This window comes from Oncorhynchus keta, unplaced genomic scaffold, assembly GCF_023373465.1.
Source record: "Oncorhynchus keta strain PuntledgeMale-10-30-2019 unplaced genomic scaffold, Oket_V2 Un_contig_436_pilon_pilon, whole genome shotgun sequence".
NCBI classification, from domain to species: domain Eukaryota; kingdom Metazoa; phylum Chordata; class Actinopteri; order Salmoniformes; family Salmonidae; genus Oncorhynchus; species Oncorhynchus keta.
This window is the reverse complement of record NW_026287736.1, coordinates 10,477-154,655: the sequence shown is the minus strand read 5'-3', so window position 1 is coordinate 154,655 and position 144,179 is coordinate 10,477. Positions and strand designations below refer to the sequence as shown.

The 144,179-nt window shown below is 43.1% G+C and overlaps 3 protein-coding genes, 5 long non-coding RNA genes and 1 other non-coding gene across 73 annotated transcripts; 3 read left to right on the top strand and 6 right to left on the bottom strand.

The window, feature by feature from the left end:
* Positions 1-16,464: 16,464 nt before the first annotated feature.
* LOC127924629 (uncharacterized) lies at positions 16,465-19,251 on the bottom strand. 50 transcript variants are annotated; one of them, XR_008118492.1, is made up of 7 exons: positions 18,849-19,251; positions 18,159-18,191; positions 17,681-17,746; positions 17,501-17,557; positions 17,287-17,320; positions 16,751-16,858; positions 16,465-16,700 (listed from the first exon to the last, which is right to left on the bottom strand). It is a non-coding gene; the product is annotated as an uncharacterized LOC127924629 (transcript). The 50 variants fall into 50 exon arrangements; XR_008118484.1 differs by lacking the exons at positions 17,287-17,320; positions 17,501-17,557; positions 17,681-17,746 and adding exons at positions 17,945-18,010; positions 18,306-18,371 and having other exon boundaries at positions 16,751-17,286; positions 18,159-18,215; positions 18,939-19,251; XR_008118460.1 differs by adding an exon at positions 18,306-18,371 and having other exon boundaries at positions 16,751-17,320; positions 17,501-17,812; positions 18,159-18,215; positions 18,939-19,251.
* Positions 19,252-38,490: 19,239 nt separating this feature from the next.
* On the top strand, positions 38,491-49,672 carry LOC127924633 (uncharacterized). The gene is made up of 4 exons (XR_008118499.1): positions 38,491-38,510; positions 39,034-39,083; positions 39,201-39,235; positions 49,063-49,672. It is a non-coding gene; the product is annotated as an uncharacterized LOC127924633 (long non-coding RNA).
* Positions 46,627-48,306, bottom strand: LOC127924632 (uncharacterized). Its single transcript, XR_008118498.1, has 3 exons — positions 48,078-48,306; positions 47,578-47,677; positions 46,627-46,818 (listed from the first exon to the last, which is right to left on the bottom strand). It is a non-coding gene; the product is annotated as an uncharacterized LOC127924632 (long non-coding RNA).
* Positions 49,673-54,528: 4,856 nt separating the features above from the next.
* On the bottom strand, positions 54,529-85,439 carry LOC127924637 (histone H3.v1-like). Its single transcript, XM_052509354.1, has 4 exons — positions 83,803-85,439; positions 82,594-82,667; positions 57,058-57,121; positions 54,529-54,536 (listed from the first exon to the last, which is right to left on the bottom strand). The coding sequence occupies exons 1-4, from the start codon at positions 85,091-85,093 to the stop codon at positions 54,529-54,531; spliced, it is 1,437 nt and encodes a 478-aa protein (XP_052365314.1). The 5' UTR covers positions 85,094-85,439.
* Positions 78,716-82,586, top strand: LOC127924624 (uncharacterized). 5 transcript variants are annotated; one of them, XR_008118433.1, is made up of 8 exons: positions 78,716-78,838; positions 78,999-79,058; positions 79,119-79,238; positions 79,582-79,671; positions 80,555-80,614; positions 80,872-80,985; positions 81,714-81,780; positions 81,904-82,586. It is a non-coding gene; the product is annotated as an uncharacterized LOC127924624 (long non-coding RNA). The 5 variants fall into 5 exon arrangements; XR_008118434.1 differs by lacking the exon at positions 81,714-81,780 and adding an exon at positions 80,731-80,790 and having other exon boundaries at positions 78,727-78,868; positions 79,029-79,238; positions 80,902-80,961; positions 82,024-82,586; XR_008118435.1 differs by lacking the exon at positions 81,714-81,780 and adding an exon at positions 80,665-80,694 and having other exon boundaries at positions 78,727-78,868; positions 79,029-79,238; positions 80,902-80,961; positions 82,024-82,586.
* Positions 85,440-85,816: 377 nt separating the features above from the next.
* On the bottom strand, positions 85,817-87,277 carry LOC127924630 (neurofilament medium polypeptide-like). The gene is made up of 2 exons (XM_052509352.1): positions 86,982-87,277; positions 85,817-86,774 (listed from the first exon to the last, which is right to left on the bottom strand). Exon 2 carries the CDS (start codon positions 86,675-86,677, stop codon positions 85,817-85,819), a length of 861 nt encoding a protein of 286 aa, XP_052365312.1. The 5' UTR covers positions 86,678-86,774; positions 86,982-87,277.
* Positions 87,278-98,662: 11,385 nt separating this feature from the next.
* On the bottom strand, positions 98,663-139,170 carry LOC127924616 (paralemmin-3-like). Of its 2 annotated transcripts, XM_052509336.1 has the most exons (8): positions 138,730-139,170; positions 117,596-117,647; positions 116,388-116,468; positions 110,851-110,964; positions 105,347-105,419; positions 102,421-102,454; positions 102,068-102,124; positions 100,608-101,304 (listed from the first exon to the last, which is right to left on the bottom strand). In XM_052509336.1, coding segments are annotated over exons 2-6 (315 nt in total). In that variant the 5' UTR covers positions 117,641-117,647; positions 138,730-139,170; the 3' UTR covers positions 100,608-101,304; positions 102,068-102,124; positions 102,421-102,452. The 2 variants fall into 2 exon arrangements, with proteins under 2 accessions (XP_052365295.1, XP_052365296.1); XM_052509335.1 differs by lacking the exons at positions 116,388-116,468; positions 117,596-117,647; positions 138,730-139,170 and having other exon boundaries at positions 98,663-101,304; positions 110,851-110,919.
* On the top strand, positions 111,229-112,827 carry LOC127924618 (uncharacterized). 2 transcript variants are annotated; one of them, XR_008118405.1, is made up of 4 exons: positions 111,229-111,468; positions 111,549-111,628; positions 111,709-111,826; positions 111,946-112,827. It is a non-coding gene; the product is annotated as an uncharacterized LOC127924618 (long non-coding RNA). The 2 variants fall into 2 exon arrangements; XR_008118406.1 differs by having other exon boundaries at positions 111,589-111,826.
* LOC127924617 (uncharacterized) lies at positions 113,103-115,474 on the bottom strand. Of its 10 annotated transcripts, XR_008118395.1 has the most exons (6): positions 113,761-115,474; positions 113,659-113,707; positions 113,513-113,561; positions 113,318-113,366; positions 113,225-113,273; positions 113,123-113,180 (listed from the first exon to the last, which is right to left on the bottom strand). It is a non-coding gene; the product is annotated as an uncharacterized LOC127924617 (long non-coding RNA). The 10 variants fall into 10 exon arrangements; XR_008118400.1 differs by lacking the exon at positions 113,318-113,366; XR_008118397.1 differs by lacking the exon at positions 113,513-113,561.
* Positions 139,171-144,179: the final 5,009 nt, after the last annotated feature.

Here is a 144,179-nt window from a genome sequence, read left to right as displayed (position 1 = left end):
CATAATCTTTTAAAAAATGACCGAATCCAAGTCCATGGCTATTTTAGCATTGCCAAGGAAACCATCCATGCTATACAGATCTGCTATCTTAGTTTGACCAGTTTCTTACAGCAGGAAAATGCACTGAGTCAAACTCATTCCACGGAGGGCTGGGTGTCTGCAGGTTTTCGCTCCTCCCTTATACTTAATTGATCACTTAAGGTCACTGGTTAGCAAGGAACTCCCCTCACCTGGTTGTCTAGGTCTTAATTGAAAGGAAAAACCAAAAACCAGAGGACACTAGGCCCTCCATGGAATGAGTTGGACACCCCTGCACTGAGCATACAAAACATTAGGAACACCTTCCTAATATTGAATTACACCCCCTTTTGCCCTCACAACAGCCTCAATTCATCAGGGCATGGACTCTACAAGGTGATGAAAGCGTTCCACAGGGATGCTGGCCCATGTTGGCTCCAATGCTTCCCACAGTTGTGTCAAGTTGGCTGGATGTCCTTTGGGTGGGTGGACCATTCTTGATACACGGGAAACTGTTGAGTATTAAAAAAACAGCAGCGTTGCAGTTCTTGACACAAACCAGTGAACCTGACACCTACTACCAAACCCCGTTCAAAGGCACTTCAATCTTTTGTTTCTCCCATTCACCATCTGAATGGCACCAATCCATGTCTTATTAAAATGTCTCATGGCTTAAACATCCTTCTTTAACTTGTCTCCTCCCCTTCATCTACACTGACTGAAGGGGATTTAACAAGGGACATCAATAAGGGATCATAGCTTTCACCTGGTCAGTCTGTGTCATGGAAAGAGAAGGTGTCCCTAATGTTTTGTACACTCAGTGTAGTCATGCTCAACAGGAAATGTGAATTATTGGTTGATACATTTTTTGTTCGGGCAAATCTAGTTTGAAATGTTAAAGTGGGGTTTCAAACTTTATAAGCCTTTTTAAAACTTGAATACACGACATGTTTGCATTTCTGAATTGGCTCCATTTAATAATGCAGTGTACACATCTTTTTATAGATGTTCAGTGACGAAGGGTTGTTGAAATATTAAGGAGGGTTTGTGTATATATGTGCAAGGATGACATGTGTCTGTGTGTGAGGAAGGGGTAGAAGGACTAATAACATCTCCTAATATGGTGGGGGGTATATGTTGCGTAATCCACCGTGTCTGAGTACTTATGTAAGCGTGTACGTCTGTGAAGAGAGAAGTCAACGGTCCAATGGATATAGATGGCCTACTTTTAGGAGGGACGGGAGAGCGGCAAAACAGAGAGTGAATGCAGGGTACTATGCATACTTATGGCATTGTCAGAAGTCTAGAACATTCCTCTGGATGGAGAGTGTGTGTGTGTGTGTGTGTGTGTGTGTGTGTGTGTGTGTGTGTGTGTGTGTGTGTGTGTGTGTGTGTGTGTGTGTGTGTGTGTGTGTGTGTGTGTGTGTGTGTGTGTGTGGTACTATTGTCACCCATGCGTGCGTGCGTGCGTGCGTGCGTGCGTGCGTGCGTGCGTGTGCGTGCGTGCATAACTCAGCACATTCTCAGGAGTCCATAGAACCTTCCTCGGGCTGTGCTGCTGGTTCTGTAGTGTCTGTGACGTCATCATAACATGACATCAGAGGCTTGTTGTCTTCATAACATGACATCAGAGGTCTGTTGTCTTCATAACATGACATCAGAGGTCTGTTGTCTTCATAACATGACATCAGAGGTCTGTTGTCTTCATAACATGACCATGATGTGACATAACATATGGAGGGGTAACATAACATGGTAACTTTGCATTGCTACAGTAGACTGACTGGTGCAGTGACAGGAACTACTAGTATTGAAAGAGTGATATTTCACAAAACAAAATATGATTTGATGCACACACAACATCTCCTAATATGTATATCTCTATTTGATGATAGGATCTAGTGTAAAAATGTTTTACCCAAAAATCTATTTTCCTTTCAGTCAATCAATTAAATGTATTTTGTAAAGCCCTTTTATGTATATGTGACCAATCAGCAGTTTTATACGTCAGCAGTATACAGATACTCAGCCTAAAACCCCAAAATAACATCACCTAATATGTAGAAAGCTATGCCTGTCCCTTATCCTGCATTCAAACAGTTGTTGTTATTGTTTCTAAGCTCTGCCATACCCGAATATGTATATGTGAGCAACTCTCCAATGATCTGGGTCAGGTCACACTAATATGTATACAACTAGTAAACAACTTCCATCTCCTAATATGTATATCACTTCCCTAATATGTAGTAACATCTCCTAATATGATATGTACTGATCCATCTCTTACAGACTGGGGTTGCCTGGCAACTAGCCTCTGTAGGGCAGGACAGTGGAACACTCTAATATGCGAGAAAGTAGTACCATAGATGCTCTTATAATGCCCCTTGATACTTACAGGCTATGGAAGTACTTAGAACCCAGAGTAAAAATATATAAAGGATACATATTTGATAAGTGAGCTTTTAGTCAACTCAGTCTCCCATTGTTGGTGCTGTTTGGATGCAATTACAGGGCCAGTTCAGTGAAAATGTTGATTTGCCTGTGTTTTATAAATATTTCCCCACTATGAGGTTGGTATAATACTGTGAAATTGTGAAATGAATGATATTGCCCATTTAGCTGTTTGAAAAGTCAGCTTGTTTTGCCTGGTATATGTGGGGTTTTGGTTCTCCTACATCACCAGGCGGTGTAAGTTAAAATAACATCTCCTAATATGAAAGTTTGCCCTCCTCTCTGCCAATAACAGCTGGTGTCAGGTTGCATATCCTCTACCACCAGGCTCCTCCAATATAGGCCCCTCACTAACAGACCACATCTCAGACAGTATGTAAATTCTTGCTCTCCTAATATGTATTTGCTAAGAAGCTATTTTTGTTTCTTTTTGATGTTTTATTAAAAACATTCACAGTAAGGTACTTCATTGTCACCCATGTGAAATGATTTGATATGTATATGTTAAAAAAGAAATTTTAGTGTGTCTCTAATAACGTGCTCAGCGAGGAAGTGACCAATAGAGTTATATGTGACCAATAACATCTCCTAATATGGAATGTGACCAATAACATCTCAATATGTATATGGGACCAATAACATCTCTTATGTATGTGGCAATAACATGTGACAATAACATCTCCTAATATGTATATGTGACCAATAACATCTCCTAATATGTATATGTGACCAATAACATCTCCTAATATGTATATGTGACCAATAACATCTCCTAATATGTATGTGACCAATAACATCTCCTAATATGTATATGTGACCAAGCATCTCCTAATATGTATATGTGACCAATAACATCTCTAATATGTGTATGTGACCAATAACATCTCCTAATATGTATATGTGACCAATAACATCTCACTTCTCCTAATAACATCTCCTAATATGTATATGTGACCAATAACATCTCCTAATATGTATATGTGACCAATAACATCTCCTAATATGTATATGTGACCAATAACATCTCCTAATATGTATATGTGACCAATAACATCTCCTAATATGTATATGTAACATCTCAATATGTATATGTGACCAATAACATCTCCTAATATGTATATGTGACCAATAACATCTCCTAATATGTATATGTGACCAATAACATCTCCTAATATGTATATGTGACAATAACATCTCCCAATAACATCTCCTAATATGTATATGTGACCAATAACATCTCCTAATATGTATATGTGACCAATAACATCTCCTAATATGTATATGTGACCAATAACATCTCCTAATATGTATATGTGACCAATAACATCTCCTAATATGTACCATAACATCTCCTAATATGTATATATGTGACCAATAACATCTCCTAATATGTATATGTGACCAATAACATCTCCTAATATGTATATGTGACCAATAACATCTCTAATATGTATATGTGAATATGTATATGTGACCAATAACATCTCCTAATATGTATATGTGACCAATAACATCTCCTAATATGTATATGTGACCAATAACATCTCCTAATATGTATATGTGACCAATAACATCTCCTAATATGTATATGTGACCAATAACATCTCCTAATATGTATATGTGACCAATAACATCTCCTAATATGTATATGTGACCAATAACATCTCCTAATATGTATATGTGACCAATAACATCTAACATCTAATATGTATATGTGACCAATAACATCTCTAATATGTATATGTGACCAATAACATCTCCTAATATGTATATGTGACCAATAACATCTCCCAATAATCTCCTAATATGTATATGTGACCAATAACATCTCCTAATATGTATATGTGACCAATAACATCTCCTAATATGTATATGTGACCAATAACATCTCTAATATGTATATGTGACCAATAACATCTCTAATATGTATATGTGACCAATAACATCTCCTAATATGTATATGTGACTAACATCTCCTAATATGTATATGTGACCAATAACATCTCCTAATATGTATATGTGACTAACATCTCCTAATATGTATATGTGACCAATAACATCTCCTAATATGTATATGTGACCAATAATAATGTATATGTGACCAATAATATGTTACATCATCTCTAATATGTATATGTGACCAATAACATCTCCTAATATGTATACCAATAACATCTCCTAATATGTATATGTGACCAATAACATCTCCTAATATGTATATGTGACCAATAACATCTCCTAATATGTATATGTGACCAATAACATCTCCTAATATGTATATGTGACCAATAACATCTCCTAATATGTATATGTGACCAATAACATCTCCTAATATGTATATGTGACCAATAACATCTCCTAATATGTATATGTGACCAATAACATCTCCTAATATGTATATGTGACTCCTAATATGTATATGTGACCAATAACATCTCCTAATATGTATATGTGACCAATAACATCTCCTAATATGTATATGTGACCAATAACATCTCCTAATATGTATATGTGACCAATAACATCTCCTAATATGTATATGTGACCAATAACATCTCCTAATATGTATATGTGACCAATAACATCTCCTAATATGTATATGTGACCAATAACATCTCCTAATATGTATATGTGACCAATAACATCTCCTAATATGTATATGTGACCAATAACATCTCCTAATATGTATATGTGACCAATAACATCTCCTAATATGTATATGTGACCAATAACATCTCCTAATATGTATATGTGACTAATAACATCTCCTAATATGTATATGTGACCAATAACATCTCCTAATATGTATATGTGACATCTCCTAATATGTATATGTGACAATAACATCTCTAATATGTATATGTGACCAATAACATCTCCTAATATGTATATGTGACCAATAACATCTCCTAATATGTATATGTGACCAATAACATCTCCTAATATGTATATGTGACCAATAACATCTCCTAATATGTATATGTGACCATCTCCTAATATGTATATGTGACCAATCATCTCTAATATGTATATGTGACCAATAACATCTCCTAATATGTATATGTGAATAACCTCCTAATAACCAATAACATCTCTAATATGTATATGTGACCAATAACATCTCCTAATAACCAATCATCTCTAATATGTATATGTGACCAATAACATCTCCTAATATGTATATGTGACCAATAACATCTCCTAATATGTATATGTGACCAATAACATCTCCTAATATGTATATGTGACCAATAACATCTCCTAATATGTATATGTGACCAATAACATCTCCTAATATGTGACCATAACATCTCCTAATATGTGTGACCAATAACATCTCCTAATATGTGTATGTGACAATCATCTCTAATATGTATATGTGACCAATAACATCTCCTAATATGTATATGTGACCAACATCTCCTAATATGTATATGTGACTCCTAATATGTATATGTGACCAATAACATCTCCTAATATGTATATGTGACCAATAACATCTCTAATATGTATATGTGACCAATAACATCTCCTAATATGTATATGTGACCAATAACATCTCCTAATATGTATATGTGACCAATAACATCTCCTAATATGTATATGTGACCAATAACATCTCCTAATATGTATATGTGACCAATAACATCTCCTAATATGTATATGTGACCAATAACATCTCTAATATGTATATGTGACCAATAACATCTCCTAATTGTATATGTGAAAACATCTTTAATATGTGTATGTGACCTAACTCGTGTTAATGTACTCTCCAATATGTATATGTGACCAATAACTGTTTGAGGAAGGAAAAACATCTCCTAATATGTATATGTGACCAATAACATCTCCTAATATGTATATGTGACCAATAACATCTTTGACAGGAAGGGTATATGTGACCAATAACATCTCCTAATATGTATATGAGGAAATAACATCTCCTAATATGTTATGTGACCAATAACATCTCCTAATATGTATATGTGACCAATAACATCTCCTAATATGGTTAGTATATGTGCTGAGGTATATGTGACCAATAACATCTCGGTTTCTATATTTAGTTACCAATAACTCGGGTTAGGGAAATGGCTGGGAAGTTAGGGTTAGGGTTAATATGTTAGGCGACCAATAACATCTCCTAATATGCTGAGACTAGGGTTAGGGTTAGCGCTGAGGCTTGAGGTTAGCGCTGAGGCTAGGGTTAGGGTTAGGGAAATGGCTGGGGTTAGGGGTAGGATGATTCTCCAAGAACACCAGGGAGAATTGTCACTTGTTTTCCCCTTTCTGCAGATTCTTTGTGCAGAGTGAGAGAGAAAGACAGCGAAAGAGAGTTGAATACATGTATTCATTCATTTGAGGGCAGTATGCATAGAGTCTGTTGGGACACTGAGTTCCAAGTCTTCCCTTACATCACCCCTCGTGGCACGTGTTGGTTTGTGTGTGTGTGTGTGTGTGTGTGCACGTGTGTGTGTGTGCATTTGTGATTTTCTTCTCTTTTTTCGGTTAATTTTTCTGTTTGTTTAAGAGATAACGAGAGAAAAAGAGAGAAGGGAGGGTGTAGGGAAAAGGTGGCATTATGGGCCATGACACAGTCTCTGTTCTCAAACTACCTCCTATATCCCTCTCTGCCTCCCTCCATTCCTCCTCTCTCCTTCCATCCCTCCTTCCCTCGGTTTTATCCTCAAAGAGTCTTACACTACATGACTATCAATGACAGGGCCGTAACATGAGATAATACGATGATGAATTATTTATTCTCTGCCCAGCTCAACACATCTGTAGTGGGTTGGGTTCCAACAGATCCCTCAGAACATTTGGAAGGTTTGGGTTCCAACAGAACACTTGGAACTCTTTCATCAGCTCTCATGCCAGGGTGTCTGTGTCTGTGTCTGTGCCTCACCCTAACTCAACTCTTATCTTGCCTCACCCCTGGCCCAGCTTCACTCTCTTTAGGTTAGCATCGGCCCTACCAGGATTGAGCACATTCAGGAAGTAAACTGAAATTCAAATTCAATAATGGAAAAAGTACATTTATTTTGAATGATTTGTCAAACAACTGAAAAGGATAAGCTATTTATTTAAAAAATGGTTTAATTTATGAAGTTTAAATTCAAACAATTTCCTGAATTAAATGACTTCAATTTGAATTGTCTCCAACCCTGGCTCTTACAGTAACCAACAGTAACCAACAGGTACACATACTGAGGTCAGCCTTCTCATCCCTGGGTGCTATGTCAACATTGCACCATTTGGCAAATACCAATAGTTTATGTCTTTGAGACAGTGCGTCCAGTGTAATCATTGATCATGAGTGGGGGACTTTTTTGAGTGGGCAAATGTTTGTATTAGGCCTACTGTATGTAGGCCTACTGCCTACTGTATGTGTGCTTTTCCAATGTAGCACAAGAGTAGATATCTGGCTTTGACATTAGTCCACTTAGGCCTACCTATAAATCTATGGAAATAGATAACCTGACCCTGCATCAACTTTGACCCTGCTTCACCCCTGACCCCGCTTCTAACTAAGGCCTACATGCTCCGGTCCGCATCTCTCCTACAGTAACAAACAGGTACAAATACAGACATCGGACTTCTTATCCCTTGATGTTCTGTCAATATCACACTGACCCATTATGAGCAGTAATCATCAATATGATGAAGCTTAGATGTCAGTTCACTGACCCTTTTAAATAAATAAAAACACTATTTATAAAAAAAAATATGTGTTCAAAAGTTTGTGTTCAAACTGTGATCCGAATATGATGAGATGTGAACAAACAGACCGATGTGAGTTTTAGATCACATTATCATGTGGATTTGGAATCCAATGTGGTCTGTTATGATGGTGAGAGACAACACAGTCTGTACGAATGAGAGTGGGCGTGTGAGAGAAAGAAAGATGGACGGAGGGAAAGAGAGAAAAAGAGATTGAGTGTGAGAGAGAGATAAACAAACATAGAGATGAGCTCCATCTGACATAATGTGGGTGAATCACCACAGTGCGGCTGGGTTATGTAAAGAGATCCCCCCTCTCTCTCTCTCTCTCTCTCTCTCTCTCTCTCTCTCTCTCTCTCTCTCTCTCTCTCTCTCTCTCTCTCTCTCTCATCCCTCCTGCCTGCCTGCCTGCCAGTAGAACAGAACACAACCGCTCTGTGAATAACACCATCTGACCAACAGCAAACACAGTCAAGTCCATGGGCACCATCACATTCAGCAGATGCCCAGATGTGGACCACAGCAATGCAATGCAGCCATCTCCCCATTCTCTTGTTGGTGCTAGTTCTGCCCATCAGCAAGGGAGATTATGTTAGGGCTGTGGTCAATGCCACCGTACTTGACTCCAAAGGCAATCTAACTCAAACTGTAACCAAGGACAATGGCTTGTATGGCTACAATTCACCACAATTGGAGCGGAAAGGAATCGCGATGGCACCTGCACCGAATCATGGAGTGGTGGAACGCCAGGGCTGTGACCCCTACACACACTTACTGGTTCCCCCCGGACAGGACACTGGGTGGCCCTGCTGCAGCGTGGCAACTGCACCTTCAAGAACAAGATATTCAATGCCCCCATTGTGCTTGTCCACAACAACAGCTCCCAGGAGGCCACCGTCCTAATGGCCCATGAAGGTACGGCTGATACGGTGGCTGTGATGACCACCCGTATACGGCAAGGAGATGGTGGGCCGGCTAGAGAGGAACCTGGCAGTGCTGGTGACCGTCGTGGTGGGCTGGCGCGGCTCGGCCAAGAACATCAACTTCTCCACTAGAGGAAGTGGAGGCTACACCACGTTCGTTACTGCCATATCTTTGTGCCTCATACCATTACACCTCTGGTTTACCACTTAGATACTTGAACTACAACCAATCGAACCAACTAAGAAGTGATGTACTTGATATGCAGTGGTGGAACTAGAGTTTGGGTGGCAAGTGGGTTGCCAAGGCTACGTCAGGGGTCCATAGACCATGACAGAAAATGAGTGTGTAACCCTAACCTGGCATCTAAGGAGCATGAATGAATCCTATGATTGCTGATTAGAGGTAGAAGTGATAATTGACTTAACCTGGAGTTCTTCAATGTGACAGATAGTGGTCCTAAAGGGTTACTTCACTAGAATTCTTTAACATGAATAGTCAGTGCCTCTACCTTGGAACTGCAGCTCAATTTCTTTTTTTCTTTCTTACTTTCTTTCTTTCTTTCTTTCTTTTTCTCTCTCTCTCCCTCTCTCTCTCTCTCTCGCTCTCTCTCTCTATCTCTCTCCTCTCGCTCTCGCTCTCTCTCTCTCTCTCTCTCTCTCTCTCTCTCTCTCTCTCTCTCTCTCTCTCTCTCTCTCTCTCTCTCTCTCTCTCTCTCTCTCTCTCTCTCTCTCTCTCTCACTCACACACACACACTCTCACACACACACACACACACACACACGCACACACGCACACACGCACACAGTATTCATATTTTGGAGAGACTTAAGGTCACTCTGTTGTCATTAATATATAATCTGAGTCTATAATAGTTGAACATCCAAAATGGTTTCAGAAAACAAAGCTCAAGCACCAAGGAGATAAGATGCATTTGTGTGTTACATAAATTACATAGTTTATTTATTTAAAATAGTACATTTACAAAAAAACACACTGCAATTTGGCATACCAGGTATCAAGCAGAAACGAGTTGAAAAATAAAAATAATTTTGGTGTCCATCAATATTACAAACGTACAGTATCATATTTATGCTCATATATATTATGTTAACTAATATCAAAGACAATTAAGCCTAATCAAGACCAAATGAAATCTGTGTGACATGATACCCTTTGGATGGATCATTTTATAATGTCAGTGTACTAGCTAGTACACAGTGCAGGTTTAATCATGACCAGAGGGTCCACCTATGTGCCAAATTATCCTAGGTAGATTTAAAACAGCATAATTCTGCGGTTCTGTGAGACCTGGCAAAATGTTTCACAAACTCATCCATGTTGAGGAACGTGTCTCCTTGACTCAACACTGAGAATTCTGAGGTGACTTAGCCTATAGAACTGAAAAAGTGTGTGTGAGCAAGGAGGCCTACAAACCTGACTCAGTTACACTAGTTCTGTCAGGGGGAATGGGCCAAAATTCCTCCCAACTTATTGTGGGAAGCTTGTGGAAGGCTACCCAAAATGTTTGACCCAAGTTAAACAATTAAAAGGCAATGCTACCAAATACAAATTGAGTGTCTGACCCACTGGGAATGTGATGAAAGAAATAAAAGCAAATAAATCATTCTCTATACTATTATTCTGACATTTCACATTCTTAAAATATAGTGGTGATCCTAACTGACCAAGACAGGGAATTTTTACTAGGATTAAATGTCAGGAATTGTGAAACTGAATTTAAATGTATTTGGCTAAGGTGTATGTAAACTTCTGACTTCAACTGTATTTGAGAATGCTGTTCATTGACTACAGCTCAGTGTTCAACACCATAGTGCCCACAAAGCTCATCACTAAGCTAAGGACCCTGGGACTAAACACCTCCCTCTGCAACTGGATCCTGTCCTTCCTGACGGGCCGCCCCCAGGTGGTAAGGGTAGGGAACAGCATATCTTCCGCGCTGATCCTCAACGCGGGGGGGCCTCAGGGGTGTGTGCTTAGTTCCCTCCTGTACTCCCAGTTCACTCACGACTGACAAGCACGATTCCAACACCATCATTACGTTTGCTGACCACACAACAGTGGTAGGCCTGATCACCCACAACGATGAGACAGCCTATAGGGAGGAGGTCAGAGACCTGTAGTGTGGTGCCAGGACAACAACCTCTCCCTCAATGTGAGAAAGACAAAGGAGCTGATCGTGGACTACAAGAAAAGGAGGGCCGAACACGCCCCCATTCACATCGATGGGGCTGTAGTGGAGCGAGTCTGGAGTTTCACGTTCCTTGGTGTCCACATCACCAACAAACTATCATGGTCCTGTTGGGTTCTGAGAATATGAAATATACTTATTCATGTCACTGAGGGAGAGAGGGGTAATGTACCCTGTTAAAGCGTTTACATTATGTCAGGATATGTTAGTGTTAGCCGTCAGGGCACCTATGGGAGGAAAAGAGACACAGTCTGGTATGAGTCAATATGACAGCTGTGAGTTGGGGAGGAGTGAGCACTTTGGGGCAGAGGTCAGGTCAGATGAAGTGAGGAAGAACAGATATCACTAAGGTTTTGACTAGCAACAGAGATGCACTGGCTGTTCAGATGTGTAGGAGGAGACTCAGCAGAGGAGAAAGGGTTAAATATCAGAGCTTGTGTGAATATGTCTTCTGTCTGTCCAGCTGTTTGATCCTCTGGGAATAAACCTGGTTTTTAAGCTTTCATAGTGTCCGTCGAGTTCTTACTCTGATATTTAGAAACCAACAGTCCAAACACACCAAGACAGTCGTGGAAGAGGCACAACAACACCTTTTCCCCGCAGGAGACTGAAAAGATTTGGCATGGTCCCCAGATCCTCAAAAAGTTCTACAGCTGCAACATCGAGAGCATCTTGACCGGTTTCATCACCGCCTGGTATGGCAACTGCTCGGCATCTGACCGTAAGGCGCTACAGAGGGTAGTGCGTACGGCCCAGTACATCACCGGGGCCAAGCTTTCTGCCATCCAGGACCTCTATACCAGGCGGTGTCAGGGGAAGGTCCATAAAATTGTCAAAGACTCCAGTCACTAAAGTCATGAACTGTTCTCTCTGCTACCCCACGGCAAGCGGTACCGGAGAGCCAAGTCTAGGTCCAAAAGGCTCCTCAACATCCTTTACCCCCAAGTCATAAGACTTGCTGAACATTTGATCAAATGGCCACCTGACTATTTACATTACCCCCCCACCCCCCTTTTGTTTTTACACTGATGCTACTGGCTGTTTATTATCTGGGACCGAGAGACTGAAAAACAGCTTCTATCTCAAGGCCATCAGACTGTTAAACAGCCACCACTAACATTGAGTGGCTGCTGCCAACACACTGTCATTGACACTGACCCAACTCCAGCCACTTTAATAATGGGAATTGATGGGAAATGATGTAAATATATCACTAGCCACTTTAAACAATGCTACCTTATATAATGTTACTTATCCTACATTATTCATCTCATATGCATACGTATATACTGTACTCTACATCATCGACTGCATCCTTATGTAATACATGTATCACTAGCCACTTTAACTATGCCACTTTGTTTACTTTGTCTACATACTCATCTCATATGTATATACTGTACTCGATACCATCTATTGTATGCTGCTCTGTACCATCACTCATTCATATATCCTTATGTACATATTCTTTATCCCCTTACAGTGTGTATAAGACAGTAGTTTTGGAATTGTTAGTTAGATTACTTGTTGGTTATCACTGCATTGTCGGAACTAGAAGCACAAGCATTTCGCTACACTCGCATTAACATCTGCTAACCATGTGTATGTGAATTTGATTTGATTTGATCTATGCATACTCACTTACCTCACATACTCACTTACCCCTACCTACATGTACAAATTACCATGACTAACCTGTTATTTTATTGTGTTACTTTTATCACATTTTTTACTTTAGTTAATTTAGTAAATATTTTCTTAACTCTATTTCGTTAAAAAAAATACAAAATAATAAAACATTTAAAAAATGATTTGATGTGTGTTTGTTAAGAATGGTCCAACACACAAAGGACATCCAGCCAACTGGACACAACTGTGGGAAGCATCGGAGTCAACTTGGGCCAGCGTCACTATGAAACGTTTTCAACACCTTGTAGAGTTCATGCCCCGACGAATTGAGGCTGTTCTGAGGGCAAACGCGGGTGCAACTCAACGTTAGGTAGGTGTTCCTAATGTTTTGTCCACTCGGTGTATACGTTCTTGCGCTTACACTTGCATTTATCTTTTGTTACTATCACTGACTTTGTTGATATTGTGGAACAGTTTGACTTACTATGACTGTGATATGTGGTTGGCTTACCTACCTTAAGATGAACGCATGAACTAAGTTGCTCTGGATAAGTGTCTGTTAAATGACTAAAAAGCCAAAAATGTATCACTTCATAATATCCCTATAGAACAGAGACATCTAGTGGTTAAATTATACATTGGCGCTTCAGTCGTAAGTGTACACATTTATTGAATTAACTTACATTTTACTTAGAAATTAGAAACAATTCAATCATCCAGTGAGATTAAAATAAGCAAATGATACAAATAAAACTTCTGAGAAAAGTTTAAAGCACTCAATGACCAAAGTGATATAAAAAGTATGAAGTTATGAATTATATTAATATGAAAAGCCTTGCAAATAAATACATTTATTCAATTGGAAATTATACAAAATTGATCTGCTTGGTGTATTTTCAATGTGGTTCAGTTGACGTGATCTGTCTCCATGAAATTAAGAAACTAGTAACTTTTACCACATGAAAAGTTGATATCTTAACCAAATCTTAACCTTAATTCAAGAAACATCTTAGCCTTAATAAAAAAAAAATAATCTTTAGATAATTTACAGGAAATATTAAGATCCATAAATATAGTGTTGATTTTGCAAACAACCCATATTTGTATGAAGTTCCTTATACAATGTTTCAGCCAGAATGACAGTCCCCTGTGACACAGCCTGTATTGACCTTTGAACTTTGTGTACATTTTGGATGCTAATGTTCTAACCTAGTTTTCAGACTGCATTCCACTGGATGTCTCCACTACAAGACCAGCAAGAGGAACTGCCCCTCCCTACCTTCAGGCTATGCTCAAACCCTACACCCCAACCTGAGTACTCTGTTCTGCCACCTCTGGTCTCTTGGCCCTCCCACCCCTACAGGAGGGCAGCTCCTTCTCAGCCCAGTCAAAGCTCTTCTCTGTCCTAACACCCCAATGGTGGAACCATCTTCAGAAAACATCTGAAACCCTACCTCTTCAAACTTCAAAGACTATTTTAAATAATCCCCCTCCTCACCTCGAGTCCCCCCTCAAAGAAACATTAAAGAAATCCCAAAATCCTGAACCAACACTTGCTCTTGACTCCACCCCCGCCTTTCTATCTCTGACATTGCTGATAACTACTTTATTGAGAAAAAGAGAACTTACTATGACTGTGATATGTGATTGTCCCACCTAACTCTTATTGTAAGTTGCTCTGGATAAGAACGTCTCCTAAATGACTGAAATGTAAATGTTTATTTTTAGTGTTAAGTCAGTCTGTAACTGTAAGACTCTTCGTTACTTTAGCTGTTTATAGTGTGTGGACAACGTGTGTGTGTCCACTGTATATCTTTGAGTAGTGACGCCTCCTCTTCATCCATGATAACCCTACTCTACCTAGTAGTTGCGTGTGCACCGCGTGTGTTTGATTAGATTAGTGTGAGTGAGAGAAAGAGAGATGGAGATAGGAGACGAGAGAGAGAGAGAGAGAGAGAGAGAGAGAGAGAGAGAGAGAGAGAGAGAGAGAGAGAGAGAGAGAGAGAGAGAGAGAGAGAGAGAGAGAAGAGAGAGAGAAAATGAGAACCAGAATGAGAGTGTGTGTAGACAGGTACACACATATTAGTGTGTATGATCTCACACGGCCCCAGTCATACCCATCCTCCACTCCTCTCATCATGTGTGTCTCTTCATGTGCAGGGCCAGGTGGTCTGAGCGGGAGAAGGCTCTCTGACACTGCAGACACACGTAGGGCTTCTGACCCGTGTGTTTACGGTAGTGACGGGTCAACTCGTCCGAACGGGCAAACTTCCACCCACAGCCCTCCCACGTACAGTGGTATGGTTTCTCCCCTATGGAATCAATAGCACACAAAAGCACATTGTTGATCCAATGTGTTGATCATTCATAGTGTAAATTGTATTCTGTTCAATAGGGTTAATGCAATCAAAGATCCTTGGGACGTCCATACCCTAACCCCTATCCTTAACCTAACCCTAACCCAACCTTAACCCTTACCTAACCATTACCTAACCCTAACCCAACCTTAACCCTTACCTAACCATTACCTAACCCTAACCCAACCTTAACCCTTACCTAACCATTACCTAACCCTAACCTAACCTTAACCCTTACCTAACCATTACCTAACCCTAACCCAACCTTAACCCTTACCTAACCATTACCTAACCATTACCTAACCCAACCTTAACCCTACCTAACCATTACCTAACCCTAACCCAACCTTAACCCTTACCTAACCATTACCTAACCATTACCTAACCCAACCTTAACCCTTACCTAACCCTAACCCAACTTTAACCCTTACCTAACCCTAACCCAACCTTAACCCTTACCTAACCCTTACCTAACCCTAACCCAACCTTAACCCTAACCCAACCTTAACCATTACCTAACCCTAACCCAACCTTAACCCTTACCTAACCCTAACCCAACCTTAACCCTTACCTAACCCTAACCCAACCTTAACCCTTACCTAACCCTAACTCAACCTTAACCCTTACCTAACCATTACCTAACCCTAACCCAACCTTAACCCTTCCCTAACCATTACCTAACCCTAACCCAACCTTAACCCTTACCTAACCATTACCTAACCCTAACCCAACCTTAACCCTTACCTAACCCTAACCCAACCTTAACCCTTACCTAACCCTAACCCAACCTTAACCCTTACCTAACCCTAACCCAACCTTAACCCTTAACCCTTACCTAACCCTAACCCAACCTTAACCCTTACTTAACCCTAACCCAACCTTAACCCTTACCTAACCCTAACCCAACCTTAACCCTTACCTAACCCTAACCCTAACCCAACCTTAACCATTACCTAACCCTAACCCAACCTTAACCCAACCTTAACCCAACCTTAACCCTTACCTAAACCCTTTCCTTAACTGTTTTACATTTCAACTTCAATGGGTTGACATCAGAGTTGGGACTTCCCAAGGATCGTTTAAACTTTTCTATTCAATAGCCATTACTACTGAAAACCATGAATCATTATTCATCCATATGAAATTGTCCATCATGCAGTTCTGCCTATTATCCATAATGTATTCTAATCCCTAGAATATGCATTAATGCCTCAATATCTGAGTAATGTATTCTTATATCTGTATTCTTACCTGTGTAATGTGTTCTAATCTCTGTATTCTTACCTGTGTAATGTAATCTCTTTATTATTACCTGTGTAATATATTCTAATCTCACCTGTGTAATGTAATCTCTTTATTATTACCTGTGTAATATATTCTAATCTCACCTGTGTAATGTAATCTCTTTATTATTACCTGTGTAATATATTCTAATTACCTGTGTAATGTAATCTCTTTATTCTTATCTGTGTAATGTAATCTCTTTATTATTACCTGTGTAATGTAATCTCTTTATTATTACCTGTGTAATATATTCTAATCTCACCTGTGTAATGTAATCTCTTTATTATTACCTGTGTAATATATTCTAATCTCACCTGTGTAATGTAATCTCTTTATTCTTATCTGTGTAATGTAATCTCTTTATTATTACCTGTGTAATGTAATCTCTTTATTATTACCTGTGTAATATATTCTAATCTCACCTGTGTAATGTAATCTCTTTATTCTTATCTGTGTAATGTAATCTCTTTATTATTACCTGTGTAATGTAATCTCTTTATTATTACCTGTGTAATATATTCTAATCTCACCTGTGTAATGTAATCTCTTTATTATTACCTGTGTAATATATTCTAATCTCACCTGTGTAATGTAATCTCTTTATTCTTATCTGTGTAATGTAATCTCTTTATTATTACCTGTGTAATGTAATCTCTTTATTCTTTTCTGTGTAATGTGTTCTAATCTCACCTGTGTAATGTATTCTAATCTCTTTATTTTTTACCTGTGTAATGTATTCTAATCTCACCTGTGTAATGTATTCTAATCTCTTTATTTTTACCTGTGTAATGTATTCTAATCTCACCTGTGTAATGTATTCTAATCTCTGTATTCTTACCTGTGTAATGTATTCTAATCTCTGTATTCTTATCTGCGTAATGTATTCTAATCTCTTTATTCTTACCTGTGTAATATATTCTAATCTCACCTGTGTAATGTATTCTAATCTCTGTATTCTTATCTGTGTAATGTATTCTAATCTCTGTATTCTTACCTGTGTAATGTATTCTAATCTCTGTATTCTTACCTGTGTAATGTATTCTAATCTCTGTATTCTTATCTGTGCAATGTGTTCTAATCTCACCTGTGTAATGTATTCTAATCTCTGTATTCTTATCTGTGTAATGTATTCTAATCTCTGTATTCTTATCTGTGTAATGTATTCTAATCTCTGTATTCTTATCTGTGTAATGTATTCTAATCTCTGTATTCTTATCTGTGTAATGTATTCTAATCTCTGTATTCTTATCTGTGTAATGTATTCTAATCTCTGTATTCTTATCTGTGTAATGTATTCTAATCTCTGTATTCTTATCTGTGTAATGTATTCTAATCTCTGTATTCTTACCTGTGTAATGTATTCTAATCTCTTTATTCTTACCTGTGTAATGTATTCTAATCTCTGTATTCTTACCTGTGTAATGTATTCTAATCTCTTTATTCTTACCTGTGTAATGTATTCTAATCTCTTTATTCTTACCTGTGTAATGTATTCTAATCTCACCTGTGTAATGTATTCTAATCTCACCTGTGTAATGTATTCTAATCTCTTTATTTTTTACCTGTGTAATGTATTCTAATTTCTGTATTCTTACCTGTGTAATGTATTCTAATCTCACCTGTGTAATGTATTCTAATCTCTGTATTCTTACCTGTGTAATGTATTCTAATCTCTGTATTCTTATCTGTGCAATGTATTCTAATCTCACCTGTGTAATGTATTCTAATCTCTGTATTCTTATCTGTGTAATGTATTCTAATCTCTGTATTCTTATCTGTGTAATGTATTCTAATCTCTGTATTTTTATCTGTGTAATGTATTCTAATCTCTGTATTCTTATCTGTGTAATGTATTCTAATCTCTGTATTCTTATCTGTGTAATGTATTCTAATCTCTGTATTTTTATCTGTGTAATGTATTCTAATCTCTGTATTTTTATCTGTGTAATGTATTCTAATCTCTGTATTCTTATCTGTGTAATGTATTCTAATCTCTGTATTCTTATCTGTGTAATGTATTCTAATCTCTGTATTCTTACCTGTGTAATGTATTCTAATCTCACCTGTGTAATGTATTCTAATCTCTGTATTCTTATCTGTGTAATGTATTCTAATCTCACCTGTGTAATGTATTCTAATCTCTGTATTTTTATCTGTGTAATGTATTCTAATCTCTGTATTCTTATCTGCGTAATGTATTCTAATCTCTGTATTCTTATCTGTGTAATGTATTCTAATCTCTGTATTCTTACCTGTGTAATGTATTCTAATCTCTGTATTCTTACCTGTGTAATGTATTCTAATCTCTGTATTCTTATCTGTGCAATGTGTTCTAATCTCACCTGTGTAATGTATTCTAATCTCTGTATTCTTATCTGTGTAATGTATTCTAATCTCTGTATTCTTATCTGTGTAATGTATTCTAATCTCTGTATTCTTATCTGTGTAATGTATTCTAATCTCTGTATTCTTATCTGTGTAATGTATTCTAATCTCTGTATTCTTATCTGTGTAATGTATTCTAATCTCTGTATTCTTATCTGTGTAATGTATTCTAATCTCTGTATTCTTATCTGTGTAATGTATTCTAATCTCTGTATTCTTATCTGTGTAATGTATTCTAATCTCTGTATTCTTACCTGTGTAATGTATTCTAATCTCACCTGTGTAATGTATTCTAATCTCTGTATTCTTACCTGTGTAATGTATTATAATTGATGCATTCTTACCCATGTAATGTATTTTAATTGATGTTTTCTTACCTGTGTGTGTGCGGAGGTGAGCCTTGAGGTGGGAGCTCTTGGTATAGGTCTTACTACAACCTGAGTATTCACAGCTGTGTAGAGCAGCTCTCTTCTTCGCCACAGTCCTGCATGGCCGTTCTTCCTCCAAGCCACCAGGGGGAACCCCTGAGGAGGTGATAGCTAGGTGGGGCTGCTGGTGCTGGGAGTAGGGGAAGTGGTTGGAGGAGGCTTGTTGGTGGTGGTGGCCATGGAGGTTGTAGTCCCTCTGGCTGCGGTATAGACCCAGGTGGTGGGGGTAGTTTTGGAGGAAGCTGTAGTGGTGGGTTCGAAATTCAGAGGTCATAGAGGTTGTCATGGAGACAGGGGCTTGGAGGAATCTGCCATCTTGAAACGTCACCATGGAAGTGTGTTGTTGGGGGTAGTAGTGTCCCATTCCAAAGTCCCATGATTTGGACTTAGTGAGGACAGCAGTGGCTCTATCTCTGCCATGTCCCTCCTGGTTGCTTCCGGGGGTTGAAACCATACTGGTCCACGTTTGGTTGAATGGGAATGATGATAATGATGATGATGACCGAACCTGTTGGTTGTAAAGTTCTGGTATGCCTGAACCAATGGTCTCTAAGGGGTGAGCAGCTCAACCATCAGGCTACTGCTGCCTGTATGAAGCCTGTCTGGACTTATTTGGTCCGTCAACACCCCTCCTCCATCATGGTCGAGTCCAGTTTGGTCCGGTTGAAGAAGATGCTGAGTGTTGTAGTCCAGAGAGGGGTTCAGGTCAGGTGACGGGCTGCTCCAGTCAGACAACAAGAACTCCATGTCCATGAGGTTTCACTTTCATCGTCCAGGTGAGGAAGAACTGGCTGCTGGTCACTGGTGTTGCCAGGTGACGTCCTCTTGGTTTGAGAGTCCAGACTGAGAGCGCCATCCTCAAATTTCCACTCCTTGTGCGACAGTACAAAAACATCAGTTCATATCGAGCCTCACTTACTAACTTCACATAAATATGGAGATAACGCAACAACACCCACTAACAAATTAAAATAACTATTTTATAATTAAATCCTAGTTTTGTAATACCTTTCCAAATAAAATACATTTGATATTTGGACAGATCTTAAATCAAAATACACATATTGTATTAAATGTGTTGGGGATATGAGGCTGTGCTCAAAGGGCCTCTTCATTGCGAGTCAAAACATTTTGTTCAAAGAAATGTTGGTGGCGTTTAGACACTCTGCTGTTAGCCCCAAGACTCACCCTCTTAAAACAAAGATATACAAGTGACAACACTTTTAATTGTTTCAGCAAAATGTAGAAACCAAATAAAAGTAACAAGTGGAATACGTACCTTCATATTGTCCTCAGAGTGAACAAAGTTTGAGAAGGAGCTGAAGGATGGAAGCACAGCAGCTTGTGTCCCAGCCATCTGACCAGTTCGAGTTAAACTTCACACAGGTTACAGTGGTGACAGTAATGTGAGGTTTGTCTTTTCTTTTACATGACCATCTCACAATGGTTAGACTCTTGCAAACTGTAAGTAACCAGTCATCCTGAAAACAGTTACACCTGTCTGTTGTCCAGTTTGATCTGCCAAGTAGCCTACTTTCTTTTACAGTTGTCGTCTCTCCATTCTACCCGTCTACCGTATCCCCCCTTTTCTCTCTCGGTTGTGAACGTGACTTCAAATCTTCTCCGTTCATGTATCTTCCGATGACCGTTGGGGGTGGGACATAAGTGTGTGTGTGTGTGTGTGTGTGTGTGTGTGTGTGTGTGTGTGTGTGTGTGTGTGTGTGTGTGTGTGTGTGTGTGTGTGTGTGTGTGTGTGTGTGTGTGTGTGTGTGTGTGTGTGTGTGTGTGTGTGTGTGTGTGTGTGTGTGTGCGTGCGTTCGTGTGTTCGTGTGCGCGAGTGTGTGTGTGTTCTATGCCAACTCCATTTCCTACTCCAGTCCTCTCTTCTTAATCAGGAGAAAGAGTGAATGAACAGTTGTATCTCCCCCCTCGCTACCCCTCCCTAAATTTTTTATCCTGAGCAGAAATCTATGGCCAGCAAAACAACTCCAAAGAGAAAGAGAATTGAAAAAGAACAACAAACAGATGTAATTCTAGCTAATGAATGTTATGGACTTCGTTTTGCACAAAACCACTGAAAATGTCATTTCAAGTGTATTGGAGTTGTTGTTTCTCTGACATGTTATGGCGTACAGTGCAAGCAGAATATCATACTGACATGTTATGGCGTACAGTGCAAGCAGAATATCATACTGACATGTTATGGCGTACAGTGCAAGCAGAATATCATACTGACATGTTATGGCGTACAGTGCAAGCAGAATATCATACTGACATGTTATGGCGTACAGTGCAGGCAGAATATCATACTGACATGTTATGGCGTACAGTGCAAGCAGAATATCATACTGACATGTTATGGCGTACAGTGCAAGCAGAATATCATACTGACATGTTATGGCGTACAGTGCAAGCAGAATATCATACTGACATGTTATGGCGTACAGTGCAAGCAGAATATCATACTGACATGTTATGGCGTACAGTGCAAGCAGAATATCATACTGACATGTTATGGCGTACAGTGCAAGCAGAATATCATACTGACATGTTATGGCGTACAGTGCAAGCAGAATATCATACTGACATGTTATGGCGTACAGTGCAAGCAGAATATCATACTGACATGTTATGGCGTACAGTGCAAGCAGAATATCATACTGACATGTTATGGCGTATCAGTGCAAGCAGAATATCATACTGACATGTTATGGCGTACAGTGCAAGCAGAATATCATACTGACATTGGCCTCTTCATTCAGCTTCATGAAACAACTCAAACTCCCCTCCCCACTACTAAAACTGCTACACACACATTGAGCAGCACACACACACCTCTGGGACATGTGGTTCTGAGAAGACCTGTGTGTCTAGTAGGTGATTATGTGCTAGGCTGTGTTTATCAGTGTGCATGGGGGCCCAGAGAGGCCCCTGTTTGACAACAGATAATGGTGCTGCTGACTACTGCCTGGCCCTGCTGACTGCTCCATAACACAGATAAAGACTCTCTCACTCTTTTTTGAACAATCTTTCACTTTCTGTCTACAGAGGAGTATTACTTGGGAAACACCTTGTGTTAGAAAGGACCTATGTAAGCTTGTTATGAATGCCCTATAGACACTTTTTACAAATACTGTTTATATTATGGCACCGTCATTATAATGAATTCATTGGTGCAATAAAGTTCAATGTACTGTATTGGTACACATGAATTGTAATAATAGTCAGATTATATTCATGTAAAAAAGCTCAAGGACACAATGTTCATATTTTCCAAGCAATTCAATTTTTTTTCATTGCAAGTATTGCTTCATGCAAATATATCTAATGTTTTGCTCTGTGTGTGTGAGAGATGCAGGCAGCTCAGGTGGGGCTCTGTCATCCTTGGGGAGGTTGGAAGAGCTGGTCCTGGACCTGAAAAACCTGATGCACTTTGTTTTCTTTTTGTCTTCGGGTGGACAGACAGACAGACAGAAAGAAAAGTTCTGTGTTAAAAATAACTAAACAACACACATCTATCATGAACACACCAGACATCCATAGTAAATGATGATAATGATACTTTTGGATTGAATATTTTAAGAATTGTAGCTCGGTGGTTCTTATTTCTTCACCACCTGCTTCTCAACCTCCACGTCCTTCTCCACCTGCTTCCCAACCTCCTCCACATCCTTCTCCACCTACTTCCCAACCTCCTCCACATCCTTCTCTACCTGCTTCTCCACCTCTATCTCTTTCTCAACCTCCACCTCCTTCTCCACCTGCTTCTCAACCTCCACGTCCTTCTCCACCTACTTCCCAACCTCCACATCCTTCTCTACCTGCTTCTCCACCTCTATCTCTTTCTCAACCTCCACCTCCCTTCTCCACCTGCTTCTCAACCTCCTCCACATCCTTCTCCACCTACTTCCCAACCTCCTCCACATCCTTCTCTACCTGCTTCTCCACCTCTCTCTTTCTCAATCTCCATCTCTTTCTCCACCTGCTTCTCAACCTCTGCGTCCTTCTCCACCTACTTCCCAACCTCCTCCACATCCTTCTCTACCTGCTTCTCCACCTCTATCTCTTTCTCAGTCTCCACCTCCTTCTCCACCTGCTTCTCAACCTCCTCCACATCCTTCTCCAGCTGCTTCTCAACCTCCACATCCTTCTCCACCTGCTTCTCAACCTCCCCACATCCTTCTCCACCTGCTTCTCCACCTCTATCTCTTTCTCAACCTCCACCTCCTTCTCCACCTGCTTCTCAACCTCCTCCACATCCTTCTCCACCTGCTTCTCAACCTCCTCCATCCTTCTCCACGTGCTTTTCCCCTCCACCTCTTTCTCAACCTCTTTCTCAACCTCCACCTACTTCTCCACCTACTTCTCAACCTCCTCCACATCCTTTTCCATCTCCACCTCCTTCTCCACCTACTTCTCAAACTCCTGCACATCCTTCTCCACCTTCACCTACTTCTCAACCTCCTTCACATCCTTCTTCACCTCCTTCTCCACCTCCATGTCCTTATCCACTACCTTCTCCACCACCTCCTTCTCCAACTCCAGAGCCTTCACCTACAGAGACTCCTTCCCCAGAGGCTCCACCTCTTGAAGATCTTCCTCCTCCCAAGGCTTCACCTCCGGGTAGAGGTTCAAATATACCTCCATGTAGCTGTTGAGGGCATTCATGTTTTTTCAATGTTATAGGTGGCATCAAAGTCCACAAGAGCTTTGTTGACCTCCAATGGAGCTTGTGCTTGGCCACTGGGTGGTCTTGGCCAAACGCCCTCTTGTAGATCCTCATGAATTTTACACTGGGGCCGAACTGCAGACAATAGGCTGTGGTCAATGACTCTGGCAGGGGCTCAGAGAACAGCTCTTTGTCTGGGTTCTGATCAGGTTTTACGGGTTAGAAAATAAAACATCTACAGTACACGTAAAAGTTTGGACAAACCTACAGTACACATTCAAAAGTTATTCTTTATTTTTACTATTTTCTACATTGTAGAATAGTAGTGAAGACATCAAAACTATGAAATAACACGTAGGGAATCATGTAGTAACCAAAGAAGTGTTAAACAAATCATAATACCATTATTATTTTATATATTTATATAGGCCAGGTCATCTGATGCAGCACTTCATCGCTCCTCCTTCTTGGTCAAATAGCCCTTACACAGCCTGTGAGGTGTGTGTTGGGTCATTGTCCTGTTGAAAAACAAATGATAGTCTCACTAAGCGTAAACCCAATGGGATGGCGTATTGCTGCAGAATGCTGTGGTATCCATGCTGGTTGTGTGCCTTGAATTCTAAATAAATCACTGACAGTGTCAACAGCAAAGCACCATCACACCACCTTCTCCATGCTTCACGGTGGGAACCACAGATGTGTAGATCATCCATTCACCTACTCAGCATCTCACGAATACATGGCGGTTTTCTACCAAAAATCTCAAATTTGAACTCATCAGACCAAAGGACAGATTTCCACCGGTCTAATGTCCATTGCTCGTATTTCTTGGCCCAAGCAAGTCTCTTCTAATTATGGGTGTCCTCTAGTAGTGGTTTCTTTGCAGCAAATCGACCATGAAGGCCTGATTCACGCAGTCTCCTATGAACAGTTGATGTTGAGATGTGTATGTTACTGGAACTCAGTGAAGCATTTATTTGGGCTACAATCAGAGGTGCAGTTAACTCTAATGAATTTATCCTTTGCAGCAGAGGTAACTCTGGGTCTTCCTTTGCTGTGGTGGTCCTCATGAGAGCCAGTTTCAGCATTCCAGGTGACTACCTCATGAAGCTGGTTGAGAGAATGCCAAGAGTGTGCAAAGCTGTCATCAAGGCAGCTGGCTACTTTGAAGAATCACTTTTTTGGTTACTACATGATTCCATATGTGTTATTTCATAGTTTTGATGTCTTCACTCAAATTCTACAATGTAGAAAATAGTAAAAGTAAAGAAAAACCCTTGAATGAGTAGGTGTGTCCAAACCTTTGATTGGTACTGTATGTATATTTATATACATTCGGGTCTCAACTTACTGTTGAGAGTTAGAATAATAGGTGCATAAGGTGCAATTTAGAAAATTTGGTTGTGCATCAGCAGTGTCGTGTTGTTGACTATCATTAAATGTGAAGACTATATAATATCAAATCAATTCTCTATGTGTAATTTAATTACGATTTAACTAATCATGTATCTTTAATTAACTAGGAAGTCGGGCACTACGGGAACATGTTGTTTATAGAGTTTCAATTTCCTGAATATAACTCTTCCGATATTTTCATATCTTATCAAAACAGTCGCTTATTAATGAATATTACCTCATCAGTCTCATTACTGAACGTCGCAAACCCTTGGATATCTGCACGAACCATAGCATAGAATCACGAATCGACGACATACAAATTGGCTTAATTATTTATTTACTAACTAACTTAAAATAAATCACAGAATTACATAAACACACACACATTGGTTACAACATGATACAAAGAAAAAGTCCCTAGCTGAGGAAACCGATATGACAGCTTGGTAGACAAAGGAAAGGGGTGGGGACCGCTCAAGAGCGGGAAACTTATGGAGGATTACTACACTCATAGAAATTGCTAATACTATAAACATGAATTTATTCAAAAATAAATTGCAATTTACATATTTACAAGTGTCTGCCTTTGTTGTCCCTCTCTGCGGTTGCCGGTCCGTCTGCTGGATAGTCATGGAGATCAAAGACGTATGTTGTTAGAATGGATAATTCAGACTACCATTCGGAAATGTTCTTAGATCAGATGCGTTTACCAGACTGAAGTGTTAAAACAGCGGTTGTCTGAATAATTGTTCTTTCGTTTGTATATTTCTTCACCATTTCAACGTGGGAATGATCTCCACGTTCTCTGGTCTTGTCCTTTGGCACAGTTGCCAACCATTTCAACATGTAGCCACCGCTTCATGTTTACTGATCTAATGTAACTTTTTTCGGAGGTGGGTTTTATACTCTGTGGAAGAAGGGGCAGTTCCAGGATGCCTAATGTGATGTCTGGTCACGTGGGAGTGGCCACTGACTTGGTTAAAACCTTTATATGAAGAACAATTTTCTCATTTAGAAGGCTAACTGTCACGAATCCCGCCGAAGATGGTGCCTCTTCCTGTTCGGGCGGCGCTCGGTGGTCGTGCGTCGCCCTCCTACTAGCTGCCACTGATCCCCTTTTCTGTTTCATTTAGTTTTGTCTGATTAGTTGCACCTGTTTCTTGTTTAGGTTTTGGTTTTTAAACCCAGTAGGCCCGCCGGCTTTTGTGCGGGCTTGTTTTCTGTTTTTTGATGTGTGTGATTTCTGTGGAAGTATTTTTGTTCTTGAACCTTATTGCGCCTGTGTGTGTGGCGTTGACCGACACTGTGGTTTTGGGAATAAACATTCCACATATCAACTACCCTGCTCTCTGCGCCTGACCCCTCCACCCACTACTTCTAGAAGTACATGACACTAGCATCACATTACATCTTTTCACAAATAGTTTCATATTTACTCATTCATTTTATACAACATTCAGATAGAAAACGAATAACTGAGAAATGTACACTTCCAGAGATACTGTTATCTTGTCCTACTGCTTTCTGATGTCACAAAATAAAACAACTTCGACATGATTGTTCTTTAATTACCCACGGACCATTCCCACATTCTCAAAATACAAATATTGTTTAATTATTCAAACTTTTGATGTCCAGTGTCTCTCTGTGTTCCATAGTTTACATTCCAAACTCGAACATTACAGAGCATAGAGGCAGCGTATTTGAACCGCCATAAAACAGCCGACTTCCCCGCTCTCCCCTCGACGAGACAGAGCTCACTGTAGAGCGGACATATGAGATAAGTAATGCTATGTAAACATTTTTGATGACACGCAGGCCTGACCTAGACATCTTGCAAATTGCTACGCTAAATGCTATTACTTTAAAACTCAAACCATTAAAATTGCGCCTGTTGAATTAAAGTGGCTAGTTGAATCCAGGCAACGAGTCAGGATTTTTAAAAAAGCTTTTGGCGAAAGCATGAAAGCTATTATCATAGCATGTAACACCCCAAAAGACCTGCAGGGGAGTCTGTAGGTACCAAACCGCACAAATAAAATATAAAGCATTCATTACCTTTGACCATCTACTTCTAGTTGGCAGTACATGACACTAGCATCACATTACATCTTTTCATTAAATCGTCCAGCCTGATACTCATTATGAAGACTGTTGATAAACAAAAATAGCAGATAACGTAAACGAAAACTGACAAAACACTTCCAGAATACCGTTATTTGTGCTACTTTAGATGTCACAAAATAAAACAATTTGATCACGATCTTTAATTATAATGTCCGGGACCATCTCCACATTCTCAAGACTTGATACAAATGGCCTTTAATTATTCCAAGAAACAAAGCCTAGGCAAAATGAAAAGACTGTTGACATGTATGGAAGCTGTAGGTGTTTGCCACCTAGCCCCATTTATTGTGGTTCCAAATGGGTTGAACACTACATATTTCCATTTTCAGTGATCAGCGTTTTTCTGTGCTCTAAAGTCACAGCCGTGACTTAACCAGTTTTATAAATGTCTGAGTGATCAGAGCTCACTGTCATATGCGGATACTATATGTGATAAGGGCGCTGAATGCGAGATATTAACAGAATGTTTAAAGTAGGGGGTAGGAAAGTAATAGTGTTCCATTTATTAAAATGGCCAATGATTTCAAGTCTGTAGGTAGGCAGCCGCCTCTCTGTGCTAGTGATGGCTGTTTAACAATACGATGTCCTTGAGATGGAAGCTGTTTTTCAATCTCTCTGACCCAGCTTTGATGCACCTATACTGACCTCACCTTCTGGATGGAAGCGGGGTGAACAGGCAGTGGCTCAGGTGGTTATTGTCCTTGATGATCTTTTTTGCCTTCCTGTGACATCGAGGTTGTAGGTGTCCTGGAAGGCAGGTAGTTTAGCCCCTTGATGTGTTGTGCAGACCGCACCACCCTCTGGAGAGCCCTGTGGTTGTGGGTGGTGCAGTTACAGTTGGCGGTGATACAGCCCAACAGGATGCTCTCGATTGTGCACCTGTAAAAGTTAGTAAGGGTTTTCGGTGACAAGCAAAAAAGTTCCAGCCTCCTGAGGTTGAAGAGATGCTGTTGCACCTTCTTCATCACATCATTTCAGTTTGTCGGTAATATGTACACCGAGGAACTTAAAACTTTCCACCTTCTCCATTGCTGTCCTGTCGATGTGGATGGGGGCGGGTTCTCCCTCTGCTGCTTCCTGAAGTCCACGATCATCTCTTTTGTTTTGCTGACATTGAGTGAGAGGTTATTTTCCTGACACCACACTCCAAGGGCCCTCAACTCCTCCCTGTAGGCTGTCTCGTCGATGTTGTTAATCAAGCCTACCACTGTTGTGTAATCTGAAAACTTGATGATTGAGTTGAAGGTGTGCATGGCCACGCAGTCATGAGTGAACAGGGAGTACAGGAGGGGTTGAGAACGCACCCTTGTGGGGCCCAAATGTTGAGGATCAGTGGAGTGGAGATGTTGTTTCCTACCTTCACCACCTGGGGGCGGCCCGTCAGGAAGTCAGGACCCAGTTGCACAGGGCGGGGTCAAGACCCAGGGACTAAAGCTTAATGATGAGTTTGGAGGGTACTATGGTGTTGAGTGATGAGCTGTAGTCAATGAACAGCATTCTTACATAGTCATTCCTCTTGTCCAGATGGGATAGGGCAGTGTGCAGTGTGATGGCGATTGCATCGTCTGTGGACCTATTGAGGCTGTAAGCAAATTGAAGTGGGTCTAGGGTGACATGTAGGGCGGAGGTGATATGATCCTTGACTAGTCTCTCAAAGCACTTCATGACGACAGAAGTGAGTGCTACGGGGCGATAGTCATTTAGTTCAGTTACCTTGGTTTTCTTGGGAACAGGAACTACGGTGGCCATCTTGAAGCATGTGGGGACAGCAGACTGGGATAGGGATTGATTGAATATGTCCGTAAACACACCAGCCAGCTGGTCTGCGCATGCTCTGCGGTTAGGGATGCCGTCTGGTCCGGCAGCCTTGCGAGTGTTAACATGTTTAAATGGTTTACTCATGTCGGCCATGGAGAAGGAAAGGCCACAGTCTTTGGTAGCGGGCCGCGTCAGTGGCACTGTATTGTCCTCAAAGCGTGCAAAGAAATGGTTTCATTTGTCTGGAAGCAAGACGTCAATGTCCGCGACGGGGCTGTTTTTGTAATCCGTAAATGTCAGTAGACCCCGCTACATACGTCTCGTGTCTGAGACGTTGAATTGCAACTCACTTTGTCTCTGTACAGACGTTTTGCCTGATTGACTTATGGAGGGAATATACAACCATATTCCCAGCCACCTTGCTATGGTTAAATGTGGTGGTACATGCTTTCAGTTTTGCTTGAATGCTGCCATCAATCCACAGTTTCTGGTTAGGGAAGGTTTTAATAGTCCCAGTGGGTACAACATCTCCTATACAGTTCCTTATAAACTCGCTCACCGAGTCAGCGTATACGTCAATGTTGTTCTCTGGGCTACCCAGAACATGTCCCAGTCCACGTGATCGAAGTAATCTTGAAGCTTGGAATCCGATTGGTCAGACCAGCATTGGATAGACCTACGCACGACGCTTCCTGTTTTAGTTTCTGCCTATAGGAGGGGAGCAACAACATGGAGTCATGGTCAGATTTACCAAAAGGAGGGCGGTGGAGGGCCTTGTATGCATCGCAGAAGTTAGAGTAGCAATAGTCGAGCATGTTCCTCGCTCGTGTACTGCAATCGATATGCTGATATAGGTAGCCTTGTTCTCAAATCAGCTTTGTTAAAATCCCCAGCTACAATACATGCAGCCTCAGGATATATGGTTTCCAGTTTGCATAAAGTCCATGAAGTTCCTTAATGGCCGTCTTGGTATCTGATTGCGATGGGATATACACGGCTGTGACTATAACCGAGGGGAGTTCTCTTGGAAGATAATACGGTCTGCATTTGATTGTGGGGAATTCTAGGTCAGGTGAACAAAAGGACTTGAGTTCCTGTATGTTGTTACAATTACACCATGAGTTGTTATGAAACTTGCACCCATCCCTTCTTCTTACCATAGAGATGTTTATTCCTGTCGCCGCGATGCTGAAAATCCCGTTGGCTGTACTGACTCCGACAGCATGTCCCCAGCTGGCCATGTTTCCGTGAAACAGAGTATGTTACAATCCCGGGTATGTCTTTGGAAAGCAACTCTTGCCCTGATTTCGTCGACTTTGTGAACGTGGGACTGGACATTAGTGAGCAGTGCATCAATACGTGTTCATCATATTTGGAGTCCTCAATTTTTTCTGCATATTTTACGTTCTCCACTTATTTGAAGTGTTTCTAAAATCCCCTATCGAGATAAATGAAGGGTGGAAAAATGATTGGAATCATTCCCCTGTTTGACCGCTAGGTTGTATGGACACCTCTATTATTGTGCGTGTTTATGCAGCAAATGCACTATCACCACTTTGAAGTCAATATCTAGCTCTGGTCCAGGGCGCAGTCCTTCACTAGTAGAGGTTAGTAGAGGAACCCACACTCTTGCCATGGACCAGAGCTAATAGATATATCCCTTTGTTTAATAAATGTCAAAGCAATACATTAAATATGACTAAATAAATGAATTCCATTGAAATATGATGTTAAAAGCACAATTGATTTGACTTTAAATAGCGTTCAAGTTTGGTTTTATTATGCTTCAGAACTGTCCCAGTTCTTGTCTATAAAAGTTCCATATGATCTATGGCAGGACGGCAGTGCAGCTTCCCATCCACTAGGTGTCAGTGTTGTACTGCAAGGCGTCTCCAGATGCATTACACTACTGCATTGTGTCTGCTCTGTGCATGTTGCCTACTTACCCATATGATTAATGAACTTGTGACGACTACATAAAGAGCATGGGCATGGACTCCACAAGGTGTTGAAAGCGTTCCAAAGGGATGCTGGCCCATGTTGACTCCAATGCTTCCCACAGTTTTGTCAAGTTGGCTGGATGTCCTTTGGGTGGTGGACCATTCTTGATACACACACAAAACTATTGAGTGTGAAAAACCCAGCAGCGTTTCAGTTCTTGACACAAACTGGTGCACCTGGCATTTACTACCATACACTGTTCAAAGGCGCAGAAATCTTTTGTCTTGTCCATTCACAATCTGAATGACACACATACATAATCAAAGTCTCAATTGTCTCAAGGCTTAAAAATCCTCCTTTAACCTGTCTCCTCCCCTTTATCTACACTGATTGAAGTGTATTTAACAAGTGACATCAATAAGGGATCATAGCTTTCACCTTGATTCACCTGGTCAGTTTATGTCATGGAAAGAGCAAGTGTTCTTAATGTTTTGTACACTCAGTGTATGTCTCAGGCTCTGTGTACAATATGCATGGATCCACACCAGGGACATTCTGTGGTCTTGGTTTATTATTATATGATCTCACATCCCACTAACAAACCCCTTAAAAGGAAGTGTGCCTGTATGTTGTACTTCCCCTCAGTCCTATTTTAAGACATTGTCATACTTTTCACACACACACACGCACTCACACGCACGCACGCACGCACGCACGCACACGCGCATGCACGCACGCACGCACGCACACACACACACACGCACGCACACACACACACACACACACACACACACACACACACACACACACACACACACACACACACACACACACACACACACACACACAAAGCAGATCCTGTTTGCCTCCACCTAGAGCAGATGCTTCCACATCCACACAGAAGAGAGACTGCTTGCTCCTTCAAAGATGCTTGTCTGTCGATACCATCTCTCACTTTGGACATTTCTTCTGCTCATCTGTTATCTACAACTTTGGGGTAAGTACTTTGAATAAGAATCAACTGACACTTATGTTGTAGATGTCAGGGTAAAGAAGTTAAGCCATTTCAGTTACAGAGATATTTCACTGATGTTTGGCATCAGTTCTGTCATCTTTATTTCCTGACCATTTAAGTAGTCTATTTAAATGGGGTAATGTGATCCTAGATCACAGGAGGTTGGTGGCACCTTAATTGGGGAGGACGGGCTCGTGGTAGTGACCGCAGAGGAATTAGTCGAATGGTATCAAATACATGGTTTCCAGGTGTTTGGTTCCATTCCATTTCCTCCGTTCTGGACATTATTATGATCCGTTCTCCCCTCAGCAGCCTCCTGTGTCCTCTATCTGTTGAGTGGAATGCAGTGTTTACTATTACTGGGCCTCACACTTGACTGCTCCTCCCCAGTTACAGTATCCTCAGACCTCCTCCCAGTCTCCCCCCCAACACCCTCCCTCACCCAGGCCTCCTCTGTAGAAAACACCAGCCTGGGGGCTGTGGTCCTGGTCTGTCGGGCCCCTGAGGGCCCTGGAGGGACCCTGTTCAGACTCCACCGGGTTAAAAAGCTGGTGGACACCATGACTTTCCCCAGTGAGAGACAGGAGGCCCAGTTCACAGTGAGAGTGAGGGAGGATTCAGCCCGGAGGTTCTATACTGCTGCCTGTATCAGAACAGCCAGGGGATGTACAGCCCATACAGCCACTATCTGACTCTGAAACAACAAGGTGAGATTTAGAGTTTTATACTGAGTTTTATATTCATGATTGATGATTTTGGATCAGGCAGTTGAGAAAGTTGGACCTGTGGATCTGGGACAGAAACTACTGCAAGTGCCACGATCACTACAAATAATGATGAAAATCAAAGTCACAGAAATCTTTTTCTGCAATTTATTGTAACGGTACATGGAAATGCTATTTCAAAGTGAGAAATGGTTCTGAGGTTTATGCTAGGTTTAAAGCCACTGGTGATGGAAGTCAATAAACACTCCCATCCGCTTCTCCACCACCACCACTGGCAAAACTGCCATAGGTGTTCTCAATGGTTACGTGTGTGTGTGCATGAATGTGTGTATCGTACTGTTACACCCTGTAGGTTATATGGAAACCACAAACATCAAGCCTGACAGTTAAGGCAGGAAGTGTGAATGACAACAGAGGGTAAACTTAAATGGCAGTTCTCACATTACCTCAGAGACCGGATATACAATTTCTGCTAAATATCCAATGTCTAAATGTATAGTTTCAGTACATAGTGCCTATAGACAACTGTGCATTTGGCTTGATAAAGTTTATTACGAAAGTAACAAGCTCCTGAATTCATCTCCTTGGAGTTGAAAGAAAGCTCCCTTCTTTACAACCCCTTTATATCAAATCAAATCAAATGTATTTATAAAGCCCTTCCTGCATCCATGGATGTCACAAAGTACTGTACATAAACCCAGCCTAAAACCCAAACAGCAAGCAATGCAGATGTAGAAGCACGGTGGCTAGGAAAAACTCCCCAGAAAGGTCGGAATCTAGGAAGAAACCTAGAGAGGAACCAGGCTATGAGGGGTGGCCAGTCCTCTTCTGGCTGTGCCGGGTGGAGAATTTAACAGAACATGGCCAAGATGTTCAAATGATCATAGATGACCAGAAGTGTCAAATAATAATAATCACAGTGTGTGAGAGGGTGCAACAGGTCAACAGAGAGAGGGGAGAGGAGAGAGAGAGAGAGAGAGAGAGAGAGAGAGAGAGAGAGAGAGAGAGAGAGAGAGAGAGAGAGAGAGAGAGATGGAGAGGGTGAGAGAGAGAGAGAGAGAGAGGGAGAGAGAGAGAGAGAGAGAGAGAGAGAGAGAGAGAGAGAGAGAGAGGGGAGAGAGAGAGAGAGAGAGGAGAGGGTGAGAGGGTGAGAGGGAGAGAGAGAGAGAGAGAGAGAGAGAGAGAGAGAGGAGAGAGGAGAGAGAGAGAGAGAGAGGGAGAGAGAGAGAGAGAGAGAGAGATGAGAGAGAGGAGAGAGAGAGAGAGAGAGAGAGAGAGAGAGAGAGGGTGAGAGAGAGAGAGAGAGGAGGAGAGAGAGAGAGAGAGAGAGAGAGGAGAGGGGTGAGAGAGAGAGAGAGAGAGAGAGAGAGAGAGAGAGAGAGAGAGAGAGAGAGAGAGAGAGAGAGAGAGGGTGAAGAGAGAGAGAGAGAGAGAGAGAGAGATGGAGAGGGTGAGAGAGAGAGAGAGAGAGAGAGAGAGAGAGAGAGAGAGAGAGAGAGAGAGAGAGAGAGAGAGAGAGAGAGAGAGAGGAGAGAGAGAGAGGGTGAGAGAGGAGAGAGGAGGGGTGAGAGAGAGAGAGAGGAGAGAGAGAGAGAGAGAGAGGTGAGAGAGGTGAGAGAGAGAGAGAGAGAGTGAGAGAGGAGAGAGAGAGAGAGGGTGAGAGAGAGAGAGAGAGAGAGAGAGAGAGAGAGAGAGAGAGAGAGAGAGAGAGAGAGAGAGAGAGAGAGGGAGAAAAGAGAGAGAGAAAACTTAAATTCACACAGGACGCCGGATAAGAGGGGAAATACTCCAGATAAAACAGACTGACCCTAGCCCCCAACACATAAACTACTGCAGCATTACATCTCTCTCTCTCCCTCTCCCTCTCTCTGTCTAGGTGTAGCTTCTCCTAGAGCTCCTCCTCCTCCTCCCCCCTCTCCTCCCACCCATCCTCTCAGTTGATCCCCCAGGTGGTCAGGTGAAGCACGGCCAGACATTATCCTTCCACTGCTCCCCCCCCCTCCTCCTCACTCCCAGCAGAGCCCGAAACCAGAAGCCTTCCTACTGCTGAGGACAGCTAAAGTGACTGGGCACTCCATGGGGAGCTCCATGGTCCACCCCCAGGCCTCCCTGGTGTCCCACTCCACAGCCCAGACCGGGCCTTCCACCTGGGGCCTGTGAGGGGAGGCGAGGGGGGGTCCTACACCTGCCTCTACCAGGTTACAGTGCCTCGTCAGGGACCGGCTAATTCAACCGCCAGTCATCCAGTTCTTGTCACGGTCACAGGTGAGAGATCTGGTTGAGAGGTGAAATTGCAGTTAGACACTGATCTAATGTCAGTTATGTATTTTATTCCCAATGGTTAAGGTTAGGATTGTGTGTGAGAAAAATCTGATACCCTTAATCTCTCTCCATCTTTTCTCTGGTGGGCCTGCCATCCCAGAGCTGTTGCCGGTGCCCTCTCTCTCTCTCCAGAGCCAGGCTGGGGAGTGGGCCTTGGTGTGTACTGGCTCACCTGCCTTCCCTGGTGCCCGCTTCTCTCTATACCACCTGGGAAGTACCTTCCCTGATGCCACCCGTAGTGCCCCCGCTACCCGACATCGTGCCCTTTTTGCTCTCTCATCCCTGCCTGCCCAGGACGGCCCGTTGTCGGACCAGTACCAGTGCCAATACAGTTCCCTGCTGGGAACAGAGTGGAGCCACTCAGAGAGAAGTGCACTGCTGGATGTGCCTAGAGTCATAGGTCTGCATCTCTCTGATGTCTGTGTCTGTCTGAGCTTGTGTGCGTCAACTCACACCACTCAAGAGGCAGCCTTGAATTATTTTTCACCTATAATATTGTCTGTCATTGTCTTCCAGAAAAGACCACCATCTCCCCTTCCTCCTCACCAGGTAACTCACGGAACCACTACAATCAACAAATCATTAGACATATTAGACACAGTGTGGGCCTGATGATCTGGTATTGATATTAGACACAGTGTGGGCCTGATGTTTGGTATTGATATTAGACACAGTGTGGGCCTGATGTTTGGTATTGATGTCAGACACAGTGTGGGCCTGATGTTTGGTATTGATATTAGACACAGTGTGGGCCTGATGTTTGGTATTGATGTTAGACACAGTGTGGGCTTGATGTTTGGTATTGATGTTAGACACAGTGTGGGCCTGATGTTTGGTATTGATATTAGACACAGTGTGGGCCTGATGTTTGGTATTGATGTTAGACACAGTGTGGGCCTGATGTTTGGTATTGATGTTAGACACAGTGTGGGCCTGATGTTTGGTATTGATATTAGACACAGTGTGGGCCTGATGTTTGGTATTGATGTTAGACACAGTGTGGGCATGATGTTTGATTGATATTAGACACAGTGTGGGCCTGATGTTTAGACACAGTATTGATGTTAGACACAGTGTGTGGGTTTGGTATTGATATTAGACACAGTGTGGGCTGATGTTTGGTATTGATATTAGACACAGTGTGGGCCTGATGTTTGGTATTGATGTTAGACACAGTGTGGGCCTGATGTTTGGTATTGATATTAGTTTGGTACACAGTGTGGGCCTGATGTTTGGTATTGATGTTAGACACAGTGTGGGCCTGATGTTTGGTATTGATGTTTAGACACAGTGTGGGCCTGATGTTTGGTATTGATATTAGACACAGTGTGGGCCTGATGTTTGGTATTGATATTAGACACAGTGTGGGCCTGATGTTTGGTATTGATATTAGACACAGTGTGGGCCTGATGTTTGGTATTGATATTAGACACAGTGTGGGCCTGATGTTTGGTATTGATATTAGACACAGTGTGGGCCTGATGTTTGGTATTGATATTAGACTGATGTTTGGTATTGATATTAGACACAGTGTGGGCCTGATGTTTGGTATTGATATTAGACACAGTGTGGGCCTGATGTTTGGTATTGATATTAGACACAGTGTGGGCCTGATGTTTGGTATTGATGTTAGACACAGTGTGGGCCTGATGTTTGGTATTGATATTAGACACAGTGTGGGCCTGATGTTTGGTATTGATATTAGACACAGTGTGGGCCTGATGTTTGGTATTGATATTAGACACAGTGTGGGCCTGATGTTTGGTATTGATGTTAGACACAGTGTGGGCCTGATGTTTGGTATTGATATTAGACACAGTGTGGGCCTGATGTTTGGTATTGATATTAGACACAGTGTGGGCCTGATGTTTGGTATTGATGTTAGACACAGTGTGGGCCTGATGTTTGGTATTGATATTAGACACAGTGTGGGCCTGATGTTTGGTATTGATGTTAGACACAGTGTGGGCCTGATGTTTGGTATTGATGTGGGCCTGATGTTTGGTATTGATATTAGACACAGTGTGGGCCTGATGTTTGGTATTGATGTTAGACACAGTGTGGGCCTGATGTTTGGTATTGATGTTAGACACAGTGTGGGCCTGATGTTTGGTATTGATGTTAGACACAGTGTGGGCCTGATGTTTGGTATTGATGTTAGACACAGTGTGGGCCTGATGTTTGGTATTGATGTTAGACACAGTGTGGGCCTGATGTTTGGTATTGATATTAGACACAGTGTGGGCCTGATGTTTGGTATTGATTTCCACAGATTTTTATTGATTACGAAATGTTTTTCAACTTCTCCAAAAAATGTCCAATAATTGATAACCTGGAAATTACAACGACATTTCCTGTTGCTGTGGGCCTGATGTTTGGCAGGATTAGATGTAGTTTGGTCCTGCTGTGGCAAACTGTGCTCAAACTAAGATAATACGTATGTATAAGGAGGCTGATGTTTGATTGATATTAGACAGGTGATATTGTTTTCTGGTAGGGCTGACTGGTATTGATGGACACAGTGTGGGCCTGATGTTTGGATATCTTTCTGTTGTGGTTCTGTTCTTCATTGTACTGGTGGGCGATGTTTGGTATGGCGGTGCAGAGGAAAGGTAATGTTACACCTGTTAACCTGATGTTTGGTACTCTGTTCCCAGAACAGTTTGTGCTCTCTTGTCAACCAGGAGCGGTTTACCTTAATAGGAGTTTGCAGGACAGTTTGACACAAACTGATCTAGGACCAGGCTAGTAAACCTTTAAAGAAATGTATTTACCATTCAAATATGACATCACTGACTCTGTTCATTACACCTTTTTTCAGTTTGTAATTCTCTTCTCTCGTTTCTCTTCTCATTGTCCTGTTAAGGTAATGGGGAAGAAAATATTGTCTTTCGTAAAAGGTGGGTGTTGGATCCTCTATGAGTCTCTAACTTTCAGAAAGTACAGTAATATCATACACCATGAGATTTTTACCTAATAGTTTTCCCACAGTAATATTTTCTAATAGGAGTTTGCAGGACAGCACAAACTGAGATGTTTCTCCTTTAGAATAGTTTTCTAATAGTATTTCTCCCTTTTCAGTTTGTAATTTTTCTCTCGTTTCTCTTCTCATTGTCCAGTTATAATGGGGAAGAAAAGCGTAAAAGGTATGTTCTCCTTTATAGTCTTCTAATAGTATTTCTCCCTTTAGTATAATTTTTCTAATAGTATTTCTCCCTTTAGAATAGTTTTCTAATAGTATTTCTCCTTTAGTATAATTTTTCAAATAGTTTTTCTCCCTTTAGAATAGTTTTCTAATAGTATTTCTCCTTTAGTATAATTTTCAAATAGTTTCTCCCTTTAGAATAGTTTTCTAATAGTATTTCTTCCTTTAGTATCATTTTTCAAATAGTTTTTCGCCCTTTAGAATCATTTTTCTAATAGTTTTTCTCCCTTTAGAATCATTTTCTTAAAGTATTTCTCCCTTTAGAATCATTTTCTTAAAGTATTTCTCCCTTTAGAATCATTTTCTTAAAGTATTTCTCCCTTTAGAATCATTTTTCTAATAGTTTTTCTCCCTTTAGAATAGTTTTCTAATCGTATCATTTTTCTAATAGAAAACTATTCTAAAGGGAGAAAAACTATCCATTTAAAATAGTATTTATAGTAATATTTCTCTCTTGTGTCTAGGGAGGGGGCTCTTCTATGGGCCAGGCTTCATTCCGGGGACCATGTTCTTGGTGAGTGTTTGTAAGTGAATAGAGTGATTCAATGATTTTAAGTCTCATAATGCCTTCATATAGTCATCATCACTGACATCCTTCTTTACATGATTCTATTTGTTTGCGTGTTTCCAGACCTGACCCTCAAACGTGTCAGCATTACCTCTCAGGTAAGGTCTCTCTCTCTCAATTCAACTCAATATACTTTGTTATTTAAAATCTAAATCTAAAGGTCAACCTAGTCATTGACTTCCTCCACCTTTTGGACACCTAAGCAACAACCACATGTGTCTAATCATACATCACAACTCTCTCTCTCTCTCTCTCTCTCTCTCTCTCTCTCTCTCTCTGTCTCTCTCTCTCTCTCTCTCTCTCTCTCTCTCTCTCTCTCTCTCTCTCTCTCTCTCTCTCTCTCTCTCTCTCTCTCTCTCTCTCTCTCTCTCTCTCTCTCTCAGCAATAACAATAGTAGTAGAGGAAATGGGATTACCATGAACAGCAACTACAACAACAATATCAATGAGAATAATAATACATTAAAGCAATGTTAGTAGACCAGTCTCAACCTGACTGAGAAGCCACATGGCATGAAAAGCAAAACAAGATGGGAAATATTATTGACATTACATTGCACTTTTCACTGGCTGACCCTCAGGTTGTGTGCTCCTGAGTCTGTACCTAGTCAGTGTTTCCCTCAGTTGTTTTATCAGTCACAGTGGTCAGATAGTCTGACACCATGTACTGTCCGTTTAGAGCCAAATAGCATTGATGTTTACTTTGATTTTCTTGTGGTGTCTTTCCAATAGGTGATGTATTCTTATCTTTGCTTTGTGCTGTCCTGAGGCTCTATGGGGTTGGTTTGGGTTAGTGAACTGAGCCCCAGAACCAGCTGGCTGAGGGGACTCTTCCATTGTTTCATCTCTTGACATTGTAGAGCTGTGTGATGGAATGTTTTGGGGTCACTTGTTTTTAGATGGTTGTCAAATTTGATGGCTCTTTTTTGAATTTGAATAAGGAGGGGTATTGGCCCAATTCTGAGTTTTTCTTTGCACTTGCAATACAGTCTTGCAAAACACTGCATGCAGTATTTCAATGGGATGTTTGTCCCATTTAGTAAATTCATTATTAGAGAGCAGATCCCATACTTCACTGCCATATAGAGCAATTGGTTCTATAACTGATTGGAACATTTTGAGCCAGATTCCAATTGAAATTTCGATTTTAATGTTCCTTTTAATGGCATAGAATGCTCTTCTTGCTTTGTCTCAGCTCGTTTACAGCCATGTGAAAGCTACCTGTGTTGTTGATATTTAGTCCTAAAAACGTGTCGTTTTTGGTGTGTTGTAATAGAACTGTGTCCAAATAGAATCATTATATTCAGGTCTGATAGAACCTGTGCAGATGATCTAGGTGCTGCTGTAACCCCTCCTTAGTGGGAGACAGCAACACCAGGTCATCTGTCTACAGCAGTGGGAGACAGCAACTCATCTGTCTACAGCAGACCCTCCTTAGTGGGAGACAGCAACACCAGGTCATTTGCGTACAGCAGACACTTGATTTCGGTGTTGTGTACGGTGAAACCAGTTGCTGCAGATTCGTCTAATGTTTTTGCCAATTCATTAATGTAGATGTTAAATAGTGTTGGACTTATTGGGCAGCCCTGTTTCACTCCATGTCCCTGAGAGAAGAAGTCTGTTTGCTTGTTGCAAAACACATATTTGTTTTTAGTGTACATTGATTTAATATCATCATTATGTTTTCCTCCAATACCAGTTTCTATTAGTTCATTTAAAAAAAATAGTTGTGTGTCAAATTGAATCAAATGCTTTATTGAAGTCGACAAAACACGAGTACTTGTGCTTTTGTTTTGGTTTACTTGCTGGTCAATTAGAGTGTGGATGGTAAATGTGGTCTGTTGTACAATCTCTTTTTTTATTCTGGCTTCTGCTCAGGACGTTGTGTTCATCAAGGAAATGACGTAGTCTACTATTTATGATACTGCAGAGAATTTTCCCCAAGTTGCTGTTCCTCTGTCATTATTTGGGTCAAATTTGTCTCCATTTTTATAGATTGGTCTGATCAATCCTTGGTTCCAGAAATAGGGGGAAATGTCTTCAGTGAGGATAATGTTGAAGAGTTTGAGTATAGCCAATTTGAATTTGTGATCTGTAAATTATATAATTTCATTTAAAATACCATCAGCACCACAGGCCTTTTTTGGGTTGGAGAGTAAATTGTTTTTCCAATCATTCTTCTTCTGTAGTTGGGGTATCCACAGGATTCTCATAGTCTTTGAATGCTGAATCAAGGATTTTATATTTTTCTTGTATATCTTTTTGTTCTGGGCTCTTTGTTATATTGCTGTAGAGGTTTGCAAAGGTGATTTCTCCACATATCCCCATTTTGGATAGCCAATTCCTCATGGTGAGGTTTGTTTAATTTATTCAAATTCTCCCGGAAGTGGTTTGATTCTATGGATTCCACAATTCCATCCAGCTGATTCCTAATGTGCTGTTCCTTTGTTCTCAGGGTGTGTTTGTATTGCTTCAGTGTTTCCCCATATTGAAGGTGTGTATTGTTGTTGTCTGATTCTGTGTTTTGCATTAGATATATTTCTCAATGACTTTCTTTGATTCGCCTGGGTGGGTTTGAAGCTGGCCTGAGCTGCACTGGCTGTGGTGGGCGTTGAGGTTGGTGGTGCTGTGGCCGGGGCTGGGGGAGCCTGGGTGCTGGTCCGGGGTGTTGCCTTAGTGATCTCGGGGGTGGAGATTGCTTCGCTGTTTCTGGGTGGAGAGGTTGGGTTTAAAGTCATTGCGAGTCTTGACAAGGATGGTGACTGTCTCCCTGTACAGGTGAACATGGTCCTAGAGACAGTCCAGATCGAGGGTGGGATGGTGGGGACTGTCTCCTGTACAGGTGAACATGGTCCTAGAGACAGTCCAGATCGAGGGTGGGATAGTGGGGACTGTCTCCTGTACAGGTGAACATGGTCCTAGAGACAGTCCAGATCGAGGGTGGGATGGTGGGGACTGTCTCCCTGTACAGGTGAACATGGTCCTAGAGACAGTCCAGATCGAGGGTGGGATAGTGGGGACTGTCTCCCTGTACAGGTGAACATGGTCCTAGAGACAGTCCAGATCGAGGGTGGGATGGTGGGGACTGTCTCCCTGTACAGGTGAACATGGTCCTAGAGACAGTCCAGATCGAGGGTGGGGTGGGGGGACTGTCTCCCTGTACAGGTGAACATGGTCCTAGAGACAGTCCAGATCGAGGGTGGGGTGGTGGTGACTGTCTCCCTGTACAGGGGAACATGGTCCTAGAGACAGTCCAGATCGAGGGTGGGATAGTGGGGACTGTCTCCCTGTACAGGTGAACATGGTCCTAGAGACAGTCCAGATCGAGGGTGGGGTGGTGGTGACTGTCTCCCTGTACAGGTGAACATGGTCCTAGAGACAGTCCAGATCGAGGGTGGGGTGGGGGACTGTCTCCCTGTACAGGTGAACATGGTCCTAGAGACAGTCCAGATCGAGGGTGGGATAGTGGGGACTGTCTCCCTGTACAGGTGAACATGGTCCTAGAGACAGTCCAGATCGAGGGTGGGATGGTGGTGACTGTCTCCTGTACAGGTGAACATGGTCCTAGAGACAGTCCAGATCGAGGGTGGGATAGTGGTGACTGTCTCCCTGTACAGGTGAACATGGTCCTAGAGACAGTCCAGATCGAGGGTGGGATGGTGGTGACTGTCTCCTGTACAGGTGAACATGGTCCTAGAGACAGTCCAGATCGAGGGTGGGGTGGGGACTGTCTCCCTGTACAGGTGAACATGGTCCTAGAGACAGTCCAGATCGAGGGTGGGATGGTGGGGACTGTCTCCCTGTACAGGTGAACATGGTCCTAGAGACAGTCCAGATCGAGGGTGGGGTGGGGGCCTGTCTCCCTGTACAGGTGAACATGGTCCTAGAGACAGGGTGGAAGTCCAGATCTGTAGAAGGTGGGGTGGGGGACTGTCTCCCTGTACAGGTGAACATGGTCCTAGAGACAGTCCAGATCGAGGGTATGGGATATTGGGGACTGTCTCCCTGTACAGGTGAACATGGTACAGTAGAGACAGTAAACAGATCGAGGGTGGGATAGTGGGGACTGTCTCCCTGTACATGAACATGGTCCTAGAGACAGTCCAGATCGAGGTGGGATATACTGTCTCCCTGTACAGGTGAACATGGTCCTAGAGACAGTTTTCCAGATCGGGGTGGGGTGGTGGTGACTGTCTCCCTGTACAGCAGTGAGCATGGTCTTCTCCTAGAGACAGTCCAGATCGAGGTCTGTGGGGTGGGGGACTGTCTCCCTGTACAGGTGAACATGGTCCTAGAGACAGTCCAGATCGAGGGTGGGATAGTGGGGACTGTCTCCCTGTACAGGTGAACATGGTCCTAGAGACAGTCCAGATCGAGGGTGGGATGGTGGTGACTGTCTCCCTGTCAGGTAAACATGGTCCTAGAGACAGTCCAGATCGAGGGTGGGGTGGGGGTCTGTCTCCCTGTAACAGGTGAACATGGTCAACTCCCAGACAGTCCAGATCGACCTGGGATAGTGGGGACTGTTCCTGTACAGGTGAACATGGTCCTAGAGATTAGTCTTGATCGAGGTGGGATGGTGGGGACTGTCTCCCTGACAGGTGAACATGGTCCTAGAGACAGTCAGACGAGGGTGGGGTGGGGGGACTGTCTCCCTGTACAGGTGAACATGGTCCTAGAGACAGTCCAGATCGAGGGTGGGATGGTGGGGACTGTCTCCTGTACAGGTGAACATGGTCCTAGAGACAGTCCAGATCGAGGGTGGGATGGTGGTGACTGTCTCCCTGTACAGAGTGAACATGGTCCTAGAGACAGTCCAGATCGAGGGTGGGGTGGGGGACTGTCTCCTGTACCAGGTGAACATGGTCCTAGAGACAGCCAGATCGAGGCTGGGATGGTGGGGACTGTCTCCTGTACAGGTGAAATGGCCTAGAAGACAGTCCAGATCGAGGGAAGCTGGGATGGTGGTGACTGTCTCCCTGTACAGAGTGAACATGGTCCTAGAGACAGTCCAGATCGAGGGTGGGATGGTGGTGACTGTAATCCCTGTACAGGTGAACATGGTCCTAGAGACAGTCCAGATCGAGGGTATAATGGTGGGGACTGTCTCCCTGTACAGGTGAACATGGTCCATCAGAGACAGTCCAGATCGAGGGTGGGATGGTGGTGACTGTCTCCCTGTACAGGTGAACATGGTCCTAGAGACAGTCCAGAAGAGCCTGGGATAATCCACCAGGACTGTCTCCCTGTACAGGTGAACATGGTCCATCAGAGACAGGTCAGACGGTCTTTGGAGAGCCAGATCGAGGGTGGGATGGTGGTGACTGTCTCCATGTACAGGGAACATGGTCTTAGAGACAGTCCAGATCGAGCCTGGGATGGTGGTGACTGTCTCCCTGTACCTAAACATGGTCCTAGAGACAGTCCAGATCGAGGGTGGGATGGTGGGGACTGTCTCCCTGTACAGGTGAACATGGTCCTAGAGACAGTCCAGATCCTTGAGGCTATAATGGTGGTGACTGTCTCCCTGTACTAAAGGTGAACATGGTCCATCAGGGACAGTCTTTGGATCGAGGGTGGGATGGTGGTGACTGTAATCCTGTACAGGGGAACATGGTCTTTGATCCAGTAAAGAGCCTTGAGGCTGGGATGGTGGGGACTGTCTCCTGTACAGGTGAAATGGTCCTAGAGACAATCCAGATCGAGGGTGGGATGGTGGGGACTGTCTCCTGTACAGGTGAACATGGTCCATCAGAGACAGTCCAGATCCTAGGAGTGGGATAGTGGGGACTGTCTCCCTGTACAGGTGAACATGGTCCACCAGAGACAGTCTTTGATCGAAAAGGGGTGGTGGTGACTGTCTCCCTGTACAGGTGAACATGGTCTTTGGACAGTCCAGATCGAAGCTATAATGGTGGGGACTGTCTCCTGTACCTGAACATGGTCCTTGAAGCTATAGTCCAGATCGAAACGGGTCTTTGGATGGTGGGGACTGTCTCCCTGTACAGGGAAACATGGTCCTAGAGAGCCTTGGTCCAGAATCCAGGGTGGGATGGTGGGGACTGTCTCCCTGTATAATCCAGGGAACATGGTCCTTGAGACAGTCCAGAGCCTTGAGGCTATAATGGTGGGGACTGTCTCCCTGTACAGAGTGAACATGGTCCTAGAGACAGGTCTTGATCCTAAAAGGTGGGATGGTGGTGACTGTCTCCTGTACAGGTGTCATGGTCATAGAGAGCGGTCCAGAATCGAGGGTGGGATGGTGGGGACTGTCTCCTGAAAGAGCCTTGAACTATGGTCCATCAGAGACAGTCCAGATCGAGGGTGGGATGGTGGGGACTGTCTCCCTGTACAGAGCCTGAACATGGTCATAGAGAAACGGTCCAGATCGAGGGAGCCTTGGTGGTGACTGTCTCCCTGTAAAGGTGTCATGGTCCTAGAGACATAATCCAGATCGAGGGGGGATGGTTGGCCAAAAGAGCCTTGAAGTTTATTCTTTGGATTGTGGCAGGGTGGAAGTCCTTCCTCTGTAGAAGGGTTGACACCAAAAGATCCTTGAAGTTAATCCATTGCGGAGACTCTTTCACCCTTTAAGAGCCTTATATTGGCAAGGGAAACATATGTTAACATTTCCAAAGCAAGTGGAGTAGATCATTTACCTAAAATGAACAGTAAACATTACACTCACAGAAGTTCCAAAAGAATAAAGACATTTCCAATGTCATATTATGTCTATATACAGTGCTGTAACAATGTGCAAATAGTTCAAGTACAAAAGGGAAAATAATGAAACATCAATATGTTTGTTTTCACAACGGTGTTTGTTCTTCACTGGTTGCCCTTTTCTTGTCACTAACAGCAGTTGAGCTCTTCTCCAGAGAGCCATGTCTGCCTAAAAGAGCCTTTCTCAATAGCAGGCTACGCTCACTGAGTCTGTACAAGAGCCAAAGCTTTCCTTAAGTCTGGGTCTGCCAAAGTGGTCAGCTATTCTGCCACTGTGTTCTCTTTGTCTAGGGCCAAATAGCATTCTCAGTTTGCTCTGTTTTTGTTTTGATTCTTTCCAATTTGTCAAGTAATGAACTCATGTTTTGGTTGGGTCTAAATGTGTTGCTGTCCTGGGGCTCTGTGGTCTCTGTCTGCCTCCCTACTGAACACAAACACACTTTGAAACTATAATCCATCATGACTGGTCCTCTGTGACCTGGGCCAGCCTGCATGGGCCCTCCTCCTCCTGAGCTGTAATCATCTCATTAATTAGCTTGAAAGGTGGATTATTAAAGTCTTGAACCCTCTCCCCAGACAAGGTGCTCCTAAAAGAGGAAGCTTACCGTGGACAGAGTCACCACAATGCTGTCTCACGACTTCATGTGAAGGTATATTCCATATAATCCATCAGGGGAAACGGACAGTCTTTGGATCCTAAAAGAGCCTTGAAGCTATAATCCATCAGGGGAAACGGACGGTCTTTGGATCCTAAAAGAGCCTTGAAGCTATAATCCATCAGGGGAAACGGTCTTTGGATCCTAAAAGAGCCTTGAAGCTATAATCCATCAGGGGAAACGGTCTTTGGATCCTAAAAGAGCCTTGAAGCTATAATCCATCAGGGGAAACGGACGGTCTTTGGATCCTAAAAGAGCCTTGAAGCTATAATCCATCAGGGGAAACGGACGGTCTTTGGATCCTAAAAGAGCCTTGAAGCTATAATCCATCAGGGGAAACGGTCTTTGGAACCTAAAAGAGCCTTGAAGCTATAATCCATCAGGGAAACGGACGGTCTTTGGATCCTAAAAGAGCCTTGAAGCTATAATCCATCAGGGGAACGGACGGTCTTTGGATCCTAAAAGAGCCTTGAAGCTATAATCCATCAGGGGAAAGGGTCTTTGGATCCTAAAAGAGCCTTGAAGCTATAATCCATCAGGGGAAACGGACGGTCTTTGGATCCTAAAAGAGCCTTGAAGCTATAATCCATCAGGGGAAACGGTCTTTGGATCCTAAAAGAGCCTTGAAGCTATAATCCACCAGGGGAAACAGTCTTTGGATCCTAAAAGAGCCTTGAAGCTATAATCCACCAGGGAAACGGTCTTTGGACCCTAAAAGAGCCTTGAAGCTATAATCCATCAGGGAAAGGGTCATTGGATCCTAAAAGAGCCTTGAAGCTATAATCCACCAGGGAAACAGTCTTTGGATCCTAAAAGAGCCTTGAAGCTATAATCCACCAGGGGAAACGGACGGTCTTTGGAACCTAAAAGAGCCTTGAAGCTATAATCCATCAGGCGAAATGGTCATTGGATCCTAAAAGAGCCTTGAAGCTATAATCCATCAGGGGAAACGGTCTTTGGACCCTAAAAGAGCCTTGAAGCTACAATCCATCAGGGGAAACGGTCTTTGGACCTAAAAGAGCCTTGAAGCTATAATCCATCAGGGGAAACGGTCTTTGGACCTAAAAGAGCCTTGAAGCTATAATCCACCAGGGGAAACGGTCTTTGGACCCTAAAAGAGCCTTGAAGCTATAATCCATCAGGGGAAACGGTCTTTGGATCCTAAAAGAGCCTTGAAGCTATAATCCATCAGGGAAGCGGTCTTTGGATCCTAAAAGAGCCTTGAAGCTATAATCCATCAGGGAAACGGTCTTTGGACCCTAAAATGAGCCTTGAAGCTATAATCCATCAGGGGAAAGGGTCTTTGGACCCTAAAAGAGCCTTGAAGCTATAATCCATCAGGGGAAACGGTCTTTGGACCCTAAAAGAGCCTTGAAGCTATAATCCACCAGGGAAACGGTCTTTGGACCCTAAAAGAGCCTTGAAGCTATAATCCATCAGGGGAAACGGTCTTTGGATCCTAAAAGAGCCTTGAAGCTATAATCCATCAGGGGAAACGGACGGTCTTTGGATCCTAAAAGAGCCTTGAAGCTATAATCCATCAGGGAAACGGTCTTTGGACCTAAAAGAGCCTTGAAGCTATAATCCATCAGGGGAAACGGTCTTTGGACCCTAAAAGAGCCTTGAAGCTATAATCCATCAGGGGAAACGGTCTTTGGACCCTAAAAGAGCCTTGAAGCTATAATCCACCAGGGGAAACGGTCTTTGGATCCTAAAAGAGTCTTGAAGCTATAATCCATCAGGGGAAACGGACAGTCTTTGGATCCTAAAAGAGCCTTGAAGCTATAATCCATCAGGGGAAACGGACAGTCTTTGGATCCTAGAAGAGCCTTGAAGCTATAATCCATCAGGGGAAACGGACAGTCTTTGGATCCTAAAAGAGCCTTGAAGCTATAATCCATCAGGGAAACGGTCTTTGGATCCTAAAAGAGCCTTGAAGCTATAATCCATCAGGGAAACGGTCATTGGATCCTAAAAGAGCCTTGAAGCTATAATCCACCAGGGGAAACGGTCTTTGGATCCTAAAAGAGCCTTGAAGTTATAATCCATCAGGGGAAACGGACGGTCTTTGGATCCTAAAGAGCCTTGAAGCTATAATCCATCAGGGGAAACGGTCTTTGGACCCTAAAAGAGCCTTGAAGCTATAATCCATCAGGGGAAACGGTCATTGGATCCTAAAAGAGCCTTGAAGCTATAATCCACCAGGGGAAACGGTCATTGGATCCTAAAAGAGCCTTGAAGCTATAATCCACCAGGAGAAACGGTCTTTGGACCCTAAAAGAGCCTCTTCTAAAGGAAGTGTTTAGATTTTACGTAATGAAACCGCATGTGTTGCTTCAAAAGAAAAAGGAAGTTTTCAAGTTGGACTTAAATGTGCTGTAATAATGAAACCGCGTGTGTGTGTGTGTGTGTGTGTGTGTGTGTGTGTGTGTGTGTGTGTGTGTGTGTGTGTGTGTGTGTGTGTGTGTGTGTGTGTGTGTGTGTGTGTGTGTGTGTGTGTGTGTGTGTGTGTGTGTGTGTGTGTGTGTGTGTGTGTGTGTGCGCAGGAATGGGGTAACGACGACAGAGCAGCAGAGACAGTCTACAGCAGGTCCCCTCCATGGAGAACTCTCTCTACATTTGGCAACACACCATCCTCCTGACCTCTTTCACCTCTCTCTCGTTCCCTCTATTCTCACTCGCTCGCTCTCTCTCTATTCCTTTTTCTGTCTATCTTCTTAAGTCTCTCTCCCTGACCCTTCTCATCTCTATACAGTACTTCTCTTCATGCTCCCTGTCCTTCTTTCTGATCTCTTGTTCTCTCTGTCACCTTTCTTTTCCCTCTCCATCCTTCTTCTCTCTCTTTCCCTCTCCATCCTTCTTTTCTCTCTCCATAAACCCTTTCCCTCTCTATCCCTCTCTTCTCTCTCCCTGAACCCTTTCCCTCTCTTCTCTCTCCCTGAACCCTTTCCCTCTCTTCTCTCTCCCTGAACCCTTTCCCTCTCTATCTCTCTCTTCTCTCTCCCTGAACCCGTTTCTTTTCTATCCCTCTCTTCTCTCTCCCTGAACCCTTTCCCTCTCTATCCCTCTCTATCCCTCTCTTCTCTCTCCCTGAACCCTTTCCCTCTCTATCCCTCTCTTCTCTCTCCCTGAACCCTTTCCCTCTCTATCCCTCTCTTCTCTCTCCCTGAACCCTTTCCCTCTATATCCCTCTCTCCTCTCTCCCTGAACCCTTTCCCTCTCTATCCCTCTCTATCCCTCTCTTTTCTCTCCCTGAACCCATTTCTTTTCTATCTATCTATATTAATTGATCTAAAGGTCAACCTAGTCTCTTTGACTTCCTCCACCTTTTGGACATCTAAGCAACAACCACATGTCTAATCATACATCACAACTCTCTCTATCTATGGGAAACATGTTCTCTCTGTTTACATTTCTGGCTGAAAAAATAGCCGTGATTACAGGAACAGAGGAGTCCACATTTCCTCTAACGTGTTTAGTTTCACAAGTTTGCATTAGGTCACTTTCACTGAATCTTATTGAATTTCATCAGTTGTTTCATGTACATAAAATGTATTTTATAATAAAAGCTGTAATTTAATTATAGCGGCTTCATGTGTTTGAGTGTGATGCACGTAGACTTAAGGCCACCTGTAAAAATATGTGAAATGTCCCTTTAATCAATATTATTATTATTAGTATTCATTTGCCCAACAATTTTTTTTTACATTGAAGTTCCATGAAAGAGACACTAGAGGGCAGTCTCCGTGAAGAGTTCGTACAGCGATAGCTTCTCTTTTACAATTTGTCAGCTGGAAATAATTGAACGTGCATCAGTTCAGCTCCACCTCGCCAGTTTAATGTCTCACCCACAGTCATTGTCAGTGGAAAAACGTAAGAGAGGGCCAGGTTACAGCAAACCCCTAGACCTCTGGAAAAATGTGTTCACAATACATACAGGACAGGAAACCACATATTGTCATGCATTATAATCAGATGTGTGGTTGTTGCTTAGATGTCCAAAAGGTGGAGGAAGCCAATGAGACACACTGCTAGACCGATACTGAGCGACGGCACAACGCATTACTAAAGGTAGAGCGAGGAGAGAAGTATTGTGGTGATACATCACTGATAATAATGTTTATGAGTTTCTATTACAGACTATAAATCACACTAGTAATAGTAGCATCATTGTACCAGTGGCAATTGGTCAGAAAGGCCACTCTGTATGACTCCTGGTTGTATAAGTCAGACAGGGTTGACATGGGATCGCTGCTAGCCGGACCTGTGAGTTTACAGGTGGCCGTCAGATAAGACTTCAGGAGATAAGAGCTGCTGACGATTACCTGTGTCCCAAATGGTACCCTATTCTTGATGTAGTGCACTACTTCTGACCAGGGCCCATAGGGCTTTGGGCAAAAGTAGTGCCCTGCATAGGGAATAGGGTACCCACTAATCCAGTGCCACTGTTCAAGCCAAAGGCTGTTCTCTATTCAAAACACTCCACATGAATATGAGTTAATGGATGACCTGGGCACCCTACTTCTTTACTGTAGTACTTCTCTGTAAGTATATTGCCTGCTATATGGGGACACACGTCACCCTATGGGGCCTAGTGCACTACATATAGGGAATAGGGTATCATTTTGGATACATCCCATGGATTTCTGTTGTATGAATATGTAACGGCCCATGATGGATTGAATGAGTGATGTGATTGTTGAGCACAAATCTACAATCCCTCAGGTCAGGAAGAAGGATGTTGTTTCTGCAATAACCATTGGCTTATTGCCTGGAAGGAAGCAGAAATATCATTGTTTTAAAGGTGCCTGGAAATAGAGACTGTACAGTAGGACCACGACACCCTTGCTGAGCATCGATCGTCACGTTCCCGAAGGATACATGTCCTTTGTTTAGGGTCAACACCGATGCTTTTTTCACATGTCTTGCTAACCCTGTCAATACCGTGATTATCACATGGTCCTTTATAGCACAGTTCCAGACACTATGGAGGATGAATTACCAGGCCCACTCAACCCTCAACAATCCCACTTCAACCATAAGATATTCAGTAGCTCTAAGAGGACGAACCTCCCTATTCAACCATAAGATATTCAGTAGCTCTAAGAGGACGACCCTCCCTCTTCAACCATAAGATATTCAGTAGCTCCAAGATAAGATATTCAGACCCTCCCTCTTCAACCATAAGATATTCAGTAGCTCTAAGAGGACGACCCTCCCTCTTCAACCATAAGATATTCAGTAGCTCCAAGAGGACGACCCTCCCTCTTCAACCATAAGATATTCAGTAGCTCTAAGAGACGACCCTCCCTCTTCAACCATAAGATATTCAGTAGCTCTAAGAGGACGACCCTCCCTCTTCAACCATAAGATATTCAGTAGCTCTAAGAGGACGACCCTCCCTCTTCAACCATAAGATATTCAGTAGCTCTAAGAGGACGATTCAGTAGCTCTAAGAGGACCCCTCCCTCTTCAACCATAAGATATTCAGTAGCTCTAAGAGGACGACCCTCCCTCTTCAACCATAAGATATTCAGTAGCTCTAAGAGGACGACCCTCCCTCTTCAACCATAAGATATTCAGTAGCTCTAAGAGGACGACCCTCCCTCTTCAACCATAAGATATTCAGTACGACCCTCCCTCTTCAACCATAAGATATTCAGTAGCTCTAAGAGGACGACCCTCCCTCTTCAACCATAAGATATTAAGTAGCTCCAGCCCTCCCTCTTCAACCATAAGATATTCAGTAGCTCTAAGAGGATGACCCTCCCTTCAACTTCAACCCTAAGATATTCAGTAGCTCTAAGAGGACGACCCTCCCTCTTCAACCATAAGATATTCAGTAGCTCCCTCTTCAAGAGATATTCAGTAGCTCTAAGACCCTCCCTCTTCAACCATAAGATATTCAGTAGCTCTAAGAGGACGACCCTCCCTCTTCAACCATAAGATATTCAGTAGCTCCAAGATATTCTCCCTCTTCAACCATAAGATATTTAGCGACCCTCCCTCTTCAACCATAAGATATTCAGTACGACCCTCCCTCTTCAACCATAAGATATTCAGTACGACCCTCCCTCTTCAACCATAAGATATTCAGTAGCTCTAAGAGGACGACCCTCCCTCTTCAACCATAAGATATTCAGCTCTAAGAGGACGACCCTCCCTCTTCAACCATAAGATATTAAGTAGCTCCCTAAGATAAGATACAACCCTCCCTCTTCAACCATAAGATATTCAGTAGCTCTAAGAGGACGACCCTCCCTCTTCAACCATAAGATATTCAGTACGACCCTCCCTCTTCAACCATAAGATATTCAGTACGACCCTCCCTCTTCAACCATAAGATATTCAGTAGCTCTAAGAGGACGACCCTCCCTCTTCAACCATAAGATATTCAGTAGCTCTAAGAGGACGACCCTCCCTCTTCAACCATAAGATATTCAGTAGCTCTAAGAGGACGACCCTCCCTCTTCAACCATAAGATATTCAGTAGCTCTTCAAGATAAGATATTCAGTAGCTCTAAGAGACCCTCCCTCTTCAACCATAAGATATTCAGTAGCTCTAAGAGGACGACCCTCCTCCAACCATAAGATTTCAAGCATAAGATATTCAGTACGACCCTCCCTCTTCAACCATAAGATATTCAGCAGCTCTGTGTGTTTTACTAACTGAAGTATTTCATTCATTTCGCTGTTCTGCCAGGTATCAAAGAACAGAGTACACACCCACACAGGGCATGCATCACTTCCATTCATCTAGAACACACACACTTGTCTGTGAGTAGGGACTATTACTGGCGTCGTACACCTGGTATCTGTATGGTGTTTGTCAGCATACCTGACTATTGTAGGCTACTGTATGCTGACAATGCCCCACCCAGTCCCAGGAGGCCATGCATCAATAGGGAAATAAGGTTTTACATGGCTCCTTTAAATGAATGGGAGATGAAAACGGAACTATTGCCTACCGATCCCATCACAGTGAAGAAGGCACATGGTGTTTACTGGCATGTTGGGTTCCAAAACGCACAAACGCATATTCATAACTCTCTGATTATTCTGTCCTTGCCTTCAAAGACCCATTACAACAGACCTACTAATCCACCCAACACCTTCACACCACAACGCTACAGTCGCATTCAGGCTGTTGGATGAATGTTTTGTCAAGGTAACATTCAGGTCAAATTCAGGCTTGTATAAAGCTGCTTTGGTTGGAGATTTGTGTTTACAGAATTGGTTATTAAAGGCATAGTGCAGATAGATGTTGTAGTATTTTGCTCATCGGTCCATTCATTGGGCCCCGATCATGTGCATGTCATTGTCAGCAGTCAAGTTTTTAAGATAGAGACCTTATAGTACAGACTCCGAGAAATGTTCAATTCTATACTTGATCCCTTCATGTGGTGGTATCCACACTGTCATTGTCCAGGTGTTATTAAAGTATGTGATGAGGTGTGTTTGATTTATTCTTGATATTGAAATTCTGTCAGGTGAAATATCATTTTGATGTTCTATATCAACTGTTAGGTTGACTTTCCATGTAACTTGGTATCATACAATATTACTCAGATAAAATGTGTGTATTATGAATGAGTTGTTCATACAGACGATGATGCTGGATAATCGTGACGTGTCACATCATTAATTTTGCGCACCGCTAGCGTTGCTATGGCAGCACCAGTGATAGACAGCCCATAGTGTTTGCCAGCACCAATGGGCTGCGTCCAGTCAGACTGGAACTGTTTAATTATTCAAAGGAGAGATTGGGGAGGTCACTAAAAGTGTGATATTCAGATCTTATGATCTCACCCCCTTCAGTGTATGGTTCAGTGTATGGTTCAGTGTATGGTTCATTGTAGGGTTCAGTGTATGGTTCATTGTATGGTTCAGTGAGCGTGTGATTTTATTTATTTCATTTAACCATGCTAGTCTTAAGAACCCATTCTTCTTTATAATAATGGCCTGGGAGGAGGAAAGGCCTCCTGTGGGGACGGGGGATAAACATCCTCTTGTTAAAGAACTGTAAGACAAAACAGACAGAAGACACTGTCAACAGCACAACTAGAACAGCAAATAAACAGTGGATGGGTGTGTGTGTGTGAAGTGAAACAACATTCTTCCTTAAGGAAACACAAACTAGTGACAGCTAGAAACAGCTGCATGTCTCAACAACCTGTTCATCTATTTGTCCTTTGAACTCCTCCAGGGACACCAGGTCCTGTCGTTTTAGGTTGGCCTGGATTGCAACACCAGAGGGAACCACCCTTTTTCCATGCTCGGTTCTAATTCGGTACTGTTAGCATAACACAAGATTGAGATCTGAGTTGTATGTGTTTCTCATTTCGAGCTGGAAGAGAGGATATATAAAACATCAGTTCTCCTAACATGGTCTTCAGAATAAGAATGTGCCAGTGTTTTGTTTGTGTCCACAACACTAGAGATCACAATGGTGAGTTGGACGTCTCTGATTGGTGACAAAAGGAAGGGCTGCATGACACAGAGTCAAGAGCCTTCAGTGTGGAGCGTGAAGCTTGCTCATAAATAGTATCACCATTGTCCAACACAGAGAGAAAAGTACAACGAATCAACTCCTTTCTGGCAGCAAAGGAAAAACAAGCTTTGTGTCGGTAGTAAAACCCAAAACGAGCTTGAGTTTCCTGACAAGCTCTACATGAGTGGTAACCATAAGAGATCACATTCTCATCCACACAAACTCCCAGATATTTGTATGTTTCCAATGTATTAATTACATGGTTTTCAGTGTTTATTATTGGAAAATACCGTACATGTTTTAGAGGAATTCAGAACAAGCTTCAAATCGAACAGATTCTGTTGAATGATGTTAAAACAGGTTTGAGCGTTTTTCAAAGCCAAAGTCAAACTGCTGCCACTTGACTAAGGAACAGTGTCATCTGCATAAAAACATACATCAGCTGCCTCAATATTTCTCCCAATTTAGTTGAACTACAGGCAAACAACAGGGGACCTAAAACGCATCCTTGAGGCACAACTCTACGGCACAGAGCACAGAAGAAGTACAGTGCATTCGGGAAGTATTCAGACCCCTTCTCTTTTTCCACATCTTGTTACATTACAGCCTTGTTCTAAAGTGGATTATTAAAAAACAAAATCCTCATCAATCTACACACAATACCCCATACAATACCCCATACAATACCCCATACAATACCCCATACAATACCCCATACTTGGCCACTGTTAAAACTGTAACGTATAGCGGGTACAGCCTCAGTGTTCCCACTAAAGGCTCGCTGGAAGTTGCACAGAATTTTCCTTCAAAGTTTGCCAGTCGCAACTTCCAGCGAGCGTTTAGCTCAATCATTGTTCGACACATCCACCCAAAAAGGGCAAGGTACATGTTAGGCGTTTTAACTTGAAACAGAACTCTACTAAGTCACACCATTGATGTCATTGTCACTATGCTGTCATTCATTGATTGAGTGTATGACATTTGGACGCCGTAGGATATTCAGCCCAGCCCAAAGGCAGTAAAAACTGGGCACGGCTGGCGAGTTATCCTGTGACAGTGGGTGATCCACCCTGCTGATACAACAGCTCCTCACATCACCACTACTGTGTGTGTATCTAATCCTTCTCCCTTGAAGGTGTGTTTCAGTAGCATTCAGACACAAACATGGACGCTTCAAAGACATTGGGTTTTTACATGTATGTATTTGTTCATCCTGACTACTTTATGGAAATCAGAGACATACTGTTCGTGCCCCTTCATCTTGCATAAAAACACCATCTCTGATGAATGATTATACTACAATGGTATCATACATTAGATTTAGCAGTATTTACTATGTTGACTGACTTGGTTTGTGGTAGCTGACTGAATGTAGGTTACATTTGTTAATCACTTATTATATACACATAATTATATCATAATGCCAACTTACATTCTGTAGAAACGGCTTCTCTATAGTAAATAGAAACTACGGGAAGGAAATATTCTCCCAAAATTGATTTGTCACAAAATGTGAATTATATACATATGCATATAAATCCATGCTGAGACATGTGCTTTCAAAACAATACAACGCAACCCATTTCAACATCCTTCAACCCTCACAAAAACCGTACTGTAGAGACTCGGCCAGTCTCTTCTGGTAAAAACATCTTCCAATGACCATCCATTGGTTCCAATCCCCCCCCTCTTCATTCCAAAGCTCCAATTTACAGTTCAGTTCCAAAGTTCTGATATGACATTAAAATGGTTCCAACAGTCCAGAGATCCAACTCCCAAACCTCTGTTTCTCCAGTGCATTTTCAGATATTCTACTTCCCTGGTTGTCTGTTTCCAGATTCTTCATTCCAATGATCTGGTTTCTTCCCTCCTTCCCCTGAGCTTTCAGCAGAGATCCGGGCCTGTATTCATAGACCGTCTCATAATAGGAGTACTGATCTAGGGTCACGTCCCCCATTGTCTATGTAATCTTGTTCATAATGCTCTAAAAGGACAAACTGACACGAGGCCTGTCTTAGTCCTCCTCCTCCCCTCCATGGCCGTTCATGACCTGGCCGGCTCCCAGCGCTGCAGGAGAGGAGTCTTCTGTCTGGGGTCCGTGGGCTCTGGAGGCCCTGGAAAAAAGAGAAGGTGAAAAAGAGAGTGAGTAGAAAGAGAGAGAGAGACCCAGACAAGTGTGTGTGTGTGAGAGAGAGACCCTCCCCTTCAGAAAGAGATAAGAGAGAAATATGAGAGAAGCAGAAAGAGAGTATTCAGTGAAAAGAGAAAAAGAGAAGGACACTAAGAGAGTAGAGAGATTTATAATAGAGTAGAAGATTTATAATGACGGGGAATAGAAGTGTTTTATAATATGTAGAGGAGATTTATAATGACGGGAATAGAGGGTAGAGCTCTATAGAGTTATAATAGAGAGTAGAGGAGATTTACAATGAACAGAATAGAGGGTAGAGGGAGTTATAATAGAGATAGAGTCGTGCATTCAATAGGGAGTTTATAATAGAGAGTAGAGGAGATTTATAATGACGGGAATGAGGGTAGAGGAGATTTATAATAGAGATTTAGAGGAGATTTATAATGACGGGAATAGATAGTAGAGGGAGTTATAATATTTTAGAGGGATTTATAATACAGATATTAGTATGTCATTGTAGAGGGAGTTATAACCATAGAGAGTAGAGACCTTTTAAATACAGATATTCAGAGGGTAGAGGGAGTTCTTCAATAGAGAGTAGAGGAGATTTATAAATGACGGAATTCCAGAGGCAGAGGAGTCCCTCATAACCATAGAGAGTATCCTAGGGAGACCCTCATTAACCATAAGATAGGGAATAGAGGTGAGTTTGATTTATAATAACCATATTAGAGATTTATGTCAGGGGAAAGATATTTTGAGTTCTAATAGAGATATTCAGGAGATTTATAATGAACCGGAATCATAGAGGGAGTTACTAATAAAAGTAGAGGGAGTTTATAATGAGTTGTTATAGAGGTACGAGATGCATAATGATCAGGGCATGCATCAGATCATTAATAAACACCGTCTGTGAGGCTAGAGGGAGTCGTATATCTGTATAGTGATAGACAGCCCATTGTAGGCTTGCCAGCAATAGAGGGTGAGGCCAGTCATACAATAGGGAAATAAGGAGATTTATAAATGAGGGAGATTGGGGAGTTATAATAAGAGTAGATATTTATATCTGACAGGGAATAGAGAGTAGAGGGAGTTATAATGTATTTATAAATGACCTGCTAAGGGCAGAGTTCATAACAGAGAGAGAGGGAGTCATTGTTTTGTAACAGAGGTCAGAGGGAGTTATAATAGAGAGTAGAGGATTTATAATAGAGAGTAGAGGGAGTTAAAATAGAGAGCTAGGAGTATTTATAATAGAGATTCAGAGGGAGCTATAATAATGGCATGAGGAGGGTAGAAGGAGCTATAACAGAGAGTAGAGGAGATTTATAATGATCCTTCATGTTAATAGAACTGTAGAGGGTCACATAATAGAGAGACAGAGTGTTTGATTTATAATGATTTTGAATAGAGGTGTAGAGGGATGTTATAATAAGAGTAGAGGGATTTTAATGAAGGAATACAAAGACTAGTTATAATAGAGAGTAGAGGAGAGTTAACAACGGATGCTGTTCATCTAGAGGGTAGAGGGAGTTATAATAGAGAGTAGAGGAGACCAGTGATAGACAGGGAATAGAGTTTGCCAGAGGAGTTGCAACACCAGAGGGAGAGGAGTTTTAATAGAGAGTAGAGGGAGTTACTAATAGAGAGATTGAGATTTATAATCTCCCAGAGAGTGTATGGTTCAGTTATAATGTATGGAGCTGGGTTAGAGAGAGGGAGTTATAATTAGAGAGTCAGGGATTTATAATAACCATGAGGGAGTTAAATAGAGAACCCAGAGTTTTATAATGGCCTGGGGGAATAAGGCCTAGAGGGAGTTATAATAGACACTAGAGATTTATAATGACAAAATAGACGGACAGGGAGTTATAATGACAAAGGAAGGGCTGCATGACACAGAGGATAGAGAGTTATCATAGAGAGTAGAGGAGATTTATAATGAAACAAAAGAGGGCTAGAGGAGTTGTCTCAACAAGAGTAGAGTTTTAATGAATCAACTCCTTAGAGGCAGTTATAATAGAGAGCAGAGGAACCACCCTTTATAAACGGTTCTAACGGTAGAGGGAGTTTCACAAGAGAGATAGAGGAGATTTATAATGAGTGGGAAGAGGGTAGAGGAGTTCTCATCCAGAATAAACTCCCAGTGTTTTGTTTGTTTCACAATAGAGGCTAGAAGTTATAACAGAGTTTTCAGTGTTTATTATAGAGAATAGAGGGAGTTATAATAGAGGAATTCAGAGGGCTTCATAATGGCGAAAGAGGGTAGAATGATGTTAAACAGAGAAAAGTAGAGGGAGTTTCAAAGAAAGTAAACTGCTGCCATAGTAAAATAGAGGTTTCCTGAACAGTTCTCTACATAAAATTTATATACAATCAGAGGGTCAGATATTTGTATGTTTCCAAGTTTATTAGAGACTACAGGGAAACAATAGACAGTAGAGGAGTTCTAATAACGCATCCTGAGGCACATTTATGTTGAATGAGCAAGAAGGTACAGTGCAGTTTTCAAAGAGAGTCAGACTGCCCTTATTTTCGACAGTGTCATTGAGGAGATGTATAATGAACTACAGGAATAGAGGGGAGTCCTAGCAGAGGAGTTATAATAGAGACAGAAGATTTCATAATCTACACACAATAGAGGGTACAATACCCCATACAATACCCCATACAGTAGAGGAGTTCTACCCCATACAATACCCCATAGGGCCACTTTAAAACTGTAGACGGAGATATAATGACAGCCTCAGGGTTCCAGTTATAATGGAAGTTGCACAGAATTTTAATTCAAGTTTGCCAGTTATAATAGAGAGCGAGCGTTTATCAATCATTGTAGACACATCCACCCAAAAAGGGCAAGGTACATGTTAGAGGGAGTTTAACTTGAAACAGAACTCTATAATCACACCATTGATGTCATTGTCACTATGCTGTCATTCATTGATTGAGTAGAGGAGATTTGGATAGAGGCCTGTGAGTTATAGAGGGAGTTTGGGCACGAGGGTGAGGGAGTTATCCTGTGAGTGTCAACCCAGCCCAAAGTAAAAACTGACGGCTGGCAGATTTATAATGACGGGTGATAGAGGGTAGAGCTCCTACATCACCACTAGAGGAGATGTATCTAATGACTTCTCCCTTGAGGGTGAGTTTCAATAGAGAGTAGAGGAGAAACATGGACGCAGAAAGACATTAGAGGGAGTTTACATGTATGTATTTGTTCATCCTGACTAGTTTAATAGAAAGTCAGAGAGATTTATAATAGAGAGAAAATCAGTCTTGCATAAAAACAGATTCTGATGAGAGTGAGGGAGTTATACTACAAATAGAGTATCATAATTAGATTTAGCAGATTTATATGTTGACGGGGAACAGAGTTTGTGGTAGCTGACTGAATGTAGGTTAGATTTATAATGACTTAATAGAGGGTACAGGGAATTATAATAGAGAGTAGAGGAATTTATAATGACTGGGAATAGAAGAGGGAGTCAGAAACAATACAACGCAACCCATACATAGAGGGAGATTAAATGACGGGGAATAGAGGGTAGAGGGAGTCTCTAATAAAAGTGAGGGAGATTTATAATGACGGGGAAAGAGGGTAGAGGGAGTTATATACATATAGAATGGATATTTATAATGACGGGAATAGAGCTTCAGAGGAGTTCTAATAGAGAGCAGAGGAGATTTATAATGACGGGGAATAGAGGGTAGAGGAGTTCTAATAGAGAGTAGAGGAGATTTATAATGACAGGTAATAGAGGGTAGAGGGAGTTCTAATAGAGAGAGAGAGATTTATAATGACGGGGAACAGAGGGTTCAGAGGGGTTCCAATAGAGAGTTCCAGAGGAGATTTATAATGACGGGGAATAGAGGGTAGAGGGAGTTCTAATAGAGAGTAGAGGAGATTTATAACCTCTGTTTCTCCAGAGAGGGTAGAGGGAGTTCTAAGAGCAGAGTAGAGGAGATTTATAATGACTTCAATAGAGGGTAGAGGGAGTTTCTTCCCGAGTCCCCTGAGCTATAATAGAGAGTAGATCCGGGAGCCTTATAATCAGAGTAGACCGTCTCATAGAGGGTAGAGGGAGTTATATAGAGGTAGAGGAGTTCTAATTGAGGTAGAGAAATCTTATAATGCAATAAGGAGAGGGAGTTATAACACGAGGCCTAGAGGAGTCCTCTAATAGATCCATGGCCGATTTATAATGAGAGAATAGAGGGTAGAGGAGTTATAATGAGGAGAGGAGTTATAATAGAGAGTAGAGTGGGCTCTGGAGGTAGAGGAGTTATAATAGAGAGAAGGAGATAAAGAGAGTAGAGGGAGTTATAATAGAGAGCAGAGGGAGTTATAATAGAGTGTAGAGGGAGTGAGAGAGAGAGTTATAATAGAGATAAGAGAGTTATAATATGAGAGAGAGGGAGATAATAGAGAGTATAAGATTTATAAGACGGGGAATAGAGGGTAGAGGGAGTTCGAATAGAGAGTAGAGGAGATTTATAATGACGGGGAATAGAGGGTAGAGGGAGTTATAATAGAGAGTAGAGGAGATTTATAATGACGGGGAATAGAGGGTAGAGGGAGTTCTAATAGAGAGTAGAGGGATAATAGTTTATAATAGAGAGTAGAGGGAGTTATAATAGAGAGTAGAGGGAGTTATAATAGAGAGTAGAGAGATGTTATAATGACGGGAACAGAGGGTAGAGGAGTTATAATAGAGAGTAGAGGAGATTTATAATGACGGGAATAGAGGGTAGAGGAGTTATAATAGAGAGTAGAGGAGATTTATAATGACAGGGAATAGAGGGTAGAGGGAGTTATAATAGAGAGTAGAGGAGATTTATAATGACAGGGAATAGAGGGTAGAGGGAGTTATAATAGAGAGTAGAGGAGATTTATAATGACGGGGAATAGAGGGTAGAGGGAGTTATAATAGAGAGTAGAGGAGATTTATAATGACAGGGAACAGAGGGTAGAGGAGTTATAATAGAGATAGAGGGATTTATAATGACGGGAATAGAGGGTAGAGGGAGTTATAATAGAGAGTAGAGGAGATTTATAATGAGAATAGTAGAGGGAGTTCTAATAGAGAGTAGAGGAGTTTATAATGACGGGGAATAGAGGGTAGAGGGAGTTATAATAGAGAGTAGAGGAGATTTATAATGACAGGGAATAGAGGGTAGAGGGAGTTCTAATAGAGAGTAGAGGAGTTTATAATGACGGGAATAAGAAGTAGAGGGAGTTATAATAGAGGGTAGAGGGAGTTATAATAGAGGGTAGAGGGAGCTATAATAGAGAGCAGAGGAGTTATAATGACAGGGAATAGAGGGTAGAGGGAGTTATAATAGAGAGTAGAGGAGTTCTAATAGAGGGGAATAGAGGGCAGAGGAGTTATAATAGAGAGTAGAGGAGTTCTAATAATGATAGAGAGTAGAGGGAGTTATAATAGAGAGTAGAGGAGTTTATATAGAGAGTAGAGGGAGTTATAATAGAGAGTAGAGGAGATTTATAATAGAGAGTAGAGGGAGTTATAATAGAGGGTAGAGGAGTTATAATAGAGAGTAGAGGGATTTATAATGAGGGAGTTATAGAGGGTAGAGGAGTTATAATAGAGAGTAGAGGAGATTTATAATGACGGGGAATAGAGGGTAGAGGGAGTTATAATAGAGAGTAGAGGAGATTTATAATGAATAGAGGGTAGAGGGAGTTATAATAGAGAGTAGAGGAGTAATGATAATAGAGGGTAGAGGGAGTTATAATAGAGAGTAGAGGGAGTTATAATGAGGAGATTTATAGACAGGGTAGAGGAGTTCTAATAGAGAGTAGAGGAGATTTATAATGACGGGGAATAGAGGGTAGAGGGAGTTATAATAGAGAGCAGAGGGATTTATAATAGAATAGAGTAGAGGGAGTTATAATAGAGAGTAGAGGAGTTATAATAGAGAGTAGAGGGAGTTATAATAGAGAGTAGAGGAGATTCTATAATAGGGGAGTAGAGGGAGTTATAATAGAGAGCAGAGGAGTTATAATAGAGAGTAGAGGGAGTTATAAAGAGAGTAGAGGGAGTTATAATAGAGAGTAGAGGAGATTTATAATAGAGAGTAGAGGGAGTTATAATAGAGAGTAGAGGGAGTTATAATAGAGAGTAGAGGGAGTTATAATAGAGAGTAGAGGGAGTTATAATAGAGATAGAGGAGAGTTATAATAGAGAGGTTATAATAGAGCAGAGGAGTTATAATAGAGAGTAGAGGGAGTTATAATAGAGATAGAGGGAGTTATAATAGAGAGTAGAGGGAGTTATAATAGAGAGTAGAGGGAGTTATAATGATCTTAGGGATTTATAACAGGTAGAGGGAGTTATAATAGAGAGTAGAGGAGTTTTATAATAGAAAGTAGAGGGAGTTCTAATAGAGAGTAGAGGAGATTTATAACAGAGTAGGGAGTTCTAATAGAGGGTAGAGGAGTTATAATAGAGAGTAGAGGAGTTATAATAGAGGGTAGAGGGAGTTATAATAGAGAGTAGAGGGAGTTATAATAGAGATAGAGGGAGTTATAATAGAGAGGAGTTATAGGGAGTTATAATAGAGAGTAGAGGAGATTTATAATAGAATAAAGTAGAGGGAGTTATAATAGAGAGAGTAGAGGAGAGTTATAATAGAGGTAGGGAGTTATAATGAGTAGAGGGAGTTATAATAGAGAGTAGAGGGAGTTATAATAGAGAGGGTAGAGGGAGTTATAATAGAGAGTAGAGGGAGTTATAATAGATAATAGAGTAGAGGGAGTTATAATAGAGAGTAGAGGGAGTTTTAATAGAGAGAGTAGAGGGAGTTATAATAGAGAGTAGAGGGATTAATAATGTAGGGGAGTTATAATGAGTAGAGGGAGTTATAATAGAGAGTAGAGGGAGTTATAAAGGGGAGAGGGTAGAGGAGTATAATAGAGAGTAGAGGAGTTTAGAGGAGTTATAATAGAGAGTAGAGGGATTTATAATAGAGAGTAGAGGGAGTTATAATGAGAGAGTAGAGGGAGTTATAATAGAGAGTAGAGGAGATTTATAATAGAGGAGTTATAATATAGAGGGCAGAGGGAGTTATAGTAGAGAGTAGAGGAGATTTATAATAGAATAGAGGGTAGAGGGAGTTATAATAGAGAGTAGAGGAGATTATAATAGGGAGAATAGAGTAGAGGGAGTTCTAATAGAGAGTAGAGGGAGTTATAAATAGAGAGTAGAGGGAGTTATAATAGAGAGTAGAGGGAGTTTATAATAGATAATAGAGGGTAGAGGGAGTTATAATAGAGAGTAGAGGAGATTATACAATAGAGGGTAGAGGGAGTTATAATAGAGAGTAGAGGAGTTTATAATAGACGGGATATAGAGGGTAGAGAGTTATAATAGAGAGTAGAGGGAGTTTATAATGACGGGAATAGAGGGTAGAGGAGTTCTAATAGAGAGTAGAGAGATTTATAATAAGTAGAGAGGGTAGAGGGAGTTATAATAGAGAGTAGAGGGATTTATAATAAGAGAATAGAGGGTAGAGGGAGTTATAATAGAGAGTAGAGGGAGTTATAATAGAGAAATAGAGGGTAGAGGGAGTTATAATAGAGAGTAGAGGGATTTATAATAGAGAGTAGAGGGAGTTATAATAGAGAGTAGAGGGAGTTATAATAGAGAGTAGAGGGAGTTATAATAGAGAGTAGAGGGAGTTATAATAGAGAGTAGAGGGAGTTATAATAGAGAGTAGAGGGAGTTATAATAGAGAGTAGAGGGAGTTATAATAGAGAGTAGAGGGAGTTATAATAGAGAGTAGAGGGAGTTATAATAGAGAGTAGAGGGAGTTATAATAGAGAGTAGAGGGAGTTATAATAGAGAGTAGAGGGAGTTCTAATAGAGAGTAGAGGGAGTTATAATAGGGGGAGTTATAATAGAGAGTAGAGGGAGTTATAATAGAGAGTAGAGGAGATTTATAATGACGGGGAAATAGAGGGTAGAGGGAGTTATAATAGAGAGTAGAGGAGTTATAATAGAGAGTAGAGGAGAGTTATAATAGAGAGTAGAGGAGATTTATAATAGAGAGTAGAGGAGATTTATAATAGAGAGTAGAGGAGATTTATAATAGAGAGTAGAGGAGATTTATAATAGAGAGTAGAGGAGATTTATAATAGAGAGTAGAGGAGATTTATAATAGAGAGTAGAGGAGATTTATAATAGAGAGTAGAGGAGATTTATAATGACGGGGAATAGAGGGTAGAGGGAGTTATAATAGAGAGTAGAGGAGATTTATAATAACGGGGAATAGAGGGTAGAGGGAGTTATAATAGAGAGTAGAGGAGATGTATAATGACGGGGAATAGAGGGTAGAGGGAGTTCTAATAGAGAGTAGAGGAGATGTATAATGACGGGGAATAGAGGGTAGAGGGAGTTCTAATAGAGAGTAGAGGAGATTTATAATGACGGGGAATAGAGGGTAGAGGGAGTTCTAATAGAGAGTAGAGGAGATTTATAATGACGGGGAATAGAGGGTAGAGGGAGTTCTAATAGAGAGTAGAGGAGATGTATAATGACGGGGAATAGAGGGTAGAGGGAGTTCTAATAGAGAGTAGAGGAGATTTATAATGACGGGGAATAGAGGGTAGAGGGAGTTATAATAGAGAGTAGAGGGATTTATAATGACGGGAATAGAGGGTAGAGGGAGTTCTAATAGAGAGTAGAGGAGATTTATAATGACGGGGAATAGAGGGTAGAGGGAGTTCTAATAGAGAGTAGAGGGAGTTATAATAGAGAGTAGAGGGAGTTATAATAGAGAGTAGAGGGAGTTATAATAGAGAGTAGAGGGAGTTATAATAGAGAGTAGAGGGAGTTATAATAGAGAGTAGAGGGAGTTATAATAGAGGGTAGAGGGAGTTATAATAGAGAGTAGAGGGAGTTATAATAGAGAGTAGAGGGAGTTATAATAGAGAGTAGAGGGAGTTATAATAGAGAGTAGAGGGAGTTATAATAGAGAGTAGAGGGAGTTATAATAGAGAGTAGAGGGAGTTATAATAGAGAGTAGAGGGAGTTATAATAGAGAGTAGAGGGAGTTATAATAGAGAGTAGAGGGAGTTATAATAGAGAGTAGAGGGAGTTATAATAGAGATAGAGGGAGTTATAATAGAGAGTAGAGGGAGTTATAATAGAGAGTAGAGGGAGTTATAATAGAGAGTAGAGGGAGTTATAATGAGGGAATAGAGGGTAGAGGGAGTTATAATAGAGAGTAGAGGAGATTTATAATGACGGGGAATAGATAATAGAGGGAGTTATAATAGAGAGTAGAGGAGTTATAATAGAGAGTAGAGGGAGTTATAATAGAGAGTAGAGGAGTTATAATAGAGAGTAGAGGGAGTTATAATAGAGAGTAGAGGGAGTTATAATAGAGAGTAGAGGAGTTTATAATAGAGGGTTATAATAGAGGGTAGAGGGAGTTATAATAGAGAGTAGAGGAGTTATAATAGAGAGTAGAGGGAGTTATAATAGAGAGTAGAGGGAGTTATAATAGAGAGTAGAGGGAGTTATAATAGAGAGTAGAGGGAGTTATAATAGAGAGTAGAGGAGTTATAATAGAGAGTAGAGGGAGTTATAATAGAGAGTTAGAGGGAGTTATAATAGAGAGTAGAGGGAGTTATAATAGAGAGTAGAGGGAGTTATAATAGAGAGTAGAGGGAGTTATAATAGAGAGTAGAGGGAGTTATAATAGAGAGTAGAGGGAGTTATAATAGAGAGTAGAGGAGTTATAATAGAGAGTAGAGGGAGTTATAATAGAGAGTAGAGGGAGTTATAATAGAGAGTAGAGGAGTTATAATAGAGAATAGAGGAGTTATAATAGAGAGTAGAGGGAGTTATAATAGAGTAGGGTTATAATAGAGGGTAGAGGAGTTATAATAGAGAGTAGAGGGAGTTATAATAGAGAGTAGAGGAGTTATAATAGAGAGTAGAGGAGTTATAATAGAGAGTAGAGGGAGTTATAATAGAGAGTAGAGGAGTTATAATAGATGAAATAGAGGGTAGAGGGAGTTATAATAGAGAGTAGAGGGAGTTATAATAGAGAGTAGAGGGAGTTATAATAGAGAGTAGAGGAGATTTATAATAGGGGAGAGCAGAGGGAGTTATAATAGAGAGTAGAGGGAGTTATAATAGAGAGTAGAGGGAGTTATAATAGAGAGTTATAATAGAGGGAGTTATAATAGAGAGTAGAGGGAGTTATAATAGAGAGTAGAGGGAGTTATAATAGAGAGTAGAGGGAGTTATAATAGAGAGTAGAGGGAGTTATAATAGAGAGTAGAGGAGATTTATAATAGAGAGTAGAGGGAGTTATAATAGAGAGTAGAGGGAGTTATAATAGAGAGTAGAGGAGTTATAATAGAGAGTAGAGGGAGTTATAATAGAGAGTAGAGGGAGTTATAATAGAGAGTAGAGGAGATTTATAATGACGGGGAATAGAGGGTAGAGGGAGTTATAATAGAGAGTAGAGGAGATTTATAATGACGGGGAATAGAGGGTAGAGGGAGTTATAATAGAGAGTAGAGGGAGTTATAATAGAGAGTAGAGGGAGTTATAATAGAGAGTAGAGGGAGTTATAATAGAGAGTAGAGGGAGTTATAATAGAGAGTAGAGGGAGTTATAATAGAGAGTAGAGGAGATTTATAATGATGTGAACAGAGTAGAGGGAGTTTTAATAGAGAGTAGAGGGAGTTATAATAGAGAGTAGAGGGAGTTATAATAGAGAGTAGAGGGAGTTATAATAGAGAGTAGAGGGAGTTATAATAGAGAGGACAGGGAGTTATAATAGAGAGTAGAGGGAGTTATAATAGAGAGTAGAGGGAGTTATAAGAGAGTAGAGGGAGTTATAATAGAGAGTAGAGGGAGTTATAATAGAGAGAACAGAGGGATTTATAATAGAGAGTAGAGGGAGTTATAATAGAGAGTAGAGGGAGTTATAATAGAGAGTAGAGGGAGTTATAATAGAGAGTAGAGGGAGTTATAATAGAGAGTAGAGGAGTTATAATAGAGAGTAGAGGGAGTTATAACAGAGAGTAGAGGGAGTTATAATAGAGAGTAGAGGGAGTTATAATAGAGAGTAGAGGGAGTTATAATACATGGGAATAGAGGGTAGAGGAGTTATAATAGAGAGTAGAGGAGTTATAATAGAGAGTAGAGGAGTTATAATAGAGGGTAGAGGGAGTTATAATAGAGAGTAGAGGGAGTTATAATAGAGAGTAGAGGAGATTTATAATGAGGGGAATAGAGTAGAGGGAGTTATAATAGAGAGTAGAGGGAGTTATAATAGAGAGTAGAGGGAGTTATAATAGAGAGTAGAGGAGATTTATAAGAGAATAGAGGGTAGAGGGAGTTATAATAGAGAGTAGAGGAGTTATAATAGAGAGTAGAGGGAGTTATAATAGAGAGTAGAGGGAGTTATAATAGAGAGTAGAGGAGTTATAATAGAGAGTAGAGGGAGTTATAATAGAGAGTAGAGGGAGTTATAATAGAGAGTAGAGGAGTTATAATAGAGAGTAGAGGAGATTTATAATGAGAAATAGAGTAGAGGAGTTATAATAGAGAGTAGAGGGAGTTATAATAGAGAGTAGAGGGAGTTATAATAGAGAGTAGAGGGAGTTATAATAGAGAGTAGAGGGAGTTATAATAGAGAGTAGAGGGAGTTATAATAGAGAGTAGAGGAGAGTTATAATGACGTAGGGTTAATAGAGTAGAGAGAGTTATAATAGAGAGTAGAGGAGATTTATAATGACGGGGAATAGAGGGTAGAGGGAGTTATAATAGAGAGTAGAGGGAGTTATAATAGAGAGTAGAGGGAGTTATAATAGAGAGTAGAGGGAGTTATAATAGAGAGTAGAGGGAGTTATAATAGAGAGTAGAGGGAGTTATAATAGAGAGTAGAGGAGATTTATAATGACGGGGAATAGAGGGTAGAGGGAGTTATAATAGAGAGTAGAGGGAGTTATAATAGAGAGTAGAGGGAGTTATAATAGAGAGTAGAGGGAGTTATAATAGAGAGTAGAGGAGTTCTATAATAGAGAGTAGAGGGAGTTATAATAGAGAGTAGAGGGAGTTATAATAGAGAGTAGAGGGAGTTATAATAGAGAGTAGAGGGAGTTCTAATAGAGGTAGAGGGAGTTATAATAGAGAGTAGAGGAGTTATAATAGAGAGTAGAGGGAGTTATAATAGAGTTATAATAGAGGGAGTTATAATAGAGAGTAGAGGGAGTTATAATAGAGAGTAGAGGAGTTATAATAGAGAGGAGGGATTTATAATGACGGGGAATAGAGGGTAGAGGGAGTTATAATAGAGAGTAGAGGAGTTATAATAGAGAGTAGAGGGAGTTATAATAGAGAGTAGAGGGAGTTATAATAGAGAGTAGAGGGAGTTATAATAGAGAGTAGAGGGAGTTATAATAGAGGGTAGAGGGAGTTATAATAGAGAGTAGAGGGAGTTATAATAGAGAGTAGAGGGAGTTATAATAGAGAGTAGAGGAGATTTATAATGACGGGGAATAGAGGGTAGAGGGAGTTATAATAGAGAGTAGAGGGAGTTATAATAGAGAGTAGAGGGAGTTATAATAGAGAGTAGAGGGAGTTATAATAGAGAGTAGAGGGAGTTATAATAGAGAGTAGAGGGAGTTATAATAGAGAGTAGAGGGAGTTATAATAGAGAGTAGAGGAGATTTATAATGACGGGGAATAGAGGGTAGAGGGAGTTATAATAGAGAGTAGAGAGAGTTATAATAGAGAGTAGAGGGAGTTATAATGACGGGGAATAGAGAGTAGAGGGAGTTATAATAGAGAGTAGAGGGAGTTATAATAGAGAGTAGAGGAGTTATAATGAGAAGTAGGAATAGAGTAGAGGGAGTTATAATAGAGAGTAGAGGGAGTTATAATAGAGAGTAGAGGGAGTTATAATAGAGAGTAGAGGAGTTATAATAGAGAGTAGAGGGAGTTATAATAGAGAGTAGAGGAGTTTATAATACGGGGAATAGAGGGTAGAGGGAGTTATAATAGAGAGTAGAGGGAGTTATAATAGAGAGTAGAGGGAGTTATAATAGATAAGTAGAGGGAGTTATAATAGAGAGTAGAGGGAGTTATAATAGAGAGTAGAGGATTTATAATGTTATAATAGAGGGTAGAGGGAGTTATAATAGAGAGTAGAGGAGATTTATAATGACGGGGAATAGAGGGTAGAGGGAGTTATAATAGAGAGTAGAGGGAGTTATAATAGAGAGTAGAGGAGATTTATAATGACGGGGAATAGAGAGTAGAGGGAGTTATAATAGAGAGTAGAGGAGATTTATAATGACGGGGAATAGAGGGTAGAGGGAGTTATAATAGAGAGTAGAGGGAGTTATAATAGAGAGTAGAGGAGATTTATAATGACGGGGAATAGAGGGTAGAGGGAGTTATAATAGAGAGTAGAGGGATTTATAATAGAGAGTAGAGGGAGTTATAATAGAGAGTAGAGGGAGTTCTAATAGAGAGTAGAGGAGTTATAATAGAGAGTAGAGGAGTTATAATAGAGAGTAGAGGAGATTATAATGACAGGGAATAGAGGGTAGAGGAGTTATAATAGAGTAGAGGGATTTATAACAGAGAGTAGAGGGAGTTATAATAGAGAGTAGAGGGAGTTATAATAGAGAGTAGAGGAGTTATAATAGAGAGTAGAGGGATTTATAATAGAGAGTAGAGGAGTTCTAATAGAGAGTAGAGGGAGTTATAATAGAGAGTAGAGGAGTTATAATAGAGAGTAGAGGGATTTATAACAGAGAGTAGAGGGAGTTCTAATAGAGAGTAGAGGGAGTTATAATAGAGAGTAGAGGGAGTTATAATAGAGAGTAGAGGGATTTATAATAGAGAGTAGAGGAGTTATAATAGAGAGTAGAGGGAGTTATAATAGAGAGTAGAGGGAGTTATAATAGAGAGTAGAGGGATTTATAATAGAGAGTAGAGGGAGTTATAATAGAGAGTAGAGGGAGTTATAATAGAGAGTAGAGGGAGTTATAATAGAGAGTAGAGGGAGTTATAATAGAGAGTAGAGGGAGTTATAATAGAGAGTAGAGGGAGTTATAATAGAGAGTAGAGGGAGTTATAATAGAGAGTAGAGGGATTTATAATAGAGAGTAGAGGGAGTTCTAATAGAGGGTAGAGGGAGTTATAATAGAGAGTAGAGGGAGTTATAATAGAGAGTAGAGGGAGTTCTAATAGAGGGTAGAGGGAGTTATAATAGAGAGTAGAGGGATTTATAATAGAGAGTAGAGGGAGTTCTAATAGAGAGTAGAGGGAGTTATAATAGAGAGTAGAGGGAGTTATAATAGAGAGTAGAGGGAGTTCTAATAGAGGGTAGAGGGAGTTATAATAGAGAGTAGAGGGATTTATAATAGAGAGTAGAGGGAGTTCTAATAGAGGGTAGAGGGAGTTATAATAGAGAGTAGAGGGAGTTATAATAGAGAGTAGAGGGAGTTCTAATAGAGAGTAGAGGGAGTTATAATAGAGAGTAGAGGGATTTATAATAGAGAGTAGAGGGAGTTCTAATAGAGAGTAGAGGGAGTTATAATAGAGAGTAGAGGGAGTTATAATAGAGAGTAGAGGAGTTATAATAGAGAGTAGAGGAGTTATAATAGAGAGTAGAGGGAGTTATAATAGAGAGTAGAGGGAGTTATAATAGAGAGTAGAGGGAGTTATAATAGAGAGTAGAGGAGTTTATAATAGAGAGTAGAGGGAGTTATAATAGAGAGTAGAGGGAGTTATAAAGGAGAGTAGAGGGAGTTATAATAGAGAGTAGAGGAGTTATAATAGAGAGTAGAGGGAGTTATAATAGAGAGTAGAGGAGTTATAATAGAGAGTAGAGGGAGTTATAATAGAGAGTAGAGGAGTTATAATAGAGAGTAGAGTTATAATAGAGAGTAGAGAGTTATAATAGAGAGAGGGAGTTATAATAGAGAGTAGAGGGAGTTATAATAGAGAGTAGAGGGAGTTATAATAGAGAGTAGAGGAGTTATAATAGAGAGTAGAGGAGTTATAATAGAGAGTAGAGGAGTTATAATAGAGAGTAGAGGGAGTTATAATAGAGAGTAGAGGGAGTTATAATAGAGAGTAGAGGAGTTATAATAGAGAGAGAGGGAGTTATAATAGAGAGTAGAGGGAGTTATAATAGAGAGTAGAGGGGAGTTATAATAGAGAGTAGAGGGGAGTTATAATAGAGAGTAGAGGGAGTTATAATAGAGAGTAGAGGGAGTTATAATAGAGAGTAGAGGGAGTTATAATAGAGAGTAGAGGGGAGTTATAATAGAGAGTAGAGGGAGTTATAATAGAGAGTAGAGAGAGTTATAATAGAGAGTAGAGGGAGTTATAATAGAGTAGAGGAGTTATAATAGAGAGTAGAGGAGTTATAATAGAGAGTAGAGGGAGTTATAATAGAGTAGAGGGAGTTATAATAGAGAGTAGAGGAGTTTTAATAGAGAGTAGAGGAGTTATAATAGAGAGAGGAGTTATAATAGAGTAGAGAGAGTTATAATAGAGAGTAGAGGGAGTTATAATAGAGAGTAGAGGGAGTTATAATAGAGATAGAGGAGTTATAATAGAGTAGAGGAGTTATAATAGAGAGTAGAGGGAGTTATAATAGAGAGTAGAGGGAGTTATAATAGAAGTAGAGAGTTATAATAAGAGGGAGTTATAATAGAGAGTAGAGGAGTTATAATAGAGAGTAGAGGGAGTTATAATAGAGAGTAGAGAGAGTTATAATAGAGAGTAGAGGGAGTTATAATAGAGAGTAGAGGGAGTTTTAATAGAGAGTAGAGGGAGTTATAATAGAGAGTAGAGAGGAGTTATAATAGAGAGTAGAGGGAGTTATAATAGAGAGTAGAGGGAGTTATAATAGAGAGTAGAGGGAGTTATAATAGAGAGTAGAGGGAGTTATAATAGAGAGTAGAGGGAGTTATAATAGAGAGTAGAGGGAGTTATAATAGAGAGTAGAGGGAGTTATAATAGAGAGTAGAGGGAGTTATAATAGAGAGTAGAGGGAGTTATAATAGAGTGTAGAGGGAGTTATAATAGAGAGTAGAGGGAGTTATAATAGAGAGTAGAGGGAGTTATAATAGAGAGTAGAGGAGTTATAATAGAGAGAGGGAGTTATAATAGAGAGTAGAGGGAGTTATAGTATAGTATAGGGAGTTATAATAGAGTGTAGAGGAGTTATAATAGAGATAATAGAGGGGAGTTATAATAGAGAGTAGAGGGGAGTTATAATAGAGAGTAGAGGGAGTTATAATAGAGAGTAGAGGAGTTATAGTAGAGAGTAGAGGGAGTTATAATAGAGAGTAGAGGGAGTTATAATAGAGAGTAGAGGGAGTTATAATAGAGAGTAGAGGGAGTTATAATAGAGAGAGAGGGAGTTATAATAGAGAGTAGAGGAGTTAGTAGAGGGAGTTTAATAGAGAGTAGAGGGAGTTATAATAGAGAGTAGAGGGAGTTATAATAGAGAGTAGAGGGAGTTTTAATAGAGAGTAGAGGGAGTTATAATAGAGAGTAGAGGGAGTTATAATAGAGAGTAGAGGGAGTTATAATAGAGAGTAGAGGGAGTTTTAATAGAGAGTAGAGGGAGTTATAATAGAGAATAGAGGGAGTTATAATAGAGGGTAGAGAAGTTAGAAAAGAGGGGATGATGAAAAAGGATGATTTGAGGTCATCTCATGGATCAACATCGTTGCTTTGTAAACAACAGGTGTAGACGAACAGTGAAATTCTTACTTATGGGTCCTTTTCCAACAATGCAGTTAAAGATAAAGCTAAAAAAGAAACATCTAATTAAAATGTGAATCTATTAGACCGTAATCCATAACCATGTCATGCTATTTTCAGGGCTCTGCTCTAAGTTGACAAGCATCACCATCTTTCTCCCTCCATCCGTTATTATTGAATCTTTCTTATCAGTAGTCTGTGTAGATAAACACTGTAGATAATGTAGCAGGCAGAATGACTGTAGCCTGGTCCCAGATCCCTTTGTGCTTTCTTGCCAATTGAACCCCTTTGATCATTGTCAGCACAAACTGATCTGGGACCAGGCTAAAGGGACTGCATGGGGCTCAGTCTAGGGAACAGTGCTTCTAGCTGTCAGACTGGTTTACAATTATGTCAGATTTATAAAGTTGCAGTCAGCCGATGCTAATCTTGTAGTCACTTCAGCTTCAGAGAGATGTGTAACCCAAGAGAGCAACCGTGGAGAAACTCAGGAGGGACTCTCTCTTTCTCTCCACTTTCATTCTCTTTCTTTTGCTCTTTCTCTATCTCTCTCGCGCTCTTTCCGTACCCAAACTCTATTCACATTTCTAATCCACTGCACTCTCTCTCTCTCCTTCCCTCTCTCCCTTCTCTCTTATCTCAGTTGATTAAGGAAGCTCCATACGATCAGATGTGGTGTTATTAGCTCTGAGGGCTGAATTCACTGAGAAAATGCCACCAATGGAAAATGTACACGTGATCTGGTCCTACAGTATATATGGAACCAGCCTGGGTTAAATGTGGAGTCTAATGTAGAGATAGTGTCCTGGTGTTTATGTATGAAGTATGAAGAGGACATGGTTGTTATGTATGAAGTATAGAAGTAGGACATGGTTGTTTATGTATGAAGTAGAGAGAGGACATGGTTGTTATGTATGAAGTAGAGAGAGGACATGGTTGTTATGTATGAAGTAGAGAGAGGACATGGTTGTTATGTATGAAGTAGAGAGAGGACATGGTTGTTATGTATGGAGAGGACATGGTTGTTTATGTATGAAGTATAGAGAGGACATGGTTGTTTATGTATGAAGTATAGAGAGGACATGGTTGTTTATGTATGAAGTAGAGAGAGGACATGGTTGTTATGTATGGAGAGGACATGGTTGTTTATGTATGAAGTATAGAGAGGACATGGTTGTTTATGTATGAATTATAGAGAGGACATGGTTGTTTATGTATGAAGTAGAGAGAGGACATGGTTGTTTATGTATGAAGTATAGAGAGGACATGGTTGTTTATGTATGAAGTATAGAGAGGACATGGTTGTTATGTATGAAGTATAGAGAGGACATGGTTGTTATGTATGAAGTATAGAGAGGACATGGTTGTTATGTATGAAGTATAGAGAGGACATGGTTGTTTATGTATGAAGTATAGAGAGGACATGGTTGTTTATGTATGAAGTATAGAGAGGACATGGTTGTTTATGTATGAAGTATAGAGAGGACATGGTTGTTTATGTATGAAGTAGAGAGAGGACATGGTTGTTTATGTATGAAGTATAGAGAGGACATGGTTGTTTATGTATGAAGTATAGAGAGGACATGGTTGTTTATGTATGAAGTATAGAGAGGACATGGTTGTTTATGTATGAAGTATAGAGAGGACATGGTTATGGTTGTTTGTTTATGAAGTATAGAGAGGACATGGTTGTTTGTGTATGAAGTAGAGAGAGGACATGGTTGTTATGTATGAAGTATAGAGAGGACATGGTTGTTTGTGTATGAAGTATAGAGAGGACATGGTTGTTTATGTATGAAGTATAGAGAGGACATGGTTGTTTGTGTATGAAGTATAGAGAGGACATGGTTGTTTATGTATGAAGTATTGGTTGTTTATGTATGAAGTATAGAGAGGACATGGTTGTTTGTGTATGAAGTATAGAGGACATGGTTGTTTGTGTATGGTTGTTATGTATGAAGTATAGAGAGGACATGGTTGTTTGTGTATGAAGTATAGAAGTATGAGGACATGGTTGTTATGTATGAAGTATAGAGGACATGGTTGTTATGTATGAAGTATGAGAGGACATGGTTGTTTGTGTATGAAGTATAGAGAGGACATGGTTGTTATGTATGAAGTATAGAGAGGACATGGTTGTTTGTGTATGAAGTATAGAGAGGACATGGTTGTTTGTGTATGAAGTATAGAGAGGACATGGTTGTTTATGTATGAAGTATAGAGAGGACATGGTTGTTTGTGTATGAAGTATAGAGAGGACATGGTTGTTATGTATGAAGTATAGAGAGGACATGGTTGTTTGTGTATGAAGTATAGAGAGGACATGGTTGTTATGTATGAAGTATAGAGAGGACATGGTTGTTTGTGTATGAAGGACATATAGAGGGACATGGTTGTTTATGTATGAAGTATAGAGAGGACATGGTTGTTTGAAGTATGAGAGGACATGGTTGTTATGTATGAAGTATGGACATGGTTGTTATGTATGAAGTATAGAGAGGACATGGTTGTTTATGTATGAAGTATAGAGAGACATGGTTGTTTATGTATGAAGTATGGAGAGGACATGGTTGTTTGTGTATGAAGTAGAGAGGACATGGTTGTTTATGTATGAAGTATGGACATGGTTGTTATTTATGTATGAAGTATGAGAGTACATGGTTGTTATGTATGGACATGGTTGTTTATTATGTATGAAGGACATGGTTGTTTATGTATGAGAGGACATGGTTGTTTGTGTATGAAGTATAGAGAGGACATGGTTGTTATGTATGGAAGGACATGGTTGTTATGTATGAAGTATGGAGAGGACATGGTTGTTATGTATGAAGTATGGAGAGGACATGGTTGTTATGTATGAAGTATGAGAGGACATGGTTGTTATGTATGAAGTATGGAGAGGACATGGTTGTTAGTGTATGAAGTATAGAGAGGACATGGTTGTTATGTATGAAGTATGGAGAGGACATGGTTGTTATGTATGAAGTATGGAGAGGACATGGTTGTTTGTGTATGAAGTATAGAGAGGACATGGTTGTTTGTGTATTAAGTATGGAGAGGACATGGTTGTTATGTATGGAGAGGACATGGTTGTTATGTATGAAGTATAGAGAGGACATGGTTGTTTTGTATGAAGTATAGAGAGGACATGGTTGTTTGTGTATTAAGTATGGAGAGGACATGGTTGTTATGTATGAAGTATGGAGAGGACATGGTTGTTTGTGTATGAAGTATAGAGAGGACATGGTTGTTATGTATGAAGTATGGAGAGGACATGGTTGTTATGTATGAAGTATGGAGAGGACATGGTTGTTAGTGTATGAAGTATAGAGAGGACATGGTTGTTATGTATGAAGTATAGAGAGGACATAAGGTTAGCAGTGTTGTTATGTATGGAGAGGACATGGTTGTTATGTATGAAGTATGGAGAGGACATGGTTGTTATGTATGAAGTATAGAGAGGACATGGTTGTTATGTATGAAGTATGGAGAGGACATGGTTGTTATGTATGAAGTATGGAGAGGACATGGTTGTTATGTATGAAGTATGGAGAGGACATGGTTGTTATGTATGAAGTATGGAGAGGACATGGTTGTTATGTATGAAGTATAGAGAGGACATGGTTGTTATGTATGAAGTATGGAGAGGACATGGTTGTTATGTATGAAGTATGGAGAGGACATGGTTGTTATGTATGAAGTAGAGAGAAGACATGGTTGTTTATGTATGGAGAGGACATGGTTGTTATGTATGAAGTATAGAGAGGACATGGTTGTTATGTATGGAGAGGACATGGTTGTTATGTATGAAGTATGGAGAGGACATGGTTGTTATGTATGAAGTATGGAGAGGACATGGTTGTTTATGTATGAAGTATAGAGAAGACATGGTTGTTTGTGTATGAAGTATAGAGAGGACATGGTTGTTATGTATGAAGTATAGAGAAGACATGGTTGTTATGTATGAAGTATAGAGAGGACATGGTTGTTATGTATGAAGTATGGAGAGGACATGGTTGTTTGTGTATGAAGTAGAGAGAGGACATGGTTGTTATGTATGAAGTATAGAGAGGACATGGTTGTTTATGTATGAAGTATAGAGAGGACATGGTTGTTATGTATGAAGTATAGAGAGGACATGGTTGTTTATGTATGAAGTGGTTGTTATGGGAGAGGACATGGTTGTTATGTATGAAGTATGGAGAGGTTGTTATGGTTGTTTGTGTTATGTTATAAGGTTGCAGTATGGAGAGGACATGGTTGTTATGTATGAAGGTTAGCAGTGAGGACATGGTTGTTTATGTATGGTTAAGTATGGAGAGGACATGGTTGTTATGTATGAAGTATAAGAGGACATGGTTGTTATGTATGAAGTATAGAGAGTGGATACATGGTTGTTATGGATAAAGTATAGAGTAGGAGAGGACATGGTTGTTTGTGTATGAAGTATAGAGAGGACATGGTTGTTTGTATGAAGTATGGTTAACATTAGGGATAAGGTTACATGGTTGTTATTATGGAAAGTATGGAGAGTTACATGGTTGTTTATGATGAAGGTTAGAGAGTGGTTGTTAGGATAAGGTTACATGGTTGTTATGGGATAAGAAGTAGTGTGGTTAACATTAGGGATATGGTTAGTTATGTTAAAGTTAGGGATAAGGTTGTATGTAGTGAAGGGTTAACATTAGGATAAGGTTAGCAGTGTGGTTAACATTAGGGATAAGGTTAGCAGTTAAGTTAAATTAGGGATAAGGTTAAGTGTTAACATTAGGATAAGTTAGCAGTGGGTTAACATTAGGGATAAGGTTAGCAGTGTGGTTAACATTAGGGATAAGGTTAGCAGTGTGGTTAAAGTTAGGGATAAGGTTAGCAGTGTGGTTAACATTAGGGATAAGGTTAGCAGTGTGGTTAACATTAGGGATAAGGTTAGCAGTGTGGTTAAAGTTAGGGATAAGGTTAGCAGTGTGGTTAAGTTAGGGATAAGGTTAGCAGTGTGGTTAACATTAGGGATAAGGTTAGCAGTGTGGTTAAAGTTAGGGGTAAGTTCAGGATAAGGTTAGCAGTGTGGTTAAAGTTAGGGATAAGGTTAGCAGTGTGGTTAACATTAGGGATAAGGTTAGCAGTGTGGTTAAAGTTAGGGATAAGGTTAGCAGTGTGGTTAACGTTAGGGATAAGGTTAGCAGTGTGGTTAAAGTTAGGGATAAGGTTAGCAGTGTGGTTAAAGTTAGGGATAAGGTTAGCAGTGTGGTTATAGTTAGGGATAAGGTTAGCAGTGTGGTTAAAGTTAGGGATAAGGTTAGCAGTGTGGTTAAAGTTAGGGATAAGGTTAGCAGTGTGGTTAACAGTTAGGGATAAGGTTAGCAGTGTGGTTAAAGTTAGGGATAAGGTTAGCAGTGTGGTTATAGTTAGGGGTAATGTTAGGATAATGTTAGTGGTTATAGTTAGGGGTAAGGTTAGCAGTGTGGTTATAGTTAGGGATAAGGTTAGCAGTGTGGTTATAGTTAGGGATAAGGTTAGCAGTGTGGTTATAGGATAAGGTTAGCAGTGTGGTTATAGTTAGGGATAAGGTTAGCAGTGTGGTTATAGTTAGGGATAAGGTTAGCAGTGTGGTTATAGTTAGGGATAAGGTAGTTAGGGTTAAAGCAGTGTGGTTATAGTTAGGGATAAGGTTAGCAGTGTGGTTATAGTTAGGGATAAGGTTAGCAGTGTGGTTAAAGTTAGGGATAAGGTTAGCAGTGTGGTTAAAGTTAGGGATAAGGTTAGCAGTGTGGTTATAGTTAGGGATAAGGTTAGCAGTGTGGTTATAGTTAGGGATAAGGTTAGCAGTGTGGTTAAAGTTAGGGATAAGGTTAGCAGTGTGGTTATAGTTAGGGATAAGGTTAGCAGTGTGGTTATAGTTAGGGATAAGGCAGTTAGTTAGGGATAAGGTTAGCAGTGTGGTTATAGTTAGGGATAAGGTTAGCAGTGTGGTTATAGTTAGGGGTAAGGTTAGCAGTGTGGTTATAGTTAGGGATAAGGTTAGCAGTGTGGTTATAGTTAGGGATAAGGTTAGCAGTGTGGTTATAGTTAGGGGTAAGGTTAGCAGTGTGGTTATAGTTAGGGATAAGGTTAGCAGTGTGGTTATAGTTAGGGATAAGGTTAGCAGTGTGGTTATAGTTAGGGATAAGGTTAGCAGTGTGGTTATAGTTAGGGATAAGGTTAGCAGTGTGGTTATAGTTAGGGATAAGGTTAGCAGTGTGGTTATAGTTAGGGATAAGTTAGCAGTGTGGTTAAGTTAGGGAGGATAAGGTTAGCAGTGTGGTTATAGTTAGGGATAAGGTTAGCAGTGTGGTTATAGTTAGGGATAAGGTTAGCAGTGTGGTTATAGTTAGGGGTAAGGTTAGCAGTGTGGTTATAGTTAGGGATAAGGATAGCAGTGTGGTTATAGTTAGGGTAAGGTTAGTGGTTATAGTTAGGGGTAAGGTTAGCAGTGTGGTTATAGTTAGGGATAAGGTTAGCAGTGTGGTTATAGTTAGGGGTAAGGTTAGCAGTGTGGTTATAGTTAGGGTAAGGTTAGCAGTGTGGTTATAGTTAGGGATAAGGTTAGCAGTGTGGTTATAGTTAGGGATAAGGTTAGCAGTGTGGTTATAGTTAGGGATAAGGTTAGCAGTGTGGTTATAGTTAGGGGTAAGGTTAGCAGTGTGGTTATAGTTAGGGGTAAGGTTAGCAGTGTTATAGTTAGGGATAAGTTTAGGTTATAGTTAGGGGTAAGGTTAGCAGTGTGGTTATAGTTAGGGGTAAGGTTAGCAGTGTGGTTATAGTTGTGGTTAGGGGTAAGGTTAGCAGTGTGGTTATAGTTAGGGGTAAGGTTAGCAGTGTGGTTATAGTTAGGGGTAAGGTTAGCAGTGTGGTTATAGTTAGGGAAGGTTAGCAGTGTGGTTATAGTTAGTTTAGCAGTGTGGTTATAGTTAGGGATAAGGTTAGCAGTGTGGTTATAGTTAGGGGTAAGGTTAGCAGTGTGGTTATAGTTAGGGATAAGGTTAGCAGTGTGGTTATAGTTAGGGGTAAGGTTAGCAGTGTGGTTATAGTTAGGGTGGTTATAGTTAGGTTAGCAGTGTGGTTATAGTTAGGGATAAGGTTAGCAGTGTGGTTATAGTTAGGGTAAGGTTAGCAGTGTGGTTATAGTTAGGGATAAGGTTAGCAGTGTGGTTATAGTTAGGGATAAGGTTAGCAGTGTGGTTATAGTTAGGGATAAGGTTAGCAGTGTGGTTATAGTTAGGGATAAGGTTAGCAGTGTGGTTATAGTTAGGGATAAGGTTAGCAGTGTGGTTATAGTTAGGGTAAGGTTAGCAGTGTTTAGGGGTAAGGTTAGCAGTGTGGTTAGTTAGGGATAAGGTTAGCAGTGTGGTTATAGTTAGGGGTAAGGTTAGCAGTGTGGTTATAGTTAGGGTAAAGGTTAGCAGTGTGGTTATAGTTAGGGATAAGGTTAGCAGTGTGGTTATAGTTAGGGATAAGGTTATATAGTTAGTTTAGCAGTGTGGTTATAGTTAGGGATAAGGTTAGCAGTGTGGTTATAGTTAGGGGTAAGGTTAGCAGTGTGGTTAGTTAGGTGTGGTTATAGTTAGGGATAAGGTTAGCAGTGTGGTTATAGTTAGGATAAGGTTAGCAGTGTGGTTATAGTTAGGGGGTAAGGTTAGCAGTGTGGTTATAGTTAGGGATAAGGTTAGCAGTGTGGTTATAGTTAGGGATAAGGTTAGTGTGGTTATAGTTAGGGAGTGTGGTTATAGTTAGGGATAAGGTTAGCAGTGTGGTTATAGTTAGGGTAAGGTTAGCAGTGTGGTTATAGTTAGGGGTAAGGTTAGCAGTGTGGTTATAGTTAGGGAGTAAGGTTAGCAGTGTGGTTATAGTTAGGGGTAAGGTTAGCAGTGTGGTTATAGTTAGGGAGTAAGGTTAGCAGTGTGGTTATAGTTAGGGAGTAAGGTTAGCAGTGTGGTTATAGTTAGGGAGTAAGGTTAGCAGTGTGGTTATAGTTAGGGATAAGGTTAGCAGTGTGGTTATAGTTAGGGATAAGGTTAGCAGTGTGGTTATAGTTAGGGATAAGGTTAGCAGTGTGGTTATAGTTAGGGATAAGGTTAGCAGTGTGGTTATAGTTAGGGATAAGGTTAGCAGTGTGGTTATAGTTAGGGGTAAGGTTAGCAGTGTGGTTATAGTTAGGGATAAGGTTAGCAGTGTGGTTATAGTTAGGGATAAGGTTAGCAGTGTGGTTATAGTTAGGGATAAGGTTAGCAGTGTGGTTATAGTTAGGGATAAGGTTAGCAGTGTGGTTATAGTTAGGGGTAAGGTTAGCAGTGTGGTTATAGTTAGGGGTAAGGTTAGCAGTGTGGTTATAGTTAGGGATAAGGTTAGCAGTGTGGTTATAGTTAGGGATAAGGTTGGGGTTAGGTTTAAAATAGAATTTGAAGAAGAAATAGGCAGTGTTTACGACTTTGTGGCTGTGATAACTAGTGGCGACAGTATGTTAAGACAAGGTGGTTTTACTGACCTTGTGACTTAACCAGGAAATAAACTTTGAGCCCCCAGTGTTTCGTCCGGCGCTAAGAGCGCTCGTCAAAACGTATGATTAAGCCCCGACCTTTTACCTACTCAGGAAAACTCCTGGGCCTATATAGATTACGTTTGGTGAGGGAAGGATATAACATACCTCTGATTGGCTATCCGGATACTCATCTGTCTGTGGTGGAGGCCACATGCCCAGCTTCCCAAGAGACTGTCGTGCTGGAGAGAGTGGGAGGAGGAGAGGAAACTATGGTTACATCATGATCTATAATTGACAATAAAACTATAATTGCTCAGACACGGAGTCACAGAGGACTCTTGTTGTATTAGCACACCCTAACCCTGGCGTTCCTCTATTCAGTACTGTACCCAGATAAGCCTGTCCCTGTCTGTCTGGCAACTACTGTGGGCCTACCGCTGACAACATACACAATACGCCCAGCTTGCCTTGGCACAGCACATCGTAATAATACTGGCACTAATTATTACTGTGATAACAGCTTCATTTGAAAAGCATTTTTCATACTGGTCACATCACTAAGCACTTTGAATGATTTCAAGGGCGATTTACACCCTGAAATGTATAACCATTAGATTGTATTAGCTCATTACATATTCAGTCATGTTAAACATTCCCTTAGTGTCTACTAACTCCCAGAATCTAAAGTTGCCTCACAAGCATATATTCTAGGCTGGGTTCTACAATTCATCTTGGAAAAGATTTTCTACACTTTGTGCACTTTGTGTTTTGCTGACACAATGAAGGGTCAAGACATGAGTCAGTGATTTTCACTTTCATATATTTTCACTCACTTTTGATCTGACAGTTAATTGTACAGACGATCCCAACTTTAGTTTAATCAGTTACCCAGTAGTGTATCATTCAGCCTGTTGGCAAAGGTTGCTTACCAAACAGCACCCACCCTATTCCGTGCACTACTTTGGCACCCTATTCCCTATTTAGTGCACTACTTTTGACCAGAGCCCTGGTCAACAGTAGTGCGCTATTTAGGGAATAGGGTACCATTTGGGATACACACAAAGACTGTGATCTCTGGAGCAGAACTATTGACGACAGTGAGAATGTTGTATTAGATGTTTGATGATGTAGCACTACCTGACCCAATGGGAGATGAAATAATATCCTCACTGAACTATTACATTGTCTTTTCATCATCTCTCCTGACACAGAAGCACACACACACACACACACACACACACACACACACACACACACACACACACACACACACACACACACACACACACACACACACACACACACACACACACACACACACACACACACACACACACACACGGAAACAATTGAACACACACACTATACACTTACCTGTTGGTGTTGCAGAGGCTGTCCGCGATGAGGGGGTAACAGATAGTTCAGGGGTCACCAGTCCGTTCTGTAGTAGTAGAGGTGGAGGAGGAGAAGTGGGACTCTGTACCTCCCTACTGGCTGGCCTCCCCCCTCCTCCTCCTCCTTCCCTGTACAGACTGCTCCTCTGCCTCCGCAGCTCCTTCTCTCTCTCCCTGGCTTCCCGGATATCCTGCTCCACCTTGTCCTGAGACACCGATGAGGAGCGCAGCTTGAAGAAGGGGTTCTCCTTTGGAACCTCCTCTTCCTCCTCCTCCTCCTCCTCCTGATCCATCCTCCCTCCATCCTCATCCCTCCAAAACCCCCTTCTCTCTTCTCCGCTGAATGCACTGGTTGAGGAGTATATAGAAGCGGAGTCGACCACGGTGAGGCCCTGTGTCTCGGTGAGCGTGCCCGTACTGTGGGAGTGCCTGAGGGGCTTGGAGACGTGGTGGACGTGGGCCGGAGTGGGGAGAACCAGGTGGTGGTGGTTATCCAGGATGATTATCTGGCCCCCGGCGCTCTCGGAGAGAGTGGGGCCCCGGGGGACAGGGGCCCCATGAGGGGTGTAGGTGATGCCTTTAGGTGTTCCGGAGGGGCTCTGGTTCTGGGTCTGGGACATCAGCTCCAGGCTACTACGTCTTCTCTCCCCGAACGAGCCTCCGACAAAGGACACGGATGATGCGTCGTTCCCCTGGATCTCCAGGGTGGAGAGGTCACTCGCCGAAGCCCAGGAGGGTGCCTTGCTCTGGGACAGTATCATCGAGGATGTCTCCTTGGGCTCCTGGAAAGCTTCGAATAACTTCTTCCTTTCCTTGAGCTGGCGTACTGTCCCCTTGTCATAGGAACCTCTAACTTTCCCTAGTCGAACCAGGACCTGTTCCCTCTGGGTCTCTACACTGATCTCCTTCTGCATCTTCTTCCCCGCAAACAGACGGTCCTTCCCCCCCTGGCTCTTGTCCGACTTGGAAGGCAGGGTCTCAGTCAAGACTGACTTCCTTAGGGGGATGTCCACATATTCCTGGGTGGGAGGATTGTTGTGGAGGCCCCTGGATCTCCTGAGGGACTGCTCACGTTGCACTGCCCGACGGATCTCCCTCTCGATGGGGGTCTCGTCGGCCGGAGGCGAGGTGAGGGTGGGGGTGGTGGTTTGGAGCTCCACAGTACTACCAGGGGAGAAGTCGGCAGATACGCCACTGTCACTCTGGCTGTCATCGAACAAGTCCCCTCCCAACTTCATCTTGGAAGCTTTGCTGTGACTGTCTCTCGACATCAACAACCCAGAGTTTGTCCTCTTTTCTTCGCTCCGTTTCTCTTTTTTCTTCCTGTCTGCCTCACCCGCTGTGCCAAGTCCACTCGCTCTCTGCCCTCTCTCTCCACCTGTTTGCCTGTTGTCTCCCTCCCTCTTTCCCACCTTTCTCTCTCCACCCGCCTGCTCTTTCACTACAACACAGCCAGAGCCAAGGAGATCTGCCTTGACCTGATTAGCTGGCTCCTTGGCGACTGTCGCCAGGGGCGGAGCCAGAGTTGCTCCCTTGAACACCTGTTGTGCTGCCACTTCCTGGTTACTATGATGCGTCAGAGCAGCAGTGACATTTCGTAACAACTGCTCCCCTGCTGTTTGTCTGGTGTAACTACACCCGGGGCTGAGCCAGGTCTACTAGTTGGCTGCAAGAGGAGGATCTAGAGGAGGTGGATTGCTCAGGCTGAGGGAGTTTGCTTCTGGTACTGTCCAGCCTAACCCATTGCCTCCGGGCTGAGCTGATGTCTAAAGGCTTGGAGTCTACACTCTGGTTCTCCTCTCCATCACCGGCAAGAGCTGATTCAGGATTTTCCGGGGACTCAGAGAATATGTCATCGGAACTCTCTCTTTTTAGTGTGGAGTGGGTGGTAGTGCTAGTTTCAGCAGCCTTCATAGTATCATGGTTGTTATTGTCTGACATTGTCTTCTCTCTGTCACTACTGATTGGGCACTCACTAACCTCTTGCTTGTCAGCTACCTGCACTGATGGGGGCTACTGCTAGTTTCAACAGGACCCCCTTCTACAGAAGCCTTCTCAGTAGCACACACCGTCTCTGACAGCCCCTGCTCAAATTCACTCCTATCTGGACGCTCTGCATTCAACTGCAACCGTACAGCGCCATTTTCCATCATCTCAACAGACTGAAACTCCTCTACTTTGTCTTCCTTGGCACCATCTTCTTCTTCTTTGTCTTCCTCCACAACGTCATCAAGGTGAGATCTCGAAGGCCACTCCTGGCTACCCTGGCTGTCAGATGACGACATTTCCTCCTCTACAGAGTTAGAGATCACCTCCACCTTACCATCGCTGATACAGTCAATGGTCTCCTCTTCTTCTTCTTCCTCCTCAAATGGATATGGCTGGGTCTCTGGAGCGCCCTCTGCAGGTGAGGCTTGGCCAGTGCAGGCAAGAGGCGACCGAAAAGCAGCGGCATCTTCCTCCTTCTCACAGTGATTGTCATCTATCATTTTAAGGTCTCGTTCCAATTCACTATCAACCACCTGGATTCTACTAGTAGGCACCTGATTTACCCCAGAAAGTGCCTCCTGCTCCATTTTAGGAACCACTTCTGCCATTTTGTTTGTTGAGTCTGTAAGGTTCTCACTTGAGGGAGACACTTGGGGTCTAGGCTTTGGAGTATCTGGAGATTCTGACCCCAGATCTTCTGACTTTGCTCTGGGTGCCTGTTTGACCAACGGGTGAGGAGGAGGGGTAGTGTCCTGGGCCAGAGTGGGGTCCATTTCGCCCTCCTCCATCCCCCAAACCTCGCTGGCCCACTCGACCAATGAGTCGGCTGAGCTCTGTCGGTTGGCCACCGGCTCCATTGTTGCCATGATGAGACGGGTAGACTGCCAATTGGCTGGCTCTGTTGACTTGAAACAACAGTCTGGACTAGAACAGTTTATAACAGTCAGTCTTCAGCAGGTCGGTCTGGGAGAAAGAGGACAGAGAGGAAATGGAACGATTAGCGGAGCTGAACAAAAAACAAACCTGGCGTGAAAACCCATTTCACCAATTTTCAGATCCATTTTCTGTCCTCAAATAGTGTTGTATTATGTCATTCATACTGTATTCCCATACTCCTTACTGTTTGACACACCATTCACTCTGTGTTGTAAAGCTAAATGGTTTATACACCTGTTATAATGCCAACCAGTTGTTGTTGTTAATGCATTGCAGAATGGTTATGGTATTGTATTGCATTGTGTTAGTCTTTGGCAATGAGGTAAAAAATGACTAATACACACGATTCTCCTCCTCTGCAGTAGCCTGACGACTCCAACTGAATTCTTCCTCTGTTCTGTAGTTCGCTACGTACTTCAGTGAAGAGAAGAAACGCTCATGGGCGTGGCGCTCGGTTGGAGCAATATGGTTGGGTAGCCAGGCAACCTCTGCAGTGCAACTTGGAAAGTTTTCTGCTGAGTGGGTCAATCTTTAATGTGCTTAACCACCTCAGAGCCAGAGGCTCAGCAATGCTCCCTCTCACACACATGCATGCGAGTGTTGTACACCAGCTGAGTGAGCAGAACAATGGGTCTGTACTTTGTCCTCATTATTGCCATGGCACCCATGGCACCTCTCTCTCTCTCCCCTTTCAAACAACTTGAATAGGTTCATTTACACTCCAAAACAGTCTCACCTTCTAATTTATCACTTAAGCCCCAAAACATTATAGTATATTTTTCTCCCCATCCTTACTTTAATCAACACTTTCTCTCTAGCATCTCATTTATCCCCCTTCTCTCTCCCACAGTCACACTTTCTCTCTAGCATCTCATTTATGCCCCTTCTCTCTCCCACAGTCACACTTTCTCTCTAGCATCTCATTTATGCCCCTTCTCTCTCCCACAGTCACACTTTCTCTCTAGCATCTCATTTATGCCCCTTCTCTCTCCCACAGTCACACTTTCTCTCTAGCATCTCATTTATCCCCTTCTCTCTCCCCACAGTCACACTTTCTCTCTAGCATCTCATTTATCCCCCTTCTCTCTCCCACAGTCACACTTTCTCTCATCTCATTTATCCCCCTTCTCTCTCACAGCATCTCATTTTTATCCCCCTTCTCTCAGTCTTTCTCTCTAGCATCTCATTTATCCCCTTCTCTCTCACAGTCACACTTTCTCTCTAGCATCTCATCTCATTTATCCCCCTTCTCTCTCACAGTCACACTTTCTCTCTAGCATCTCATTTATCCCCCTTCTCTCTCACAGTCACACTTTCTCTCTAGCATCTCATTTATTTATCCCCCTTCTCTCTCCAGTCACACTTTCTCTCTAGCATCTCATTTATCCCCCTTCTCTCTCCAACAGTCACACTTTCTCTCTAGCATCTCATTTATCCCCCTTCTCTCTCCACAGTCACACTTTCTCTCTAGCATCTCATTTATCCCCCCTCTTCTCTCTCCCACAGTCACACTTTCTCTCTAGCATCTCATTTATCCCCCTTCTCTCCCACAGTCACACTTTCTCTCTAGCATCTCATTTATCCCCTCCTTCTCTCTCATCTCACAGTCACACTTTCTCTCTAGCTGTCTCATTTATCCCCCTTCTCACACTCTCTCACACTTTCTCTCTAGCATCTCATTTATCCCCTCCCCAGTCACACTTTCTCTCTACAGTCACAAAAAGATCTCACACTTTCTCTCTAGCATCTCATTTATCCCCCTTCTCTCTCCCACAGTCACACTTTCTCTCTAGCTATCTCATTTATCCCCTTCTCTCTCCACAGTCACACTTTCTCTCTAGCATCTCATTTATCCCCTCTTCACACACTCTCCATCTCATTTATCACAGTCACACTTTCTCTCTAGCATCTCATTTATCTCCCTTCTCCCACAGCACACTCTCATTTCATTTATCCCCCTTCTCCACACAGTCACACTTTCTCTCTAGCATCTCATTTATCCCCCTTCTCTCTCCCCACACACTTCTCTCAGCATCTCTTTTTATCCCCCCTTCTCTCACACACACAGGTCACAGTTTCTATCACACTCACCACACACACTTTCTCTCTAAATCTCATTTATCACATCCATCCCCCTGGGTTCCCCTCCCAGTCACACTTTCTCTCTAGCATCTCATTTATCCCCCTTCACAGTCACACTTTCTTCCAGCAGTAATTCCTGGTTACATGTGGGAACACCAGACAGAAAAAAGATTCCGATCCATCCCCCTGCAAACCATTCAGGACACAGTACTGTGGGTTTTAACACACACACACACACACACACACACACACAGTACACACACACACACACACACACACACACACACACACACACACACACACACACACACAAAACACACACACACAACACACTCACAGTGCCCTGGGTTTTGGCACGCGCTGTAAGGAATCATTAGCAGAGGCATGTGGGACAGAACAGACGGGACTGGGGGTGAACCAATGGGATGAACAGTAGATCTGGGACAGTATGACAGTGTGCAGCGGTCCTGGCCTGGCATACTGCAGGTTACATTCAGAAAACAATGCCATGTCCTGGACGTGATTACATTCACATAACAATGCCCTGTTAGAGCGGACAAGCCTGGACACCTTCACTATGAATGGAGGAACATGGGATAGGACATGGGGTGATGGGTTTATAACTGGCCATAGGGGCCTGGACTGCAGGCTATTCATTGGTTCACCTCCTGCCCTGCAGGTTATTCATTGGTGGGAAAATGTTGTGGATAGAGCTAGAATATCAAGATTGGACATGCACCTTTTTACAGATAAATGATATTGTGACAGACAAGGCTGTCCCCTCTAACCATTACATTTCTATCTTCAAAGTAGATCATACTTTTTACAACATAAGAATATTGGAAACGTGCAAGTCAACCACAAAGGTAGTGTACATTGGGACGCAGCCTGACTTGGATTCCAACAGTGAATACATTTCAAATGGATATGTAAATGAGTGTTCCTCCACTTGAGAAAATAACAGGTCCTTGGGCTATGAAAGAGGAGGGACACACACACACATGAAAATGATGTTTCGCCACAGTAGGGAGGAGTAAACATTTAACTATTGTGAGAAAGAAAGCTCCTTAAATCCCTATTTAGGAACACACACACACACACAGACAGTCTTGTTTAACTAACCTTGTGGGGACACACAATTGATTCCCATTCAAAATCCTATTTTCCCTAAACCCTGACTCGAACTTTAACCCCAAAACCTAACCTGAACACTAATTCTTGCCTTAACCCTAAACGGCTAGAATTAGCCTTTTTCTTGTGGGGACAAACAAAATGTTCCCAGTTGGTCAGATGTTTTTTTGTTTACTCTTCGTGTGGGGAGCTCTAGCAGGGCAGAAATTTGACAAACTGACTTGTTAGAAAGGTGGAATCCTATGACGGTGCCATCTTTAACGTCACTGAGCTCTTCAGTAAGGCCATTCTACTCCCGATGTTTGTCTATGGAGATTGCATGGCGGTGTGCTCGATTTTACACAACTGTCAGCAACGGGTGTGACTGAACTAGCCAATTCACTAATTCAAAGGGGTGTCCACATACTTTTGCATATATAGTGTATTTTACAGGGAGCACAAAGCTGATCTCAATGGGACTGTCCCAGGATATTCCCATGTGCCGTGAGATAACAGGGAGTTGGGAAGATGCAGATCAGTGGGATATAATATAATAGGCTAATATCTCTCCTCATTAGCAACGAGGCTTAACTTGATGAAAGGAGCTTCAGAAAATGTGATCATCATTAAATATACATTTCCCACAGGGGTATTGCATATAAACTTCATATTTTCTTTTATGGCTGGCAATTATCTGGCAACTAGTGGTATGTAAAGTATGTTTTCCATGTAATAAACATTGAATTGTAAACATCAAACCAACAGCATATTACAAATGAGATCTGTAACAGGAATTTATAATCTGATAAAGCGAACCTTCTCCACACAAGAAGGACTACACTGTACCAGTAGCATGGTTACATACGTTGCATGGCACACACTGTGACATCACTTTAAAAGGAGCTCCTCAATACCTAGTAAGTTTATGGCACCTACCTGTTGATATGGTATCGTCTGTGCTGGTGACGACGCCACTGGGCTGGAACGTTCCTGATCTACAGGGGACCTTCTTATTCTTATTGTGGGATTTGGGACGTCGATCCTACAGGTACGTCATGTCTAATCAGAACCAAGTACCCAAGTAGGACCATGTACCCAATAGTTCTGAAAGTAGGTTACTCTCTCCCTGGTCCTGTCCATGTCCGTACTCACACCCACATTTCCCCCCTTGCTTGTGCACACGCCACATCTGCAGAAACACTCTCTCTCTCTCTCTCTCTCTCTTTCACAAATGACTAATTGTTCACTGTTCCATCCAGTTTAATCTGAGAATTAACAGTATGAGCACTTTAATGCATATGGACAAATGAGGTTATGCCAAATTATACAAAAGTAATCCAATTATAAAATACTTTTCTTTCCCATTGTGCATAGAGTCCGAATGTCGTCCCGACATTCCCGCTGGATCCCACTGTCTCTGTGAATCAGCTTCAACTCTGGGACATTAAATCAGTCTGTGAACGTAATTACATCTGTTAAAGAAGCAAAGAAGACAGAATAATATGACAAATCGTGCATCTTTTCCCCCTCAAAATTCTACAGGTCATCGACAAACAGTAAACACAGAAATGTTGGATTACAAAACAGACGACAGAAAACGTGTCTCTACATCGGTCTCAGGGCCCCCACTCTCTGATCGAGCTTCGTCTTCTTCTCCTCGTCCTCAGTGTTTCCAGGGGAGCTGATAGGAACCACAGAGGGCATCCCCCGGCTCCATTACCACTGGCGGCGGCAGCCCCATACACTCCACCTGTTTCCTGAACTCTTCCATCTCCTCTTCCTCTACCTCTCTCCCACCCTCCGTCTTCCTCAGCAGGTACAGGTCCGTGGACTCCCTCCTCCTGGAGCTCACCTCCCACCTAAAAAAATCATTATACTTTACTGTTGTGCTTTTCCTTTCTTCTTGTACTTCACTTGTACCAGCACTTGTTTTTCTCCCTGTCACTGGTTTAGCTGATAGAGCGAATTCAACTCTTACCCTACGAGATCCAGAGCCTGCTGGTTCTTCTGTTCTACCTGATAATTCATTTCACCCACCTGGTGTCCCAAGTCTAAATCAGTCCCTGATTAGAGGTCCAGAGTTGAGTTTGAGGGTGATAGAGGCTATCCACTGGACACACACTGGTTGAATCAATGTTGTTTCCACGTCATTTCAGTGAAATGACTTCTGTGCCCAGTGGGTGTTTTGAAGAACGGTTCACTTGCAGTGATTGTAATGCAGAATGTGGTTGTTTCTACCTACCTGACCTGAGCTGAATAGCCTACACCAGTGTTTCTCAACTCCAGTCCTAATCTACCCCCCAACGGTACACATTCTTGCTGTAGCCCTGGGCAACCACACCTGATTCAACTTGTCAAGGCCTTGGTGATTAGTTGACTAGTAGAATCAGGTGTGTTTGCGTGGATCTACAACAGAAACGTGGGTACACCTGGACCAGAGTTGAAAAACACTGGAATACCCCCTAACAGTAAGTTGTTCTGGATAAGAGTGTCTGCTAAAATGGCTCAAATGTACAATTCTATAAATGACCCACTTCATCACCAGACAATCTGGGCAGGAGGTCTCCAGGAAGACCCCAGTGAGGTTGAATCGGCCCCCCACGTCGAACTGGAAGGTGCTGTTGCCGTTGATGAGTGAGATATTGTAGGTTAGAGACTCGCAACGGCTGCCGAAATGGTTAGTCTGGGTGTAGTGGACGGTTGTGGTGGTGTTGGAGTTCTGGGTGGTGTTGGGGTTCTGGGTGGTGTTGGAGTTCTGGGTGGTGTTGGGGTTCTGGGTGGTGTTGGGGTTCTGGGTGGTGTTGGGGTTCTGGGTGGTGTTGGGTTCTGGGTGGTGTTGGTTCTGGGTGGTGTTGGGTTCTGGGTGGTGTTCTGGTGGTTCTGGGTGGTGTTGGGGTTCTGGGTGGTGTTGTGGGTGGTGTTGGAGTTCTGGGGGTTCTGGGTGGTGTTGGGGTTCTGGGTGGTGTTGGGGTTCTGGGTGGTGTTGGAGTTCTGGGTGGTGTTGGGGTTCTGGGTGGTGTTGGGGTTCTGGGTGGTGTTGGGGTTCTGGGTGGTGTTGGGGTTCTGGGTGGTGTTGGGGTTCTGGGTGGTGTTGGGGTTCTGGGTGGTGTTGGGGTTCTGGGTGGTGTTGGGGTTCTGGGTGGTGTTGGAGTTCTGGGTGGTGTTGGAGTTCTGGGTGGTGTTGGGGTTCTGGGTGGTGTTGGGGTTCTGGGTGGTGTTGGGGTTCTGGGTGGTGTTGGGGGGTGGAGTTCTGGGTGGTGTTGGGGGTAGAAAACTCCATGGTGATACCGTCTCTGGTCTGTGAGAGGGATGAGATGTGATTATTATTCGTTTTCATACAGAAAACCACTATAGAAACAATCCATACAACATACAAACTTGTCACAGAACAATTACCGGTACAATGAACGTGGAAAGGCAGGTTAAATGTAGCCTAGTTGACAAGTGTGCTAAAAATCTATTTAAAGGGGGCAATCTGCAGATGTTACATCCATTTTTGGACTTAAACATTTATGATATTATTATGATTTATGATATTTATGATATGTACCCATTGATTCTTGAAGAATAGAACTTATAAATGCCTCATGAGCTTAGTTCAACTGTCACACCCCATACAGAACCCCAAATATAAGCTTGTTTTAATCCAATGTTTTGTAAATATTGTAAATGCCTCAAAATATGCTTAAAACTATAATTGTGATACCTTGGATGGTCAGTCCTTGCTTCCATAGCTCTGTCTATGAATTTGAGAGTGGTTACATTTTTCCAGGCCTATTCCTTGTTTTAACTTTGGACCAGGATCCGCAAAGGGTTCTAGGGAATAGGGTGCCACATAGTGGATAGGGTGCTACCTTGAGACTCTCCAGGGATGCAGGGTGGCTCAGGCTGCCTGCGACGAGGGCCCATTTCCTCAAGAGCTGCTGGTCTAGTCGTGGTGGATCCATGGGCTTAAGGAGGTCCTCACAGGCTAGAGCTGCAGCAGGAGCTGATTGGCTAAAAGGCAGGAAGTACAGGAGAGTCGTGGCACATAGAGCGAACATGGCTTCAGTGTCTAGGTCTCACTATATCTATTCACCAGTATATCTATCTACTGTGGGTCTATCTATAGCTATAGAATCTACGATATGTATCACTATATCTATCCTATATATTTATATGTATCACTATACCTACAGCATCTATCTACTGTATGTCTATGTGTCATTGATGTGTCTGTGTGTATGGAACACTGGTGCTGGGATAGAGGGGTCCAGTCTTATAGCTCTGCTATGGTACAATGTTCTTCAATGTCAGAAAGTTCCACAGTTGCAGAGTACCAGTAAACTGGCACTTTTCCAAGGCAATTCCAAGGTTGCGAAATAAAAACTATACTTTTTGTTCATCTATGTTCTGTGCTTATCTGGTGAAAAGTTGCATGCTTTTATCTGAGACATTATTCCATAGTGTCAAACATGAAACAATCCATGAGACTCATTTACGTCTAGTGTTCTCCTAACTCTTCTAGTGTTCTCCTAACTCTTCTAGTGCTCTCCTAGTGTTCTCCTAACTCTTCTCGTGTTCTCCTAACTCTTCTAGTGTTCTCCTAACTCTTCTAGTGTTCTCCTAGTTTTTCTAGTGTTCTCCTAGTTTTTCTAGTGTTCTCCTAATTCTTCTAGTGTTCTCCTAACTCTTCTAGTGTTCTCCTAGTTGTTCTAGTGTTCTCCTAATTCTTTTAGTGTTCTCCTAACTCTTCTAGTGTTCTTCTAGTGCTCTCCTAGTGTTCTCCTAATTCTTTTAGTGTTCTCCTAACTCTTCTAGTGTTCTTCTAGTGCTCTCCTAGTGTTCTCCTAACTCTTCTAGTGCTCTCCTAGTGTTCTCCTAACTCTTCTAGTGTTCTCCTAACACTTCTAGGATTCTCCTAGTTTTTCTGCAGACATACAGTGTATCAATTGTGTTATTGACTATACGTTTGTTTATCCCATGTGTAACTCTGTTTTGCTTTATCTTGGCCAGGCCGCAGTTGTAAATGAGAACTTTTTCTCAACTAGCCTACCTGGTTAAATAAAGGTGAAATAACATTTTAAGAATTGCTCTGGTACAATACGAAGTGCAATTAACCTGTTGTATGTTCAGAACACTGGTGTGGTTTAGCATCGTACCGCAACGAGGTATTTATTTAACAATTCTAACTTTTACTTTCATGTCTATAAATGCCTAGTTGTGGAAATTGGAACTCCTGGATAAAAACAGGTTTGTATTGTTCGTAGAGATTCTGCCTTTGTTGAGAAGAAAAGTTTGGCTTGTAAAACCCTATGGTTTAGAGTTGGTTGATTTTCCAGATTGACTGACCTTCATGTCTTGTAAAGTAATGATGGACTGTCGTATCTCTTTGCTTATTTGAGCTGTTCTTGCCATAATATGGACTTGGTATTTTACCAAATAGGGCCATCTTCTGTATACCACCCCTAACTTGTCACAACACAACTGATTGGCTCAAACATATTAAGAAGAAAATACATTTCACAAATTAACAAGGCACACCTGTTAATTGAAATGCATTCCAGGTGACTACATTGTGAAGCTGGTTTAGAGACTTCCAATAGTGTGCAAAGCTGTCATCAAGGCTAAGGGTGGCTACTTTTAAAGAATCTAAAATATATTTGGATTTGTTTAACACTTTTTAGGTTACTACAATGATTCCATATGTGTTATTTCATAGTTTTGATGTCTTCACTTTTATTCTACAATGTAGAAAACAGTAAAAATGAAGAAAAACCCTTGAATGAGTAGGTGTGTTGACTGGTACTGTACTTCAAAATACACAATATACAAATATCTTTCAAAACCTAAATACTCTTAAAACGTGACAACATTCTATCGAAAATATTTGGGGTGGGGAATATTTAGGTTTATAACACCACAGCAGAAGAATCTGATGAGTAAGCTAAAAGTGAAGCCCGACAGCGTTCTCTACTACATGGTTTCCCAACCCTCTCCTCGCCCCCCAGACGGTTCACATTTTTGTTTTAACCCTGAACTGGCACACCTGATTCAAATAGTCAACACCCAAAACGAGCTCCTGTAAAACTGCAGGCCTTAACACTGAGAAAGTGTAATGGCATCAGCTCCTAACAAAATTTTAGCTCTGAATAGTGTGGACCCTATAGACTCTGGAAAAGTGTTAAATTGAACACTCAGAGTTGATTCAATGCTGAAGAATTTGCTGTGAACATCCCTACTGGATTCCACTGTCTCTGTGAATTAACTGAAGCTCTAGGACTTTAACTCAATGAATGTCATTAAATCAGTTAAAGAAGCCAGGAAGACAGAGTATGATGAATCATTCAGTACAGTACAAGCATACAGTACATTGACAAACAGTACATACAGAAACAAAAAAAAAAAGTGTCACCACATCTCTCCCAGAATCTATACTTCCATCACATTGATGGGTCTTCTTCTACCCGTCTTAAGAGGGCAGGGAATCAGGGACGAGAGGAATCACAGAGGGATTTCCCAAGATACATCAGCACTGGCGACGGGAAGAACGCCACGTTTCCTGAACTCCTCCATTTCCTCCACCTCTGTCCTCCTCCACCTCCACCTCTGTCCCGTCCCGTCCTCCACCTTCCTCAGGAAATACAGCTCCGTGGACACCCTTATTACGGAGCTCACCTTGTATTGAAAAGGAGATGAGATACCATTACCTTAGCTTGAATAACATCTTTAATGAGACCAAACAGGTTTATGTTACACAGAGCATTATGGGTACTGTAGTTAATCATGCTACCCACCTCATCACCAGGAAGTCTGGGCAGGAGGTCTCCAGGGAGACCCCAGTGATGTTCCAAAAGCCCCTCATGTCTAACTGGAAGGTGCTGTTGCCAAATGGAGATGCTGTCGGGTATATACACTACTTGCACCAGCCGCCATGCCGGTTCCGGTTCTGGTGTTGGTAGCAGATGTAAACTCCATGGTGACTGTCTTCTCTCTGTGAGAGAAGAGATGTGGTTATTATTGGTTTTCATACAGCAGCCACAAAAAAATAGAAACAATCACAATATTTTTTTTAAACTATAAAAAACAATTACAATGAATAAATGGGGAATGACAAGTAAAATGCAATTTAATCCAAAATGGCACCCGATTCCCTATATAAAGCTTTAATTTAGACCACGGACAAAAGCAGTGCTCTACATACAGGGAAGAGGGTGCCATGTAGGGAATAGGGTGCTACCTTGAGAGCTAATATGGTTGAGTAATACCAGGGGTGGCTCACACTGTCTAAGACGAGGGCCCATCTTCCCAAGAGCTGCTGGCCTAGTTGTGGTGGATCCAAGGAGGTCCTCACAGCCTAGTGCAGCAGCAGGAGCTGATTGGCTCGAAGACAGGAAGCCTAGGAGAGCTGTGGCATATAGAGCGAACATGGCTTCAGTATCTAGGTTTCACTATATCTATCATATCTAAAACATGTATCACTATATTTATCTTGTATTTCTATATCAACAGTATGTCTATACTTCATTGATGTGTCTGTGTGTATAGAACACTGGTGCTGGGATAGAGGGGTCCAGTCAAAGCTCTGCTGTCCTGCTATGGTCAAATGTTCTTCAAATGTCAGAAAGTTGGACAGTTATAGTGCCAGGAAAATGACTCCTTTCTATGGCAAATTCCAGGATTGCAAAAATAAAAAGCTTTTTTTAATGCTCATCTCATGTACAGTTGTGTGCTTATTCGAACCAGTGATCTTTTGGTTACTGTCCCAATGCTCTTAGCCACTAGGCTACCTGCTGCCCCATTTTTATACTCTCCCAATGAATACATTTCTTAGTAAGGGTTTTTTCTACAGACAGTATTGCTTTGGTATAGCATACTTAAGTAATAAGGCACGAGAGGGGTGTGGTATTTGGCCAATATACCACGGCTAAAGGCTGTTCTTATGCACGAATCAACACGGAGTGCCTGGATACAGGCCATGATATATTGGCCACATACCACAAACCCCTGAGGTGTCTTATTGCTATTATAAACTGGGTACCAAGGAAACAAATGACTGGTTTTGTCATACCCGTGGTATACGGTCTGATATACCACAGCTATCAGACAATCAGCATCCAGGGCACAAACCACACAGTTTATAAAATACAATTGACCTTTGCTATGTTCAGAGCACTGGTGTGGCAAAAAGCCTGTGTGGGAAAAAGTTAGTGTCTGCATCCCAAATGGCACCCTAATGCCCAAGAGCCCTGGTCAAAGGTAGTGCCCAAGGGACCTGGTCAAAGGTAGTGCACTATGAAGGGAGCGGGGTGCCATTTGGGATGCACCGTTGTGTGTTTGGACTCTTCCCATCAAAGGTTACTCCATAATCTGTGTGTTTTAGCTTAGAATGGAGCAACATGGTAGTTTTTCATTGTCCAATGTTGACAAATGGTGAGACAGGAGACAGGACATCAAATAATATTTCACAAGTGTCAGTTTAATCACTAAACCATTATTGAATAGTTCAAAAGTATCCTGTTGAAAGAAAGATATACATAAACCCCACTGCCACTTGATTTCATGGTGGTTATATACATGTCAGAGTACTGTTTGTATTCTATGGAAAATACACAGAGAAAATAAAATGCATAGAATTTAGATATAAAAACATACTTTCCCTTTAACAATTGATAATGGACCAAAATAAGATTAAAACATGTTGACTACAATGCTTCCCACAGTTGTGTCAAGTTGGTTGGCTGTCCTTTGAGTGGGGTCCTTTCTTAATCCACACAGAAAGCTGTTGCAGTTCTTAACACTGAAACCGGTGCACCTGACACCTGTTACCAAACCCTGTTCAAAGACATTTCAATAGGTTGCTTGCCCATTGACCCTCATGCACAATCCATGTGCAAGTGGATTTAACAAGTGACATCAATAAGGGATCATAGCTTTCACCTGGTCAGTCTGTCATGGAAAGAGCAGGTGTTCCTAATGTTTTGTACACTCAGTGACCTACTTTCAACCAGAGCCCACAGACCCTGGTTAACAGTAGAGCACTTTGTTAGGACTAGGGTTTCATTTGTGACACATACCTACTGTACTGGTCATGATTCAAACCACAGGCCTTTCTGACACATACCTACTGTACTGGTCATGATTCAATCCTCAGGCCTTTCTGACACATACCTACTGTACTGGTCATGATTCAATCCTCAGGCCTTTCTGACACATACCTACTGTACTGGTCATGATTCAATCCTCAGGCCTTTCTGACACATACCTACTGTACTGGTCATGATTCAATCCTCAGGCCTTTCTGACACATACCTACTGTACTGGTCATGATTCAATCCTCAGGCCTTTCTGACACATACCTACTGTACTGGTCATGATTCAATCCTCAGGCCTTTCTGACACATACCTACTGTACTGGTCATGATTCAATCCTCAGGCCTTGCATTGGACAAAAGATGATAAGGGCCTTCGATAAGCATTTCCCTTGTAAGATACAGCATAATGGATCAAGACTGGTCTTTCATTCTCAGTACCAGCCAACAGTAACACAGCCAAGGCTAACAGGGTTGTGTTCATCAGGGTTGTGTTCATCAGGTTTGTGTTCATCAGGGTTGTGTTCATCAGGGTTGTGTCCATCAGGGTTGTGTTCATCAGGGTTGTGTTCATCAGGGTTGTGTTCATCAGGGTTGTGTTCATCAGGGTTGTGTTCATCAAAAGAAAAAAACTGACTCGAACAGGGAGGGCCTACCTGGACCTGGTCCAATAAGAAAAACAATGGTTTTGAATTTTCATTTCAAAGCACTTCGCCCTACTGAACAAAACCCAGGTTCCTCTGGATGGGTAACTGAGCTATACCCTTAGGGAAGGAGATCCACAAGGCACTTCAGTAATAACACCATCTTACCACCCCCCATCATTCACAGTGTTAGAGGCAGACTCAAGTCCCTCTTGTAGTATTAGACAGAGAAAGCATTGGAGAATTTGGTAGAGATAGAGAGCGAATGAAATGATTGATCACATGACAGAGCAGCACTGGCAGGTCTTGCGTTTGGGAGCCACATCGACCCCTCCCTCCGCCTCTCCCCTGGTAGCGGTCAGTGTCTCTGGGGCGGCTGGAGCCTGCTCCCCCAAGGCCAGGGTCTGGGCCTTGGATGGGAACAGCAGGGGCTCCTGCTCTGGCTCAGTCCGGGGCTCCACTAGGGACACCTCCAGGAACTGGCCCCCAGGGAGGATGGCTGATTCTGGGGCCACCGAGGCCTCCTCTTCCCCCTCGACTTCCACTTCAGTCTTCACTTCCACATCGCCCTCTGCCGGCTCGCCTGCAGCCTCTCCCTCTGCGTCGGGCCTGGGGGTGAGTAAGGTCTCAGAGTAGACGGGAACGGCAGCCCCAACGCCATCTGGGGCCTGCAAGTCAGACACAGGAGCTTCCTCTACTGGCTGTGCCTCTTCCTCTCCACCACTGTTTCCCACACCCTCCATCTGTCCTTCTCCTAAATCTCCTATTACTGTGTCCATCTGTCCTTCTCCTAAATCTCTAGTTACTATGTCCATCTGTCCTTCTCCTAAATCTCCTATTACTATGTCCATCTGTCCTTCTCCTAAATCTCTAGTTACTATGTCCATCTGTCCTTCTCCTAAATCTCTAGTTACGGGGTCCATCTGTCCTTCTCCTAAATCTCTAGTTACGGGGTCCATCTGTCCTTCTCCTAAATCTCTAGTTACGGGGTCCATCTGTCCTTCTCCTAAATCTCTAGTTACGGGGTCCATCTGTCCTTCTCCTAAATCTCCTATTACTGTGTCCATCTGTCCTTCTCCTAAATCTCTAGTTACTATGTCCATCTGTCCTTCTCCTAAATCTCTAGTTACGGGGTCCATCTGTCCTTCTCCTAAATCTCTAGTTACGGGGTCCATCTGTCCTTCTCCTAAATCTCTAGTTACTGTGTCTGCCTCTGTCTCAGTCTCTTTTGCTACTTCTGAGGACTCTTCAGGAGTTGTCTCTGGTTTCGCCTCCTCAATTCCTCCTTCCTCAGGAGATTCTGACCTCTGATTGGACGCAGCCGAGTCAACTTCCTGTTCCTGACCCGTAGAGGAAAGATCATTTGCCAGCTCGTCTCCCTCGTCATTGATAATCACTCGCTCCGCTCGCATCATGATCAGTCCGCCTTCTTCGATTACCGGAGCCTCGCCTGGCTCCGTCTCCGTGAACCCCAGGAACGTCATGGTAATGGCACCATCTTCAGGGACGACCGTCACTGGACCGTTGGTGCCGTTGTGCAGTCCGCCCTCCTCTGATGCATTGTGGGTAGCAGCTTGCCCCTCCCCTCTCCTCTCCCATTGGTGAGGATCTCAGCTCGTTCCAATAGTGCTGCCTCAACTGTTCCTAAAACTGTGACAAGACAGACAGATCATAGTTAGAAATGTTTCACTCATCTTCCCAGTCTTCTATCAGCAAGACCCTTGGCAAGGATGCACATTAATCTTACCAAGCTCTGGAAAGTCCAGCTAGAGTAGTGAGCACGGAAGAGGCAGGAGAGTGGAACATTTGTAGAAACTTGGAGAAAGTTATGGAGAGTAAAGGAGAAAGACAAGAAAAGAGGCCGGCCAATGGGACGAGTGATATTAGAAATCTAAAAGAAGTGAAGAGAGAGCAGCTTCCAGAATCAACGCTGTTCTGGACTCATGACAGAAGGTCCTAATGATAGGAGTGACATTTCAGCACCAAGCCAAAGGCATGTTGCCCATCCCTGTGACCCTGAATCCAACCAACCAGAACATTTCCACTGACTTGGCTTGTGTTGTGTGCTCTTTGCCCCATAGAAATAGAATTACTAGACCCATCATGGTGCAGCCAAACAGCAGTGGTCTAAAGGAATTTTCACGTTCTAGAAATTCTATTTCTATGCTTTCCCCTGATAACTTTACACATGAGATTCTTCATCAGCATCAATTTATATGTATTCCATCTCATTCAAATGCATAGATACTGTATGCATGTATGAACTTCCACTGACGAATGAATACAACGTATTGCCTTTGTAATACAAATACCATCAAAGACCAGTACAGTCTGTAGTGTCTTCTGGGACTAGAACCCATTTCAGTTGATTCAGAGTAAAGGAGAGATGAAGGTAACATTGTTAACCCCTTACCGGATTCAGCCTCTACTTCTTCCTGTCCATTCTCCAAGATAACTGCTTGGTCTGCTTCTGTGGGAATATATGGAAATAAGACTCTTTTTAAATCAGTGTTTATTAAGCCCAACATTCAACTGTCCCGATTCTGTTCAAATCTATTGGGTTATTTACGATGTCTTTTTACCACACATCACATTCATTACCAACTCAAACAGAAACAAAGATGTATTATTTTATCTTTCAACAATTCAATTGATTGGGTCAAGTAATATCAAGCTGGAGCAACGACTGCTACCAGCGGTTGCCAACAGTAACCGGTGGTGACAGCTAGACAGTCACTCATTCATTCAGAGACGGGTGACACCTACCTGCTGTAGCCTCCACCACCACCACCGCTGCATTCTATTGGAGGAGACAGACAGGGGCGGGGTTAGACACTCCAACCACATACCATTCTTTTATTATTTTCAGTCTCAAGTTGTAACCGTGACCCTAGATGAGGAATGCCATTATAAAAGGGTAGATGAGCAATGTCATTCACGCATTTTCAACCCACAAGAGGGAGCTAATGAGACTTTAGGGCCCAGCATCCACCAGCGACTACTCAATACCTAATATCCCTACTTTAAAAAAGTAGACTCAGTGAAATGACGTTGCCACAAGCAGCACCGCAGATATTGAGATGAGTGAGATGCAAAGACTTCCCTCTCACACAGTATCTGCGCGTGTGTACGGGGTTCTCTCAGTTACAGCCTGGTAGCCAGGGCACCGAAACAGCATATAAGTTGAGCCTCGCGCTTCAGCGCTCTTAGTTGTTACGGAAATTGACCCACTATGCTGTTTTACTTTCTGCTTCTACGTCGGATCACCGAGTCGACCTTTAAAGAGGGTGGGAGGACAACCCCTTTATAACAAAAGCTCAGTGTTGAGGGTAGCCCCATCTCTGCCATGCCACAAAAACCCCCACTATCATACGAGTCAACCTTCACAGGTCTGCTCCTTGGCTACGAGACTAAACAACACGCTCGGCGTGCGATTCCCGTCTCTACAACCTCTAAAATCAAAGGTTAGGAGAAGAAATACAAACATAAGAACAAAAGACTTGAAGAGGAGGAGAATTCTTTGTTGTAAAATACAAGGTCATTCTGAGGTAAACAGTCACAGTTGCCTTGAGGTGGAGCGATCACACACGTCTAAGTGGTACATTGTTGATGCAAGGAGGGCTTGGTCTTGGTAAAGCTCCTGCCTCTGAACGAGAGGTGCTACATCAAAGCTGCATGGTACATTGTTGATGCAAGGAGGGCTTGGTCTTGGTAAAGCTCCTGCCTCTGAACGAGAGGTGCTACATCAAAGCTGCATGGTACATTGTTGATGCAAGGAGGGCTTGGTCTTGGTAAAGCTCCTGCCTCTGAACGAGAGGTGCTACATCAAAGCTGCATGGTACATTGTTGATGCAAGGAGGGCTTGGTCTTGGTAAAGCTCCTGCCTCTGAACGAGAGGTGCTACATCAAAGCTGCATGGTACATTGTTGATGCAAGGAGGGCTTGGTCTTGGTAAAGCTCCTGCCTCTGAACGAGAGGTGCTACATCAAAGCTGCATGGTACATTGTTGATGCAAGGAGGGCTTGGTCTTGGTAAAGCTCCTGCCTCTGAACGAGAGGTGCTACATCAAAGCTGCATGGTACATTGTTGATGCAAGGAGGGCTTGGTCTTGGTAAAGCTCCTGCCTCTGAACGAGAGGTGCTACATCAAAGCTGCATGGTACATTGTTGATGCAAGGAGGGCTTGGTCTTGGTAAAGCTCCTGCCTCTGAACGAGAGGTGCTACATCAAAGCTGCATGGTACATTGTTGATGCAAGGAGGGCTTGGTCTTGGTAAAGCTCCTGCCTCTGAACGAGAGGTGCTACATCAAAGCTGCATGGTACATTGTTGATGCAAGGAGGGCTTGGTCTTGGTAAAGCTCCTGCCTCTGAACGAGAGGTGCTACATCAAAGCTGCATGGTACATTGTTGATGCAAGGAGGGCTTGGTCTTGGTAAAGCTCCTGCCTCTGAACGAGAGGTGCTACATCAAAGCTGCATGGTACATTGTTGATGCAAGGAGGGCTTGGTCTTGGTAAAGCTCCTGCCTCTGAACGAGAGGTGCTACATCAAAGCTGCATGGTACATTGTTGATGCAAGGAGGGCTTGGTCTTGGTAAAGCTCCTGCCTCTGAACGAGAGGTGCTACATCAAAGCTGCATGGTACATTGTTGATGCAAGGAGGGCTTGGTCTTGGTAAAGCTCCTGCCTCTGAACGAGAGGTGCTACATCAAAGCTGCATGGTACATTGTTGATGCAAGGAGGGCTTGGTCTTGGTAAAGCTCCTGCCTCTGAACGAGAGGTGCTACATCAAAGCTGCATGGTACATTGTTGATGCAAGGAGGGCTTGGTCTTGGTAAAGCTCCTGCCTCTGAACGAGAGGTGCTACATCAAAGCTGCATGGTACATTGTTGATGCAAGGAGGGCTTGGTCTTGGTAAAGCTCCTGCCTCTGAACGAGAGGTGCTACATCAAAGCTGCATGGTACATTGTTGATGCAAGGAGGGCTTGGTCTTGGTAAAGCTCCTGCCTCTGAACGAGAGGTGCTACATCAAAGCTGCATGGTACATTGTTGATGCAAGGAGGGCTTGGTCTTGGTAAAGCTCCTGCCTCTGAATGCTACATCAAAGCTGCATGGTGCTACATCATCAAGCTGCATGGTACATTGTTGATGCAAGGAGGGCTTGGTCTTGGTAAAGCTCCTGCCTCTGAACGAGAGGTGCTACATCAAAGCTGCATGGTACATTGTTGATGCAAGGAGGGCTTGGTCTTGGTAAAGCTCCTGCCTCTGAACGAGAGGTGCTACATCAAAGCTACATGGACGTATTATTATGGGAAAATGTATTATTCCTCTGAAAGGAGCCTCGTCGGTCAGGACTGGTGGGAAGAACGGACGTAATGATCGGGGCTACTTGTTCTAGCATGTATTCTAGCTAGCCCATTCAATTGGTCTGCGTGCATCAGTGAGTGTTTATGTGCGTTACTCACAGCTTGGCCATCCTAATTCTCTCTGTGTCTGTAGGTGTGTGTAGGTGTGCACATTTTAGTGCCAGATGTCCTCACAAGAGTAGTAAACCAAGTGAGGCCAGTCCTGACTTGTAAAAAAATATATTTTAGGATTAGAATTAGGGGAAAAAGTTTAGGGGAAAAATGTGAATCAATTGTTGGTCCCCAAAAGGTCTTCACAAGTATAGTAAGACAGTGTGTGTGTCACTCACAGCTCGGCCATCTTCCATCTGCTGCTCCAGCTTCTCCTCCTCCTCCGTTAACCGTTGACTCTCTGTCTGCAACCTGACACACACACAGACACACAGTTCTTTAGCGTTCGGTTCCAACCTCAGCCAGAAAAAAACATTCACTTTTAACCTCACGTTGATAAAAAGGTAGTGCTATAAGAAACTTACAATACATGTAAATACACTACGAGGTACAGAGACTATAACCCCTACGAGGTGTAGAGACTATAACCCCTACGAGGTGTAGAGACTATAACCCCTACGAGGTGCAGAGACTACAACCCCTACGAGGTGTAGAGACTATAACCCCTACGAGGTGTAGAGACTATAACCCCTACGAGGTGTAGAGACTATAACCCCTACGAGGTGTAGAGACTATAACCCCTACGAGGTGCAGAGACTATAACCCCTACGAGGTGTAGAGACTATAACCCCTACGAGGTGTAGAGACTATAACCCCTACGAGGTGTAGAGACTATAACCCCTACGAGGTGTAGAGACTATAACCCCTACGAGGTGTAGAGACTATAACCCCTACGAGGTGTAGAGACTATAACCCCTACGAGGTGTAGAGACTATAACCCCTACGAGGTGTAGAGACTATAACCCCTACGAGGTGTAGAGACTATAACCCCTACGAGGTGTAGAGACTATAACCACTACGAGGTGTAGAGACTACAACCCCTACGAGGTGTAGAGACTACGACCCCTACGAGGTGTAGAGACTCGGCCCTACGAGGTGCAGAGACTACGACCCTACGAGGTGCAGAGACTACGACCCCTACGAGGTGCAGAGACTATCGACCCCTACGAGGTGCAGAGACTATCGACCCCTACGAGGTGCAGAGACTACGACCCCTACGAGGTGCAGAGACTACGACCACTACGAGGTGCAGAGACTACGACCCCTACCAGGTGCAGAGACTACGACCCCTACGAGGTGCAGAGACTATAACCATTACGAGGTGCAGAGACTATAAACCCTACGAGGTGCAGAGACTACAACCCCTACCAGGTGCAGAGACTACAACCCCTACGAGGTGTAGAGACTACGACCCCTACGAGGTGTAGAGACTACGACCCCTACGAGGTGCAGAGACTACGACCCCTACGAGGTGCAGAGACTACGACCCCTACGAGGTGCAGAGACTACGACCCCTACGAGGTGCAGAGACTACGACCCCTACGAGGTGCAGAGACTACGACCCCTACGAGGTGCAGAGACTACAACCACTACGAGGTGCAGAGACTACGACCCCTACCAGGTGCAGAGACTACGACCCCTACCAGGTGCAGAGACTACGACCCCTTCGAGGTGCAGAGACTACGACCCCTACGAGGTGCAGAGACTACGACCCCTACCAGGTGCAGAGACTATAACCCCTACGAGGTGCAGAGACTATAACCCCTACGAGGTGCAGAGACTACAACCCGTACGAGGTGAATAGACTACGACCCCTACGAGGTGCAGAGACTACAACCCCTACGAGGTGCAGAGACTACGGCCCCTACGAGGTGCAGAGACTACGACCCCTACGAGATGCAGAGACTACGACCCCTACGAGATGCAGAGACTACGACCCCTACGCCGTGCAGAGACTACGACCCCTACGAGGTGCAGAGACTACGACCCCTACGAGGTGCATAGACTACGAACCCTACGAGGTGCATAGACTACGAACCCTACGAGGTGCAGAGACTACGACCCCTACGAGGTGTAGAGACTATGACCCCTACCAGGTGCAGAGACTACGACCCCTACCAGGTGCAGAGACTACGACCCCTACCAGGTGCAGAGACTACGACCCCTACCAGGTGCAGAGACTACGACCCCTACCAGGTGCAGAGACTACGACCCCTACGAGGTGCAGAGACTACGACCCCTACGAGGTGCAGAGACTATAACCCCTACGAGGTGCAGAGACTATAACCCCTACGAGGTGTAGAGACTATAACCCCTACGAGGTGTAGAGACTATAACCCCTACGAGGTGTAGAGACTATAACCACTACGAGGTGTAGAGACTATAACCACTAAGGTCAGAGGTGGGTGTATAATCTGAAGCTGGGATCTAACAAACAGCCACAACCCTAGACAGACAACATGGAGAGTATAGAATGGGTGGTCCTTCTGTGGCTCAGTTGGTAGAGCATGGCGCTTGTAACGCCAGGGTAGTGGGTTCGATTCCCGGGACCACCCATACGTAGAATGTATGCACACATGACTGTAAGTCGCTTTGGATAAAAGCGTCAGCTAAATGGCATATATTATTATATTATATTATAATGTCTTAGAGAATAAGAGTCTTCATACAGCTACTGTGTAGACTATGAGGTGAGGCTGGCCTCCTACAAACACACTGCATGTACAGCACAACACATAAGAGTTGAGAGTATAGAAAGCCCTAGAAAGAAAGTGTGGTGAGTATGGTATCTATGGTGTGAACCAAGCATTGAGAGTATCTAGTAAGTATCTAGCCCTATACAGTTAACGTGGTGAGTATACATGTAGCCCTATACAGGTAATGTGGTGAGTATACATGTAGCCCTATACAGGTAACGTAGTGAGTATACATGTAGCCCTATACAGGTAATGTAGTGAGTATACATGTAGCCCTATACAGGTAATGTAGTGAGTATACATGTGGCCCTATACAGGTAACGTAGTGGGATCTAGTATACATGTAGCCTATACAGTTACCATAGTGAGTATACATGTAGCCCTATACAGTTATAAGAGTATACATGTAGCCCTATACAGGTAGCGTGGTGAGTATACAGGCCAGCCCTATACAGGTAACGTGGTGAGTATACAGGTAGCCCTATACAGGTAATGGTGAGTATACAGGTAGCCCTATACAGGTAAGTGTGGTGAGTATACAGGTAGCCCTATACAGTTAACATAGTGAGTATACAGGTAGCCCCTATACAGTTAACGTAGTGAGTATACAGGTAGCCCTATACAGGTAATGTGGTGAGTATACAGGTAGCCCTATACAGGTAATGTGGTGAGTATACAGGTAGCCCTATACAGGTAATGTGGTGAGTATACATGTAGCCCTATACAGGTAATGTAGTGAGTATACAGGTAGCCCTATACAGCTAATGTAGTGAGTATACAAGCCCTACACAGGTAATGTAGTGAGTATAGAGGTAGCCCTATACAGCTAATGTAGTGAGTATACAGGTAGCCCTATACAGCTAATGTAGTGAGTATACAGGTAGCCCTATACAGCTAATGTAGTGAGTATAGAGGTAGCCCTATACAGCTAATGTAAGAGTATACAGGTAGCCCTATACAGCTAATGTAGTGAGTATAGAGGTAGCCTATACAGCTAATGTAGTGAGAGTATACAGGTAGCCTATACAGCTAATGTAGTGAGTATACAGGTAGCCCTATACAGGTAATGTAGTGAGTATACAGGTAGCCCTATACAGGTAATGTAGTGAGTATACATGTAGCCCTATACAGCTAATGTGGTGAGTATACAGGTAGCCCTATACAGGTAATGTCGTGAGTATACAGGTAGCCCTATACAGGTAATGTAGTGAGTATACAGGTAGCCCTATACAGGTAATGTAGTGAGTATACATGTAGCCCTATACAGCTAATGTCGTGAGTATACAGGTAGCCCTATGCAGCTAATGTAGTGAGTATACAGGTAGCCCTATGCAGCTAATGTAGTGAGTATACAGGTAGCCCTATGCAGGTAATGTCGTGAGTATACAGGTAGCCCTATGCAGCTAATGTAGTGAGTATACAGGTAGCCCTATGCAGCTAATGTAGTGAGTATACAGGTAGCCCTATACAGGTGATGTCGTGAGTATACAGGTAGCCCTATGCAGCTAATGTAGTGAGTATACATGTAGCCCTATACAGGTAATGTAGTGAGTATACAGGTAGCCCTATGCAGCTAATGTAGTGAGTATACATGTAGCCCTATACAGGTAATGTAGTGAGTATACAGGTAGCCCTATGCAGGTAATGTCGTGAGTATACAGGTAGCCCTATGCAGGTAATGTGGTGAGTATACAGGTAGCCCTATGCAGCAAATGTGGTGAGTATACAGGTAGCCCTATACAGCTAATGTGGTGAGTATACATGTAGCCCTATGCAGCTAATGTAGTGAGTATAGAGGTAGCCCTATACAGCTAATGTAGTGAGTATAGAGGTAGCCCTATGCAGCTAATGTAGTGAGTATACATGTAGCCCTATGCAGCTAATGTAGTGAGTATACAGGTAGCCCTATGCAGCTAATGTAGTGAGTATACAGGTAGCCCTATACAGCAAATGTAGTGAGTATACAGGTAGCCCTATGCAGGTAATGTAGTGAGTATACATGTAGCCCTATGCAGCTAATGTGGTGAGTATACAGGTAGCCCTATGCAGCAAATGTAGTGAGTATACAGGTAGCCCTATGCAGCTAATGTAGTGAGTATACATGTAGCCCTATGCAGCTAATGTAGTGAGTATACAGGTAGCCCTATGCAGCTAATGTAGTGAGTATACAGGTAGCCCTATGCAGCTAATGTAGTGAGTATACAGGTAGCCCTATGCAGCTAATGTAGTGAGTATACAGGTAGCCCTATGCAGCTAATGTAGTGGTATACAGGTAGCCTATGCAGCTAATGTAGTGAGTATACATGTAGCCCTATGCAGCTAATGTAGTGAGTATACATGTAGCCCTATGCAGCTAATGTAGTGAGTATACAGGTAGCCCTATGCAGCTAATGTAGTGAGTATACAGGTAGCCCTATGCAGCTAATGTAGTGAGTATACATGTAGCCCTATGCAGCTAATGTAGTGAGTATACAGGTAGCCCTATGCAGCTAATGTAGTGAGTATACAGGTAGCCCTATGCAGCTAATGTAGTGAGTATACATGTAGCCCTATGCAGCTAATGTAGTAGTATAGTATACAGGTAGCCCTATGCAGCTAATGTGGTGAGTATACAGGTAGCCCTATGCAGCTAATGTAGTGAGTATACATGTAGCCCTATGCAGCTAATGTAGTGAGTATACAGGTAGCCCTATGCAGCTAATGTAGTGAGTATACATGTAGCCCTATGCAGCTAATGTAGTGAGTATACAGGTAGCCCTATACAGGTAATGTAGTGAGTATACATGTAGCCCTATGCAGCTAATGTAGTGAGTATACAGGTAGCCCTATACAGGTAATGTGGTGAGTATACATGTAGCCCTATATAGGTAATGTAGTGAGTATACATGTAGCCCTATACAGGTAATGTCGTGAGTATACAGGTAGCCCTATACAGGTAATGTAGTGAGTATACAGGTAGCCCTATACAGCTAATGTAGTGAGTATACAGGTAGCCCTATACAGGTAATGTAGTGAGTATACATGTAGCCCTATACAGGTAATGTCGTGAGTATACAGGTAGCCCTATACAGGTAATGTAGTGAGTATACAGGTAGCCCTATACAGCTAATGTAGTGAGTATGGGGTATATAATAGGAGATTCCTACTTGTCTATGTGTTGCTCCATCTCCTGGGCCTGGGAGCCCCACAGCGGGAACGAGGCTCTGAGGATGTGGGGAAGAGGGGCCGTCCATCAGCCACTGGTCTCTAAGAGACTTCCTCTGGATAGAGAAAGAAAGCGCGAGAGAGGGGAGGGAGGACACAGGGAGAGAGAGAGGAGGGAGGACACAGGGAGAGAGAGAGGGAGGGAGGACACAGGGAGAGAGAGAGGGAGGGAGGACACAGGGAGAGAGAGAGGGGAGGGAGGACACAGGGAGAGAGGACACAGGAAGAGGGAGGACACAAGAAGAGGACACAGGAAGAGAGGGAGGACACAAGAAGAGGACACAGGAAGATAGGGACGACACAGGGAGAGGGGAGGGGGACACAAGGAGAGAAAGAGAAGCATGTCAGTCAACATTGTCAACTTCATAGGCATTATCCAAATCATGCACTCCTACTCCTAGTCTTTAAATCTGACAGGTTTGTCTTCATTCTCACACACTATTGTTATGGTGTCAGCCGGTGGCTGTGACCTTTAAACCTCCCCATCCAATCAGCTTAGGTCACATCTCTCTATTAGACCTCATTCCCCACTCCACTTCCTTTCAATAACCGCTCAACAGGTGTCCCATCCCTTTAACACTCCAATAAAGCCCTCAGCAGGTGTCCCATCCCTTTAACACTCCAATAAAGCCCTCAGCAGGTGTCCCATCCCTTTAACACTCCAATAAAGCCCTCAACAGGTGTCCCATCCCTTTAACACTCCAATAAAGCCCTCAACAAGTGTCCCATCCCTTTAACACTCCAATAAAGCCCTCAACAGGTGTCCCATCCCTTTAACACTCCAATAAAGCCCTCAACAGGTGTCCCATCCCTTTAACACTCCAATAAAGCCCTCAGCAAGTGTCCCATCCTTTAACACTCCAATAAAGCCCTCAGCAGGTGTCCCATCCTTTAACACTCCAATAAAGCCCTCAGCAGGTGTCCCATCCCTTTAACACTCCAATAAAGCCCTCAGCAAGGTGTCCCATCCTTTAACACTCCAATAAAGCCCTCAGCAGGTGTCCCATCCTTTAACACTCCAATAAAGCCCTCAGCAGGTGTCCCATCCTTTAACACTCCAATAAAGCCCTCAGCAAGTGTCCCATCCTTTAACACTCCAATAAAGCCCTCAGCAGGTGTCCCATCCTTTAACACTCCAATAAAGCCCTCAGCAGGTGTCCCATCCCTTTAACACTCCAATAAAGCCCTCAGCAGGTGTCCCATCCCTTTAACACTCCAATAAAGCCCTCAGCAGGTGTCCCATCCCTGTAACACTCCAATAAAGCCCTCAACAGGTGTCCCATCCCTTTAACACTCCAATAAAGCCCTCAGCAGGTGTCCCATCCCTTTAACACTCCAATAAAGCCCTCAACAGGTGTCCCATCCCTTTAACACTCCAATAAAGCCCTCAACAGGTGTCCCATCCCTTTAACACTCCAATAAAGCCCTCAACAGGTGTCCATCCCATATCCCATACATTCGGACAGGAACACACTCCTTTCTGCCCCAAGTGTGCACTTGCTCACCTCTCCTTATCGATTTAAGATTACTAGCCTATGCTTACACCAATCCAATGCTTTTAAATGCATGAGGGGGAGTGAATGAGTGCACACTTTTGCGAGCAAGGTAACGAATTGGGACACAGGGTCTCTCCTATCCCACCACTCCCTTCCCCTCCCCCTCTCCTCTCCGCTGGCCCCCTCTCACCACCTCAGCTGAAGGTGAAATGCACAGCAGAGCACTGACAGGAAGTCTGCAGAGAGCACTTCCTTCCTGTTTCTGTCGCGGCACAGGTCCTCTCAGAGTGCCAAAATGTGTGTTTGCAGAACACCTCCCTCTAACCCAACAGGACTAATATGAAGTTCAATTAAATGCATTGTTTTCTCATTCTAAGAAACACCTAATCAAGAGGGCCAGACGTTTGATTGGTGGGTAAAACCCAGAAACACCTAATCAAGAGGGCCAGACGTTTGATTGGTGGGTAAAACCCAGAAACACCTAATCAAGAGGGCCAGACGTTTGATTGGTGGGTAAAACCCAGAAACACCTAATCAAGAGGGCCAGACGTTTGATTGGTGGGTAAAACCCAGAAACACCTAATCAAGAGGGCCAGACGTTTGATTGGTGGGTAAAACCCAGAAACACCTAATCAAGAGGGCCAGACGTTTGATTGGTGGGTAAAACTGCAGAAATACCTAATCAAGAGGGCCAGGCGTTTGATTGGTGGGTAAAACCCAGAAATACCTAATCAAGAGGGCCAGACGTTTGATTGGTGGGTAAAACCCAGAAATACCTAATCAAGAGGGCCAGGCGTTTGATTGGTGGGTAAAACCCTACCTAATCAAGAGGGCCAGACGTTTGATTGGTGGGTAAAACCCAGAAATACCTAATCAAGAGGGCCAGACGTTTGATTGGAAAACCCAGAAATACCTAATCAAGAGGGCCAGACGTTTGATTGGTGGGTAAAACCCAGAAATACCTAATCAAGAGGGCCAGGCGTTTGATTGGTGGGTAAAACCCAGAAATACCTAATCAAGAGGGCCAGGCGTTTGATTGGTGGGTAAAACCCAGAAATACCTAATCAAAGGGCCAGGCGTTTGATTGGTGGGTAAAACCCAGAAATACCTAATCAAGAGGGCCAGACGTTTGATTGGTGGGTAAAACCCAGAAATACCTAATCAAGAGGGCCAGGCGTTTGATTGGTGGGTAAAACCCAGAAATACCTAATCAAGAGGGCCAGGCGTTTGATTGGGGGTAAAACCCAGAAATACCTAATCAAGAGGGCCAGACGTTTGATTGGTGGGTAAAACCCAGAAATACCTAATCAAGAGGGCCAGACGTTTGATTGATTGGTGGGTAAAACCCAGAAATACCTAATCAAGAGGGCCAGACGTTTGATTGGTGGGTAAAACCCAGAAATACCTAATCAAGAGGGCCAGACGTTTGATTGGTGGGTAAAACCCAGAAATACCTAATCAAGAGGGCCAGACGTTTGATTGGTGGGTAAAACCCAGAAACACCTAATCAAGAGGGCCAGACGTTTGATTGGTGGGTAAAACCCAGAAACACCTAATCAAGAGGGCCAGACGTTTGATTGGTGGGTAAAACCCAGAAATTCAGATAAGTAAAAAGATGTGATGGGTCCGTACTCCAAAAGATGTCGCATAAACCTTATTACATTTAAAGATAAAATAATATGTATTTTCACTGCATCAGGGATAGAGTACACAGACGTTTCAGCTTTACAGTGTGTAGGTACTGAAGACGGCTGCAAAGACGAAACATCTGTGCACGCTATCCCCGACGCAGGGAAAATAGTCATATCTATTCTTGAAATACAGTAAGCTTTATGAGACATCTTTTTGAGTGCGGACACCCTCACAAATTTTTGCATAATTAAGAAATACCCATCGTCCTCCAAGAGTGGCTGAAAACAAAAGTCCACCTCCTTCCCCCAGAGGACTAAACTCAGATCAGGTTACATGATAACAATTAGAAGGCTATAGCACCTCTGTTGAACTGCGAGGCAGCAACTTTATAGGCGACTTTTACACTACCTTCAGAGTATGCCGCTTCAATGAGTCTGTTCCCTTAATAGACGACCTCTTTAAAACGGTCCATTTAAATGCATTTCACTGAGTGGACTTTGCAGTTAGCATTGCGTGGCTTCTTCTTATTCATGTTAGGCCACTTTAATAGCCCTTTTAAAGCTGGGGGTGATAGCAGGCTGTAATTGACCTCTGAGGAAGTCTAGAGACCACTGCTGGTGACAGCCATTGAGAGGCCAATACTACCTTTACCTCTGAGGAGTACAGAGCAGGGTTTGTTCCTTCGGTAGTCGACACAGTACAGTTGCAGACAAGAGGCGTTATTGTAGGCTAGAAGTTAGCCAACCAAAAATGGTGGTTTATGCAAGTTCGTTACAATTTAGCCTCATAAGGGTGGTTGGGGGAATCATTCTTGGAGGTGGATCCAGATAGCAGACTAAGGCTGACCAGTCACCTGAAACCAGATTCTCATTGGGTGTACACAAGCACACAGCAAGAATTTGAGGAATGCGCCCCAGGGCAGTGGGAACGCCAATCTGGAAGTGGTGTGAAAACAATGGAGCCGTCCAGTGCAGAGAGCAGAGCACGTAAACACACGCACACCATTCTAGCGAAGGAAGGACAAACCTCCGTTTCAGGAAGGGTGTGTGTGTTCTCAAGTAGACTAGGAGTGTTGTTTGGAATGGAGTTTGGAACTGAAGTAGGCCCCTTGCTAACAAGCTGGAATGAGTCCGTACAGAGTTTTGGCGGAACAACATTATGGCTACATTCTACATTTGTGGGGAAAGATGAATGAGTGTGGGGGTTCTGTCCAGTATCCACCACCATATTCACAGAGAGCCTGTGTGTATGTGGTCACTTTTCTGGCCATTTGACGTTACACTTCAGAATAAATAGTCCTACATAGTGAGAGGGGTGACGGGCCGGGGACAGTGAGAGGGGTGACGGGCCGGGGACAGTGAGAGAGGTGACGGGCCGGGGACAGTGAGAGGGGTGACGGGCCGGGGACAGTGAGAGGGGTGACGGGCGGGGGACAGTGAGAGGGGTGACGGGTCCGGGGACAGTGAGAGGGGTGACGGGCCGGGGACAGTGTGAGGTGGTGACGGGCGGGGACAGTGAGAGGGGTGACGGGCCGGGGACAGTGAGAGGGTGACGGGCCGGGGACAGTGAGAGGTGGTGACGGGCCGGGGACAGTGAGAGGTGGTGACGGGCCGGGGACAGTGAGAGGGGTGACGGGCCGGGACAGTGAGAGGTGGTGACGGGCCGGGGACAGTGAGAGGTGGTGACGGGCCGGGGACAGTGAGAGGTGGTGACGGGCCGGGGACAGTGAGAGGTGGTGACGGGCCGGGGACAGTGAGAGGTGGTGACGGGCCGGGGACAGTGAGAGGTGGTGACGGGCCGGGGACAGTGAGAGGGGTGACGGGCCGGGGACAGTGAGAGGTGGTGACGGGCCGGGGACAGTGAGAGGGGTGACGGGCCGGGGACAGTGAGAGGTGGTGACGGGCCGGGGACAGTGAGAGGGGTGACGGGCCGGGGACAGTGAGAGGGGTGACGGGCCGGGGACAGGGAGAGGGGGTGACGGGCCGGGGACAGTGAGAGGGGTGACGGGCCGGGGACAGTGAGAGGTGGTGACGGGCCGGGGACAGTGAGAGGTGGTGACGGACCGGGGACAGTAGGAGGGGTGACGGGCCGGGGACAGTAGGAGGGGTGACGGGCCGGGGACAGTAGGAGGGGTGACGGGCCGGGGACAGTAGGAGGGGTGACGGGCCGGGGACAGTGAGAGTGGTGACGGGCCGGGGACAGTGAGAGGGGTGACGGGCCGGGGACAGTGAGAGGGGTGACGGGCCGGGGACAGTGAGAGGGGTGACGGGTCGGGGACAGTGAGAGGTGGTGACGGGTCGGGGACAGTGAGAGGTGGTGACGGTCAGACCTTCAGAGTGTGTGTGTGTCACCTTGAGCTGCTGTAGCCTCAGCCGCTCCTCCTCCATCTCCCTCTTGGCCCTCTCCTGTTCCTCCTGCAGACGACGCTTCTCCTGAGAGAGAGGGGAGAGCGAGAGAGAGGGGGAGAGAGTAAGAGAGAGGGGAGAGAGAGGGGAGAGCAAGAGGGGGAGAGGCAAGAGAGAGGGGGAGAGCAAGATAGAGGGGGAGAGCAAGAGAGAGGGAGAGAGAAGAGAGAGGGGGAGAGCAAGAAGAGAGGGGAGAGAAGAGAGAGGGGGAGAGAAAGAGAGAGGGGGAGAGAAAGAGAGAGAGCAAGAGAGAGGGGAGAGAAAGAGAGGGGGGAGAGAAAGAGAGAGGGGGGGAGAGAAAGAGGGGGGAGAGAAAGAGAGAGGGGGGAGCAAGAGAGAGGGGGGAGAGAAAGAGAGAGAGAGGATGGAGGGGTGAGGGGGCACGAGAGAGAGAGGATGGAGGGGTGAGGGGGCCCGAGAGAGAGAGGTGGAGTGATAAACAAAGAGGAAGAAAATAGGAACAGAGGGAGAATAAAGAGAAAACAGAAAGAAGAGGTGAAGATGTAAAAGAAAAGGAGAACACCTGGTCAAACCTGTCACACAGGAACCCTCACCATAGAGAGGTGGTCACCCTGTCACACAGGAACCCTCACCATAGAGAGGTGGTCAAACCTGTCACACAGGAACCCTCACCATAGAGAGGTGGTCAAACCCGTCACACAGGAACCCTCACCATAGAGAGGTGGTCACCCTGTCACACAGGAACCCTCACCATAGAGAGGTGGTCACCCTGTCACACAGGAACCCTCACCATAGAGAGGTGGTCACCCTGTCACACAGGAACCCTCACCATAGAGAGGTGGTCACCCTGTCACACAGGAACCCTCACCATAGAGAGGTGGTCACCCTGTCACACAGGAACCCTCACCATAGAGAGGTGGTCACCCTGTCACACAGGAACCCTCACCATAGAGAGGTGGTCACCCTGTCACACAGGAACCCTCACCATAGAGAGGTGGTCACCCTATAACAGTCACTGTGTCTCCATGGAAATACTGTGGCGTTGTTTTACTGGGCTGAGGGAGGCGGCCTGGTGCGACACACTGCACTATGGGTAAATTATTCAGTAGCTACGGACAGACAGCGCAAGGAGCAGTGCTTAGTTTCCATGGGCCTGTATGTGTGGTTGTGTGTGTGTCAGGTGCTTGACTCACAGTGATCGCCTGCAGTCTCTGTTGGTACTTCTCTGCCTCGTCCATCTTCAATCTGTGTGACAACAAGTTAAAGGTTATAGGTCACAGATATCATTTACCTTAGGAAGTAGTTAAAGTGCTGCTCTAGGAACAGTTTAGCCTTTAAGAGCACAATTAATACAGTTATATGGAGAGGTGGGGACCTGATCCTAGATCAGCACTGACCCAGAGATACCTGGAAGCCTTAGTTGTTTATCTGGACGTTTCTATCTAGCTTGTGTTGTTTCACATTACGTATCCCTTGTGACATGGCCTCAGGCATCACAAGGCAAATGACTGTGTAACTACATGTTTGTATCCTCACAGCTGACACACAGCGGGACAATATGACTAGCCTGACTTGGTACGTATGAACACAGCCTGGAGGATGTGCTGTACCCGCCAACCTTTATTATAGAGCCTTTGTTTCCTACAACGTAGAAACAGATCATATATGCCATTTAGCAGACGCTTTTATCCAAAGCCTGCATACATTATACATACAGGTGGTCCCAGGAATTGAACCCACTATCCTGGCTTTGCAACATCCATTCTCTACCAACTGATCTATAGAGGACCAGGAGATATATTTCTACTGTGTAGAAACAACAGTGATATTTCCTACTCCCCAAGGGAATACTGGAGACTAGACCCAACGCACACAAAATGATCAAGTCCACTAGAAAAACATGACAATCACTAGTTTATACCTGCGATCTGGTGTAAAAGCAACCAATCCCCACCTAGCCTTCATTCTTCTACACACAGTTCCCATCCTCTGCTCCAAGCCTTAGAAAACTCCCTGATACCTCCTCAAACCCCAACCTCCCTGGTGTTTGGAGGCATTGGGGCTATGGACAGCTTATAACCAGCTTATGAGCCTCCGTAGGGACTACGCCAGGTCTCATGGGGAGCCAGGAATAGCAGTGAGGAGATAAACAAACCGTCTTTGATGAGGAGCATTGTTGAGCTCCCTACAGACCGAGTCTGATAATTAGATACAATATGATGATACGCAGCAGAGAGAGGGAGAGAGAAAGTTGGAGAAAACTTGCGCAATGACTTCGTATTAGTCCAAGAGGGGTGGTGATCTCCTACATGCTTCTACGCCACATGAGGGCCAGTGTGTAGACACTCCTTCCAGACCAGGTCCATACGCACTACACTGTTAACTCAATGACATTTACTAATCAAATTGTAAGTGTAGACTAACAGTGAAATGCTGACATACAGTTCCTTCCCAACAATGCAGAGAGAGAAATAATAACACAAGGAATAAATACACAATGAGTAACTAATATATATATGTATATGTATATAGTGTCTGTTACAGTAGGTGAGAAACCCTGTCTTATGGACCCACCACACTAGCTAGCGGTGGCTAACGTTTATTTGGTTGGCATGGCTTCAGTGCAAACACTCTCAGAGCCTTGGTGTGAAACACACACAGTGTGTAAAAGGATGTATATTTGCCCTGTGGGGAGGCTACATGGTTTCTGCTAGCGTAGCGATAGCCCTCGCTGTGGGAACAGGTGGTTGTATAGCAGGGGCAGTAGCGCATCTTAATCACGATGGGCCCAGGTGCCCCAAAACAATTACGGGCCCCTACCACCACCCATATTTCCCTTAAAATGTCAATGATTTTGTTGGTACGGCTGTGTGTTAATATTACTAAGCATTGTAACAGCAGAGCAGAACCTAATCTAAGGGCACATTTGAAACTTTTACCAGAGAAGCCGCAATATATCCAATATATTCAGCACAAATACAACAAAAAGAAAATCATTAAAATAACTATTTTATCTGCAAATAATAGGCAATAGCCTATATTATAAAACATAAGTATATAGATCAATCTCTTGACAGAAACACAGCTAATGACCCAGGACATGTTCGCTGAAGTCGTGCACGGAGGCAAAACTGACATACCGCTATTTCAAATGATCTGCCTCCTGCAGAGGCCGATAGCAAAAACACCAGCAAATCAATCAAGAGGAGCATTCAAACAGATGTCTTAAATGGCAGAATGTCTCTTAACGGTATATGATACGCATGTGCTTACTAATTATTCATATAGCCTAGTTAAACGTATAGGCTATGATGACAATGAAATGGCTCAGTGGCCGTGCACCAAAACATGGTTTCCTTAAGACAGATCGTGCATAGTCGTAGATTGACAAGCAATGTAGATTCATCTCAATAAATCTGGATTTAAATAGGCTGTCTGGGCAGCCTGCCCTGTACAAAATATAAGCTTACTCACTCATTTGATTGACATTCGACGGGCCTTGCGCTCAGCGAAGTCATTGACTAAGGCATTCAAATCCATGGTGCCGGCCCTGGTGATTTCAGCGGACAGAACAGCCAACCCACTCAGTCTCTCCTGTCCCATGCTGCTCCTCAGGTATGATTGACTTGTTTTCATTTTGGAAAAGGAGCACTCAGCACTGGCTACCGTTACAGGCAGAGTCATGAAAAGGAGCATTGCTGTAACTACTTCCCAAAATGTGACTGAATTGTAATGCACAATCCTGACCAGGTCTCTCAGCGTAGTGTGCTTGGCTATTTCCTTCTTACAAATAGGCCCTGAGAGAGAGTAATTGGCCAGGAAGCTTGCTGATACATCTTTGCTGTGATGTTCAGCCAGTCAGGCCTGAGGTCTCGTAGAGCGCATCATCATCTGCGTTGGCCAGGGTCGTGGGATGGATGGATGGAGTCAAACAGACTCGACGTTGCCCGCAGACTTTTAAATCTGTTTGACAGCTGGTGGATAACGATGTCAATCTTTGCATTAAAGTTGTTGACTCTAAAACTACTCTCCCCAGAAGACAGTCGCTTGTCCTCGCATAAGCACATCAAAATGACACCTCGCCTTCCTCCTCGGAGTGTCTTCAAATGTGTTCTGAGCTCCCCATTTGTCGGCAAGGGTCTTAGCAGCGACTTTGGCATTCACAGAATCCTGTAGGAATCCGGACAGGACCTCTATAATGTCATTGAGTGGGATGACTGCCCTGTGCAGGCCTGTAGCATTTTGGAGATGACGTTCACATTTTCTAAACCTTAGGTCTGGAGACTAAAACCATTTTCCTAAACTAAAACCATTTTCTAAACCTTAGGTCTGGAGACTAAAACCAAAACCTTAGGTCTGGAGACTAAAACCATTTTCTAAACCTTTTCTAAACCTTAGGTCTGGAGACTAAAACCATTTTCTAAACCTTAGGTCTGGAGACTAAAACCATTTTCTAAACCTTAGGTCTGGAGACTAAAACCATTTTCTAAACCTTAGGTCTGGAGACTAAAACCATTTTCTAAACCTTAGGTCTGGAGACTAAAACCATTTTCTAAACCTTAGGTCTGGAGACTAAAACCATTTTCTAAATCTTAGGTCTGGAGACTAAAACCATTTTCTTTTTCAGTGCTGCTGCATCATCCCTCTCATCCTTCTTGTTACTTAACAGCACCGTCTCGGTGAGGGCCGTCATCACGTTCTCACATCTGTATCTCAGGGCGTCAAGGGACTCGTATCTAGATGACTGTGTCCCACCCGCTGGTGGTTTTAGAGTTGCATTGTCTTTTCTGATGCTAAATCAAATACCACTCAACACTTACCATCTCTTTATGCTATGCCCGAAGACGTTGTATAACAGTTCAACAGTATCATAAAACTGTTTCATCTCTGGCACATTTTTGACAGAGTTGTTGAGAATCAGGTTAAGATTGTGCGCAGCGCAATGCACATAAACAGCAAGCTGCTCTTTATCTGATATTCTGGCCGGCACACGCCGGATAGACCCGGCACATGTTAGCAGCTCCATCATACCCCTGCCCACGCCATTTTGAAATATCCAGCCCATTATCCTCTATGCTGCCCAGGATTTTATGTCGAGTCTCCACAAATCCCAAAAACAACTGTGATGGTCAGATCTGTGGTGACATTATTTACATCCCTTATCTCACATAGCGATGAACTTTGAACTTGTCCATAATAGAAAGAAAAGAAAAAAATGGGTCTCCCTGAATGTCACACTTCACTCGCTCTGCGAAGATTTAAATCAGCTCATTTTGGATTTGAGGACTGGGATAGTTAACGGATCCTGAGGTAGTTAACGGATGACAGCAGTTCAATTATACTGAGAAAATTCCCACTGTTGGCTTGCCTCAGCTTTTCACAGTGCCCTCTGAACGCCAAGTTACATGATGCAAGCGTGAAAGTTACATTAATAGGATAGGCGTCCCGCTATCGGCACACCTCGACAACATCCGGTGGAATTGCAGAGCGCGAAATTCAAATTACATAAATATTTAACATTCATGACAATACAAGTGTTATACATCAAAATAAAGATTAACATCTTGTTAATCCAGGCTTTACGGCGAAAGCATACCATCTGAAGACAGCGCCCCGCTTACAAAAGCATACAAACATTTTCAAGCCAAGTAGAAGAGTCACAAAAGTCAGAAATAGCGATAAAATTAATCACTTACCTTTGATGATCTGGTTGCACTCACAAGAGTCCCTGTTTTGTTCGATAAAGTTCCTCTTTATGTCCCAAAACTCAGTTTTGTTGGCACGTTTTGTTCAGTAATCCACTGGCTCAAAGGCAGTCACAACAGGCAGACGAATTCATCCTAATAGTACCGGTAAAGTTTGTCGAAACATGTCAAACAATGTTTATAATTAATCCTCAGGTTGTCTATTGTCTAAATAATCGATAATATTTCAACCGACAATAGCGTCTTCAATTGAAAGGAAAAAGAACAAAGGGTGCGCATTTGGTCACATGCGCAAAGGAGCTCTGGTTCATTCCGCATGCCACTTACAAAATGGTCTCATTCTTCCTAATTTTTCAGAATACAAGCCTGAAACAAATGTCTGACTGTTGACATCTAGTGGAAGCCATAGGAACTGCAATCTGGGTCCTAACCCAAAGAATGTATAGGCATTCAATTGAAAATTACCCACATCAAAAATATCCCACTTCCTGGATGGATTTTCCTCAGGTTTTCGCCTGCCATATCAGTTCTGTTATACTCAGACATCATTTTAACAGTTTTGGAAACGCCAGAGTGTTTTCTATCCAAATCGACCAATTATATGCATATCCTAGCTTCTGGGCCTGAGTAACAGGCAATTTGGGCAACTCAGTCATCCAAACTTACGAATACTGCACCCTATCCTAAAAAATTAACTAGGCGTTGCGCACGCCTTTCTCCATTTCTGCGTCAAAGGGTGCCATTGAGCTTCCACTGCTCATATACCAAACAGGCACCCATGTGAATCTGGGATGTCTCATGACATGCTATTTTGGATGTTAGATGGCACCAATCTCTCACCCCATTCACCCTCGCATCAGAGAAGAAAGGGGCACTCCAATCTCCGAACAGCCAGCAAGGATCACAATACGCGCAATCTAGCTTGGCCGAATAACATAGCCATGTAAGTGGTAATTTGATTCCAGCCTTGGTTGTAGTGGTGTAGTATGACTTGGAAAAACACCGCCTTTCATCATCTCTTGGGAATGGGCCAGTAGGTTTACACGAGCCTAATGCAATAACATGCCATTTAACTTTTGCATCCACACTTGTTGCATAATGCCCCGTCAGTTGGATAGGTAAAAAGGCCATCTGTCCCACTTCCACAGCCGCTACGATTCTAGCCTCGCCCTGCTCCTCTTCCTCCACACCCGGGGATAGCTTGTCCGGCCAGGCTTGTGCTCAGGGTCGTATCCTCCGATATCTGACAACCTGTATCCTCCTCTGTCAAAGCTGCTTCTTCTGGCATGATGGAACAGCTTGGCCTTGGCTCACTTGACCCGCTAAAAGCTGCTGCTGGCGATGAGAAACCTACATCCTCTTCTGGTCCCGTTACATTGCTTGTGCTAGTAAACGGCTGCACTTGAACTGCATCTGAAAAATGAAATTAATTTTGATACCTCCTCTGCTTTCTCATTTTTGGCCTTTTGGGCTCCACTTTTTAAACCCGTAATTTTTTATTCTCGACTTTCTCTCTTTACTCATTTTTACGGCCGTTGTCTCGATAGTTAGCTCAACGATGACAGAAACAACAACGCTTTGGAGAGTATTTGCCCAATGAATCCCAGAATGCATTTCATTATCTTAACATGGCATTGAAACTATTAAATAATATGATTTATTTAGCAAGTTAATTGGATTTATTGTCATCAATACACTAAAATATCACGCTGACGTATGTAGTGGCAAAAAAAAAAACATTTTGTTGGTGAAACCATCAGTGGGATCATTTATCATATATCCTACGATAAAGAAAGATCTTCTCGTCAAATGGTAAACGCAATGGACCCGCATCAACAATGAATACTTGGGCACGGTGGGGCGGTATTCAAATGACATAGGGGGCCTGCAGCTCCGGGCACGTCGAGGGCCCTGGTGCGACTGCACCGGCTGAAGCAGGGGGTTAATATGGTTTATATGGAGCATTCTTCCTTTAAGGTGCCGCCACCATGTCGGTCTCTCACAGACACACGGTTACTCAGCAGTAATAGAAGGTTGTGGACGTGTTGGGGGTTGTGTCAAACTCACATGAGGGGTTTCTAGTCAAGTCTCAGATCAAATGATGAGGGTCAGGTTGGGAAAAGGCTAAATCAGTCCATACGGTGACATCACCGTGGCGATCAAACAGAGTTCAGCCACGCACACTGACACAATTACCCCCATGTTGCCGTCGGCGACCGACGCAGCACGACACACTTCAAAGCAATGACTGTTTCTGCTCCATTTCCTCCTGACATTTGGAGTTAGAGGGGGACAGAGACCAGGCTGACCCTGTGAGGTTCAAACAGGAAACACACACACACACACACACACACACACACTTTGTCCATTAGCACAGGTAGAGGTTGTACTTGCTAGTGGAGCATGTCAACACTACCTCAATTAGCGCAGTAATGTTAAGTAAATGTGCGTGTATGGCTTCATTTACATGCATGATGGTTTTAGGGTGCAGACAACAGTTGTACAGTAGTGGCTAAAGCATAAACAGACTGGGATCCTATCCAGGCTATTCCACTAGTACCCAGGGGTTCTGATCTGTACCTAGTAAGCTACTACGAAGGCGTCATGCCATGGGATAAGACAATGGTTTACACTACACTGGAGGTCGTACTGGAGCAATACACATTGCACTGAAGGTTGGGTCATTTGGGAGTGAAGATGAGATCGTAAAGGGCTCACTTGTTGCCATGGAGACAGAGTTAATCCAATCTAGAGTGTGAATAAGTATATTTTAAGTCTGAGCGGCCCGAGGAAGTATTTTACTTTCCGAGAGGACTTCAACAAATCAGAATTATCTGGGCTCTACGCCCCTAGCCTCTGGGAGGAAGTGCAACTGTGCTCGACTAGCCTTGACTGGCTACCTCTTGTCGACAGAAAGGAAGTCCGGTCTGGTGTGTGAATGTGAGAGAGATGTGTTGTGGGGATAAGGTGGTGTGTGTGTCTGTGGGGTGCGGAGGGGGTGGACAGGCGTCAGCATTCAGCATTCCAACACAACAAGACAGCCTTTCAAAGGATGCCGAATAGCACCATGGGCCCAACAAATAAAAATAAAGAATCAAGGCTTCTTCCTCTGTCTATCCGTGTCAGACACATTGCCACAGTCCAAGGCCATTGGAAACTGGCATCGCATCTCTCTCTCTCTGTGTTTGGGAAGAGGGAAAGAACACACACCAGTAACTGTCCTCCAGACGATCGGCGACGAGCCATCCAATCACAAACACCCAGACCTCACACACATCCCCTGCTGTTGTTATTGGCTGCCAGTCAGGAGTTGATTGAAATAGACCCCACCAATCATAACATAGAGTTCCTGGAAAGAGTCCTCATTCTTTATGTGTGTGAGAAAATAATCAAAGGCAATTCCTCTGTGTGTGTGTGTGTGTGTGTGTGTGTGTGTACACTCAATCATAGAGTCTGTAGCTTGAGGGGGCGAGTTGATGCAAAGTGCTTTTTCATCACCCATAGATTTTCAGTTCCTCACAGAGGGTCAGTCTGGTAGAGAAATCCTCTTTGTCATAGTTGTGCTGCTGGTTTAGATACAGACACCAACCTAGGAGGAGCCAGATAAATCAATCATAGTGTTGCGAGTGTGTGTGAGAGAGATGAGAGAGTGTGTACGTGACCGAGTGTGTCTGATATACAGTACAAGTCAAATTTGGACACCTACTCATTCAAGGGTTTTTCTTTAAATTTTACTATTTTTTACATTGTATGACATAACACATATGGAATCATGTAGTACGCAAAAAAACAAGTTCAATTAAAGTAGCCACCATTTGCCTTAATGACAGCTTTGCACACTCTTGGCACTCTCTCAACCAGCTTCATGAGGTTGTCACCTGGAATGCATTTCAATTACCAGATGTGGCATGTTAAATTGTATTTTGTGGAATTTATTTCCTTCTTAATATGTTTGAGCCAATCAGTTGTGATGTGACAAGGTAGGGGTAGTATACAGAAGATAGCCTTATTTGGTAAAAGACCAAGTCCATATTATGGCAAGAACAGCTCAAATAAGCAAAGAAACAAGAGTCCATCATTACTTTAAGATATGGTCAGTCAACACAGAACATTTCAAGAACTTTGAAAAAGAACCATCAAGCGCTGTGATGAAACTGGCTCTCATGAGGACCACCACAGTAGTGGAAGACCCAGAGTTACCTCTGCTGCAGAGGATAAGTTCATTGGAGTTACCAGCCTCAGATATTGCAGCCCAAATAAATGCTTCAGAGCTCAAGTAACAGACACATCTCAACATCAACTGTTCAGAAGAGACGGCGTAAATCAGGCCTTCATGGTCGAATTGCTGCAAAGAAACCACTACTAAAAAGGACACCAATAAGAAGAGACCTGCTTGGGCCAAGAAACACGGGCAATGGACATTAGACCGGTCGTAATCTGTCCTTTGGTCCAAATGTGAGATTTTTAGTTCCAACCGCCGTGTCTTTGTGAGACGGAGAGTAGGTGAACGGGTGATCTCTGCACGTGAAGCATGGAGGAGGAGGTGTTATGGTGTGGGGGTGCTTTGCTGGTGACACTGTCAGTGATTTATTTAGAATTCAAGGCACAATTAACCAGCATGGCTACCACAGCATTCTGCAGAGATACACCATCACACCTGGTTTGCGCTTAGTTGGACTGTCATTTGTTTTTCAACAAGACTATGACCCAAAACACACCTCCAGGCTGTGTAATGGCAATTTGTCCAAGAAGGAGAGTGATGGAGTGCTGACCTGGCATCCACAAATCACCCAAACTCAACCCAATTGAGATGGTTTGGGATGAGATGGACTGCAGAGTGAAGAAAAAGCAGCCAACAAGTGCTCAACATTTTGGGAACTCCTTCAAGATGGTTGGAAAAGCATTCCAGGTGAAGCTGGTTGAGAGAATGTCAAGTGTGCAAAGTTGTCATCAAAGCAAAGGGTGGATAATTTGAAGAAACTAAAATATATATTTGATTTGTTTAACACTTTTTTGGTTACTACATGTATTTCATAGTTGATGTCTTCACTATTATTCCACAAAGTATAAAACAGTAAACATAAAGAAAAACCCCTGAACGAGTAGGTGTGTCCAAACTTATGACTGACACTTTATATATATATTGTGTGTGTGATGACAGGAATCTATGGTGTTTGCTTGGGTCAGATCCAACAGCACACTGCCCACTATAATGTCTTTGTGACAGGCTGGGTCAGGGGAATGAAAACACTGCAATTCCTATTGAGCAGTGTTTGTATGTATGTGTATGCTGCAATAGCAGCCCAGTGTCAACAGTGAACAGACTGGGAGTGTGGCAGGGATCACCAAAGAAAACTACAGATCACTATTCTTAGTCATTTATCAAGTTACTCCACATAACAAATGTCTGGTGGATTCAATGACTTCACACACACACACACACACACACACACACACACACACACACACACACACACACACACACACACACACACACACACACACACACACACACACACACACACACAATTATTTCAGTATTGCATCATTATCTGCAACGGTGCTTGGAGTGCACAGTAATGTCATTATACAGTACATGACAAATAACATGTAGGTTTGTGTGGGATGTTTCCTCCTCTTCACAGTGTTGGGCTGTAAGGAGTCTCAGCCCAGGGTGCATCAATGCCCCCTCTGTCAGGTGCTCCTTTGAGTACCGCACACACACACACAATAATGTCTCTGTTTGTCCAGGGGCCGGGCTTCGCCTCCTCCACCGCGCTCTCTGCAATATCCTCCACTGGTGCAGTGGAAACTAAGGTACAACACACACACACCATCCCTTCGCTCACTGCCTACCTGATCCCTCAACCCTGGAGGCAGCTCTCTAAGCCTGGCCTACTGAACACTTCTCTGAGGGGAATTACCAGCTGAACTATCTGAGCTACACTGGCTGTGTCCCAATGGCAACCCATTGCCTACATAGTGCACTACTTTGACCAGAGCTCTATGGGCCTGGGTCAAAAGTAGTGTACTACGTATGGAATAGGGTGCCATTGGGACACATCCAGTGAATTGAGGGGAGTTAAAAGGATAAAGTACCAGACAAAAAAAAGTGTAACTTTTGCCATTGATCAGGCATAGAGCTGAGGGTTCTCTGTAGTTGGAGAGTAAGCCATGCTGACTGTCTAAGACTAAGCCATGAGAGAGAGAGAGAACAAGAGATGAGAGGACAACATTCTACTGAGACGGAGCAGGACACGACATGCTGTTGAAACACTGATATGTCTGTGATTGTGTGTGTGTGTGTGTGTGTGTGTGTGTGTGTGTGTGTGTGGCTTATTTGAGTTATTCATAAGCCATCATATGTCAGGCTCTATATCTTCAGGAAATGTGGGAGTGTGTGCATATATAGAGATGAGACAGGGGTGAAAGGTCAGCATGTAGGTCTCGTATCTAGAACCACTGTTTAAACACAACCTGACAGGTAACACAAATCCCACCACACACGCGCGAGGTGAAGCACCAGTTGATTGACATAACCAGGAGAGGGGGAGGAGTCAGATAGAGGAGGAGTCGGAGAGACAGAACTGCTGGGTACATTATTATTTCTTTCTTTTCAAGGTTCTTACACGTTTGCTTTGGCAAAATGTTTGACTTTGTAAGTTGCTACACTTTCCATATCAATAAACTTTTTTCTTGAATTTAATTGAAAGTGTCAGAGAGAAACAGAGTGAGCAAGGGAGAGAGAGAGAGCGATCGAGCGCGAGAGAGAATAAGATCAAGAGACTAACAGGGGCCCAGGTTGAGACACCTGTTCTGACAAGACACTCCGGGCTGCCTCACAGCACAAACATGTCACACACACGATTTCCAATTGTCGCCAGAGACGTTCAGATGTTTCAGAGAACCGACATCCCTACTTATTATCCCCTTTGTCATCACTGACTCCATTAGTTAAAGCACAAAATGACATGTCAAACCAGCTCGTTGAATATAAACAGGGCCACGTGTATTCACACACACACACACACACACACACACACACACACACACACACAAAATACAAACAAGCCTAATACAAACAAGCATAACACACCTAAACCTAGCTGCTCACACAGACAATAGGATATGATATTGTATGGTTCTGTCATTTGACCTACTTTTGATCAAACTATTTTGGGCTGTTCTGTAATGAGAATACTGAGTCACCTCCGCCTAACATTGTCTGTGTGCAGCAGCAGCAGCAGTCTCATCCCAGCTCTGAGAGGTGTGACATGTAATGGCTTGCTTCAGTACTTTCCCTGTTTTGTCTCTGTGTGTGTAAAGGATTATAGCGTGTGTGTGTGTGTGTAAAGGATTATAGTGCGTGTGTGTGTGTGTGTGTGTGTGCCTGTGTGTGTCATGTATGCATATCTGTTTAACTCTGAAACAGGTTTGGAGAAAGGTATCCAGGACTGGTTTAATCTGGTCTCAGTTCATCTCCACTGTTATTATTGGATGAAGACCAGGAGCTGTGTTTGCCTTGGGGCCTAGCAGCTAAGCTAACGTGTCTAAGCTAAGTTAACAGAGAAAGCAAATCTAAACTGAAGGACCCATTTCAGACAGGTCACAGTGACTCCTTACCCTACTTCTGATACAGAGACAAAGTCCTAGAATAGATGTGCTCCATCTGCCGGCAGACAGACAACTGCTGTAATGTTTAACACCCAGGACAAACATTCCTCATTATCACCCAAACACTGGACAAACACTAGTCCCATTCCAAACAAACATAGTCCCAGTCCCATTCAAACACACTGTCCCATTCCAACCGGACAAACACTGTCCCATTCCAACCGGACAAACACTGTCCCATTCCAACCGGTCCCACAAACACACTGTCCCATTCCAACCAACAGGACAAACACTGTCCCATTCCAACAGGACAAACACTGTCCCACAAACAAACACTGTCCCATTCCAACCGGACAAACACACGGTCCCATTCCAACCGGACAAACACTGTCCCATTCCAACCGGACAAACACTGTCCCATTCCAACCGGACAAACACTGTCCCATTCCAACAGGACAAACACTGTCCCATTCCAACAGGACAAACACTGTCCCATTCCAACAGGACAAACACGGTCCCATTCCAACAGGACAAACACTGTCCCATTCCAACACGGACAAACACGGTCCCATTCCAACAGGACAAACACGGTCCCATTCCAACAGGACAAACACGGTCCCATTCCAACCAACCGGACAAACACAAACACTGTCCCATTCCAACAGGACAAACACTCAAACCAAACACTGTCCCATTCCAAACACGGTCCCATTCCAACCGGACAAACACGGTCCCATTCCAACCGGACAAACACGGTCCCATTCCAACCGGACAAACACGGTCCCATTCCAACCGGACAAACACGGTCCCATTCCAACCGGACAAACACGGTCCCATTCCAACCGGACAAACACGGTCCCATTCCAACCGGACAAACACTGTCCCATTCCAACCGGACAAACACTGTCCCATTCCAACCGGACAAACACTGTCCCATTCCAACCGGACAAACACTGTCCCATTCCAACCGGACAAACACTGTCCCAGTCCCATTCCAACCGGACAAACACTGTCCCATTCCAACCGGACAAACACTGTCCCATTCCAACCGGACAAACACTGTCCCATTCCAACCGGACAAACACTGTCCCATTCCAACCGGACAAACACTGTCCCATTCCAACCGGACAAACACGGTCCCATTCCAACCGGACAAACACGGTCCCATTCCAACCGGACAAACACGGTCCCATTCCAACCGGACACTGTCCCACACGGTCCCATTCCAACCCACTGTATGCAAACACGGTCCCATTCCAACAGGACAAACATCTGGGACAAACACTGTCCCATTCCAACAGGACAAACACTGTCCCATTCCAACAGGATTCCCATTCCAGCAGGTTCCCATTCCAACAGTGATTCAACTATTCCAACCGCATGTCTTTATTCCAACCGAGTCCCATTCCAGCCATGTCCCATGACAAACATAGTCCCATTCCAACCAGGGAATCTAAGGGTCCCATACACACTGTCCCATTCCAACAGCCACTGTCCCATTCCAACCAGACAAACACTGTCCCATGTCCCATTCTGGTCCCATTCCAACCAGACATCCCACCATGGTATTCCAACAGACAAACTGTCCCATTCCAACAGACAAACACTCCTGACCCTGGTGTACTGGACAAACACAGTCCCATTCCAACCAGACCCAGCTCCCACAGTGCTGAGGAACACTGTCCCATTCCAACCAGAGTCCCATTCCAACCGACAAACACTTCCCATTCCAACAGGCCACTCCCATTCCAACACTGGATGTCAAACACTGTCATTCCAACCTGATCTGGTCTTAGAGCACAGGTATCCCATTCAAAGGAACAGTTTAAATCTGAGTTACCATGTTATGAACTGTCAAACCGGGAAACACGTTCCCATTCCAACCGGCAAACACCATGGTATCCCAACAAACACTGTCCCATTCCTGACCCTGACCTGGTGACCCAAGCAAACTCCTTCCAGGGTGGTGGGCGTGGCCTAAACAAAACATCTGGGGGTGGTGGGTGTGGCCTAAGCAACCTGAAGCAAACAGATACCATATATTAGACCAATGTCTGATGTCAGGTTGCACCCCCAGACATCCAAACATGGCAGTTGCATTGGTATTTCACTGCTTGCACAGATTAAGTGTGCCCGGCCACGCGAGCACATATCTAACAAACAGTAGGTGATCATGCAAATAGTATTCAAAGGAGACTCCAAAATAAGTCCTTATCACGATGAGCAAACTATCAGCTAATGTTGTACAATGTAGTGAATGATTCTATTGTAGACAAGAGACCATACCAACGAAACTGACTAGTCAAAGCCAAAAGGAGGCTTAGGTTAGTCCACACCCATAGGACAAGTCAGCCCTTTCACACCATGGCAACCTCTTGGCGTCATGACAACAAACAGTGGGATTTAGAGCACGGGCAGCTGAAATGCCCATTGATCAAAACCTCATTCTACAAACCAGGCCTCCTCTACCTTATACTGAGTAAGCACACTGCTCTCTCTCTCACACACCACACTGCAGTAAAAAAGCAAACAGTCTCAAGGAGTCTCTACTATCATTGTTAGATAGCAAAATAAACAGAGACAGTTAAGGTTAGATAAACATTGTGACAACCTTAAAATATCCTCTCATCCCTGTCATAGATTAGGTGCCTGGAATAGCTTCCTTAACTAGGGTCTCGGGTAAAAAGTAGTCTACTACTACTGGGCAATTCCACAATAAAATGTGCAAAGCTTTGGTAACAGAATTACAGTTTGTTACAACACAAACCGTACTTCTGTTACCAAAATTTGATTCGGCACAATTCAAGAGAATGTGTTTTTGTGGAATTTATTTCTGTGGAAATTGTTAAAAGTAGTCCTTGTGCATAGAGCTATATGATTTCTCTAACTTTGCAATCATTGGTTTTTGTTTGGCATACATTTTAAAGTGAAAAACCTGAGTCAGAGTAATTTGGGTATCTTGGACTTCCACACACACCAGTTTCATGGGTTGCTCGCTATGATGAAGGGCTAGGTAATTACTAAGAGCTAAACAGCTGACTTTATCATGTCAGAATAGGCCCTATTTCCTTGTTTATACTATCACCCCCAGACCATTTCCTCGACATCAATAATACATGATTTAAAGTGTCACATAATTGTCTTGGTGTTTTATGTGGTCTGTAGTGATGCCTTGCCAGCAGGCGTGGAGGAGGGGTTTGTACTGTGGGGATAGGAGAAAGAGAACTTCTCAAAAGAGCAAGTTTTTTTGTCGGGTCACTGTCAGATGATTCTAGACCGTGGAGACACACAAAATGTAAACTGTACCTTCTCCCAGGTCACACTACCTTCCCGGACAAAGTCAAGACACTGACAAACAAAAAGATTCCCACTTACATACCACAAACACCTTGGGAGCCTCTAAGATCAGGTACGAAAGACTGACATCACACAGACTGATGAGACAGATCACTGGAGTTGTGTACTATAGTGTAGAGAGCATGGGATCTCTGCTACAGTACTTCTAATGGTAATAATTAGTCAGTGTCATGTACAGGAACTGTTATGTTGTGCAAGTGAGCAGAACTGAACCGGCGAGAAGGAATGAAAGAGAGAAACAGTCAACGATAGAGGAATTGGGAGAAACAGACAACGATAGAGGAATTGGGAGAAACAGTCAACGATAGAGGAATTGGGAGAAACAGACAACGATAGAGGAATTGGGAGAAACAGACAACGATAGAGGAATTGGGAGAAACAGACAACGATAGAGGAATTGGGAGAAACAGACAACGATAGAGGAATTGGGAGAAACAGTCAACGATAGAGGAATTGGGAGAAACAGACAACGATAGAGGAATTGGGAGAAACAGACAACGATAGAGGAATTGGGAGAAACAGACAACGATAGAGGAATTGGGAGAAACAGACAACGATAGAGGAATTGGGAGAAACAGACAACGATAGAGGAATTGGGAGAAACAGACAACGATAGAGGAATTGGGAGAAACAGACAACGATAGAGGAATTGGGAGAAACAGACAACGATAGAGGAATTGGGAGAAACAGACAACGATAGAGGAATTGGGAGAAACAGACAACGATAGAGGAATTGGGAGAAACAGACAACGATAGAGGAATTGGAAGAAACAGACAACGATAGAGGAATTGGAAGAGAGAAAGACAGTAAAATAGAAACAAAGAGGTAGAGAAAAAGAGGCATATATAGAAACAGAAAGAGAGAAAGACATTTAAATAGAGGGGAACATTGTATTAAAGAGAGGAACGGAGAGAAAGAGGGGTAGCGTAGTCACTGCAGGGCAGTGTGTGAGGCATTGAGGAATTTCCCTCCAGCAGACTAGTCATCCATCACCCAGGGGAGAGAGAGATCTCATCACTCCATCTCTCCCTTCACCATGATTTATCTCTCTGTTTTTATCTCCCTCAGTCTTGTCAGTGTGACACTCGCTCTCCTCAGCAGGATAGCAGAGATAAAAATCCAACTGATGTGGTTACACTTAATTCACAGTTTCATCTTTCTTTTGCACCCCTCCTCTCTCCCCCAACAATCTCACACACACATACACCAATATATTTCACACATACAGTATACATACATACATAGAGTATATATACATACATGCAGTGCTGTGAAAAAGTATTTTCCCCTTTCTATTGTTCTAATCTTGTCACGGTATCTCAGTGCATTCAAATTGACATCGATAAAATAGCTTATGCTTGACCATACCATAACCCCACCACCAACATGGGGCACTCTGTTCACAACGTTGCCGTCAGCAAAAGGTGCACCTTGTGCTGGGGACAATAAAAGGCCACTCTAAATTGTGCAGTTGTCACACAACACAATGCCACAGATGTCCCAAGTTGAGGAAGTGTACAATTGTCATGCTTACTGCAGAAGTTCCCCAGAGCGGTTGTCAGATAAATTAACAGAAAATGATCTACCATAAACTGCCTCTGTTGTTTTAGAGAATTTGGCAGTACGTTCAAACAGCCTCAGAACCCCAGACCACGTGTATGGCGTTGTGTGGGCACAGTTGCACCCCAGCACAAGGTGCCATTCACGTGGTACATACACAACGCCATACACGTGGTCTGCGGTTGTGAGGCTGGTTGGGACGTACTGCCAAATTCTCTAAAACAACGTTGGAGGCAGTTTATGGTAGAGAAATTAACAGAAAAGTATCTGACAACAGCTCTGGGGGACTTTCCTGCAGTCAGCAGGACAATTGTACTTCTGTGGCATTGTGTAGTGTGACAACTGCACAATTTAGTGGCCTTTTATTGTCCCCAGCACAAGGTGCACCTGTGTAATGATCATGCTGTTTAATCAGCTTCTTCATATGCCACACCTATCAGGTGGATGGATTATCTTGGCAAAGAAGAAATGCTCATTAACAGGGATGGAGAAAAAAAAATGCACAAAATGTGAGAAATATTTTTTTTGTGCGTATGGACCATTTCCGGAAACTTATTTCAGCTTATGAAACGTGGGACCAACACTTTACATGTTGAATTTGCACACCCACACACACTCGGTGGCCAGTTTATTAGGTACACCCATCTAGTACCATGTCGGACCCACTCCAGAACAGACTATTCTTCGAGGCATGGAAATGTTACTCAATTGGTATCAAAGGACCTAACGTGTGCCAGGAACACCTTCCCCACACCATTACACTACCACTACCACCTGTACCTCTGACACCAGTCAGGGTGGGGCCATGGACTCATGCTGCTTATGCCAAATCCTGACTGCCATCAGCATGACGAATCAGAAACCAGGATTCGTCAATTCAGGAATTGTTTTTCAACTCAATTGTCCATTGTTGATGACCGTGTGCCCACTGGAGCCACTTTGTCTTGTTTTTAGCTAATAGGAGTGGAACCCGGTGTGGTTCATCTGCTGCAATAGTCAAATCCGTGACAAGCACTGACGAGTTCCGAGATGCCGTTCTGCTCCGTTATTTGCCCGTTTGTGGCCCGTCTGTTAGCTTACGCAATTCTTGCCATTCTCATTCAACCTCTCATCAATGACCTGTTTTCGCCCACAGGACTGCCGTTGACTGAATGTTTTTTCACACCATTCTCTGTCAACCCTAGACACTGCTATGTGTGAAAATCCCAGGAGGCTGGAACTGGCGCACTGGCACCAGCAATCACACCACACTCAGTCACTTAAGTGACTTGTTTTGCCCATTTTAACGTTCAATTCGGAAAGTAACTGAATGCCTCGATGCCTGTCTGCCTGTTTATATAACGAGCCATGGCCACGTGGCTCAGTAGTTGTAGGAGCGAACCAATTTCATGAACGTGGTGGTGTGCCTAATAACATTTAAAACAAATATGTAAATAACGTACTTAATCTAATAGTGCACTGCGTTACATTTGACACAAACCAACCACACACACAGGCATCAGAGAGAAAGACTTAAGTCAAAGGCGAACACAGATGGTTTAAAGCAGAACGACCAGTTCGATGTCTCTGAACCCTGTCTGGTTCACGTCCACTCAGCCTGGTCTCAGACTAGACGCAACATAGTAAATGTAAATCTGAGACACCTCAAATTAGTATGATATGTTACGTTTGGTATGGTTACATAAGACAGATGATTACTCAAGGTAAAAATTAAAAGAAGGTCTATAACGTGAACGTCTAGCAACCCAAAGTGTGAGTGTTTGAATATCATCACAGACAACTTTAGCATTTTAGAAACGTTTTACCTACTTACTACTGTTTAGCCTTAAACCCTAACCCCTAGCCTATCGAACGTTAGTCAGGTAGCTAACATTAGCCACAACAAATTGGAATTATTAACATATATGTGTAGCAAATTCGTAACATATTTTATTTATTTTTATTTCATTGCACCTTTATTTAACCAGGTAGGCCAGTTGAGAACAAGTTAATTTACAACTGCAACCTGGCCAAGATAAAGCAAAGCAGTGCGACAAAAACAACACAGAGTTACACATCAACAAACGTACAATCAATAACACAATAGTGTTATTCAATGTACAGTGTGTGCAAATGTAGAAGAGTAGGGAGGTAAGGCAATAAATAGGCCATGGAGGTGAAATAATTACAATTTAGCATTAACACTGGAGTGATAGATGTGCAGATGATGATGTGCAAGTAGAGATACTGGGGTGCAAAAGGGCAAGTGGATAAGTAACAATATGGGGATGAGGTAGTTGGGTGTGTTATTTACAGATTGGCTATGTACAGGTACAGTGATCAGTAAGCTGCTCTGACAGCTGATGCTTAAAGTTGGAGAGGGATAAGACTCCAGCTTCAGTGATTTTTGCAATTCGTCCCAGTCATTGGCAGCAGAAAACTGGAAGGAAAGGCGGCCAAAGTAAGTGTTGACTTTGGGGATGACCAGTGAAATATACCTGCTGGAGCGCGTGCTACTATTGCTATGGTGACCAGTGACCTGAGAAAAGGCGGGGCTTTACCTAGCAAAGACTTATAGATGATCTGGAGCCATACGATATGAATAATGACATTCACAAACATATACACCATACGAAACATCTGAATAAATGAAGTATTTCGAATTTCTATCCAAAATAATACAAAATGTTCTGAGACCAGGCAGGTTCACTAGATACCAAACGGAAGAAAAACGGATGAAACAGGGAGTAACTACCTGAATTTGTCCATTAAGAAACATTTGTTTTTCAATTTTCTGTTGCAAAACAGAAAGCTACAATGTGCAGTAATGAATATGCCCCTGGTTATAGGGACTTAAAGAGTGAACTGAACACCATACTACTTCCTAGAAACAAAATGAGTCAGGGGTTCAATTATGTTCACGACACCCTCGGGCTAGCACACAGTTAGGGCCTAGGGGGTTCAGCGAAGGGAGACTTTAAAGAGTACGTCCCTCGGGACCTGTTGGGAGTCTCCCCTGTAACCTGGGGTCCCTCCCCCCACATGCATATGTCTCTGTTTGCTAGCTAAGCAGATCTATGTGCTGTTGGTTTTAGATGACTCAGGTTAAAGCCCCTGGCTTCTTCTCTCAGAATGAGACCAGGCTTGGTCTACATAATGACGTCACCTCAGCAGTTTACAATGCAGCAGAGTGAATGAGCAACTCTGTGCATTGAACATCACATAGGCAAGAAGACATGGACATTACACACAGTCCATGTGTCTCAGCACATTAGTAGGAACATACCGTACGTGTTCACATATTATATGCAAGTCAGTTCCTACATCTAACAGTCCCTTGCATTTACGCAGGACACATAATCAGTGTGAGCCAAGGGATTCTGTTAGATGGGTAATAGTTTAGCATGTCGGCTATGTTGTTGTGTGTACAATATTGGTGGTGTGTGTATGTGGTGCAACAGCAGCTAGACACTATCACCAAGCTCTATTAGTCTCCGAGATAGAAAGCTGTCCCAATGTGTTCCCCGTCATCCCAGAACGCATTCATTAACTAGGTTATAATGAGCTACATTTATCATCCCTTTGAGGTAGATTATATTCTCTCTATTTAAATACTCCATTCAAGTGTATCATGATTTCTGAATGTACCCTCTAGAAATGTGGGAGATCTGTGAAATAACTCGAATTGATATGGAAAAGCTCAACATCTGTTTTGGCAACATTATATAACCTCTCCTTCCAAAATGTTTTTTTCTTCTTTGTAACTATCCACACTCACTGTCAAGTTCATTTCTAAGCTGATGAATGAATATATCAACAAATAAGATGGGACCAAATGTAACTATGATTCTAAAATTGTTTGGTGAATCTGTGGCTTAATGGTTTACAGAGGTCATGCACGTTGCAAATCATCAGCTTGCAGCCAGGCCTGTCGTTGCGCGCGCACACGGATCACATTTGTAGCACGAGTTGGCACGAGTTCAAAGGTGTCAACCCAAGGACGTTTACTAACTTTCTGCAGTCGGGAAAATGTCAAATTCAGTAGAAAACAAAAGCAAAGTAACTTTGAAATCGACAGGTGTTGGCTGATAATATTATTGCAGACACTTACCTGTTTGTTCCAACGTGGCCACTCGGCGTTGTCGGTGGTTAGAAATGAAATAATTAAAAACGAAAGCAAGAAAAACACTGACGTGGTTTAACAAGAGTTTTGCAATAAAGAAATATACCGCAGGGGAAAACCTCCTGTCGTTGCTCTACTTAGGAATGGTTTTTAAAAAGGCAGAAAATCCACCTATGAAAAACAAACACCTGAGCGTTTTATCCGCTTGTGAAACGCCAAACTCGTCACATCAGTGCAGCAGACACACGAAAACGTGAAACTTAAAACGTCTCTAAGGTTTTTAAAATAGACATGGGAGTACAGCAAAATCCCTTTCAGAGAAATATGTTTGTCACTGCCTGCCTCCCAAACCGAGTCGGTGCGTGTCCAAAATTCACCGGAGCTCAGAAGCAACGTTCTGTTACAGTTACCTGACTCATGTTCCGTGTTGTGCTGGTAAGGGTGGCCAACCCTCTTTTCAGAGAGCAGCACAGGGATAGTTGCGTGTTCGTATGTACCAACTGTAGGTAGTGAGAAGTGGATTTTATATTCCACAGGAGCAACCATAGACATTGAAACCAGGGAGCAACAGGGAACACAACTGACAATATTTTATTGTGTGACGTGAAATTGAGAATGGGCAATGTGAACATCACAAAAGTTATCGACAAAACAAAGAGTAAATAGTTGAATAGTAGCGCATCTAGAAGGGAGCAGTAGTAGCCAGTATCCTCCTATGTTCTCATTATACAAGCGGGATATTGGAATATAGGCTAAATGCACCCAGAGCAACAGTGGCATTACTATTTTAACGTCTGAAGATGTGGGCAATATTCTCGTCCCCGTAAATTACAGATTACATATATATATTTCATTGCTCCATATTCCGATCTGAATAATTATGTCCAAACTAACTCCCAAGCTATTTAAACATAATATCCTTGACTGTAATCCATCAAATGGACTCTCACAAACACACACATGGGCACAATAACACGTACCCTGAATCGCCCTAGTTTTGATTCTTGAATAAAAAGGAAACCGTAGGAGTTCTTCACATTGAGAGCCAAACACTGTATTAGTCATGTCCCTTCCAACAATGTGTGTGTGCGCGTACGCGCATTGCATGCGTGTGCCTGTGCCTGCATACATGCCCCCACGTGTGCGTGCACAAGGCAAGAGAGTGTATGTTAGTCGTTGTCTCAGGCTCTACTTTCATCTCCCAGTGGAACTGTCTATTGAGGTTGCTACTGTCCCTGACTTGCCCTCTTGTATTCCACTGCTTTGACTCTTATTAAAACTACGTTCATTGACTGTTAAAACTATGTTAATATGTTTGCTACATGATTTGACCCCCACTTTGCACTTTGACTCTTATTAAAACCACGCTCATATGCATGACTTTGACTCTTGTTAAAACTATGTTAATATGCATGACTTTGTCTCATGACTTTGACTCTTATTAAAACTACGTTCATATGCATGACTTTGACTCTTGTTAAAACTATGTTAATATGCATGACTTTGACTCTTGTTAAAACTATGTTAATATGCATGACTTTGACTCTTATTAAAACTACGTTCATATGCATGACTTTGACTCTTGTTAAAACTATGTTAATATGCATGACTTTGACTCTTGTTAAAACTATGTTAATATGCATGACTTTGACTCTTATTAAAACTACGTTCATATGCATGACTTTGACTCTTGTTAAAACTATGTTAATATGCATGACTTTGACTGTTGTTAAAACTATGTTAATATGCATGACTTGGCATCTGTGCTTGAGCTCACACATTATCATAATGGCTTTCAGACAGGTAAAAAATGATGCATCATAATATCTCATATCACATGATTGAAAAACGCATATCTGCAAAGTAGTGAGAAAGTATTTAATGTTATTTGTCCTTTGAGAGACTGCAGTAAAGATATGAATAACTACTGTTACTCTCTTTGCCAGGTGGTGTATTGTTGAAACCTCTTCCTTTAGACCTCATTAAAATCGTCTGGGGTTGATGCAGTACAGTCCCAGCCAATGTCCCTCTCCCCCATACTGCGTGTGGGTGTACGTGTGTACATGTGTGCGTGCCTCAATGAATGTCACTCCTTGTCATGGGAATGGGATGCTGTGTTTCCATGGGAACAACACACACAAAAAAAATCTTGATGCTTTTAACAGTCAGTCACAAGGAAACTAACTCTCTCCCTTTGCCAGGTCTATGCACTGGACATATTGTATTGAAGGCATGTTTACATGATATATCCTATCCACCCTCCAACAGGCTTATTGAAATGCAGGCCTCAAGTTGTCATCCTTCCCCTCCAATCAGGGACTGATTCAGACCCGGCGACACCGGGTGAGTGACTCTTTGGACCAATCAGTGACATTACCAATCAATTAACTACCAGGGAGAAATGATAACCAGCCCCACCACAGACCTGAAGGCCTTGCTTTTCATACCCCTGGTCTGTAGCTATGTGAATATTCAATAGTTGTTCATTATGGTAAACTAGTACAGTATGTACAGAACTCTTCGTAGAGTAACAGGCACATCCAGCAGCATGATGCAAGTCATACCACATCCAGGCTGGAGCAGCAGCCCCCAGGACGATGCTTTATAGCTCCTCACACTGGTGATAATGAACATGCATGAATACACAGCCCACGTACAGTACATACTGCCTTGGGGAGTCATGCACATGCACATGCACACACACACACACCACACACACACACACACACACACACACACACACACACACACACACACACACACACACACACACACACACACACACACACACACACACACACACACACACACACACACACACACACACACACACACACACACACACACACACACACACACACACACACACACACACACACACACACACACACACACACACACAACACACACACACACACACACACACACACACACACACACACACACACACACACACACACACACACACACACACACACACACACACACACACACACACACACACACACACACACACACACACACACACACACACACACACACACACACACACACACACACACACACACACACACACACACACACACACACACACACACACACACACACACACACACACACACACACACACACACACACACACACACACACACACACACACACACACACACACACACACACACACACACACACACACACACACACACACACACACACACACACACACACACACACACACACACACACACACACACACACACACACACACACACACACACACACACACACACACACACACACACACACACACACACACACACACACACACACACACACACACACACACACACACACACACACACACACACACACACACACATACGCAGTCTTGTACAGCTAACCTTGTGGGGACACACACCCAGTCCTGTTCAAAATCCTATTCACAATAACCCATACTCCTTACCCTAACCTTAACCCTATCCTTAACAAAAAAAACTTAACCCTAAACCTAACCCCTAGCTCCTAACCCTAACCTAGTTCTAACCCTAACACTAATTCTAACCCTAACCTAAAAACCACCTAGAAACAGCATTTGACCTTGTGGGGACCAACAAAATGTCCCCAGTTGGTCAACTTTTTTGTTAGTTTACTATTCCTGTGGGGGGAAACACACACGCACACACCCTGAGGCTGGTGCCTGGCACTGAAGGCCCATGACCCATATAGGGCCTGGTGCACAGGTGTGTGTGTGTGTGTGTGTGTGTGTGTGTGTGTGTGTGTGTGTGTGTGTGTGTCTGAAACGCCCCACTTTTCCACTTGGTGATGCATCATTAATCCCGCTATTCTGAGGCACTCACCTGAGCCCACGCGTTTATACACACACACACACACACACACACACACACACACACACACACACACACACACACACACACACACACACACACACACACACACACACACACACACACACACACACACACACACACACACACACACACACACACACAGCCATGGGCTTAGCTTTCTAAAGGTATGCTGCCTGCGCCTACAATCATAGAAAACAACTACAAACCATCTACAACCTTAAAGGGTTCTTCGGCTGTCCTCATTGGTTAACCCTTAGTAAAACCCTTTTTGGTTCCTGGTAAAAACACTTTTGGTTCCAAGAACGAACCCTTTTGGGTTATATGTAGAACCCTTTCCACATTGGGCTCTACATGGAACCCAAAAGGTTGTACCTAAAACCAAAAGGGATTATCCTATGTGGACAGCTGAAGAACCCTTTTCTCTAAGAGTGTAGAGCCTATCATTCAGCCGTTATTCCTATACTGCTGACACACATACACACACACTCTCTCTCTCTCTCTCTCTCTCTCTCTCTCTCTCTCTCTCTCTCTCTCTCTCTCTCTCTCTCTCTCTCTCTCTCACTCATTCTCTCCCTCTCCCTCTCTACTCCACTGCCTGCGTTCTCTCTTCTCCCGCGGTCTCATGCTCTCATTCCTTCGTCTTCTGAGTCTTTCACTCCCTCCCTCACTCTCTCTCATCTCCACTCTCTTGCCTTCGTTCACTCTAATTATCTCTCTCACCCCTCACATCCTCCACTCTCTCTCTCTCCCAGCCTCTCTAGTTCTTTCTCTCTCTATTGAAGCCCTCAAGCCGTACCGATTCATTAATTAGCTTCGTCCGTCCATGGAAGATTAGCAAAGTAGCGTAGCGACTGCATGTTGCCCAGTGCATATAGATCTACTGTGTTGCTTGTGCTATACTGTGAATCTATACACACACACACATTAACACACACTCTAGCAGACAAACACACTATCTCTCTCTCTCTCTCTCTCTCTCTCTCTGTCTCTGTGACTGTAGCGTTGGCTTACTAGAGAAAGCAGCAGTGAAAGTGCAGGCGGTCTACTTTGACTGAAGACTCGGAGCAGATAAAACAAACACAGACAGAAGACAGCAGGATGGGAGCCTTCAGCGAGTTGTAAAATACTCCACTTCTTCTCTGTCAAAGGCAGAGGCTGTGGCTACTGTCTAGCAACACTTCATCACCACTACTTCTCTGGTAAGACCAGATTTTATTCATGGCATTCTTTTTCTTTGATAAAAGACAGTATTAGAAGTGTGTTTTTGCCACACACATTATACTGTAGACGCTGTTATAATGTGTGTGTGTGTGTGTGTGTGTGTGTGTGTGTGTGTGTGTGTGTGTGTGTGTGTGTGTGTGTGTGTGTGTGTGTGTGTGTGTGTGTGTGTAGTGTGAGAGTGAGAGAGAGAGAGAGAGAGAGAGAGAGAGAGAGAGAGAGAGAGAGAGAGAGAGACAGAGAGAGAAGAGCAATAGATAGGCAGTAGCAGAGACATCTCAGTCTCCGTCTCTCCTGACCCACATTGATGAACCTGTAGTGCTACATGCAGAGCTGTCTTAATGTCTTACT

Bases quoted from the DNA above. Each gene is read 5' to 3' on its own strand.
- LOC127924637 (XM_052509354.1), bottom strand. From the start codon at position 85,093: ATGTCGAGAGACAGTCACAGCAAAGCTTCCAAGATGAAGTTGGGAGGG. The intron at 82,668-83,802 runs GTAAGTGTATAG...CACTCTCTCCAG, and splicing joins AGCCTCTGCAACACCAACAG to CACGACAGTCTCTTGGGAAG. The intron at 57,122-82,593 runs GTATGTTATATC...TCTTTTTTCCAG, and splicing joins ATCCGGATAGCCAATCAGAG to GGCCTCCAGAGCCCACGGAC.
- LOC127924630 (XM_052509352.1), bottom strand. From the start codon at position 86,677: ATGGCAACAATGGAGCCGGTGGCCAACCGACAGAGCTCAGCCGACTCA.
- LOC127924616 (XM_052509335.1), bottom strand. From the start codon at position 101,138: ATGACGTTCCTGGGGTTCACGGAGACGGAGCCAGGCGAGGCTCCGGTA.